Source organism: Nycticebus coucang, chromosome 20, assembly GCF_027406575.1.
Source record: "Nycticebus coucang isolate mNycCou1 chromosome 20, mNycCou1.pri, whole genome shotgun sequence".
Classification (NCBI taxonomy): Eukaryota; Metazoa; Chordata; class Mammalia; order Primates; family Lorisidae; genus Nycticebus; species Nycticebus coucang.
The window spans coordinates 47,439,394-47,583,572 of record NC_069799.1 but is presented as its reverse complement, the minus strand read 5'-3'; the positions used below and the strand labels follow the sequence as shown (position 1 = coordinate 47,583,572).

Genomic DNA, 144,179 nt, shown 5'->3' with positions numbered 1-144,179 from the left:
TAACGTGGACCCATCATCGTGGAACGTATCAGAGCACCGGTCACTGTGGAACGTATCAGAGCCCCAGAATCTTCTTGGAGTGGCTCGTTCACTTGGCTAATTTGAAGCTTTCTGTTTCAATGCCTTAGAGTGAGTGACAACAGAAGAGGCGGCAGGAAGTTCATTTTAACGCTGCTGGATTTATTGACAAGCAATTGATGGCACAGGTACTGTGCTCATTGACCTTGTCCCACATGGAGCTCTCGGAAAATTCTAATTACTATTCATCTCTTCCAATCTTAATGCGATAACGACGTTGTTCCCTTGCACAGCAGAAATGATTATACGCACTGACTTCTACACTTTGAATTGTGTGAATAATTGGGCACATATTTCCGTACATATTCTTGTTGTCTTAGCAAGAGAGTCCTCAATGCAGTTGAAATGGCTTGTGAACGTCTCCTCTAAATCTCCTCCAGATGTGTCAAGCAGCATACTGTAAATCAGATTTTCTTTCTTTCTTTTGGTTTGCTGGTATTTGGTTTTCATCTGCCAAGCATTTTGGATTATACAAAAGAGATGACTATAGAAGAGGTTTGTTTTCTCTCTCTCTCTTTCCCCCCTCACCACCCTCCGCTCCTCCCAAGAGCTCTTTTTTTTTTTTTTTTTTTTCAGTGTAAGAAGTCAACAAGCTTCCTCTGTTATTCTTTGGACTTCTCCCTACAACATTCAAACCTTTGTCTGGGCCAGCAGAAGAGTTGAGGAGACTCCCTCCAGACTGGCAGCCAGCTTTCAAAGTCTCCCCTTTCCAAGTGAAGAAATAAATTAAAGCTGACACTTGCAGTGTGTGATGCCTATAGCTTTGCGCTCACATGAGCTTATTTATTTTTGCTCCATTGCAAAAAGATTTATGACCCCTAATTATGAATTCTGACACGCTTGTGCTACATGGATGCACTTAGATTGGTTTTTCACTTTCTGATGGCTTTGAAAAGCTTTCCTTTTCAACTCTAAACCCTCAAGGGCAACAAGGGTCCCTTTTTAAAGAGGGTCTGGCCAGAGCCACTGCCTACAAAGGCTGCGTTTGCATGGCCCGGGTTTAATCAGGGCCTGGGGATTGATGGATGGATAGTAACCTTGGCGGTGGTTTTATTTTCTTTCTTGGCCCCTTTTCTCATCCAGAGAATCAAAATGAATATATAAAAATGTGTTTCTAAATAAAAGCTGGCAAGTAGAGTGTCAGCCTGGAAATAACCTTTTCAAGACATTTCAGGAAAACAAGAGTGCTTCATTATTTGAAGTTTTAAAAAAGATAGCAGTTGATGGCTGATTTGGCTGGGCTCGTGCGATTGGCTCAGCAAGTGAGAAATTACATTGATTTTGCAAAACAGAAAAACTGACGTGACTTTCATGGACAAGTCATCCAAGCAGACATAGGAAAAAATGTGAGAACCTGATGTTTTCTTCTGCTAGTGCAAGCTCGTGATGTGTCTTCATAATCAAGTGAGAAGAGAAATCGGTCTGATAGAAACAGTAGTTACAGGGCAGGCTGTCAGCCCATCCCTGAGTGTCCTGCCAGAAGCATAGGAATTCACCCTGCAGAGAAAAGTATAATGAAGATCTTGAGCTTCATCTGAAACTCCAGGCAGATTCTGGAACCTAGGAAGGACTCTCAGCGCCTCCTTTTCTCACAGCAACCTCAGACTCTTGGACTCAAGTGTTTCTCTTGCCTTAGCCTCCCAAGTAGCTGGGACTACAGGCATCACAACGCCCGGCTATTAATAGAGACGGGGGTCTCACTCTAGCTCAGGCTGGTCTCAAACCTGTGAGCTCAGGTGATTTGCCCATGTGGGCCTCCCAGAGTGCTGGGATTACAGGTGTGAGCCACAGCACCCATACAAAATTTACAATTTCTAAATTTTAAAATGAACCTAAATTAGGAGATGGGAAGTGAAATTGATGTGACACTGAACATGGAGTCTGGACCTGTAGGGAACCACCTGCCACCATGCTAGGAATTCCTGCCACTCACTCCCAGGTGTTAGAGTATTTGCATGGATCACTATGAGAAACAATGGTTGAATAGCAGCAGTCTCCAGCCCTTTCAGCACTAGGGACTAGTTTTATGGAAGACACTTTTTCCATGTATGGTGAGGTGAGAGGGGGCTTTAGATTCTCATAAGGAGCACACAACCTAGAACCCTTGCATGTGGCCATGCGCCATGGCTCATGTCTGTAATCCTAGCACTCTGGGAGGTGTAGGCGGGTGGCTTGTCTGAGCTCGCAGGTTCGAGACCAGCCTGAGCCAGAACAACACCCCTGTCTCTAAAAACATAGCCTGGTGTTGTGGTGAGCGCCTGTAGTTCCAGCTACTTGGGAGGCTGAGGCAAGGGAACCACTTGAGCCCAGGAGTTTGAAGTTGCTGTGAGCTGTGACACCACAGCACTCTACTGAGGGCAACAGAGTGAAACTCTGTCTCAAAACAAAAGAAAACAAACTTCAAATTAAAACAAATAAACTACAAAAAATTTCAAGAAAAATAGAATCCTGGCACGTGCAGTTTACAGTAGGGCTGGCACTACTATGAGAATCTAATGTTGCCGCTGATGTGACAGGAGGCGGAGCACAGATGGTGACGCCAGGGATGAAGAGTGGCTGTGTTACGAGGCAGCTTGGCTTGTTGACCCCCCTCCCCTCCTGCTGTGTAGCCCAGTTCCTAACAGACCACTAACTGGTATGAGTCTGTGGGCTGGAGGTTGGCGACCACAGGTCTGTAACTCTTTGTATGGCTACCCCTCTACTCCCCCCTGCTGGGTGAACAGGGTTGAAATACATTTATTGGCTGGAGAAATTAACAAAATTTGACTGGTAAATCCAGCCTTGTAAGAGGACTGCAAATTTAACAACCCCAAATAAAAAATATACCTTTCTCCTTCTTCTCCCCCCAAATTTGCTGTCCTACGTTATGGTCAAGGTGCAGTAGGGGTAGTCTCAAATGCAGGGGCAAGAGTCACTGAGTCATTAAGAATTGCTCTAGCAACCCCAGCACTCTGGGAGGCCGAGGTGGGTGGATTGCCTGAGCTAGAGGGAGACCTTGTCTCTAAAAAAATAGGCGGGCATTGTGGTGAGCGACTGTAATCCTAGCTACTTGGGAGGCTGAGGCAAGATAATCTGACTCCGCAGTACTCTACTGAGGGCGATAAACTGAGACTGTCTCAAAAACAAACAAACAAACGAAAAGGATTGCTTTAGCCACCAAGAATTCTACATAACTTGCTCCAAAGACTGCCCCCAAATGAAATAGTTGCCATGAAGAGTTCTTTTGAAGACCCCTAGTAAACACACCAGGAAACTTGCTGTTGCGATGTTTCTGTCTATGAGACAGGATAGCCCTACTTTTTTGTTAGATGGCCCCTGACCTCCTTCTTGGGATCTGTGGGGTTGCATGCAAGGTGGTCACTCCCCCAAGGCCATGATGTTTAAAGCCTGTGACCTTTGAATAATTAACTTGAATATAAAGTCGATGTTGATTTGGAAAACACAAATTTTCAGGTGAAAGGATCAGATCTTACAGGCAGTGATTGTGCTGGAAAGATCCCGTGTTGTGAGTAAGTGTGCTCAGCAGTCAAGAAGAGAATATATTCTGGCATGAAAATACTTTCTTGCAAGAGGTTTTCTTGCAAGTCAACATTGGTCCTTGCTTCAGGTAAAAAATCGAAATGGAAAGAAAAACATAACAAGGGAAACAAAAAGCTTATAACAAGGTTTTGGAAATGAGGTCCTTTTAGACAGATGGATGTAGTTTTGAAATTTTTTTTTTGTTTGTTTTTGGAAGTTGTTTTTTAGCTGATCTGCAATTGTGCTTAAAATTTTGCACACTAAAGAATCCTTTTGGCGTTCATTGTATCCTATAATGTCTTGTTCAGAATTCAGCATTTATTTTATCAAGATAGGTTTGATCTACTAGGATAAGAATATTTTCTTTGTCTTCTAATTTCGTTAGAATGACAGAATCTGAATTCAATACAATGAGACAAGTATGGTGTTCAACCTCGAAGGGGTTCGCGAGCTTGTGTTTCTCAAATCAAGATGAAGTTCTATTCATAACCCTAGGAGAGGTCCTCTGCTCTTTGTTTCAGAAATTTATAACACCTTGGAAACCAGGTATTTTTGAGCTGTTCACTTCCCAGTCTTAACAGATTTTAAAAATTCCACTGACGTCCACATGCCTGATTTCTCCATATATGTTTCTTGTTAGATGCACTCAATGTGTTTTAGCTTTTGCTTATTAAAAGTTATTTACATGGCCCAAGGTCAAATGGTGTTGTTTTGCCTTTTGCTCAACGGAAACGTCACTGGGCTCCATTGTTTTTATAGCAAAAGATCAGTTTCAACGAGGTGGTGGGGAACTTCACTTTTAATGTGTCTGTTGGGCAATACATTCACCAGACATGCAAATCTTCTGGAGGGGATGTAAAACCTCGGAGGCCTGCACCTGGGGTTTCCATGTGGTGGTTCCTGATCAGAGCTGGGCTGGTTCTCACATTGTCAGGCTAGCTCTCCAGTGGGGGAGATGTCGGGAGCAGCATTCCTTCCAACAGAGGTAATAAAGCAATGGCTCTGCTTGCTTGAGGATTGTGTAAGAAATTAAGATGTCTGCAGGTCTTCCATGGGAACCCATGGAGAAAATTCAACTGAACGGGCTGCTTTTACTTAGTGAACCTCTTGTAGGGGATGATTTATAAGTCTCTGAGTCCAGCTCTGGTTGAGCTTAGTTTTACAGAGTTGGAGAAAAACTATAAAATAAACTTAAATCAGCCCATCCAACATTTGAAAGGGCAAGGGGAGGGGAGAGGCAAAGGAGAGAAGGAAGAGAAAGGACTCTTTCCAGAATCTGCCTAATTTATTTCTCTTTGTCCCCTCCATGCTCAACTTTTTCTGTAAATTCTGCATCGTAGAGAAATGGGGCAGGGGAGTGAATGGCCAGAAGGGTAGCCATCTTAGCAGTTCTGGTTTTAAAGCCTCTGGACTTAGGCGGCCATTTTCCCTTGGATCACAGATGTCCGAGGTCACATTCTATTAGCTTAGCAGCACATGCAAAATAATAACCATAACCCCAGAAATGTGCTGCGGAATTTTCTCCAGCCCTCTTAACGAGCTTTGCAAAGCTCCTCTATCAAGGAGAGTGGGGAATGTGTAATTTCAAACACATTTTTAATAGTTTCTCTTGGCTCTCTCTGAAGAAGAGGGAGGCGTGCTGACGTGGCTCTAGGAGAGGCAGCAACTTTACAAGGGTAATGTTAAACAAATCACCCAGGTGCTGGTAGCACTTGGAAAGCACGGGGAGCTGCCTGGGAAGCTGTGGATAGTCCAGCAAAGAGCAGCACCCGACCCCAAGTCCGATGGGTGGCTTTGGAAGTCAAGTTCATGTGGCAGGTACAAGTGAAGACAGGCAGTGGGGAAGCTCTCTGTCCAAATCACTGTAGGTTGCATCCGCTTTTTAGAGGTCTTTCTTCTCTTACAACCAAGCAGGAGTTTGAAAAACAGAGGAAAGAGGTACAAGAGTGGAAATGGTGGCAGGGGCCAGATCGCCAGGGACCATGAGTTAGGAAGCCTGAAGCCCTTTGCTCATGTCTGCAGCAGTGGACAGACAACCTGGGGTAGCCCAATGTTGCAAATGCACTGACATGGACTCAGAAGACCTGGGTAAGAAGTCACAGTACACAACTTCTAGGATCTTTCTCAAGAACTGCCCTAGAAAGGACTCTTCCAGGCTGGGCTCACGTGGCTGTAATCCTAACACTCTGGGAGGCTGCGGTAGGTGGATCACCTGAGCGCAGAAGTTTGAGACCAGCCTGAGAAAGAGCAAGACCCCATTTCTACTAAAAATAGAAAAACTAGCCAGGTGTTATGGCAGGCATCTGTATTCCCTACTACTCAGGAGGCTGAGACAAGAGGATCTTTTTTTTTTTTTTGAGACAGTCTTATTCTGTCACCCTTGGAGAGTGCCGTGGTGTCATAACTCACAGCAACCTCAAACTCTTGTGCTTAAGCGATTCTCTTGCCTCAGCTTCCTGAGTAGCTAGGGCTATAGGCACCTGCCACAATGCCCGGCTATTTTTGGAGACGAGTTCTTGCTCTGGCTCAGGCTGGGAAGCCCTGGGAGCCTGCTTCTGAGTACAGTGCTATTTCCACTACATTCCAAGGTGGGTGGGTGTGTGTCTGCTTCATCGAGGCCAGTTCTGCCATGAGGAGTTACTATCCCCCACCATCAACTTCCCTGATCCTGGAGCCGCCAGTAGACGACAATAGGCTGCTTCTTTTCCTCCCAAACCCTCTGGAGCACCGCAACCTGAGTAGGGGTCCCTGGGAAGGAGATTGCTAAGTGGGGTCTGGCTTGAGTACCAGTCGGCTGATGGTGAGTGGCTGGTTGGAGCTGGAAGAAAAGATGTGAGCTCTGGGCACAAGCATTTTCCTCCCCCCAAGTCCCAAGTTTGTCCGTTGAGTCTACTTTGGGTCATCTTTTTCTTCCCTGACAAAAACATCTGGTTGTTTCAGAACTGAAATTTTCATGCATTTCAACTCATGCAGGAATGTCAAAAAGCTGTTCTGAAAAACACAAGCTCCTGCCTGTGCCAAACCGGTTGGGCTGGAATGAACCACTGTTGTTATAAATCTCTACTCTGCCTTCTTCAACAGCTCCAGAAGGTACAAAATAGAATGTTTCAGCCAGACAGGTTGAATCAGACCTGCTCAGGGGAGCCGGGTGCGTTACTGTGTAGAAACACCCTTTTTTTCACTGTCTCCATCCTCTGGCTATTTTACTTTCCGGCGGTCTCTGGAACTGCTGGCGAGAGGACAGCGTGTCATGGTTCTCTGTGTTGACAACAAATTCTTTTGTGTCCTTAAGTGGAAAAATATTTTATGACATGCTAGAGCAACTCCTTGTTCTGTGAGTGATTCACAAAGAAAACTCAGCGACCTAATGATGTATGTCCTTGCCAAAACCGAGGGATGGAAAGGGATTGAAAAAAAAAAAGTGACCCAGACTAAAAAGGCTGAAAGGAACTTGGGAAGTCATTCAGGATGCCAGGACGTCTTTCTCCTTGAGAACTCCCAGCCGTGGCCCATTATCTCAAACCTGTTACTTAGTATTCCTTGTCTACAGAGGGGGATGCCCCACCCCAAATTCCATGCACAGAACGTCCCATTGGCTTCCTTTTTGTGTTTTATTCACTAGTCACTATTTCCCAGAAATTCACATTCTCATCAAGCTTGTCCGCGGAAGCTCTTTGTGTTCTAGATAATTAAGTGCTATAATTTCTTTCTGCAAAACATCTATCAGCCGATGACTTTGATCTTGCCACCATAGAGAGCTCACTTCTTCACAGGGCAGCCTGTATCGTCATGAGATAGTTATAATTGCTAAGAAGGTCTTCATCTTCTTGAACAAAGCTGTCTCCTCTATTTCCTGACCTCTCCCTCTGTAACAATGTCAATGTTCTTGACAGACTGTCCTTTAAATAGCGGAGAGAGCACTCATATAGCTTCAAACTTTTTTTCTAAGCTGCACATCCAATTTTTTCAGCCTTTTCTCAAGTTTTTCAGAATTTTCCTCGTTCACTCTTCCTCTTGTGGATCCATTCTTGTCATTCTTAATCTTCCAATCTTTTTCATATGAATTTCTGTTTTTCCATGATTCATTTTTGGAGGCTAACTGTAAGACTTCACATCTCTTGTCTGTTAAGATTCATTTCATCAGTTTTAGCAGAACGTAAGATTGCTGACGGCATTTCAAACCTCAAGTCTGTGTTCTGAAGGGGTGGCTCGCTGTCTTGATGTTTTTCATTTGTTTTTGATTTGTTTTCACAGTCAGCTCTCCCTCTCTCCAGGTTTCACATCCTTGGATTCAACCAAGTATCAAAAGTATTTGGGGAAAAAACCAATAAAAGAGAACATACAACAATTAAAATGCAAATAGGAAAATAATACAGAAGCACAATTATTTATATAGCATTAACCTTGTATTAGGCATTATAAGTAATCTCGAGATGATGTCAGATACACAGGAGGATGTGTAGGTTATAGTCAAATACTGTGCCCTTGTGTATCAGGAACTTGAGCATCCTTGGATTCTGGTATGGGGGGTGGTCCTGGGAGCAATCCTTCAAGAATATTTTCTGTCTTCATAAAAAGAAAAATCACTGATTAAAAAGTTGGAGTTTAGGAACTACTCTTTTGGTGTTATCTGGCCATTAATCACTCTTCAGATTCAATGGTTCACCAAATTCAAATCCAGCTGGTATGTCACCATCCTTTCTATGCCAATATTGTTAAATATTGTCTTACATGTTTGATGAAATCATTGCATAGCATCGCACTGCCTATCAACCTGGAGGTTCTGTGCAACTAAATCTAGTATGGGACGGCTTATCAATATGACGCCATGAAGGCAATTACCATAGCAACTGTCTTTTCCAAATAGTAAAGAAACTTCTCATGAACCTATTAGGTTAGCTGCCTGTGTTGCTGGGATCCACCTTGGTTTTCCTTTGGGACTTCTTTTTGTCTTCATTCAGAGTACCAGGATGCCTTTTTTTGGCCATCAAAGAAATTTGTCTGATGAATTCCCTAAGGTGCTGCTAGGTTGCTCTCCAAACTAACACTTCCTGTTTAATGGGTAGCTCTTGGTGCCTTAACCTCAGAGTAAAGGGACTGATTTTTTTTAAAAAATTCAGATTAATATGAAGGTACAAACAATTGGGTTACAATGTTGGCATTGTTAAGGCCCTGTTATAGTTGTGTCCCGTGCCAAGGAGGTGTGCCATATACCCTTACATTGTGCCCGTTAGGTGGGAGCACACCAATCCCCCCTTCTCTTCACTTCTTTCCCCTTCCCTCTCCCCCTTTCCCACAACTTAAATTGAATTGGGTTTTTCTCTTGTGTGAGCATCTATTAGTTCATCTACTGGCTTCATATTAGTATTGAGGACATGGGATACTTGCTTCTCCATTCTTGGGATATGAGTAAGGGGACTTCTGGTGATGCCAGTTATCAGTGTTATCACATCTCCTGGGAGGCTCTTCTCTCCCCATTTCACATGAGTTGTGCCTCTGAACTTTCCACACAACCAACTCTCCAAAGCCTACTTTCCAATCAGGGCAAACATGGGTACACTTGTGACAGGATGGGAATCTCCAGGTTCCCCAGGCCAGGCTTCTTGGAAGCCAGAACTGAACTGGTCTCAAGAGATTTTTTTTTTTGCCTTCAAAGCTATTTTCTAAATTAGGCTCACCCAACTTAGACCAAGTTGAGGCTTTACAAACCTCCACCTCTTCTTTTCCTCATTGCCTTTCAAACACTCTTCATTAGCAGCAAGGGGAAGGCTCATTTATTCATTAATTTGCACCTATGATGCACCTGTCCAGGATAGGCACGCAAGATTCAGAATCAGCAACACAGACAATCCTTGCCCTTGGAGTGTGATCTGCCTATCTAAGAAGGCAGGAATTAAACTCATAAAACAATGATGTGGGATGAGAAGAATGGGAGACAGGGGATAACTCAGCTGAGAGGCCAGGGGATCAATAGAAGTGACACAGGAAAGCAGACACCTGAGTGCGCCTCAATGTTTAAGAGAAGCCAGCAAGCCTGGGGGTCTGTGCCCAGAGTGATGACCCCTCAAAAGTCTTCTGAATGCTCCCAAGGCTGAGGGTTCCATCTGCCTCTTAAAGGGGACCTAGTGAGTTCTTGTTTCATAGCCCTTCTCCATTTAAACTCTGGGGCTTCACAGCCTTTGTTTATCTACAGACTATTTCCCTAACTGCGAGGTTGTTTATTTTTTGCAGGGAAAATGTCTGTTGAGCTTCCACCACTTTGCCTGGAGTTGCCAGGTCTCCCCTGCCCTCACCCCTTCCTCTTCAAAACACCAGCTCTGCCCACAAAGTGCCCTGAAGTCACCTGTTATAATTAGACTTTCTCACTTCTCTCCCAAGGGCATTGGATTTAAGAAACGAGGGCTGGGAAATGTGTTTTTGACGACCATAACCAAGGCCCCGTTTATGTGCCTGGCAGGATCAATGGAGTGCACTGTGCTTCTAACCCCCTTTGTGGGGGTGTCAAGGTCTCCTGGGCTGGCCGGCGTCCTGGCACGCAGACATCCAGGACCCGCAGAGCCTGGGCAGCCAGAAGAAGGGACGGTAGAAAGCAGTTTTATGAGAGGCCTTTGCTCAGCCTTGTCTGGTCTCTGCTCTTGGCTTGGGCAGGGGCTGGTCTGGTCCTAAGTACAACTCTCTGCTCGCCCCTGCCTTGTCCCCAGCCTGAGTCCCCTTGTCCTGTCATCTTGCCAGGCATTCCTGAATCCCTCTTTCCAGGGCCATCCCAGGGCTCATGCCCTCCCAGAAGAACCTCAAACAAGAGTGAGAAGCTTTGCACAGACACTCGGAGCTGCCGCGCCAGAGAAGCATCTGCAAATGTGGAAAATTTCCCTTCTGCATTCTCCCTAAACATTTGACAAGAATTACAGTTTCCTCCAGGGGAACCAATTTCACATATTGAAACCAAACTTTTTTCCTTCTTATATTCTCTCTCTCTCTCCCCATCTCTGATGCGAAAAAATGATTTCCTCTGAAATAAAGCCGCTGTGCTCCCCCAGCTCAGTGGTAAACACTGCCTGCCTAGAATGCCCCTGGTGTAAATTAGGATGCTGTGGCTGGGCTGGTGTTTACTGTTCTGAATGCTTTTCAGACTTGTCACAAGTCATATCCTACTGTGGCACCGAGGCCTGGCCAAGGCAAAACCTGTTTTCTCTGGAAAAATAATAAAATGCGGAGCCGGGTTCTTTTAAAATGGCTTCTGTTTCACAATTCAGGTTGAGTTTTCTTGCAGAAATGCTTCCCCCATTAGGCCTTTAAGGGTGGAGGAAAGAGTGGGGAGGCAGAGGGATTGGAGGGGGTGTCTGATTTAAGGCTAGGCTGGCGTGGGCTGAGCCCTTGAATGACTGGGTCTCAGGCCCTCCCCTTGTTCCTCAAAGTCGCACAGCGTGGGACAGTTGAGGCACAGCAGGGCCTGGGCTCACTACGAAGGATCTGTGATTCCCCTCTGCCTGTCACAGGGTCACTCGTGCAGCTCCGGGCAGGGCTCCCTTCCAACAGGGACTGGAGCCAGTGACTAGACATCTGTCATGAAGCCAGGCCGCCACTGGATGTCAGCAGCCGGTGTCAGTTGCGAGCCACTGGGATGGGCCAGGGGAGATCACGGGCGTCCTGTCCTGTGGGATTCCAGGAAGGCAAAAATGGAAATGAGGGGCATGGGCCGGGAGCGGAGGGACGCTGGTCCCCGGCGCAGAGATGCGCGGCCAGGAATATGCACGTGGCCACGTGTGTTTCAAATTGAACGCCAACGCACACGCACGGGTGTATGTGGCACGTTTGTGTATATTCCAGAAAGGGTGGAGAGCTCAAATGCACGTTTGGAATTTTCATTGGAAACAGATGCGCAATTAACAAAAACGAAAGCCTGTCTTAGAAAAATTAAACTCTGCGCTACTCGGAACCGGCAGGCCGGCTTATTTCGATTTGCTGGGTGGTGGAGCTTGGAAGCCCCATCCTGACAGAGCGGGTAGAGTCTCACTGTTTTCAGACACTGTTAGCCCCAGGGCTTTCCGGATTCATGCTTCGGCTGGGGGCAGGAGGCAGGACTGGACTTTCTATGTTTAGCACCTCTGAGTCCCCAGGTATCCAGCTTGGAAAAGGGATTAACAGAGAAATTTACTGGTTTTAGTCTAAAACGTTTTATGATATGCAAACGGAGAAGCGCATCAAGCAGCTCCCTGAATTTTCTCCAACTGAACTGGCACTCAGGTCACAGAAAAGACACCTTAGCAGCACCTCAGAAATCTCCCTTACCCTTCCTTCTAGGCATTGCCTTCCCCCACCTTATTCATTCGAAATTACATTTTTTTCTTGTCAGCCACTAAAGGATGATTTATCTTGGTCCAGAACTTCAGGGCAAAGTGATCCAAGTCTCCAGCGTCCTGGTACGCTTGGGTGACCAACGCCCTCCTAGGTGACAGTGCTGGCCTCGCTCCCCGGCTGTGCTTACAACTTCGCTTGGCTTTCTGATGTCACCATGTCTTTAGGGTCCACCTCAGATTCCAGCTCCCGGTAATCTCTCCAGATCACTCCCTCCTCAGTTCCTGGCACTGGACTTCATTAATTCACTCATCTTAGATGTGCTGAGAGTTGAGCAATTCCAGCATGTCCGTGCTCAAAAATTTAGCACTGGGTGAGGGGAGAAAGGCAAATGGTGACACCATATTGGGGGGACAAAGTCAAAAAAATATGATGAGGTCACTGCCAAGGCTGCAGTCCACAACGTGGATGCAAAGGCACCCAAAGTGGAGCTTTGCTTTGTCTCAACAGGTCAAGACAGCTTCCTAACACAAGAAGAGTCTCAGCAAGGACCCGACAGGCAAATTCAGAGCTGTCCAGAATGGGGGTGAGGGGTTAGGAGAATGGAATTCAGGGCAGTGGGAATGAGAAGTGCAGGAAGAAAGAGCTGGGAGAGGTCAGAGAGAATAGCTGGGACCAGCCCCTGAAGCATTTGTCCCTTTATACCCTGGGGACCACATCCCTATGCGCCCGGGGATTGTCTCCCAAGGTACACGCAGGGTCCCAGCACAACTATCAACGCCTTCCTTCCCTCCTTCATTCTCAATAGTGAATAGTTTGGACAGCAAATAATATGTTACCTCCCATTTAATACAGACCAAGGAATTTGGACTTAATCATGAAAGTCCAAGGAGCTAGTGAAGTGCTTTGAGAAGGAAAGATGCATGATCACATTTGCATTTTAGGCTCAGTAGGGGAATGTTTGGAGGAAATTACTACTGGAGGCAAGAGATCTTTTGGGAGATTATCATATTAATCCAAGGTTAATTAATAAGGATTGTCAGGGTTATGATATTGATGGTGGTGATGGACAGATTCAAGATAGACAAGAAATATCTATAGGGAGAAATCACAAGGACATGGTGGCTTTATTTGTTTTAAGTGCCTTCGCCATTTCTATAGGTACTGCTCTCTAAGATTTAAACCTGGACTCTGCTGGTAGCCTGGTTCCTCAGTTTCCAGCAACACAGAATCCTTACAGGAGGTGGGAGAAGAAATTGACAGCAAGCAGCAGCTTGGTGTCTCTCCCTGTCTGGAATGCCAAGCAGGGTCCCAGATGGCCCAGGATGGAGGCCAAGGTCCAGGCTCTGGCAGAGCCATACTGGTTTGGGATGTTAGAGACAGCTTGGTGGCAATGGAGTTTTCAGCAAAGACATCATCCTTTGCCTAGGAGGTAGGTTTCCATCCTGTAGGGTTGAGGAATGTTATAGGCTTGTGAAATACATTTTTAAAGGTATTTTATCAACACCTCTACAGTAGAACAAACTCCAGTCAAAGCCACATGTGTTTTCCATGTGTGTTGCGACTATAGAAAGTAACCAAACAACTCGGTATTGAACTTGTCAGAATATAATCAAAAAGTTCTTTAATTACTTCAGCATGAAGCCTACTGAACAGTCTCCCTGAATCATCAGAAGCAGGTCCCACTCAGCAGAGCACCAGGGCTCAATAACACTTTGGACAAATGCAAGAGCTTATCTTTCACTGCAAGCTTTTCCCATTTTTGGAACCCCTTTATACTCACGACCCTCATTATTACTGACTACATCAAGAATTCAGTGCTGGGAAAAATAGCATGCGGAGAAATGGGAATGGACATTTATGTTGGAGTGGTGTTTTTATCCAGAAAGTTAAATTCTAGCAATGAATTGATTTTCCTAGGCTGCTGGCTTCCTTGCCTGAAAGCAGAGCAAACATAAAAATCTGCCAGTGTATGCATGCTGTTTACCACGTTTGCTTTATCTCTGAGGTCAGTAATACGTGTAATGTCAGAACACAGTTTAAGGAGCTTTGAGCCCAGCAGGAAAAATTAAGAGGTTGGTAACATTCACAAAGAAAAACAGTATTTTTCTTGGTCTGTCTTGTCTCTCATTTCATCTGGCTTTAAGTATCTGCAGAGTCCGAAATAAAGAAGAGAAAAGAGAAAAAAAAGGGAAAGTAGTGAATAGAAATAGTAAGTTCTCAAATAGAATGCATAATTATTTATTTATACGGAGATAGATAACCATAATACAGAGTCTGTGAATGTTGATATTTGGTTTTTAAATGAAATATAGTAAGCTCTATTTACTAATCAGAAATCCAAATTTATAAAATGTGTGTTTTTTTGTTGTTGTTATTGTTGTTAGAAGGAAGAGGAGGTTTGGGATAAGAGTTTATACATATTACAAAAAAAAAAATCCTTCACTTTGCAAACTGATTCACTGAAAGCTTCCTTTCAATAACAGTTCTGCTGGTGCATTTAATTTACCAAAAAAAAAAAAAAATCAATTTTAAATAGAGTTTCAGGAATAAGTCTGTGTTATACAGTGGAAACCTTGCAGACATTTTAAAATAAAAACAGACTAGGGTGAGGATTTAAGTAGATTTGTATTCCTTGAAGAAACTTTTACTAGGCAAGTGTGAGGATGGTAGCTTAAAACTGTGAAGGGAGCTTCAACCTGGAGGGAGAAATTGAAGGGGTAAATTAGGTGGGACTGAGGGTGAGCGCATGGATATATATATATATATTTTTTTGTAGAGACAGAGTCTCACTTTATGGCCCTCGGTAGGGGGCCATGGCATCACACAGCTCACAGCAACCTCCAACTCCTGGGCTTAAGCGATTCTCTTGCCTCAGCCTCCCGAGCAGCTGGGACTACAGGCGCTCGCCACAACGCCCGGCTATTTTTTGGTTGCAGTTCAGCCGGGGCGGGTTTGAACCCGCCACCCTCGGTATATGGGGCCGGCGCCTTACCGACTGAGCCACAGGCGCCGCCCGAGCGCATGGATATTTACTTAAAAAAATGGACATACAGGGCGGCGCCTGTGGCTCAAAGGAGTAGGGCGCCAGCCCCACATGCCGAAGGTGGCAGGTGCAAACCCAGCCCTGGCCAAAAGCTGCAAAAAAAAGGACATAAAATAATCTAAGAAATGGATTTTAATAGCAAACCTTGCTTTAGCGAAAGTAAGTTAAAAGACTGAGAGTTCAAGATGCAGATAACTTCCCTTGCATTTAAAGGGCAAAGGAAATTTCCTCTCTCTTTCCCCACCCCCACTGAAATAACCCAATAAACATGCAACAGAGAAATCTGCAGCAGTGTTTACCTGGTTTCCACAAAGCCGGTATGCCAATTAGAGAACAACAGACAGCAGAGGGAGGCTGACCCGGACAATTGCAGGATGCTACTCCTGGGAATATTGGCAAATGTTATTTGAAAGGTAATATCTATAAAGCAAAGCAAAACAAAACAAAACAAAAAAACCCCAGTAATTTATAACTAAAAGCTTACATGGTGTCCACAGTAGTTGGACAGACATTGAGAGTCTGTCAAATGTCTTGTTTTACACAATGAGAGAGAGGGAGAGTGAATAAATATAATTTCTTGCTTGCTTATAATCAGCAAGTTAGGTTCAATTTTGATGGAAAGGCAACCTCCTGGGAATAGAAAGAATAAGAATGATAGCATAAATCAAGATAGGAAGATAAAACCAGTGTTTCTACTGGTTCTTTTTGATAGACAGAGACAAGTGGAAAGGAAAGACTAAAACTTCAAAATCACGTGTGAACACTTTGGCGCTGGTCGGCACGCGGACATGATCCAAGAGACATATGCCCCCTTCCGGCTCAGTGCAGTTTTTGGATCTGCAGGGGGAAGTACAGTTGGGTGCAGGTGGAAAGCAAAGATGTAGCCTGGGCAAAAGTCGAGATCCGATGACAGGAAGTAGAGAGGAAGAAGTGGTGAGAACATAGTGACCTGTGGAAAAAGGGGAGTTTGAGAAATCTTTAAGGTCAGGATGATCAAAGCACTTTGAAGCAGAGATTTGCTGCATTTAACATTATGTTTCTTGTGTGGCTATAAGTCACGCTTGAAGTCTTCAGTAAAGGCTTTGCAGAAGGTTTGGAGGTAATGAAAGTCCTAGTAGACGGTTTGGAGTGACTAGGAGGTTGAGCAGGCAGAAGGGAAAAGGGAATAGAGAAGACACCTGGGCCAGAATAAAGCTGTGGGGATCACACGGTGATGGGAAGTGCTGCGGGAAATACTGAGAGCAGAAGACACAGATCTCCAGAAGCAAAATCCTCCAGGAAAATGACCCTAAAACTTGACAAAATCAGGGAGCGGACGTTCGATTTCTCAATGAATGTGGTAAAGAGAGGTTAATGGTTTTGTCTTCTTTTTAGATATCAAGGAGTCGTGTGACATCTGGAGTATAGAATATAAGAGTTAAACAGACTTATCTATGAAAAAGTAAAAGGAAAAGGACCTGCAAAGCATTACATAAGATAAAAGAAATTAGACCAAATAAAGCAGTTTTCACATTAAATGTGTATCATTAAACTTGCTATCAAATGATAAAAACTCACAGGCTTGCAACCTGTAACAGGACATACAGGTCTCAGTATTCTAATGCTCTTGCTTTAATAACTAAAAAAGCCCCAAGCTTTTCCAAAATTATGCATTTAAAGACAGAGGGGGCTGGTGGAAACAAGAGACTTGAGTTAGAATCCCACTTGTGAGGTCAACGGGTAATACCAGCTATTTTCTTTGGTAAGTCAATTTGCCAATTTGGTTTAAAAAAGAAACCAACTATATGCTGTTTACAAGAGACATACTTTCAACAAAACCCTGTTTATGAAAGACTTATTTTATTTATAAGGACACAGGATGATGGAAAATATAAAAGGCAAAAAAAATGTGCCATGTAAACCCTACACAAAAGATAACTGGTATAGCTGTACTAACAGTATAGACAAAATCTCTTTGTCTCTATTATTTGCCTCCAGTCTCATTATTACTCTAAAGTAATAGAGACAAAGAGATTTTATAATGAATAGAGAGCCAGTTCTTCAAGAAGACATAATAATTTTAAATTTGTATCCACCTAACACAGTTAAAGCATATAAAGCATAAGTTGATAGAACCATGAACTAGCAAAAATTAATAATTCGCAATTGAAGTCAGAGATTTTAACACATCATTCTAAGAAACTGACAGTAATTGATAGTAATAAGTAGAGAAGAAATATTACTAAAAACATGGAACACACATCACATTCAATAATTTCAGAACACACATTTTTTTCTCCAAAGTTGCATGGAACATTTATCAAAATAGACCTAAGGCTGGGTCATAGAGAAAGTCTCAGAGAATTTCAAAGGGCTAAGAATATACAGAAAATGTTCTTTGACCACAGTAGAATTAAACTTGAAATCAATAACAGAAAGATAAGTAGAAAATTTCCAACTTCAATAACACTGTATCAAAAAAGAAATCACAACAGTAGTCATGAGACATTTTGGACTGAATAATAATAAAAATATGGCATATCAAAACTTATGGAATATAGTTTCTGACCAAAGAGAAATTTATACTTTTAAATAAATACATTAGAAAAAGAAAAGTTGAAGGGCCAGGTACAATGGATCACACTTGTAATCCTGGCACTCTGGGAGGCCAAGGCAGGTGGATTGCCTGAACTCACGGGTTCGAAACCAACCTGAGTAAGAGCGAGACCCCATCTCTAAAAATACCTGGGTGTTGTGGTGGGCACCCATTGTTCCAGATACTCAGGAGGCTGAGGCAAGAGGATCGCTTGAACCCGAAAGTTTGAGGTTGCTGTGAGCTATGAAGCCACAGCACCCTACTGAGGGTGACAAAGTGAGACTCTGTCTCAAAAAAAAAAGTTGAAAATTAGTGATGGAAGCCTTTTTTTTCCCCAAGAAACTATACAGTGAAGAGCAAATTAAACCCAAATAGAAGAAAGTGAAAATAAAGCTAAAGCAGAAATCAATGACAGAGAAAGCATTTATATGACAGCAAGAAAATAAATACATTGAAAGTACCAACCACTTGAGAAAACTATTTAGCAATAAATATTAAAGGTAAACATGGTAAATATTCTATGATCCAGCAATTCTGCTCCTGGTAAATATACCAAGAAAAGTAAGTTTCTTTGTGTTCCAAAAGAAGAAATACACACACACACACACACACGAGGTCAGACAATTAAGTTCTCAAATTCATCCTGGAAAAAGTGCTACATACCTCATTGCTGAATATCACTATGGTCAACAGATGACCAAGAGGCATCCTTCAAAGGTAACCATAGTGATATTCAGCAATGAGGAATGTAGCACTCTTCCTAGCATGAGTTATCAAACATAATTGTCCAATCTCATACAGAACACAGATAGATAGGCAAAGCAGTGTTCGTAACAAAATTATTCATAACAGCCCAAATTGGAAACAATCCAAATGTTCATCAATGGAAGGATGAATAAATAAATTGTGGTATGTTCTTACCATGAATTATTATATAGCAATGAAAGAGAAATGACTTCTGCTATATGTAACAGTATGATGAACCTCACAGGTGTAACAGTGGAACAAACTAAACTAGAATGAAGAGAGTCCATACCAGGTTGATCCCATTTTAATGAAATTCAAAATAAATCAAAACTAACCTAAGGTAAGAGGAGTTAGAATAATATTTTCTTTGGAAAGTGGGTCTTGACAAGAGAGTGTGATAGACATGAAGAGGCACTGACCGGATCCATTCAAGGAAAACCTTTTTGCCCTAGCTGTGGGTGCTGTCAACCAAAAGCCTCAGCGGTCATTGCTTCAGGGGTTACATCAGCAGAAGAGAGCTGCCTCAACGAGGGTCACACTCTTCCAGAGGCAGTTCACCTCCAATAACTGATCAAGGTGAGGGTATAAAGGTAAAGGACTGGTCATGGTAAACAGGCACCTGTCTCCTGGACAGAAAAATTCAAGTGGGACCCTTGAGCTCTAGAGCTCCCTGTGGGTTGGGCTGAGGCTGAAGGCTCTCACGCCTTGACACTTCCCTCAGTTCCTAACATATCTATCTTGAGGATACTCCATAATACATACCCTATATCCCAAACTGAGTCTGCAACCAAGAGAACTCAGATGTGGATGAAAGCTAAAGTAGGCTGGCATTCCCCCTGAAATCTTGAGAGGATTATGGCCCCAAGTTTCAGCTCCCCTGCTGCAATGCATGCCTATGGTGGTGAAGGAGGGTTGGCATGTCCAGAAGAATAGATAAGAGTCTGGGAAATGTCTAGTTAGATATCAGCAGCTGAGAAACAAGAATATAAATAAAGCTAGAAAGTAATTGATAAATGTCCTGGCAGATACCCGGCAGCTGCAGGCACCTTAACCTGAAGGCTGTAACTTTCCCTCCTTAAATTCCTCCCAAAGTATTCTTTGACCTATAGCTTGTACTCCCCTGTCCTTTAGCCTGATAACTTTCTTTCTTGAACAAAGAACTATCTGTTTAATTAAAACATGATGGCGTTATGGTTTCACTTTTTTGCCTTGTGTGCAAAACACATGCCCCCGATTTTCTAACAAATGGCCTTAGATACTGGGCTTAAGACGGCACCTGTTACCCTCCCAAGGGGCTGGTATGGTATTGTGTCTCAGGAGTCAGAACACCGTGTGTGTGTGTAAATTTTGCAGCACTTCTCTCCCTTTGTCTGGCAGACTCTGGGCGGTAAGGTAAGGTCCCTATGCAGGGGGACCCCACAGTCCACTGCATTGCAACTCGGTTCTTGGGTTGCAACACACAGACTGCAGAAGGGGGCAGAAGGAAGCCTGGTGGGATGATGGAAATACAGTAGAACCTCTGTAAGTTGACTACCCAAGGATTGTAACAAGCTGGTCAACATAGGGAGGCGGTAACATAAGGAACTAGTACTACTGTACTGATATGTACATGTGGTGCCTCTCTGATCCATGAAAATTGGGTCACCTTAAGGAGCTGGTCAGGGTAGGGAGGTGGTCATCTATGGAGGGTCTACTATAGTCTATCATGTGATTTGGGAGTTGAAGGTACAAGTGTATATACATATGCAAAAATTCATTTAATTGTACATTTAAGATGTATGCACTTTACTATTTGCAAATCATACCTTCAAAATAAAAAAAAAAAGAAATGACAAAGACTCAGATTGAGTTTTAAAATCCAACTATTATATATGCTCTTTTAAAAAGACATACTTGAAAATAAATGCCAGAAAACCTTTTTTGCTATTGTTGTTTTTTTTTTTTAGACAGAGTCTGTTTTTTAGAGATAGGGCCTGGCTCTTGCCCAGTCTGGTCTTGAACTCCTGAGCAACCCACCAAGCAATCCACCTGCCTTGGCCTCCTAGAGTGCTAGGATGATAGGTGTGAGCCACCGCACCTGGCCCAGAAAACCTTTAAAAAATAAATAATGGAAACACGGTGTATTGAACCATTTGCGTGTCAGTTCACAGTCTCCAGAAGCCATCCTCCCTCCATTAAAATAACTATACAAAGTATTCAAAAGGTCTAAATCCACAAAGACAAAAAGAAAAGGATATAAAATGATGGTTAACAAGATATATCAGCAATATTTTGGAATCAGGAAAATGGTGACTGACTTAAGGTAGAGGGAAAGTTGAAATCTAAGCCTATGGACAGAGAGGCCAGGAGGAAGGAATCACTCCATTTCATGAATACACAGTTCCAGAAAAGCTTAGGAATTCTCTTTTTTTTTTTTTTTTTTGGCCGGGGCTGGGTTTGAACCCGCCACCTCCGGCATATGGGACCGGCGCCCTACCCGCTGAGCCACAGGCGCCGCCCAGCTTAGGAATTCTCAATGCCAGATTATGAAGACAAGAGGGTAAGGTGTGGCTGGAGTCAGAAAGATCTGTCAAAAGTATTTGTATTGTGCAGTGAGACTCCCAGATCCCTTCCCTAACCCTACACTGGTTGTATGACTGTTTCTCCCCATTTCCAGCAGTCTGAACATGAACGCAGCAGGAAAGTGAGTGTGAGGGGCCTATTGAAACCAGAGAGATCAAATGACAAGTTGACCTCCTTAATGGTGAGACTTCCAGTCTCTTCAACACTGTGCCAGTAAGATTCATCTATATTGCTGCAGGTAGCAGTAGTTTGTTCTTTTTCATTGCTTAGTAATATTCCATTTTCAAGACAATATGAAGTTTTGAAAATAAATTCTACTGTTGATAAACATTTGGGTTGTTTCCTGTTTTTAGCTCTTATATTCTTGTCTTGTATATCTCTTTTGATGGATATAAGCACTCACCGCTATCAAGAGTAAAACAGTTTTGAAATATCTGTACCAGTTTATATCCCCACCAGCAGGGTTTGAGAGCTCCAGTTGCTTCAAATCTGTAACACCACTTGGTAATGCTTATTCTTTAACTTTAGCCATTCTGGTAGAGTTGTGGTAATTATCTCATTTAATCTGCATTTCCCTGATGATTGCATAACCCCCATCAGAACTTTTTCATATGATTAATGGCTACTAAGGCAATTATTTTTAAAGGGTAATGAAAGTGGACTATCAGATAAAATATTAAAATTAAGGCCAGGCGTGGTGGCTCATGCCTGTAATTCTAGCACTCTTGGAGGTGGAGGCGAGTGGATTGCTTGAGCTCATGAGTTCAAGACCAGCCTGAGCAAGAGCGAGACCCCGTCTCTAAAAGTAGTTGGGCACTGTGGCAGGTGCCTGTAGTCCCAGCTACTTGGGAGACTGAGGCAAGACAATTGCTTGAGCTCAAGAGTCTGAGGTGGCTGTGAGCTGTGATGCTACAGCACTCTCTGAGGGTGATAGAATGAGACTCTGTCTCAAAAAAAAAATTAGAATTAATCATTAATTCACAGAAATGAAAAGCCTGAGCCTCTACCTCTTGAGCAGGCGGGACAATATACTAGAGTAGCTTTAAATAGGAAACCTCAGAATATAAGAAAAGTGATATTTCACATTGGTAGGGAAAGAGAAGATTGTCCAAGGAATTGTGTTGATAATCAGTAGAAAAAGGAGGGAAAATGATTTTATTTCTTTTTCAGTGGTTAATTGATGACAGTTAATAAGACGTGGGCATCTTATCAAGGTTGGTATCCTGGCCTCATCTTGGTTTCCTCATGGGTAAATAAAATATGGTTGAATTAGTTGTCTGCTAAGATCCCTCTCAGCTCAAATGTTCTGCAGTCAATCTAAACTGAGACGGTTGTTGCTTTTGTTTGTCTTTTTCAAAACTCAATTGAGCGGTGACATTTGGTAAATCAAAATAGCAAGACAAAAGTAAAAATAAACATATCCAGCTTCCTCTCTTGAAAGCAGAGGAACGATGACTGAGATGGGCCCATTCTAAGCCCTGAGGGCCTCATGGAGTTTTTGACATGCACTGTTTGTTTTCAATGGGAAATTACTCAAAATGTAATAAGGAAATATTTTGCTGAGTAAATAGATTCGTTTACATCTTGCGGCATGGACAGTTAAAAAGAATCCTGGCCTTTTAGCTCACTTGGCTGAACTCCCTAGACAAAAGCAGGGATTTCTCTTTTCACCAGTATTTCTGTCATTCCGAGGGGGGTTCTTCCTCCTCCTCCTTTTGAAATTAGATATTTTAAGACACTTGAAATCCAGAAATGGAAAAAAGACTTTATTCTACTGTGATGAGGAAAAAAATTATTAATGTTCTGTGGTTGCAGTCTGTCCTGCAGCCTCCTCTGGCCTTTCTGAAGAGAATTCTAGCTGTGTCAGCTCAGAGCTCAGGGTTTTACGAGGCAAAACAGTGAGACAGAGACACAAGGGGACAAATGGAACATGGGGTTCATATCAGAAAGGACATGATTATTCATGAGAAAGAAAACGGGAGAGGCCAGGGAGGATGGACAGAGTACGAAGAGAACGTAGTAGGATGTGGCCATGGAGAGGATTTGGATTAGGGTTTGAGATGGGGGAGAAAGAGATTTGGGGGGTCAGCGGGGATTTCTGCGGTGAATATTGAGAGGGGAGGAGACCTGGAGAGCAGATTCAGCATGAGGGGCTGAACACTACAAATGTAGTTCCCTCCGCATTTCTTGGCAATGTCCCCTCTGTCTGTGTAAAAGTTGGAACTGATTTCATTTGTATTTTTCAGCAGAAAGTGGTTCTGTGAATCAAAACGTATGCGCTGAAGCTAGGCCTGGAGTCGGGGGGGGGTCCCCAGTTATATTTGGGTTACAGCACAAGAGCCAAAGCTTGTATCACTCCTGGCTTCCACTTTCCTCTTGGCTTTGTCCCTTCCCTTTTTTTTCTGGCCTCACAGCAGGGATCTCCCCTTCTTTGCCCCTGGGCTGTCTCTGTAGCGCACTGCCTGATTCCTTGAATCCCAATACAGGTCAAGATACATTTTTAAAATGCATCAATTAAAATAATAGCAATTGAAATTACCACCAATGTCATCTCACCTTTTTGTCCTTATTTCTAGAAGAAAACATGAGTTTTAGAAATAATTTTTCCTTCAAAATAATCAGTACTGGGCCCTTGTCACCTCATATTTCCTTCTCCTGCTTCCAAACACTATTATAGTGCAGTGGGTATAAAACGCAGATAAAAAAAAATCCTGCTGCTATAGGGCTATAGTGTTTTCAATCTAGTGGAGATACACACACACACACAGACGCACGGTGGCAATTGCACATGAACTTTATGGACACCGCGTGTGTGTGTACACCTATCTGACAGTGAGATGGTGGTGAATGTTATGAATTAAAAGTGGAGCTGGATTAGAATGGGAAGTATTAGTATGGATAAAGATGGTTGAAATTTTAGATGGGGTGGTGGGGGGAGGAGGGACTCATTTAGAAGGTGATCTTTGAGTAGAGATATGAAGGAAGAGGGGGAGTATTCCAATACAGAAAAGGGCTCAGGACAGCTGTGAGTAGAAAGGTGACTGTCACAGTGATTGGAAAAGACTGAGCGGTGGAGATCACTTCACAGAGCTGATGGGGGAAGGGGGACAGCTCATGGAGAGCCTTGTGGGGCAGGGTGAGGACTTGGGCTTTGCTTGATGTGAGATGGGAAGCCATTGGAGGGATTTGAGCAGAGATGGGATGCTCTAAATGACCCCACATGGGCAGTTGCTTTACAATGTCCTAATTCTTAAATGTCTAGCTCCTAAAACAGAAAGAAATGGGAAAATAAAGGGAGAAAAACAGGCTCTGTTTCTCTATGTTCCCTAAAACCTACTTAAGCTGCTGCTAGATGGGGCTTTCAACAAGGGTAGCTTACCTCTGTGTCTGCTTCTACATAATCAGGAGCAGCAACCAGTGATCAGAACACAGAGCCCCAAATATCTGAAGGACAAGGTCTTTCTTGGCTACCCCGGCTCCTGTAAGTTTCTCCAGGAATATTGCACTGCAACTGGCATAGGCTGTGGGCTGGCAGCTGGGTCACTGCCACCATGCTAACTTCTACAATGGACTGAAATGAACTATAATTTGTAGGATAGGCCTTCCTTGGAATCTGCAAGCCTTCAGATAGACTCCAGAGTTCCAAATTAGTTACAGCAGAGAGACCCTGCCAGTACAATACTTGTTTAGGTGGAGAGATGGACTCCTGGCTCTCCCAACTCTTCCATCTTCCCTGATGTCATTCTCTACTATCCGTTTTTATAACACCATTGCCGTTAATAGTGTCATAAAATCAAGTTGTGAATACATGCTTGATTACTGTCTGATTCAGCAAAGAAATCACTTTCACATCATGAATGTCGGTTGCTATTTTTATTTATTTCGATTAAGGAGAACGTGAAGCAATGAAGACATTTGTCAGACCTTCCCTTGTTTGTCAATGAGGAGAGAGATTTTTTGGTTGAATTTTATAATAGTTTTTGAATTAAAGAATATTTCCTCAATGTTTTTTGTGCTACTCAAATGGCAATGCTCAAAGACGCAACGCTCTTTTCATTTTAACATTTAGAACATGCATTCTGAACGTGTTCTTCCCATTTTCTTAAATCTAGACCACATCAGAAAAACCCCTTCTCTAACGAACCACACAGAAAATATTTTGCCTTTGTAGGCCACACAATCTCTGTTGCAACTACTCAAATTAGCAATAAACAATATGTAAACAGGGCCGTGTTCCAATAAACCCTTATTTATGGACACTAAAATTTGAATTTCATATGATTTCCACATGACGTAAAAAAATCATTCCCCCCAAACATTAAAAACTAAAAATTAATCTTAGCTTGGAGATTCTAAAAAAATAAGCAGTAAGTCTGCTTTGGGCTATAATTTGTTGATTATTGATCTAGACAACTAAAGAAAAAAAACCCCAAACAAAAAAAACACCAATAGTTAAAAAAAAAAAAATCAAATCAAGGTCAGATTTGCAGTATTTGTCAATTTCTGTGGCCTAAATGCTCCCACCTGTTGTTCAGTTTCAAGCTACTAATATAATGTTGATAAATGCAAAGTTGCACCGCAGTAAGAAAGATGTCTTTCCACCATACAGCGACAATAGACAAAGAAACTTAGTAACATAGCTAACAGTGACATAATAAAAAGTTTTTTTTTCTGTAGAGACAGAGTCTCACTGTACCGCCCTCGGTAGAGTGCCGTGGCGTCACACGGCTCACAGCGACCTTTAACTCTTGGGCTTATGTGATTCTCTTGCCTCAGCCTCCCGAGTAGCTGGGACTACAGGCGCCCGCCACAACGCCCGGCTATTTTTTTGTTGCAGTTTGGCCGGGGCTGGGTTTGAAGCCGCCACCCTTGGTATATGGGGTCGGCGCCCTACTCACTGAGCCACAGGCGCTGCCCAATAAAAAGTTTTAAAAGTAGGGCGGCGCCTGTGGCTCAAAGGAGTAGGGCGCCGGTCCCATATACTGGAGGTGGTGGGTTCAAACCTGGCCCTGGCCAAAAACTGCAAAAAAAAAAAAAAAAAAAAGTTTTAAAAGTAATGATTTTTAACATTTTATTACCTTCCTTTGTAATATAACTTCTGTGAATTTATGTAGTTTAATTTTTAAATAATGGCTATGCTTAACAACCAACTCACGAAATTCCTGCAAAAATCACCAATCAGTTCTTGCAAACCAGTACGAAGCTGCCCCTGCCCAGTCTGGTTCAGAGGACTCTCAACTGACATCAGCTAAGAGAAGTAGAGTCTTGCACCTGGGTGCCCTTCTTTCCAGCACATACATCCTCTCCTTGAGACTCAAGTACCTTATGCTTCACAAAGTGAGAGTCGGCTGCTGAGTGAACATCTATTCTGAGTTCTGACCAGCTCACTGGCATCCCTTCTCTGGCTCTAAATCTGATCTATGAAATTCTCTCCCACAAAATATTGGAATTCAGCTGAGAGATGGCCAGTTATTTTCAGCTGTGGCTGAAATTATAAGATGTTAACTCCAGAGCCATTGGGGCAGAGAAACAAGAAGGGCGACAGCAAAAGAATGAATCAGATCCATATAGCGTATTATGGTTTTCAATAGCGCCGAAATGGGGAGGAGATTTTTTTAGTTTGCCAAGTCTTGCTTCAAGTGCCCTGTACTGTCCAGTTGCCCTTGAATTCTGTAGGTATCCGTGTGAACTCAGCTCTTCCTTGTTTTGCTTAAACTTTACATGATGCTTTCTATTGTACACACCCAAAGAACCCTAGCTGACACTCCCTTCCACCCAAAAGTAATTTTGTCTGTTCCTGGGTCCCCTGTATTTTACCTGGCACTCAGTTTTGTCCACCATGTGCAACAGTTGTTGATATGCACACATTATCTCCTGCATAATTGTTGGAGGTGTACGTACAATATTATTAATGTTGGAGCTCCTTTTACTGGCTTTGATGAAATAGGGTGAAGGAAAAAAAACATATAGGTATCTTTAAAGATAATTAAGATAAATTTAAGATATTACCTCTTTCCTCCAGAATATTATACATCTATCTGGGGAGACAAAACATGTCATACACGTGGGACAATGACATCAAAAGCCCGTGCACATTTTAATTGCTTTCCTTGCAAAGTGACCTGAGTTCTTTATTCTACTGGGAAGTGAAGTAAGTCCAGAGTATTGGTGGGTGTTTCCTCTGCTGTCTTTCTGTGACTGTTTGGGAAAAGCTGTAATCTAACATTTGGGCTAGGTCATTTTCCATTTCTCCCAGCCTCCCAATCCTTCCTTTTTGTGAAGTCTGGCCTTGGATTAATGACCACTGGGGCCTCCATGATCTGGTCGCCCTTTTGGTTGGGTTGGGCCACCCTCTGGCTTCTGGTTGGGTTGAGCCAAGGGAAGGCACTGGCAAGAGATGGGGAGTGCAGGGGGTAGGGTATTCTCCCCACACCCCTTCTCCTCACTCGCTGCTTCGAGACCCACTGTGAGCCCCATCTGCATTCTTCAACACCTGTTGGGTGTTTCTTCCTCTGTGCCTAGTCTCCCACTGAACTCCCCTCTACCTTTCTTTTTAAACAGTGTTCTTTCTATCTTTAAGCTCCAGATCCCCAACAGTCCCTGTCAATTCCCTTGAACTTGCTTGCTAATTCTTTCATCACCTGCTCTCCTCATCTGCTCTTCAGAAGTTCACCCAATAGGTCTGGGTTTTTTGCAGGGCTCTGCCTAGTCACCACCAAATAGTTTCGCAGGTCTGTGTCTAATTCTCCTGACTGTGTCTACAAGGCTCTGTGTGATCTGCCCTCCCCTGGACCTTCAGATCTTACCACTCTCTTCTTGCTCCCTGGGCTCCTCTGACCTGGGTCTTCCTTCAGCTTCTAGAACACACACTGTAAGTCTGAGCAATTCCCAGCTGGTCTGCCTGCAATGCTGTTCCCTCCAATCTTCCCCTGACTGACTCCTTCTTATCATTTGGATTTCATTCCAACATGTCCTCAGTGAAATGCTTGATTGATCTAAACCCGCCTTCTAATTGCACACCATCCTGACTCACCACCTTTCCCCCTATATCCTCCCGTGATTGTATTTCTTCATTCCACTCAACGCAAGCTGAAATTATTTTGTTTGTTTCTTTGTTTTCTTGTTTACTCTCTCCAAATCAGGGAATAAGCTTGATGAGAACAGATAAATATTATAATTTAGCTTCTTACTTCTGTATGGCTGGTAGTAAATAGTACCTGGCATCTAGTAACTGCTCAATAATTACTTTTTCAAAGAAAGCAGAATTTCAGTAGTACTACGTATTAAATAAATCTGTGTTCACCTTACCATTCCTTTTTCATTCAAATACATGTTTTTAGGAAACAGAGATAAAGAATAGTTCCCATTACCAATGGTGTGGAGAAATCTCACTCCATTTTTGCTTCTAGAAAAACGCTCCAAGGAGCTGTGCGCAGAGGGCCTGCTCGTGTGTACAGGAGGCCCCTACAGATCCTCACAGAACGAAAGCAGTGTTTCAGCCAGGCCGGCCACATAAGGCAAAGCTCTGTTGGAAGTTGGTTAAAAAATATTTGTGAGCAATGTTTTCCTGAGTGTTCAGAGCTGAAGGGAAAGTTGTTATTTTAAAGGTGCTGTAAGAGGCCAGTCATGTTCCTCAAACGGGTTCTCTCTGAGACGGCTCAAAATGAGTTTCCTTCTCTCTAGAGACTTTTTTGATAGAGACCAAATTTCACAATTCCAGACTTGGCCACTTTTGCTCAGGGAGACAGTCTTGTTTGCCCTGCTTGGTGATTGTGAGACCGAGCTTCCTGAGAAACCAGGCAGTTAGTTCCACCAAGGACTCGTGTGTGTGCAGGCTGACGTGCCTGCTGCCCTCACCATGTGTTTTACATCTGTCTTCTGGTTCCAGGTGATCCACTGACCTGTAAAACTGTGAATAGTGGGGCGGCGCCTGTGGCTCAAAGGAGTAGGGTGCTGGCCCCATATGTAGGAGGGCGCGGGTTCAAACCCAGCCCCAGACAAAAACTGCAAAAAAACCCAAACAAACAAAAAAAACAAACCAAAAAAACCCTTGAATATGTGTCATGACGAGACACAGTGTACTCAAAGTTGTTGTTTCAAACTAATCTGCACCTCTGCTCTGGTCTTGGAAACAGCACTGGGAAGTATTTCCAAATCCAGTTGACCCCCAAACAATGCAGGGGTTAGGGGTGCTGACCCTGTGCTGTCAAAAATCTGCATGTTATTTTTGAATCCCCCCTATTTTTTTTAAGTGAAACCTTTTTATTATATATATATATATATATATATATTTTTTTTTTTTTTTTTTTCTTTGTGTGTGGTTTTTGGCCGGAGCTGGGTTTGAACCTGCCACCTCCGGCATATGGAACCGGCGCCCTACTCCTTGAGCCACAGGCGCCCCCCCATTTTTTTTTTTTTATTGAGACAGAGTCTCATTTTGTCACCCTTGGTAGAGTGCCATGGCATCATAGTTCATAGCAACCTCAAACTCTTAGGTTCAAGCTATTCTCTTGCCCCAGCCTCCCTAGTAGCTGGGACTATAGTCGCCCACGATAATGCCCAGCTATTTTTTTTTAAGCAGGCCTAGGCCGGGTTCGAACCTACCAGCCTCAGAACACATGGCCAGTGCCCTAACCACTGAACTACAGGCGCCCAGCTGACTTCCCCCAAACTTAACGACTACCTGCCTACTGTTGACTGGTAGCCCGTAGCAATAACATAAACAATCTATTAGCCCCTATTTTGTATGCTATATGTATCCTATACTGTGTTTTTATAATAAAGCAAGCCAGAGGGGGAAAATGTTATTAAAAAAATCGTAAGGAAGAGAAAATCTCTCTCCTCTTCATTAAGTGGAAGTGGATCATCAGCAAGGTCTTCAGCCTCATTGTTTTCATGTTGAGTAGGCTGGGGGTGGGGGAAGAGGGCCGCTTGGTCTTGCAGGGGTGGCAGAGGAAGAAGGAAACCCATGCGTAAGTGGATCCATGCAGTTTGAGCCCGCATTGTTCAAGGGTCGGTAGAAGAATGTTTTCAAAATCCTTTTCACTCGTATCATGCATGGTAGAGTTTGAATGGTAATGTAAGATTGTTAGTTTGAGCATCAGTAGTCTCTATGGCAACCTGTATTCTTGCATTTTGTAGGCAGCTACTGCACTCCAAGGCCATATATAATAGTTCAAGCAGATTTTTCATGGGTCTTTCAAACTGGTTAAGTTCAAAAAGTGCCCCCAAATGTGTTGGCCTGTTTTGTGCTGTTTGTTGCCTCTGTCCTCAAAAGGCTCAGTGTCACCCTCATCCTCTCTCTGATACCCCACATCCCGTCAGCCAGCAAGTGCTGTGATTTCTCCTGAGCCATCCAGTCGTCTCCACCTCCTCTGCCACCCTCTGGTGTGGGACGCCTTCATCTCCAGCCTTGACTGTGCCCCCCCATCTCTGGATGGCTTCCCTCTGAACCATTCTGTTACTGTAGCCAGAGTGACTTCTTGCTAAAACACCAAAGTGATGCTGTGACACCTGTCCACTGGATGTTCCTTCCTTCAGCCCAGAGTCTGGACATGTTGGCAGGTGAGGCCATCCACAGTCTGGTGTCATAGCTCCCAGAGCTCTCAAAATGCCCCCAACCCTTCTCCTCAACTCTCCATCCTCCCCCCAACCCCCCTCCTGTGCCCTGCAGGCTGCGGTGGTACCTGGATCTCTCAGACGTTCAGACCTCTGGTCACGCCCTGTGGTGAGGTCCTTCCTCTCTGCACCTCCCTTGTCTGGCATTAGCCTGGCTCACCCCTGCCACTTCCCTCAGGTCTCCCCTAGGTCCCCCCAACACAGGAAGCCTCCTCAGACCACCATCACCCCAACGCGGATGAGGTCCTCTCCTGCTGTACCCACTGTGTGCTCTGCCCTGCCCCCTGGCCCTTCCTCTGCCCTGTGAGCACCCCGTTACTGTCTCCCAGGGGGACCCATCCCCTGTGTGCTCTGCCCTGCCCCCCGGCCCTTCCTCTGCCCTGTGAGCACCCCGTTACTGTCTTCCAGAGGGGCCCGTACACTCCTTGGGGCAGGGACTGTGTCCTGTCTTGCAGAGTCCCTGGCTGTGCAAGGAAAAAAATAGAGCAGGTGTCAAACTGCACAGATACCTGCTGGGTCTAGGCACGAAGACAGAAGATGATGCAGAGAAGGGACACTGTTGGGGTGCTTTCGGCCACTGTTAGGGAACCCACAGCTCAGACAAAGGCAACTCTGGGTAGGGGAGGACACCTCAGAAGTGGGAAGGGTCTTCTTTCAACACACTATCTTGTAGGAGGTAGGGTCAGGGTGGAGTCTGTGGCTCTGGGAAACTTGTTAGGCAGTGGGCAGTGCTGGGCATTATGAAATGAAGGTAGCTGGGCAGGAAGACTGGCCAGGAGGGGAGGCTGGCCCTGGCGGGGCAGAGTGGGCTGCAGTGAAGCAGCCACAGGCCCAGGAGGGGGCTGAGACATGGACAGTGGAGAGGAGGGACAGCTTTCTAAGAGCAGAGAGGACCCACCCCCCTGCCCCATTCCCCTAAAAAAGTATTCTAAGAGGAGAGTGATTTGGATGCCCTCTTTGTAAACCTAGTAAAGATGGAAAATCTTTAATAAAGCTGAGAGACTGTTGGGTAAAGAAAGAGCAGTTGCATTTTCAGCAAAATACTAATGTGTGTTATAGTTTGTATCAGCAATTCTAAAAACCTGCTGTGACTCGGATTCACCGGAGAACTATTAAAGTGAAGACACAAAAATTTCCTGAATTCTGTCCTGGCTGATTTTTTTATTGAGAGTAGGTCTGGGAGAGGACCAAAGAATCTATATTAAAAAAAAAAATTTATTTCAGTTCATTTTGACACAATTGGTCAGGACTAGGGATTTAGAATTAGTGGTTTTGACAGCAAATTTAAAGCACTACACCACCTGGTGGCAGCATACCCCACTTGCAGATTCTGTGTGTGTGTGTGTGTGTGTGTGTGTGTGTGTGTGAGAGAGAGAGAGAGAGAGAGATGGGTGGGCTTGTTGGCTAGATCAGTACATGATTTCCTTCAACTGAGTCAATTCTATTGGGAAAAAAATTAATCACTGACTGCAAATGTTTTGGAAAGGAAGATGAAGACCATTAAGTGAATTGGGAAAAGGCAAAAGAAATACCAACTTCCATAATGAAATAAAGCCAAGACCCTCTACAGTTAGCTTTAGTCAGGGATTCTCCTTTTTGAGAGAAAAACTTCAAGTCTCATGTCTAAACATTGGCAAAGAGGTTCTTTCCATGACTCTGTGAGAAAAAGTCTATTTTTTTTTTCTTTTTAGGGTACACTTAACATTTATTTAAAAAGTTTTTTTTTATTTTAAATTAATACGAGGGTATACATTTTTAGGTTACATTGTTCTCACTTCCAAAGCAAAGTTCAAGTTGTAGTTGAGCCCGTCACCCAGGGGGTGTGCTGAGCACCTTGACATTGTGTGTATTAGGTGAGATTCTGCCAAAGAAAATTTCTTTTTTATTTTTGAGTTTCAATTTGTTACCCTTGGTACAGTGCCATAGCATCACAGCTCACAACAACCTCAAACTCTTGGGCTTAAGTGATCCTCTTGCCTTAGCCTCCTGAGTAGCTGGGACTACAGACACCTGCCATAGTGCCTGGCTAATTTTTATAGATGGGATCTGACTATGGCGCAGGCTGGTCTTGAACTTGTTAGCTCAGGCAATCCACCTGCCTCGGTCTCCCAGAGTGGTAGGACTACAGGTGTCAGCCACCTTACCCAGCCGAAGAAAAATTCTTTAATCATTCATGGGGGGATACCCGAGAAGAAATAAATGTAGAAAATCTTGAAAATAGATGCAGTTTGCTTTGCCAGGTCCCAAGGACACAACCCCAGGTGGGACTCAGGTAGCAAAACCAGCCTTGTTTTGAGACTTCCTTTTCCAGGTGTCAGTTTGAAAATGTCTTAGTTCACATTCATTTATCTAGGAGTGGTGCCCAGACATTAAACCCTGTGACGTCCTGACCAAGAAAAACAAGACTGATTTTCACATCTACCTAGGTCCACACTCTTGGTTCCAATATTCTTTTTAAGGGTCAAGCTTCCTTCCCAAAGTAACTGATTCCCAGGAATCACAGCATCTTTCCAGGGAGACTCTGCCTACAACGGAGGGTGGGGCGGGGTGGTGCAATCTGACCCTTGCAGCCTCAACAGTAATACCTTAGTGAAACGTGACATCATCCTGTTTTCATGCTACAGGATATTCAGATACAGTAAAGAGAAGTTTCCAAAAAGAAGTTTTCACGCCTGGGCTATTGGTTTTGATTATTGTATTAGTGTTCTGTTGTCAGAAATCTAACTTCAACTTGGAGAAAAATGACCAAGTAGCCACATAAAGAGGAGAAAGGAGAGAGAAAGAAGAGACAGAAAGGAAGGAGGAGTAGGCAAGGACTTTAAGAAAGTAAAACAAGGCTGGGCTTGGTGGCTCACACCTTGGTGGCTTACACCTTCGAGGTAAAATAACCACAAAGTTCATTGAATGTGGTGTATGAGCCCCCTCTTGCTTTGCCGGTATGACAAAGTATGTCACCTAATGCCCATTTCCTGAACGCACGAGGAATCCCCTCACCCCTAAAAGGTTTGGGTTTTGTCTTGGCCTCTGCCCGTGCCTCTGACTCTGTGGGAGACACTGTCCCTTTCACTCCCTGGTGATAGCTTTCCTAGCTGAATGTGCTTGCTTCTCAAGTGTTTTAGGGAAAGGACTGATCTTGCCTTCAAATGCTGCTTGGGGGCATCTCTGTTTTTGCTGATTGGTGCCCTAAGACGCCCCTGCTTGGTCCTACCCTTGCCACCTTCCTATATCTGCCCCCCAGTGAAGCAAACCTTCCACTTGGTTTGGGGGATGTGGAGTTGGGCCGGGGCTCTAAGTGGCAGCCAGTCCAATTTCGCGATTTGGCTCCCTGGATGCAGAGATACGGCCTGCGTCCTGAGCGGTCTGCGGCCGAGACTGTGGCCGACCTCCTTCCTGGGCCAGGTGCTGTTCTGTTTATCAGGAGGGGCTCTGCCCACAAGAACTTAGTGCCAGCACAGACCAGCCAGTGCGTTTTGATAAATCTCAGCAGGTGTGGGTTGGAGCTGTCACACTCCATTGCTTGGTGTCATTCAGCCTCAGAAGTGAGGAAGGAGCAGATTCCAAGGAATTTGGTGTCAGACTGCACAAGGAGGGAGAGGGGAATGGAGTCAAACTTCAGAGGGGGCAACAGATGACAGGATGGAGAGCGATCCACTGGGGAGGAGTCAAAGAGCCTCTGGGTGAGCAGACAGGATCCCGCGGCAGAGCCCCAGGATGTGCATTTATCTACCCTGGGCCTCCTCAGAAGAGAGGTCTGGAGGAATCAGAAGTCTTAATGTCACTTCTTGACTTTTTCTTTTTTTTTTTTTTTTTTTTTTTCATAAACCATTTGACACATTTTTATCACAGTGGTTAACATAGCCTTTCCGGCGTTATCTCAGTTACTGTGCCAAAACATTTACATTCTACATTTACCAAGTTTCGCAAATACCCCTGTATATGCACCACAGGTGTGATCCCACCGATTCCCCTCCCTCTACCCACCCCCCCCTTCCCACTTCCCCCTATTGTTAAGTTGTAGCTGGGTTATAGCTTTCATGTGAGAGTCCCAAATTAGTTTCATAGTAGGGCTGTGTACATTGGGTATTTTTTCTTCCATTCTTGGGATACTTTACTAAGAAGAATATGTTCCAGCTCCATCCATGTAAACATGAAAGAGGTAAAGTCTCCATCTTTCTTTAAGGCTGCATAGTATTCCATGGTATACATATACCACAATTTATTAATCCATTCGTGGATCGATGGGCACTTGGGCTTTTTCCATGACTTAGCTATTATGAATTGGGCTGCAATAAACATTCTGGTACAAATATCTTTGTTATGTTGTGATTTTTGGTCTTCTGGGTATATGCCCAGCAGAGGAATTATAGGATTGAATGGCAGATCTATTTTTAGATCTCTGAGTGTTCTCCATATATCTTTTCAAAAGGAATGTATTAATTTGCATTCCCACCAGCAGTGCAGAAGTGTTCCCTTTTCTCCACATCCACGCCAACATCTCTGGTCTTGAGATTTTGTGATATAGGCTAGTCTCATTGGAGTTAGATGATATCTCAAAGTAGTTTTGATTTGCATTTCTCTGATGATTAAAGATGATGAGCATTTTTTCATATGTCTGAAGGCCGTGCGCCTGTCTTCTTCAGAGAAGTTTCTCTTCAAATCCCTTGCCCAGCCTGCGATGGGATCCCTTGTTTTTTTCTTGCTGATGCGTTTGAGTTCTCTGTGGATTCTGGTTATTAAACCTTTGTCAGAGATATACCCTGCAAATATCTTCTCCCATTCTGAGGGCTGTCTGCTTGCTCTGCTTACTGTGTTCTTAGCTGTGCAGAAGCTTTTTAGTTTGATCAAGTCCCAGTAGTGTATTTTTGAAGCTGCTTCAATTGCCCGGGGGTTTCTCCTCATGAAATACTCACCCAGACCAATTTCTTCAAGGGTTTTCCCTGCATTCTCCTCTAGTATTTTTATAGTTTCATGTCTTAAGTTTAAATCTTTAATCCAATGAGAGTCTATCTTAGTTAATGGTGAAAGGTGTGGGTCCAATTTCAGTCTTCTGCAGGTTGCCAGCCAGTTCACCCAGCACCATTTGTTAAATAGGGAATCTTTTCCCCACTGAATGTTTTTAATTGGCTTGTCAAAAATCAAATAGCGGTAAGTAGCTGGATTCATCTCTTGGTTCTCTATTCTATTCCAGATATCTACTTCTCTGTTTTTGTGCCAATACCATGCTGTTTTGATCACTATCGATTTGTAGTAAAGTCTGAGGTCTGGTAGTGTGATTCCTCCTGTTTTGTTTTTATTTCTGAGTAATGTCTTGGCTATTCGAGGTTTTTTCTGATTCCATATAAAACGAAGTAATGTTTTTTCAAGATCTTTAAAATATGACAGTGGAGCTTTAATAGGGAGTGCGTTGAAATTATATATTGCTTTGGGTAGTATGGACATTTTGATAATGTTGATTCTTCCTAGCCATGAGCATGGTATGTTTTTCCATTTGTTAACATTTTCAGCTATTTCTTTTCTTAGAGTTTCATAGTTCTCTTTATAGAGATCTTTCACGTCTTTTGTTAGGTAAATTCCCAAATGTTTCATCTTCTTTGGCACTACTGTGAATGGGATAGAGTCCTTAACTGCTTTTTCAATTTGACTGTTGTTGGTGTATATAAAGGCTACCGATTTATGAATGTTGATTTTGTAACCTGAGACGCTGCTGTATTCCTTGATCACTTCTAGGAGTTTTGTAGTAGAGTCCCTAGTGTTTTCCAGATACACAATCATATCATCTGCGAAGAGCGAGAGTTTGATCTCTTCTGACCCTATATGGATACCCTTGATCGCCTTTTCTTCCCTAATTGCGGTGGCTAAAACTTCCATTACAATGTTGAAAAGCAATGGTGACAATGGGCAGCCTTGTCTGGTTCCTGATCTGAGTGGAAATGATTCCAATTTAACTCCATTCAATATGATATTGGCTGTGGGTTTGCTGTAGATAGCCTCTATCAGTTTAAGAAAAGTCCCTTCTAGACCAATTTTCTTGAGTGTTCTGATCATGAAGGGATGCTGGATATTATCAAAAGCTTTTTCTGCATCAATTGAGAGAATCATATGGTCTTTGTTTTTTAATTTGTTTATGTGCTGAATTACATTTATAGATTTACGTATATTGAACCAGCCTTGAGACCCTGGGATAAAACCAACTTGGTCATGATGTATAATTTGTTTGATGTGTTGTTGGATTCTGTTTGTTAGGATCTTGTTGAATATTTTTGCATCTATATTCATTAGTGATATTGGTCTATAATTTTCTTTTCTTGTTGGGTCTTTTCCTGGTTTGGGGATCAGGGTGATATTTGCTTCATAGAACGTGTTGGGTAGTCTTCCTTCTTTTTCTACCTTTTGGAACAGGTTGAGTAATATAGGTACTAATTCCTCTTTAAAGGTTTGGTAGAATTCTGACGTGAAACCATCTGGTCCCGGGCTTTTCTTTTTAGGGAGGTTTTGTATAGTTGATGCTATTTCTGAACTTGATATGGGTCTGTTCAACATTTCCACTTGATTCTGGTTAAGTCTTGGAAGGTGGCGTGCTTCCAAGTATCGGTCTATTTCCTTCAGATTTTCATATTTCTGAGAATAAAGTTTCTTGTAATATTCATTAAGGATTTTTTGGATTTCTGATGAGTCTGTGGTTATTTCGTCTTTGTTGTTTCTGATTGATGATATTAGAGATTTTACTCTTTTTTTCCTGATTAGGTTGGCCAGAGGTTTATCTATTTTATTGACCTTTTCAAAAAACCAGCTTTTTGATTGATTGATCTGTTGTATTATTCTTTTGTTTTCAATTTCATTTAATTCTGCTCTAATTTTGGTTATTTCTTTTCTTCTACTGGGTTTGGGGTTGGAATGTTCTTCCTTTTCCAGTTGCGTGAGATGTCCCATTAAGTTGTTAACTTCCTCTCTTTCCGTTCTCTTGAGGAAGGCTTGCAGTGCTATAAATTTCCCTCTTAGAACTGCCTTTGCAGTGTCCCAGAGGTTCTGATAGCTTGTGTCTTCATTGTCATTTTGTTCCAAAAAATTGGTGATTTCTTTCTTAATCTCATCTCTGACCCAGCTATCATTCAGCATAAGGTTATTTAACTTCCATGTTTTTGTATGGGTATGCAGATTCCTGTTGTTACTCAATTCAAGTTTTATTCCATGATGGTCCGAGAAGATGCATGGAATAATTTCTATTCCTTTAAATTTACTGAGGTTAGACTTGTGACCTAAAATGTGATCAATTTTGGAGTAAGTTCCGTGGGCTGATGAGAAGTATGTGTATTCAGTTTTGTTGGGATGAAATGTTCTGTAGATGTCTGCTAAATCTAAATACTGGATGGTTAGGTTTAAATCTAAGATTTCTTTGCTCAGCTTCTTTCTGGAGGATCGATCCAACACTGCCAAGGGAGTGTTGAAATCTCCAACGATTATGGAGCTGGAGGAAATCAAGTTACTCATGTCTGTTAGAGTTTCTCTTATAAATTGAGGTGCATTCTGGTTGGGTGCATAGATATTAATAATTGAGATCTCGTCATATTGAGTATTACCCTTAACAAATATGAAGTGACCATTCTTGTCCTTCCTTACTTTTAATGGTTTAAAGCCTACTGTATCTGCAAATAAAATTGCAACACCTGCTTTTTTCTGATTACCATTTGCCTGAAATATGGATGACCATCCTTTCACCCTGAGTCTGTATTTGTCTTTTGAGTTGAGATGTGACTCTTGTATGCAACAAATATCTGGCTTGAGTTTTTGTATCCAGTCAGCTAACCTATGCCTCTTTAGAGGACAGTTTAAGCCATTCACATTGATGGAGAGTATTGATAAGTCTGGTGGAATTTTGGGTATCGAGTTTTTCAAAGGTCCAGTGGACATTTTTAATCCTTTCACCAGTGTGGAAGTTGGAGTTTGATCCGAAGTTTCTGAGTGAGTTTACTTTTGTGGTATAGGATTGGGTTGGTCATTGTGGAGGATAGGTCTGAGAACATCCTGAAGAGCTGGTTTACTTATGGCAAATTTTTTCAACATATGAATGTCATTGAAGTATTTAATTTCTCCATCATAGATGAAACTCAGTTTAGCTGGATACAAGATCCTGGGTTGAAAGTTTTTTTGCTTTAGGAGATTAAAAGTTGATGACCAGCCTCTTCTGGCTTGAAAAGTTTCAGCAGAGAGATCTGCAGTTATTCTAATATTCTTACCTTTGTACGTTATAGTTTTCTTTTGCCAGGCTGCTTTGAGAATCTTCTCTTTCATGTTAACTTTAGTGAAGCTAATTATGATATGTCTGGGAGATGGCTTATTGGGGTTGAATCGTGCTGGGGTTCTGAAGCTGTCTGCTATCTGAATTTCAGATTCTCTAGGCATGTCTGGAAAATTTTCTTTCATAATTTCATGTAGAAGGGCCTCTGTGTCCTTGGCAGCCACTTCATCATTCTCCGAAATTCCTATAACCCTTATGTTGTTTTTTTTCAAATTATCTGAGAGCTCTCTGAGTGAGTGATCCGTTTTTGCTCTCCATTTCTCTTCCTCTTTGAGAGATTGGGAGCGTTCGAAGACTTTATCTTCGATGTCAGAAATCCTTTCTTCTGCTTGCTCCATTCTGTTACTGAGGGATTCTACTGTATTTTTCATATCTTTGAGGGCTGTAAGTTCTTGCTTCAGTGTGTCTAAGTCTTTGGTGGTTTTGTCTTTAAATTCGTTAAATTCTTGAGACAATTTTTGAATTTCTCCTCGAATTCCTAATTCCATCTTATTAATCTTGTCTGCAATCCAAATTCTGAATTCGATTTCTGACATTTCAGCCAGTTGTTTATGAATGGGATCTTCAATCATATCTGCCGTATCTTTTCTTGGGGGTTTGATCTATTCTGGTTATTCATGTTACCAGAGTTTTTCCGCTGATTCCGCCCCATGGTTATTTTACTCCCTTTGGTTTTTCCCCTGGGGTTTTATCAAGGGCCCGTACAGTGTTGTGGCCTGAGAAACTGGGGCCCTGTCTGGTGTGGTGGAGCAAAGTGGTTCTGTCTTGCTTTCAGCTGGTTTCTGTTCGATCCTATTGCAACTTCTACTCTGGCTTGAAGTCTCAGCTGTGTGAAAAAATCAGCAATTAAGTCACCCCGCCTGCCCACCTCTGGCCCCAGTTGGAAAAGGAGAATCAAACCTTCCTACAATCGCACACCCAGGGCACCGCCTGAAGAGTCCTCAGTCTATTAGCCCAGTTCAAAAGGTCCGAATCAACTGTCTCAATCAGCACTTGTCTCGGGTAGAAGGGTTCAAGAGGTCTCTGGGAACTGGATCACAGGGGCCTGGTGACTCCTCTGACACAGCTCACCCCAGTGCAGCGTGGAGTCAGGAGGAGCCACCCAGCAAACAGAGCAGTCTGGGAAGGTTGACGTCTCCTTCCCCACTTTGCCCCTCCGTCGGACCCAGTCACTGGTATCTCTGCAGATGGCTAACCCAGTTGCCTGCAGTGAACAGACACTCCAGGGGTTTGCACCTGCCTGAATCGCAAGGAAGTCTGCCAGGCCCCCGCAGACTGCCGCTATCTAGCAGGAGGAGATGGGGCCTGACATCTTTGAGTGTTTGATGCAGGTGATGGGAAGGAGGTGTTCACTCAGGCTTAGCCCTGTCCCTGATGCATGCTGCTAACAGAACAGAACAGAACAGAACAGACAACTTTGTGAGGTTCTGTCTCTGTTCCTGTCGTCGCCTACAGGAGACGGGCTGTTTTGAGTTCAAACGTCTTTGCTGCTGGAGAATTGTGTCTGAACACCTATCTGGGTCGCCCCGCCCTGGAGGCTTCCGGGTTTGTGAGCCGTGTCACCGGTGGCCTCCTCTGGTTGCCCAGGGAGACAGGGGGTGTGGCCTCAGAATATCCAGAAGTGAGCGTTCTGCCGTTAAAGAAAAAATGGCTGTTGATCTACCTCCAGGGAACTGCTGCTCTGGTGTGGGCACTCAGGCGACCCTTTTCTCCTTTGTCCCGCGCCCCAGAGTCAGCACTGAGCGGCCGCAGTTTGTGCTGGGTCCACACCCCTTAAGAGATCCCCCAAGAATCAGAACTCATGGGGGATGGGCCCCCAGACCCCGATTGGGAGTGGGGCGGGGGGAAGCTAGAGTTTCATTCAGTTTCACGCAATACTACGGTCCGGGGAGGGCTCCTGCACTGCACCGCAGGGAAGTGCCGCCAAGGCTTGATTTCCCCTCAGCAGAGTGCCCTCTCCTCGCTCACGTATCCCAGAGTCGGCGCTGACCTGACGCAGCTCAGGCACTGTGCACTCCCCTCGAGAAATCACCCAAGGAGCCGAACTCCTGGGGGATAGGCCCTCAGACCCCGAGTGAGAGTAGGGGCTCTCAGCTCTCAGCGGGGAGGCCAGAGTCTTATTCAGTCTTGGGCCCCGTATGCCCGGGGAGGGTTGGTGCACCGCACCGCAGGGAAGTGCCGCGAGGCGTGACTCCCCCTCAGCCCGGTGCCCTCTCCTCACTCGGAGCGCCTCAGAGTCAATGCTGACCAGTCACAACTCGGGGACTGTCCACTCCCCTTGAGAAATCACCCAAGGATCCGAAGTCCTGGGGGACAGGCCTCCAGACCTCAGTGGGCGGGAGGGGAGCGCCGGGGATTCAGGGTTGCCGGCAAAGGATTCCCAAAGTTTTATTCAGCCCTATGTCTGGCAGGAGAACGCCAGGCACCCCAGTAGGGGAGGTAGGTCCAGTTTTTAGAAGGTCTCTCCCGTGGAGTGGAGTGGGAGGGCCTTTAATTTCTGCCTGCTTGTTCAATTGTGGGGCTCTAGAGCCGGTCTCATGGGGGAGGGGGACTCCCGTCCGCTTGGTGGTGGATTTTGTACCTTTTGTTTGCGTCCTTGTGATCACAACTTGCCTCAGCGGTGTTGATGTGCGTTCTTCAGCCTTCTCTCTTGGTGAGGCTCAAGTCCACCAGGATACTTACTAAATTCCTGTCCCTTAACTCTCCTTCTGGACGGGAGCCTTTGTTGAAAGCTGGCTTCAGTCCGCCATCTTGTCTCGTCTGCATTTTTAGAGATGGGTCTCGCTTCCACTCAGGCTGATCTTGAACCTGTGAGCTCGACTTTTTCTTAAAGTAATATGTATCTTTTTAATATTTCGAGAGTATAATTTAGTGGCATTAATTTTATTCACAATGGCCAAGCAGTGGCTCACCCTCCTAGCCCTCTGGGAGGCCATGGCAGTGCATTGCTTAAGCTCAGGAGTTCGAGACCAGCCTGAGCAAGTGCAAGACCTCCTCTGCACTAAAAATAGAAAAAATTAGCTGGGCTTTGTGGTGGGCGCCTATAGTCCCAGCCACCAGGGAGGCTGAGATAGGAGAATCAACTTCGGCCCAAGAGATTGAGATTTATGATGATGCCACTGCACTTTACCCAGGGCAACAGAGTAAGACTCTGTCTCAAAAAGAAAAAAAAAATATATATATATATGTTTTGTCAATATATATTGTGTCAATATATATTACATTCACAATGTTGTGCAACCATCGCCATGATCTATTTCCATAACTTTTTCATTACCCTAAACAGGAACTCAAGAGATCATTCAGCGCTAACTCCCCATTCCCCCTCCCCCAGCTCCTGGTAGCCACTGATCTACTTTCTGTCTCTATGAATTTGCTTATTCTAGGTAGTTCAACTAAGTGGAGCCATGAAACATCTGTCCTTTTGGGTTTGGGTTATGCCACTTAGCACAGTGTCTGCAAGGTTCATCCTTATGGTGATACATATCAGAATTTCATTCCTTCTTGTGCTTGAATAATATCTGGTGTCTCTTTTTTTAGCCACTGGATTTCTCTTTCTTTGGACACCTTTGAAAAAAGTCAGACTACTTGATGACATGCATGAAGCCATAAATATAATGGGAGCCTTTGTCTTAAAAGAAAAAGACCTCAGAGTTGGTGGAGATGCAGACCGCTCAGAAGCTCAGGCTGGGACAGGAAAGTGTTGCTGCCTTCACAGATCCGTTCCTTCTTTCCCAGGAGGTCTCTGCTCCCTCAAAAACTGACCACATTTGACCTTTTCAGTTTAGGTGAACTTGGAAGAATGACCTGGCAGAGGGTTAATAGGATGGACAAAGATGATTCAGTATTCATTTCAATCTTTGCCTATAACTTAAAGAAAAATAAATTTTCCTAATTTGTGGTTATTTACAGCACTGTAAATCGTGGCAAATGCCATGAAGTGCCAATAAATTTTTTTTTTTTTTTGAGAATCAATTTTAAATAGCTAAACTCTCAACAGCAGCTCATAAAGTGAGACTTGGCAGTTGTTAGGTAGTTATGGTTAAATTGACAGTCCTTTGGGGAATTAAGATATCCAAAAAGCAGGGGTAGTGAGGACTATAGTGATAAATGGTTGGGCTTGTTGGTTGAAGAGATTTTATAGCAAGCGTTTAAGCTTAACCGCCTGTGTGAAATCAGGAAATCAAGGTTATCACTTCTTCATAGCTACCCCATTCATTACTGACCTCAGGGGGTCTTATGTCAAGCTAGGAAAGGCAAGACTGAGGCTATGTGAAGGAAGAAATCATCTCTAGGCAACAGGATACTGTCAGAAAAAACAATTTCCAAAGAGGAAAGACAGAAGCTTGTGAGAGAGTTGCATAAATCTTGTAAAAGTACTGAAAAGGAAATAAAAAAAACCAAGAGAGGGAGAGAGAAATATCAGAATAGGATTTTATTTAAGACCAAAATAAAGGGAAAAATAATAAGAAGAATGTAATTCTGCTTGAGACTCTTGGTGGAAGATGGTAGCGCAAAGCTATATTTACTCTATTCCCTTTGCTAGAGCCTCCCACATGGACTGACAAGGAAAAAAACAAAAAACAAAAAACAGAGAGTAGAAATTCCATATTTGATGAAACTTGGCATGGAGTTAACCACAACATGTTAACATTATCTGTCATACACAGCGGAATACTGACCAACTTGAGAGATAATGTAAGAGCTGATGCAAACCTCTCTACATCTCCAGAAGGGTATACAGACTGCTCTAAAGTGAAACAAAATCCTAAAATATCCAACTAATAATCCCTTACTTAATAAGACAAGAACTTGAGTCATGAGCAGACCACAGGAAAGAGGGTAAGTCCCAAAGGGAGTTTGGTTTCATAACATAGAACTAGAAAGGAAAGTGGGGCTGAAGGATTTATTTTCTTCTACCAAGAAACAGACTAGAAGTAAGAAACTGGCCTGAAGAAAGACAGAAAATGATAATCTGGCTTGTAATTGCTGACTTGAGTCAGCCGAACAAATCTGGTTTGTAATTGGTGACCTGAATCCGCTGAACAAAGAAACCTGAGGGCTAAGATTTCTCAGCCAATATTTCTTACCAAATCTGAGTCTACATGGTGATGTATGAACTTCATCACAAAGAGGAGAAAAGTGAACATAAGATGGGGAAAAAAAATGAAGAACTTGCATGAAAAGCAGTTTTCCAAGAAAATAAAACTTCTGAGAAATATTATTTTATACAGGCAGTCACTGAGTTAGAAACATTTGACTTACATATAGCTCATACTTACAAATGGAGACTCTTAACAGTAAATCCCTGAGTTACAGATAATGATGGATGGACCATTCGCACTTAACAAATAGAGGCACGACAAATGATAGGTTCAATGTACCTATTCCAACTTACATACAAACTCAACTTAAGAACAAACCTATAGATCTTATCTCTTTCCTAACCCAGGGACTGCCTATATTCTCAGAAAAGTTACAGAGGAAGTTGATTCTGAAAATCAAGTTCAAATAGAGGACAAATGATATAACTAGAGAGGGGAGAATAATGAACATGAGCCTCCTGAGCACAGTAAAGAAATGGAAGGTAGTTTTTGAAAATAACACTGAAGGTTATGTACACCATGGAATACTATGAAGCCTTAAAGAAAGATGGAGACTTTACCTCTTTCATGTTTACATAGATGGAGCTGGAACATATTCTTCTTAGCAAAGTATCTCCAGAATGGAAGAAAAAATATCCAATGTACTCATCCCTACTATGAAACTAATTTATAGCTTTCATATGAAAGCTATAACTCAATTATAGCCTAAGAATATGGGGAAAGGGAAAAGGGAGGGGAGGGAAGGGGGAAGGATCGGTGGAGGGAGGGTAATTAGTGGGACCACACCTATGTGCATCTTACAAGGGTACATGTGAAACTTACTAAATGTAGACTATAAATGTCTTAACACAATAACTAAGAAAATGCCAGGAAGGCTATGTTAACCAGTTTGATTAAAATCTTTCAAATTGTATATAAAACCAGCACATGGTGCCCCATGATTGCATTAACGTACACAGCTATGATTTAATAAAAAAAAAAAGAAAATAACTGCAAAAGAAAACCCAGAGATATGAAAATAACATTTAGAAAACTTGACACCACTAAAAATAAGTATGAGAGACTGACACCAGAGATTCAACTAGAATTCTACCGTACTCTTTTAAATTCACATTACTAAATGCCCTGCACTTCAGGGAGTACCTGGCACATGCAGATATACAACAAGTAGTATATGAGTAAATGAAGAAGGCAAAATCAGTAATTTTCAGAAAGAGGACATAAAATGGGAATTTAGGAAATAATTTAGATATAAACTTTTTTTCCTGAAATAGATCATAATTTGAAGATCCAGAAGATGCAGAATGCTCCAGAATCACCCTCAGACACATCCTGGTTAAGTTACTGTACTTTAGGTATATGTGTATTTAGGCAAACAGAAAAAACAACAACAACAACAGATAACGTGGCAGGAGGAATACAAGGCTGGCATCAGAGTTGCCCACAGCAATATTCAATGAGCAGTGAAGCAACAACCAGAGTTCTGAGGGCAAAGTAAGAGTTCAGGCTTTTATACCCAGCTAAACTATCAGGAATGTGTAAGTGAACTGCAGACAGCTTCAATCTGAGGGAATACGGTATTCACAAGATCAACCTGAAAAAAATGATAAAATAATTCTCAGCAAAAGATACATCAAAATTAAAAACTTAGCAAGGAGTAGTACATCAAAGGACTATAGTATGCATTAAACCTATTTCAGTAATGGTGAGAGTTACAGTTTCAGAGAGTAAGTAGCATATACCCTGATAATATAAAAGTAACAAGAAAATTTTAACAATGACCTTTGAGAATGAGAAGAGTTCTAGTTACTTCATATTGAGGATTCAATAGATAGTCCTTAAAGTGTCTAACTTATGAAATCAAGACTGGAAAAATGGTCCCCTACCTGTGCCTGAGTTGCTCAGTACTAGGATAGCCATTATGGAAAATAGTATGGAAGTTTCTCAAAAATTAAAAATAGAACTATCGTATCACTTAGCAATCTCCACTACTGGATATATATCCAAAGGAAATGAAATCAGTATGTCAAGATATACCTGCAATCCCATATGGATTGCAACACTATTTACAATAGCCGAGGTATAGGATGGACCTGTGTCCAACAACAGATGAACATAGATAGAAGATCAGTATCATGATGGGTGCAGTGGCTCATGCCTGTAATCCTAGCACTGTGTGGGACCAAAGAGGCTGGATTGCCTGAGCAAGAGCAAGACCTTGTGTCTACTAAAAATAGAAAAACTAGCCAGGGCATTGTGGCGGGCACAGATAGCCCAGCTACTCGAGAGGCTGAGGCAAGAGGATCTTTTGAGCCCAAGAGTTTGAGGTTGCTGTGAGCTGTGACGCCACAGCACTCTACCTAGGGTGACAGAGTGAGCCTCTATCTCAAAAAAAAAATTTTTTTTTCATGCAGTATAAATGTGTATATACACAATGAAATACTACTCAGCCATAAAAAGGAATATTGTTATTTGAGACAAGTATGAAACCAGAAGACATCATGTTAAGTGAAATAAGCCAGCTACAGAAAGGCAAACACGGGAGGGTGGCCATGCTGACAGTACAGCGTTATATATTACAAACAGCTAAAAGAGCGTCTACTGAATGTTCTCACCACAAAAAAAGGATAAATATATACAGGGGCGATGGATACACTAACTGCCCTGATTAGATCATTACATAATATTTATATGTATCAAAACATCAAATTGCTCCCCATAAATATGTACAAATATAATGTGTCAAGTAAACAAAATATTTGAACAGGACTTACCACAAATATCCAAATGGTATATATTAAAACCAACATTAAATATTGGCTAAATATTTATGTTAAATAATATTGATGTATTTAGTGACTATTATATTGTCTTAATATTGAGGACAAATTCCAAATATAAGATTCCTCTACAAGTCTACTCTAATGCCTGAAACATTAAAAGAATGAAAATACCCAAATTAGCAATTTTGTGGAAGTATCAGATGTCTGATACCCTGCTTTGAAGATGTAAACCAGTGCTACTACTATAGAAAACTATCGTATAATATTCATTGAAACGGAATGCAGCTCAAAAAGTCCAGCATCTACCTAGCAAAAATACATAATACTTGCTTAACAAAAGAAATGCACAAGAATGTTTACAGAAAGGTTATTCATAATAGTCCCCTCAGTGGAAAACAAACCACATCTCCATCAAGAGTAGCATGTACAAATAATTTGTGGTATAGTCACATAATAATGCAATAATGCATAGTGATAAAAATAGAATGAATGCTACTCTATACTACAAAATGGGTGAATCTTACAAACATAATATTAAACAAAAAGAAAGAAATAAAAGTGTAACTCTATGCTTCCATGACTTAAATTCCCCCAAAGAGCCACAGATCAGAAGAATAGTTACCTTTGTGGGAGCTTCTGAATACTTACAGTGTTCTTAGTCTTGATCTGGCTTTTGGTTACATAATGGTATTCTCTTTGTAAAAATTTGTGGAATTGTACACTTAATGGTTTGTGAATTTTTCCATGTTGAAATTTAACAGAAATGTTTAGAAAAAAGTTCTGCACCCATGTATAATGACATTATAATCCATTTACAATTTCTGAATAAATTCAGAATGAAAGAATATTGTCTTAAAATATGAAAAAGAATAACTCTGAAGACAACCTCAGTTATCCTACAAATACATAAACACTAGAGGTAATCCTGTCAGTGTAAGTGAAAATATAGGAGGGCTCACTAGTACCTCTACTGTTAAAATTTGTTCTGAAAATATTAGTCAATACCACAAGGTTAGAGAAAGAAATAGAGTTTACATAAACATCAGAAAGGAATCGGTAAATTTTATTATTTAGAAAGAATATGATTGTATACCTGGAAATCCAAGCAAGACACCTAGAAAATTAATTTGAAAAATAGAATCTTAGGGCAGCACCTGTTGCTCAAAGGAGTAGAGCGCTGGCCCCATATGCCGGAGGTGGCGGGTTCAAACCCAGCCCCGGTCAAAAACTGGAAAAAAAAAAGAGCGGCACCTGTGGCTCAGTGAGTGGGGCGCCGGCCCCATATGCCGAGGGTGGCAGGTTCAAACCCAGCCCTGGCCAAACTGCAACAACAACAACAACAAAAAAAATAGCCCGGCGTTGTGGCGGGCGCCTGTAGTCCCAGCTGCTCGGGAGGCTGAGGCAAGAGAATTGCGGAAGCCCAAGAGTTGGAGGTTGCTGTGAGCCATGTACAGTGAGACTCTGTCTCTACAAAAAAAAAAAAAAAAAAAGAATCTCAATTAGGTGGCTGACTAACAAAAGTGATGTCAAGAAAATCAATAATTTATCTACAAATGATAATTGAGATTATACAAAAATGTAAAAATGACAGATGCCAACACAAAAATTTACACCAATTAATAAAATTAATGAGAAACATGAAGGAAACGAAACTGTATGGAGGATCTAAGGGGGAAGGAAATGGAACAATAAAACTCAGTATGGGAGGGTGGCGCCTGTGGCTCAAAGGAGTAGGGCACCAGCCCCATATACTTGAGGTGGCGGGTTTAAGCCAAGCCCCGGCCAAAAAAAACTGAAAAAAAAAAAAAAGAAAAGCTCAGTATAGCAAGGTGTAAAATGATCTATGTACCCATGCAATACGATTTAGAGTGGGATCAGGAATTTGATAACATAATTTATCATGTATCCTTTTTAAAAGTAAAGATGAGCAAAGAGCAAGGAAAAACATGAGGAAAAAGAATAGTGATAAGGGACTTTATATCCACCACTTTAGTAAGAGACTGGATAAAGAGTTCAGAGGCAAATATTTAAAATAGTGGATTATCTAGTGAATAGCTTTGAGACAACCAGCTAAGTTTTCTTTCTGAGATGGTAGGGGATAGTGGTTGGGAGATAGCCAGCTACCTAGCTTACTTTTTATGCCAAAATAAATTGCCAAGGGATACAAGATTTAAATATACCAAAATAATCATAAAACTGATAGCAGAAAATTTGGAAGAATCTTTTTTACAATCTTGGCACTGACTATCCACTAGATAGTGCTGTAAGTACTTTATATACAATAACTAGTCCCCGCAATATCTAAGAAGTAGATATTACTATGATCCATGTTTTATAGATGAGGAAACTGAGGCATAGAGGGGTAAAGTATGTTGCCCAAGGCTGTAGAGTCAAAAAAGAGAAAGATCTCAGCAGTCTGGTTGGAAAGTTTGTAGTCAGAACTATACTGCACTGCTTCTAAGATGACCAAGTTCCTGCAGCATGCTCTAATACACCCTGTATTTAAGCACAGATGATGGCCGAGCTTCTGAAGTTTAAAAACAAGAAACTGGGGAAAACATTTGGAAGATATATTACAGACAAAGTATGGAATTTTTTTAAATATATAAAGAATTCACACAAGTCACAACTCAAAGTAAAAAGAAAAACAAAGAGGAAGAAAGACATGAACACAGTTTACTAAAAAGAAATGCCTGTGAGTTTATGCAGTGTCACTCACCTGAAAAAAATGCAAGTTAAAACAATGTTGAGATATAATTTTTACGGACCGCATTGTCAAACTTTTAAAAGTTTAATAATGCATTCTGGGAGGCTGAGGCAGGTGGATCGCTTGAGCTCGGGAGTTGGAGACCAGCCTGAGCAAGAGTGAGCCCCATCTCTACGGAAAATAGAAAACTAGCCAGCCGCTATCGTGGGTGCCTGTAGTCCCAGCTACTTGGGAGGCTGAGGTAAGAGGAGTCTAAGTCTAAGACTTCAGACTCCTGTGTCCAAGACTTTGGGGTTGCTGTGAGCTACGATGCCACGGGACTCTACTGAGGGTTGACTAAATAAGACTCTGTTTAAAAAAAAAAAAAAGTTTAATAATGCTCCATGTTTTGACCAAGTTGAAGAAAAATAGACACACCTTATTGTTGGAAGTATAAATTGGTAGAATTTTTTGAATGGTACCTTGGCAAGATTCATCAGAAAACTTAATGTACTTATCATTTGACTCATGAATTCCACTTCTGGTTATCTAGTCCATGGATGTGTCAGAGGCAGAAGACAGATAGGCATGAGAATGTCCACGGAATTGTAATTGCACTGCTCAGTGTAAACCACGAGAATGTCCACGGAATTGTAACAGCACTGCTCAGTGTAAACCACGAGAATGTCCATGGAATTGTAACAGCACTGCTCAGTGTAAACCACGAAAATGTCCACGGAATTGTAACAGCACTGCTCAGTATAAACCACGAGAATGTCCACGGAATTGTAACAGCACTGCTCAGTGTAAACCATGAGAATGTCCATAGTGTCCAAGAGCACTGTGCAGTCAGCTGACCTTTTTTTTTCTTTTAGAAAGACCAGCTTGATAAAGAAGGCAGTACATTGATTTATATATTGGTGCAAACTCCTTAATTAAATGTGCGATGCATTTTGAGTAGCACTAGTTCATTTACAATAACTAAAAATTGGAAGTGACCTGAAAGTCCAACAATGGGATATCTGCTATATAAATTCTAATAGATCCAAAAATAAAGTCCTATGTATTCATTTAAAATAATGAAATCTACATATAGTGATTTTATATATATATATATAGAGAGTCTTATATATATAAATAAATATATATATAGTCTTAGTCAACCTTATATATATAAATAAATATATATATATAGTCTTAGTCAACCTTCGGTAGATTATATATATGTGTGTGTATGTATATTGTATATATATAAATATATAGTTTAATCTATAGTTTTTTAATAATATATAAAAGTTTATATATAAATACACATACACAGATATGATGGAGTAAAAAGGTAGCAGACCAGTATGAACAGAGTAATTAAGTGTGGGATGAAAAAGTACTAGTTTGTATAGACATTGAACTTCTAGAAGCACGCAAAAGACACTGGACCAAAGTTATCTCTGGGATGGGGAATTGGGATCATGGACAGATAAGTCATGGTGCTTTTTATCTTGTGCCCTGCTACACAAGGTATATTCATAATTTTTTAAAACACAAATTAAAGCCTGTCGTCCCAACTACTCCAGAGGCTGAGGCAGGAGGATCACTCCAGCCTACGATTTTGAGGTTGCTATGAGCTATGATGACACAGCACTCTACTCAGAGTGACAAAGTGAGACTATCCCAAAAAAAAAAAAAAAAGAATTAAAATTAAAACTTTTATTTAAAAGTCAAGAAATAGAAACTGGCTTTGGGTGAAAATCTGTTTTAGAAGACTTACGGAGACAATCTTTGAATGGCAGACATTCCCATGGAGTCATTTTTGTAAAGGTGTAAGAACACATCAGCTTCTTTTCCAAACTCAGAAATATGTTTTTGTCACCATAAAAACAAGTTCATTTTGGCCAGTTCACCAATCTCCCAAACTAAAGTTTTAGTCCATCTCTAAGACTGGTGTCAAAGCAGCTAGAAGTGATGAAGTTGGGATTCCGTCCCCGCAGTGTGACTGTCCATCAGCTAATTTTAATTATAAATTTGTACAAAGAAGTGTGGGACCTAGAAACTGTTCATGCTCAGAAGGGTCCTAAGATGCAGATCATGAGTCATATTGGACAGTCTAGAGGTCCTATATGCTTCACGGAAACCACAATTTACATTGCCAAAAGGAACGGAAAATTAGGCCTGAAAGGGTTATGTGGGTCACTAATGGTTAACACCTAAACAGTGCTATGAAGTTTACAAAAGCACTTTTTACACAGCCTGTGTCACGGGGTCCTTGTGACAAATCTGTGGAGTAGATCAATTTCATAGACCTAGTATCATCGATGCAAACACCGGGCAGAGAAGGCTTAGTCCCCAGAGTCACTAAGGAGTGAAGCGGCAAAGCCAGAATGTGCCAGCCTGAGTTCTCACCACCCCCCACACACTGCCTTCCAAGGCCGGGCCCGACCTACACGTCCCCAGACAGGCAGCCTGGTCAGCTTGCCCTTGTTCTCTATTCATTTGTACTTGGTGACACCACTGAGCTGCATGAGTTTAAAAGCAGACCATGGCTGTTGCCACTGTTTGTCAAACATTGCTACTTGGAACAAGCAGAGAACAGACGGCTGTCTGAGTTCGTCTTAGTCATCTTGAACAGAATCAAAGGTGCACAAATAGAAGAAAAGTAAGTAACTTGTTTATCTGAAGAAAGGAAGCTACTGCCCAGGCCGTGTGTCTGTCCCTCCTTAGCTGTGCTCTGCTCTACAGTTTTCTCCAGAAGTTCATTGATCTTCCTTGAAGGTCTTTCTAATTCTGACACCAGCTTTCACTATTTCACTGCAGTCTTTCAGGCCAGACATCTTTCTCTTCCTAATACTCTCTATTCAGCTACCCCTATCTCATATTTTATTTCTATTTCGACTTTCTTGTGCATAAACCCTGTCTAGAGGAATTATAACTATGTGATAATATGCCACACTGAGCACCTGTTATCTGCCAGACACTGTGGTAGGCACTTTACTTATTGTATATTATCTCACCCTTACAGCAAACTCTATAAGGTATAAATGGTCTGACAACAAAGTTCACAAACTTGTCCTAGAAAAAGTGCTACATACCTCATTGCTGAATGTCACTGTGGTCACCTTCAAGGTATTTCCCCCAGGAAGTTATGCACCAATACTAGCATCTAGGCCACCTTTCAAAGCAATTTTGGAACTCTCTTTCTGGAATGGCCATCAGAGCCATCATCATACGAAGGTCTGACGATGAAATTCATGAATTCATCCTAGAAAAAGTGCTATATATCTTATTGCTGAATATCATCACTATGGTCACCTTTTTTTTTTTAATTTTATTGATTTTTTTTGAGACAGAGTCTCACTTTGTCACCTTTGGTAGAGCTCTGTGATGTCACAGCTCACAGCAACCTCAAACTCTTGGGCTTAAGCGATCCTCTTGCCTCAGCCTCCCAAGTAGCTGGGACTAACAGTCACCTTTGAAGTATTCCCCTTGGCTGTCTGGTGACCACAGTGACATTCAGCAATGAGGTAGTAGCACTTTTTCTAGGGTGAGTTCGCAAACTTCATTGTCTGACCTCACAGCGCCTTCCTCCCACTTTGCAGATGGTAAAAACCAAACACGAGAGTGACTGAGTCTGGATCTGTAGCAACGAGAGGCACAGCTGGGATTCAAATGTTGATCTTTCTAGCTTCAAAGCCAAGGCTTTCTCTCTAGTCCAGAGCACACCAGTATTAACGCTTATTGTATCAGTGACTCAAAGAAGGCATTTAGTGAAAATGTTCATTTTTAATAGTCAGCATCACACTTGCTTTTTCTCAGTGCTTAAAAGGTGGGTTGGTGGTCTAAGGTGATGAAATTCAAACCTAATACAAATGCAGCCTTCTCGTATCATATCCCTCACCAACCCACGGAGAATTGTGGCGTATAATGGACCCTTCTGTTCCATTGCTTTCTCCACCTGGTCAACCCTCAAATGAAAACAAAATTCATATGATCATTGAGGTCTAGAAATTAACTTTTATTTTAAAGCTGTCAAGAACTCCTGGCAGTTATTAATTTTATTAAAATGATTACATATGGCAAAACAAAGAATAGAGGTAATTCTATTTCTCTACAACATAAATTATGAGTTAGATTCTCAGCTGCTGGCTCAGCATTGTTCAAGATTCTTTGAAAGGATGGGGAGGACTTGACTATCCAGCAAATGTTAAAGCAGCAAAAGAAAAAAAAATAAATTAAAAGTAATTGCCACTGAAGATTTTGCCAAGGATGTGCTTATTATAAAATCTTCTTGACATGTTAATTATAAAATCTTCCAAGCTTTGAAATTAAAAAAAAAATTATGTGAATAGCTGACCCATGTTGGCTTGTCACCTATAGTTAATAACATAGAAGATATTTGCTGATTTAAAATAGAAAGATGGCAAAATTGAATCATGACTAATTCAAATAAAATACAACCAGAGTTCATTCATCTAACTGAAATATGTCAAAACAAAAACACTTTTATTAACATATTTAATACCAGAATAACTTATCATAGTATGAAAAAGAGTGAAGTACGTGTTTTTAGTTTTCACTGACGTGCTCACGTTTTGGCAACATTTTTGTAAAGTTTCCAGAGTTTTTGTCAGGGGCCTCTTAACTAGGATCTAAACCAAAAGCACTCATACTTCATCTGATCATACAGTCATAACTTATACATCTTGCTTTGCGCTTACTGCAAACAGCAATTTAGAAAACAAAGTAAAAATATATATATATATGTACACACAAAATATTCCATAGCAAATTATCTTCATTACACTAAATAAACCCAATCCCCGAATGCTATGTTACATGAAAAAGTGTCCTACAATTTTTAGCAAGACTGATAACCATCAATTAGAGCAGCCTTTGGTTTTAAAAGCATTTTGCAAAAGAAAGAAAAATGTCACCAGGTGGCTGCCCTATTGGCCCTCCATCATGCTCACAAAAATGCTTTCCAGTTAAAAGAAAAAAAAACCCAAACAAACAAACAAAAAAAAAAACAAAATAGATTACATACCCAGAAAAAAAATTCCCACCAGAGAAGAATCCAATCCTTTTCCTTCTCCATAGCACATACACTCTGTGATATTTGGCATTTCCACTGTTTATTCAAGTTTCAAGTCTTCGCAAGCTGATTAGAATATTATTTTTGATTGAAAAAGATATTCTTCCTTGATATTGATTATTCTCACTCATTAGTAGTCTAATTTAGAAACAGAATGTGTTCTTTTAATGCATGATTTCACTTAAGTTTTACAATAGTTTCCAGATCGACTGTTCAATGTTTTGTTTTCCAGTTTTAAAATCTAAAAATCAATTTTATGTGTGTATACGTATAATCACACAGAGATAACATTTCTTTCGTTGTCTTGTTCTCCTTGAGACACAAATTGTCCATCAACCATTGTCATTTGAGATGAACCAAATAAAAGGTTTTCAGTCATTCCATATGAAAACACTTTCCATCACACACACACACAAAAAAAAAACCCCAATGAGCTCTAAATGCAAACAGAATTATGTTTTAAAAGTAAAGTACAGGTTTAGTTCCACACGGGAACATTCTGGGTTATTTATGCACTAAAGTGTTTAAGAACTTCAGCAAAACTTGAAAAAAAAAAGTAATCCAAATTCATTCTAAAGGGCATGGTGGCGGCTTTCTAGCAGTGCTTGAAAAAAGTTTTCCTGGCGATGCGTTCGTTGCAATCTTAAATTAGTCTGAAGGAATCACTTCTTAAATGTACACATTATGGGCATCACCGTACTTTTCGTTTTCGAAGTTTGTAACAGATATACAGGCAAAGATACATGCATAAAATTCCCACTGGCACTCCAAAAAGCACACTGAACAATGTTCAGTCCTGTAGGAGTTTTTTGAAAGGAGCATTTCACTTGGGCTAAACAGATTTCTAAGTTTGAACATGTGAGTTACTGCATATATTTCACGGGCTTTCAGCGATTCTGTTTCAGTCCTGGGGTGGTTAAGTCCGTCGGGGATGGTGCAACACAGACTAATAAGCATATGGCGCTGGCATTTTGAGGCATAGCTGTTCCACTATGCCCACGTTGGAGCTTGTTTTGGGGAAGCAAGGCACTTACTGTAATGGTAATGCAGACGTTTTTATGCATAGTTTGAGTAACATAAAATAAGTTAATATATCTTGATTAAAGTGAGTTTTTTTTATAATTTATATGTCTTTTATAGAAGCAACTAAGTGATCTATTTAGTATAATTCAGAATAAGAGGAGGTTGGAGAAGGAATCATTCTCACCCATGCTTCGGCTCTTAGGATGAGGTTAACAAATGAAAAAACTACTGAAAAGAACGTCAGTTGGAGCTAAAAAGCAACAAGCTAGCTCTTAAAATGGCTGCACCAGTGGCACCTTGACAGTCTTGACCTCTGCTATATGGGACGACTTCTGAATGATGCAGCTGGTGGTTCCCTGGAGTTTGTCTTTCCCCTGTGCAAGATTTGTTAAGGCCATCGCTGCGTTGATCTCCTTCCAGTACGTGTCATCCTTGTTGGGGCCCTTTCTGTTAGCTGCACTAGAGTTAAACAAAACAGAGAGGAAAAAATGATCAAACTCTCTGCAGTTTGCTACAAAATGCCCTTGCTGGGAAGCACAAACCGGAGAGAAACGTTTTGCTCACCTGTCACCCTTATGGGATCCATTATCCAGCGTGTCTGTAAAGAAAAGCAAAACTTCAATTATTTCTCATTTTTTTTTCTTCTTTTTTAACCCCAGGAGTTTCATCACTCATTACCAGGAACAAAAAATAACGCCATCAGGAAAGATGATTGGAAACTAGTTTGTTCTAATGATAAAGCAGTTTGTATTATGATGCAAAAAAAAAAAATCATTTCTGTGCAAAGATGCAGGAATAACGTTAGAGCCGGAAAAAAAGAATAAAAAGTAGCTTTCATAGATATACAAAAATCTGAGGTTAATTTATTCTGAGAAATCGGGCTTTTGCATCAGGAGGCAAAAGAGTACTGATCACCTGGGGGGCAGGGTCTGGTCTTTTCCTGTCACTTCCTGTGGTATAGGAAGATTAAAATGACCCACAATATCTGGGATTCAGTTTCCTCCTTCCTAAAATATGGGAGTTCCAGGCAGCACCTGTGGCTCAAAGGAGTAGGGCGCCAGCTCCATATACGGGAGGTGGGTTCAAACCCAGCCCTGGCCAAAAACAGCAAAAAAAAAAAAAAAAAAAAATATATATATATATATATATAGGAGTTCCTCTAGTATCTTGAGAGCACCACTGGCTCAGTATTCTATGGTTTTATGGTTGTCAGGCCATCATTTCAAGGGCCTAGGACTAGCAAATACAGGGGGTTCCAAAAGTCACCCCTACAGTCACCAACCATAGGGAAAAATAGGAAATTATAGCTACAGTTACCTTTACTTGCAAAATATTTATTAAAAATTTTACAAAGCATTTTACAAAATGTTTGTAAAATATCCTCTATGCTTTGGCCACCTCTTTGTAAAACTTTGCAATGAATATTTTATAAATAAAGGTGCATACAGCTACAATTTCCTGTTTTCCCTATGTATGGCCACTTTAGGGGTGACTTATGGGACCCCCCTCACCCCCGTAATTTCTTTTAGCTAGTTAGCAAACAAGTACCAGACTCAGACAGCAATACAGGATTTCCTGGCCCATTTAGGAGAGAAGCAGAAGGCACCAGTCCTCCGTCTCTGAAAGAAGCCTCCTCCCCCTGCTGTAGGAAATGAAAGTTAAGATGCTGGTGCTCGCGCCCTCTCACCTTAGATTTACCCCAACACCATATAAACACAAGGAAGGATGGAAATGGGTTCTTGACCTTGATTCAATTTCTTGGGGTGAGTCATTCGGCTAAAAGAATGTGATATGAGGGACACACAAACTGACATTCTCGGGGGAAAGATGTGTAGGGAGTAGAGAGGGTACCAGCACAGCACGCGAAGGGCAGGCAGAGGAGAGGGGCTATGAGATCAGAAGCTAGACAGTGGGCAGCCATCATGGGCATCTACAGCAATAGCCGACACTACCGACGGGCTGCAGAAGGGGGCGCTGTGCTGCACACAGGCAACAGGACCAACACCAAGTCTGTGCAGGGCTCTCTCTGAGTTCCATGGCCTTTGCAAAACCACGTCTCCCTGACCTTGGTTGGCCCTTTTTCTTTTATCTCACCCCAACTCAATATTTCCCAAGGTGATTTTTTTTTTTTTAAATTGTTTGGGATTCATTGAGGGTACAAAGAGTTAGGTTACACTGATTGCATTTGTTAGACAAAGTCCCTTTTATGCTTGTGTCTGCCCCCAAGAGGTGTGGTCCCCCATCCCCTCCCTACTCCTCTCTCCCCACTCCCTCATTCCCCAACCACCCCCCACCTTATATCCCCCGCAGCTCATCTACTGCCTTCATAACAGAATTGAGTACATTGCATTCTTGCTTCTCCTTTCTTGTGATATTTTACTAAGAAGAATGTGTTCCACCTCCATCCAGGTTAATACGAAAGATGTGAAGTCACCATCTTTTTTAGTGGCTGTATAGTATTCCATGGTCAACACATACCACAGCTTGTTAACCAATTCTCAAGGGGATTATTTTTCTCTGCAATGCTCAAGGCTACTTAGGTAATGCAACTTATTTGCAGCGGACTAAGGGAGTCACAGAACTAGAAGAAGCTAGAGAAGAGCAACACAACAGAATTGTAACATCGTCCAACCAGTGCAAAAACTTTCCTGGGAAGAGGTGGTGAAGAGAAAATAGTTGGGAAAACCCGCTAACATGGCCCGAGGCAGGCCTGAAAGAGTAGATCTCGAGGCAGTCATGGGTCACTATAGTTCTTTTCACAAGCCTTCACTTAGCATTCCAGGAAACTTAAAACAAAATAAAACAAAAAAAGGCAAACAAAGCAAAAGCACTCAGCGAACAACTGACAAGGTTTGGGGGGAAGAATAAACAAGATACTGTGTGTCTGGCTCATAAAAGGAAAAACAAATGTTAGTTCCTTGGGTCTTCTTTCCTTGAATATACAGGCAGCATTTTATAAGGTTTTAGGGATTCCTTTTTTATTTTTTTGAGACAGAGTCTCATTTTGTCACCCTCGGTAGAGTGCTGTGGCATCATAGCTCACAGCACCCTCGAATTCCTGGGTTCAAGTGATACCCTTGCCTCCGCCTCCCAAATAGCTGGGATTACAGGCACTCGCTATGATGCCTGGCTAGTTTGTCTATTTTTAGTAGAGACAAGGTCTCACTCTTGCTCAGGCTGGTCTTGAACTCCTGAGCTCAGGCAATCCGCCCACCTCAGCCTCCCAGAGTGTTGGGATTACAAGCATGTGCTACCTCACCGGTTGTTTTAGGGATTCTTTGGGGGAAATAATTGCATCTATGAGTAGCGGGATGGTCACCTTCTGCAGCCCCGCCAACTTCTCCATCTTTTGGCCCTTACTCAGTCAGCCTAGGGGGTCAGCTACACTTCTGCTGATTTTGATAATTTGGGAATTACAAAATTACACAGATACATGGAGGAAAAGAACGATCGTTTTTAATTTACAGAGCTCCAATAATCCTGATTTACAGATCGCCCTCTATGTCCCAGGCACTATTCTAAGTGCTTTGGTGTCTTGACTGACTCAGCACTGGAGACATTACATATGGATAGTCCATCTTCAAGGTGCCCGTGAAGCCGTCTTTTGTTCAGTGCTATTATGTGTAAATCTTCAGTCAGTAAGGTCAGCCACTCGGCACTATCAGAGAACAAGTCAAGGCCTTTGTTTGGGAGAAGGAAAGCCAGCCACATTGCACATTTTACACAGAGGGGAAAAAAATGAGTTAGGCCTTTGCTCAATTTCACCCACAAATTGCAACAATCCTGTTGCCAGAGTGAAGCAATAGGTTATGGGAGATATTTATTCAATGGAAAGACTTGGCAAAAGTAGAATAAGTTCCATGAAGCTTAAGTAACGTTAGGGAAATAACAAAACATAATTTAGAAAAGACTGTGTAACCGATGCTCTGGCTCACAAAGAAAGTGAGCTGGTATATACAAAGGGGACCAGAATACAATTCCCTACCTGAGTGTGGTTACTGCACAGAAAATATGGAACGGGTTACAGAACCCAGAAGTGGTATTGATGCATGGCGCCTGTGTGAGAAGGGAGAACCTGTAATTCACTGGTCGGGCCCACCGAGAGCCTCTATTTACAACGAGGAGTGAACTGGTACATCTCACAGCCCCAAGAAGGCCTGGCCGTAGCTAGTACTTCCTGTAGCTGACTCCTTGAACTTGCTCCCCTGAGAAACAAGTTTACTGCGGCCAACTACAAAATTATAAAATTCTGCCTTCTCTTTTGGGTGTATGTGTGCTACACTTTGGTGCCTATGAAAATATCTTTGAAGTGTAAAAACATGAACTCTAATCCCTGCTTGAGTATTAATCAGGATCACAGATTTTAACAATGTATTATGTAGTATTCAGGAGACTGCATTTTAATTCAACATTTTCATTTTAAGGGGGGTGGGTGCCTTCAGCATCATGAGGTAGGGATCAGGTTCCTTACCAGTGAAATAAGAAAAGTCTTCAAAAAAGTAAAGAAGAATAGAAACATCTTTCTTCTCTATCAATAGTCAAGGCTAAAACCATTATATAACAAAGCTCATTCTTCAAGATCAAAACCAACAAGAAAAAGCTGACTACCACCATTTTGGGGGGTCTCTGTGTTCAGGCCAGTTTGGGTTCAAAAAATAAATTGATGTGAGAAGGGCATGCCTTTCCCGATGCTGTTACTGGTGGGCTGCCCACTGAGAGCCACCTCCTGGGGAGCTGTGTGTTCTAGTTCCCAGAAGAACCAGCAAAACGGAAAACAGCAAAACAGCATGCCTTTTCTCTAAAATATTCATGCTTTTGTAGAGAAGCAAAGATTCTAAAGATCTGGGAGTTTGGGGAGATGTTTTTTTCCTTCCTTATGCTGAGATGAAGTCTGGGGAAATGTCCCAGCTATTTTAGAGAACTGATGTCATACAAGGGGCACTCAGAAAATTTACAATCTTCTCATTATTTGAAATGGTTATGTTAAATGTAATGTTTTTTTCTTATGCTTTTTTCTGGGGCTAGTGCATTGTAGCTTTTCAGCCCGTAGTGAGCATTCAAGGCGCAGTACAAGTCTGTTGTACCAATCACTGGGGTCATGGGGCTTATGACACGTCTGCCAACTGCTGACAGGTGTCCTCAGGGGCTCTGCTCCAGAAGTGGCACCCAGGAGACTCCAGACACAATCTGACAGAGAAGGAAGGACTCAGCATGTTGCTGAAAATAAGGAAGTTGCTAGTCCAACTTCAAGCTAGGTGGTGAGTTGCATACTCCTAGGTCTAATTCATTAGCATGCACAGATTCAGAGCTGACTGCCCTACATTGCCCTCGGCTGTCTCTCCTACTCTGCAAGTAGCTTGGCTCGGCCTCTCCAAAGTCTGAGCTAAAATGCCTTTTTAGATTCTAAGGTTCCAAAAATCAGCTATGCTGTCAATTACCATAAAAGCAACTGGTTGGCAGGAACCACTTACTAAACCAGCCAAAAACGCGTGTTTTAAGACCAAGAAAGAAAAGAAAAAAAGAAAGAAAAAGAAAAAGAGATGCATGGTTAGGAAAATCTTGGATGCTGTAAAACCCAAACTATGTTGAAACTTAAAGTGGGGTTATCCTCAGTGTTTCCTAATAAAGTGAAATAGAGAAACAATTACAGAGAAAACTCAGTTCTGCTACAACTTGGGATGTGTAAGCACAAAACTCTGTGGGCCAAGGGTCCTTTCAACTTTGATAAATGCAAGTTAGGAGCACACTGATTCTGATATGTAGCCCTGAAATAATATTGGAAGCCACAAAAGGGGACAGAAACAGCCAAATCTCTTGCTATGAAATTTGTTTTTATTTCAAATTTAATAAATACGTCTGAAAATTAGGAAGGTTTTTGACTGTCCCGCGATATGCAACTCCCACCACTGAAATGTAAATAAAATTGAGTAATATTAAGGATGAGTATTTTCAGGCGGTGCCTGTGGCTCAATGGATAGGGCATCAGCCCCATATGCCAGAGGTGGTGGGTTCAAACCCAGCCCCGCCCCCCCCAAAAAAAAACCTGCAAAAGAATGAGTATTTTTTAAATTAAATCATCTAAAATCATATAATACATGTTTCTGTAAATTAAAATGAAGAGCATGGAAGAAAAGAAACTTTGGGGCCCAGGAAAAGAGAGGTGAATGAAGAGTAAGGGAGAAATCATTACTGAAACGGGATTGGTGGGGGAGAGACAAAGACAGACCCTGAGGATGAGTAGTGGAAGAGGATGCCACTTATATTCCAAAACAATCAAAGGGTACACTCATGCATCAAATAATGACATTTCAGTCAATGACAGACCACATACATGACCGTGGTCCCATAAGATTATAACAGAGCTGAAAAATTCCTATCATTTAGTATTTACTATATTATACTTTTAATTCATATTTTAGAGTGCACTCCCCTTCCATTTATGTATAAAGTTAAACAGCCTCAGGCAGGTCCTTCAGGAAGAATTCCAGAAGGCACTGTTCTCATAGGAGATGACAGCTCCATGCATGTCACTGCCCCTGAAGACCTTCCAGTGGGACCAGATGTGAAGGTGGAAGACAGGAATATAGATGTTCTGACCCTGTGTAGGCTTAGGCTAATGTGTAAGTTTGGGTCTTAGGTCATAACAAAAAGTTTAGAAAGTAAAAACAAAAATTTTCAAACAGAAAAAAGCTTACAGAGTAAGGATATTAAGAAAATATTTTTATACACCTGTCCAACGTGTTTGTTTCAGCTCAATGTTATTACAAAAGAGTCAAAAAGTTTAAAAAAAAAACTTAAAAGTTCATGAAGTAGTCAAATCACAATAAGCTAAGGTTAATATATTATTGAGGACTGATAAACTTTTAAAATAAACTTAGTGCAGTGTTCATAAAGTCTACGGTAGTGCACAGTAATAGGCTGGGCCTTGGCTTTCACCCACGGCTCACTCACGAGTCACTCTGAGCAACTTCCAGTCTTGCAAGCTCCATTCATGGTCAGTGCCCTGTACAAGAGCACCCTTTTTTTTTTTTTTTATCTTTTATAATGTATTTCCCTGGACTTTTTCTTTGTATAGATATGTTAGAACCGTTCCAGTTGCCCACACTATTCAGTACACCAACCTGCTATGTCGGTGTGTGGACTAGAAGTAAAAGGCTATACCATGAAGCCTGGGTGGAGAGGAGGCTATATCATCTAAGTTTGTGTTAAGTACATATCATGACTGTCCACACAGTGACAGAATTGCCTAACAGTGCATTTCTTTGAGGGTATCCCTGTCATTATTATTATTATTTTTGGGGGGACAGAATTTCACTTTGTCACCGTTGGTAGAGTGCTGTGGCATCATAGCTCACAGCAACCTAAAACTCTTAGACTTGAACAATCCTCTTGCCTCAGCCTCCCGAGTAGGGGGGACTACAGGCACCTGCCACAATGTCCGGCTATTTTTAGAGATGGGGTCTCGCTCTTGCTCAGGCTGGTCTCACACATATCCCTGTCATTATGTGACACATGACTGTATTCACCTCACCTTCAGGCCTGGCTTGATGCCTTTGCAGAGAAATGAAAAATATGGGGACCTGTTGACAATGCTCCAAGGCCAAGGCCAAGCTCCACATGTTTGAAAACTGCACTTCTGCATACTCACTAAGTCTGGAGGCCATTCCTTGGAAAGCAGGAGTGCGGAGCCAAAGTTTAGCATGTTACTGATCTCAGAGGCTCAGAGAGCAACAGATCAGTTTCTGGAATTATTTACATAATTGGAACAAGAGTGTGGTGAGTAGAGCAGATAGAAAACCTCACTGAAGATTCTGAAATACTGAAGGCTCCAAATTTTCAGCACCTTACCAAATGTACTGTCCATCCCAGCGCTTCCTCCTCCTGTGGCTACAACCTCAATTTCTCCCTCTGCACGACAGGAGACCCAGGCTGGGCTAACCCACAACTTGCAGATGGGTTCCATTGAGACTATCCATTTCTTTCCTTTTAAAAATAGCATTTGCTGTTTTACTTTAACAAGAAAGTAATCCAGGCTCCCTGCAGAATATAAGAAGAAGTGTAAAGGTGGTGCCTGTGGCTCAGTGGGTAGGGCGCGGCCCCATATACCGAGGGTGGCGGGTTCAAACCCAGCCCCGGCCAAACTGCAACAAAAAAATAGCCAGGCGTGTGGCAGGTGCCTGTAGTCCCAGCTACTTGAGAGGCTGAAGCAAGAGAATTGCCTAAGTTCGTGAGTTGGAGGTTGCTGTGAGCCATGTGACTCCAGGGCACTCTACGGAGGGTGATAAAGTGAGACTCGTCTCCACAAAAACAACAACAACAACAAAAAAAACATAAAGAAGTGTAAACAAGAAAATAAAGGGCATTTAGAGATAACTAATATTACTATTTGGACATAGGGCCTCCCAAACAAGTATTACATGCATTTTCTTTAAATGGGGTTTTTCTGGACATGTGTTATAACCTGCTTTTTTCACTCAACGTCCATGTTCGCCTTACGGTTTGTTAATAAATAAGACAATAATTTATCCTTTGGCTTCCCCTGATGTGACTGTTGTTTCTGCCTATGAAACATAAACAGCTTGAAAAATTCAAAATCCAGCTCCATCTGATTTAAACTTGAGCATTGGGAAGCACAAAGATTAAAGGAAGGGGTTATCTTTAAAATAACAATTACTAATATTTATTGAATGCTTACTCTAAGGCCAGGCACTCTGGCAGGAGTGATGCACATGTTATCTGGGTAAATGCCTACAGTGACCCTGTGTGATAGCACCACCGCCCTTATTTACAAGTGACACTGTGGCCTAGAGGAGCACAGGCACTTGGAAAGGGTTCAGTCAGGAAACAGGGGTGTGAGACTCAGCTGCACGTCAGCTGGCACCCAAGGTCATGTTTTTAACCCTTGACCTCCATCATCCACGTGACCTCTGTTGATAAATCCACCTGCAAAGACCATGACAAGGCCAAATGCAAAGCACCTACTGAAAAATCTATTAAACTTAAGAACGTATTAAAAATCTATTAAACTTTTGTCTGTGCTTTTTGCTAGAATTTTTGACCTCAAAGAGGCAAAAAAAAAAAAAAAAAAGAAAAGAAAAGAAAAAGAAAAACAAAAACCACCACCACCAAAAAACCAACAGACTTTTTTTCTTCCTTATGATTTTATCTGTAAATCAAGGCATCTGCCCAAATTGCAGGACAGGTTTTGGAATAAGCGCTCTTGAACTTGTCCTCACACTTCAAGCAGACTCAACTTTGAATAGATGTTGTCCTCTGACAATCACTCTTCTCTATCCCGGGCTGAATGCTGACTAGATCCCACACAGCTGCTGCTATCTCACGGTTAGAGGACATTTTTGTGGTTATCCTCTCTTTGGGATGGTTAGAGATTTTGAATGAGTAAAGACAAATCATTCTAAGTAATGTCTGCCAAAAAAAGAAAAAAAAAAAGGAAGAAGAAAAACCACCCAACAACCTGTAACACTCATCTGTCGAAGACACTGCTTCTACCTCTGAGCAAAAGTGAGTTCTGCTTTACAACTTTGCCATGAGAAGAGACGGCCAGGAAAGCCTGGTGAAGATGAAGGCTACTGCTGGGAGAAGAGTTATTGGAAGACTGGATTTTGTGAATCTAGCGATGGGAGAGCTTTGGAGGCTTCCTATATAGCGAGAATGATAAAACAAAACTCACCTCATCTGCACGGATGGATCTAGTGTTTGTTTTTCTTTTTGCAACATACTAGCAAAATGTTTTTATCCTGGGGGCTTATAAGAATGAGTGGTTTCCAAATTAATTTAGAGTTTGAAGGGCAAAAAAGAAAACCCTCTTTTCCAAAAATTAAGCCAAGTTTCGCAAATACCCCTGTAATATGCACCACAGGTGTGATCCCACCGATTCCCCTCCGGTAAATGTAGAATGTAAATGTTTTGGCACAGTAACTGAGATAACGCTGGAAAGGCTATGTTAACCACTGTGATAAAAATGTGTCAAATGGTTTATGAAGTGAGTGTATGATGCCCCATAATCATATCATTGTATACAGTTATGATTTAATAAAAAAAAAATAAAATAAATAAAAAAAAAAACAAAAAAAACAAAAATTAAGCCAGTGTTTCCTCCAGCGATGACTTCCACCATCTGGCCAAAGATTCTTTTTTTGTCCCTGCTACCTCGCATGTGGGCCGGCCCCTCACTATGGCTAACGATGCCCAGATGTTCTAGATCCACTGAATTCCTGCACATCCAGCTGCATCTCTGTCAACGCATCGTCTCCTGGTAGTGTCTGCCAGAAAAGGAAAATTAGAAGCCACATCCTTTTGCATATTTTATACCAATAGCGGAGAGCTCCCCGGTCAGGGCGGGCGTATGCTAACATCTCAAAGCTTTCAGAATAGCTGTATTGCCATTAACGAAGGCAACAACAGAACATTTTTCTTGTTCCAGGAGTCCCAAGGCCTGTAGGTAGGTAGACCCATAAAAGTGCTGCTTGGGTCCTTATCTTAGGGCTCTGCAGCTCTCAATGGCTTTTCCTTATTTATGCAGAGCCCAAACAGCTTAAGGCCGGTGGCTTCTTATTAATTCTCTGTTGTGTCTCGGCCCTGGTAGAAGGCACAGCTATTCTGGCCTCCTCAGTCTGGGCTGGTGGACTAGAGGTGCGGGAAGTGGGATTTGTAACTTAAAAGGTCGCTTTTCAGAACAAACAGAACACCACCCTGCGATAATGTTTCAATGCTCTTCCCATCTTTTTCATGAAGCACATTCAATAGTCTTGATGCTAAGCTATTTTGTACCGTCCTGTCTTCCAAGGTCGCTCCTCTGTGATCTCGAAGGCTCCACTTTCCCCAAGTCTAAAACCTTCAACCTGAAATTCACTTTGAAGATCAGAATACAGTCCATGGGGAGGCTGAGTGTTGGTGGGTGACCAGAAAGGGGGTCTGGAAAATGTTAAATATTCTCATTTCTATTCTTGGCTCCTCAGATTAACTACGAGGGTGGTCTTGGAGTCAGCCACAGAGACAGCGTGTGCGATGGTTGGAGGCTGGGTCCAGCATGGACTGGACCCTTGATCTCCCACTATCTGTGTGCTGAGCTGACCTGGACCTCTCCGTTCCTCACCTTTTCCACCTATGAAATGGGCATAATAGTAAACAGAGGAATAGGGGAGTTGAGAAGCCCACACGACTTAATATTTTATAAAACACTTAATATTTTATAAAATACCTGTTAGAAAAGAGCTGGAGTGCATATCCCAAGTACTATGTAAATCCTTTAAAAAATTTTAACCACTTCTCTCACTTTATTTTTCTCCATCTAGAAAATGGAATTGAATGCCGTCACTAGAAAAATTAATATTATTCAGTGACTTAATCTGAAAACCATTATGCAAGGACAAAATATTTCACTCTGGGCAAAAGCCCGCCAGCTCAGATTAATGGCTAAAGTGTGCAGAATCTATCATCTTCAAAGACATCTTCAAAATGGGTTTTCTGATGCTCTTCTTGCCAAAGTACCACAACATGCCAAGGCAGAGTGCGCTGGAGCCACATTAAAGATTATCTACAGACTTGAAGTGTCTCATGGATTTTGTTACTTCATTTTCTCAAGGGGAATTACTGGAGATGTTACCCAAACTGTTTCATCCATGAAAGTGAAGTTTCCAGCCAAAGTCTCAGAAAATGACTTACTAATCAGTATGCATGAATAACTTCTGTGTGTGCCTGTGTGTGGCAAGGAGCCTTCATTGTTTATAAAAGTGTGCCTTTTTACATGCAAGTTGGCCTGCTGGTCCTGAAACCTGAATGCACTTACTCTGATTCTTAGCTAAATCTTAACTGTATCCTTGCATCCTAATACATTCATCCGCTAGGTGCCACAGTACAAGGGCTGTTTCTCCCCAGATCCAGTTTATACAGTGGTTGCCACTGCAGTTTCAGAAGGGCTGACTTGTTTAATAAATATACAGCTGAATGGCATTAGACTACAAAGGACTACTATGACCTTCTTCAGCAAAAAGGCCTTTTCAATGGAAAAAAAATGTGCATTTATAATAATCTAGAAATTGGCCGGGGAGTCTGGTTCCCTCTCTACGCATTTTTCAGACTCTTCAGTATCTCTGAAAAACCATCAAACAGTATTTTTCCTTTGATATGTGAACTGCATTCTATCTTTGGATTGGCTCACATTATTGCCACGCTTTTCAAAGTTGCTCAAGTTGCCATCTCCAGCAATGACACGTGAGGCTAGGAGATCTCCGTGTGGAACCTGTCTGACTGCATTAACACCAGAAATGACACAATCACAGAGGTGACGTTCACAAACTTCTTGGCTCCTTCGGAAGGGTAGCGGATGACAGTTTCTCAAGTCACAGTTCATCTGCTGTATTTATTAGTAGGAAAAAAAAACCCGTATTTGAGACGCAAGATGACTACTATTACCAGTCCGTCTTCACCATTTCCAACACACTCCAGCGTTCTTAGTAAACTTGAACCTTGAAACTGTACTTGGCACGCCAGTGCTCTACATTTGCACATTTCTACGTTTAAAGGTTCTGCAATTGTCTGCTTTTAATTCAGAAACAGCATTGAGAGCCTACACTGGAATGGCAGTAGACATTGAAATAAAAATTGGGAAGATTTCTGCTGCTGCAGAAGTTATAAAGAAACTGTGAATAAAGATGGGGGGTAGGAGACCCTGCCTGTGGCAAGGTGGTGGTAGCTGTAAGTCTGAGAGTAACTCTGGTCTAAAGGTGCGCCCATGATATGTTTTGATCAGGACACCAAATAACTCCACTTTAAATCTTGCTAGAGGGACCCACTTTAAATTTTGCCCAGGGATGTATATCTCAAGCCAAGCCAGAGCAAGAGGAGGCAAGTCACTCCCAGTTAAATCTGAACCTCTCCTGTGCTCTCAGTCATAGATTTCCCACCACGGAGAACACTGGCTGAGTGAACTGGCAGCCTTTGATTATGTTCTTTTCCTATTCACTTATTAAATATCCACGTACTAAATTCCAATGGCATACAGGTCCTAGTCCCCTATTAACACCTAAATTTAGAATACAAAAGATTTCGAGGAACAATGAGGGAATAAGTTGCTTTAACCTAACAAGTCAATCTTTTGGAGGGTAACAAAAATCATTTTGTAGATCGAAAACAATCTTCTTGTATAATAAATTTGCCTCAAGCAGCAGTTTCCAACCTTTTTTGACACCAGGGACCAGTTCCATGGAAGACAATTTTTCCCTGGATAGGGGTAGGGGCTGGTTTCAGGATGATTCGAGTGCTTTGTATCTCCTGCCTTGGGTCACCAGGCATTAGATTCTCACAGAAAGCACAGCCTGGAACCCTCAGGTGCACAGTTTACAGTAGAGATCATGCTCCTGTGAGAATCTAATGCAGCCACTGATCTGACGGGAGGTGGAGCTCAGCCAGTGCTGCGAGTGACGGGGAGCAGCTGTAAACACAGATGAAGCTTTATTCACTTGCATGCCACTCACCTCCTGCTGTGTGGGCTGGTTCCTAACAGGTACCCGTCTATGGTGTGGGGGTGGGGACCATGGGTTTACTAAGGCACAGGATTTGTCGAATGATCACAGAAAATATTAATAGTTAGCAGACGCTCTAAGCATGTGACCTTGGGCTGTAATTTATGCACACAGCACCTAATTTTCTTCACATATAAAATGCAGATGATAGTAACTGCTCCCTAGGGTTGCCATGAGGGTGAAGTGAGGTAACAAATGGGCAGCCGGGACATGGTAATTCCTAACATGAAGAAACCTTTCTGTAAAGCATCCTTTGCTAGTCAAGGGCGCTAGGCCAAGTGCCATGGGGGCACTAAGCCTCCTGTCTGAGGGGTTTCTCCTCTCACACCTTAGGCTTCTAACCTGTTTACTTACGATGCTGTAGGGAAAGAAAAACATTTACCAGGGAACTTCTCCACTGGCCAGGTTCCTGGAGTCTGTCACTGAGACTGTGACTACAGAGGTCAAGGATGTGGTCCAGGAGCCTGCATTTGAACAGACTCCTCAGCGGTTCTGATGTCAATGGTACAGAAGCTGCTCAATGACAACAACTGTTGTGGAGTATTAGAAAAGGACTGTTTCACCACACTGGAATTCCTAGCTGTTCATGCAAGAGTAACAGCACAAGGCAGTATTTCTTTGGTATCTTTAAAATATTCTTTATTGGATTCCTAGTATTCAATCAAGGGTCAAATATCTGGTTATCTGTAACTAATGAACAAAGTTCTTGATTCTAATTTAGTATAAATAGCCTACATAACATTTTCGTAAGAAAATATTGCCCTGGAATGGTGATGCAGGCTTCCAAAATATTTCTTTTGTGTTATCCATTTTTGCTTACATATGAATATAATACCACTAACCATGCTTTTTCGGGTGTAAAACATGTCACATGCATTACTTTTGCTCAGTTATTGCAATTTTTACTATGCATTCATGTACAGGGTGGATATAAAGTTGGTGTGTGATTTACAATAGTTTAACGTAGTAAATGGACACCCATATAATTCGGGGAGAGTCATTACAAACATACAAACTTGAGAATAATGGAATCCAAGACTTTCATTATAATATATTACAGACTACTTCAGAATACTCAAATCACTCTCTAATTGGCATAGCCACGGTAATAATACACTGTTACAAGATCTGTGTTTTCTGTTTTGAAAATAAACATGTTGGCCCAGTTCTAAATTGCTATGCTGCTGGGGCCTTTTATTTTTCTAAGTCTTCTACTTTTTTTTTTTTTTTTTAATATCTTTCCTTTGGGAAAATAAGGTGACAAATAGTAATCCACTTGTGATCATCAAAAACGAATTATTCAACCTAACATAGAATTTCTTTCTGGGGTAGGATAATAAGCTTTTATAAACTAAAGTAAACTTAGTTTCTGCTGCCCTTAGTCAAATATTTTATTCAGGTTAGCCTCAAAAAAGAACAGAGCATTGTTCTATTACATACTGACACAGTGATGAGGTCTTACAGACAGAGTTTTTGGTTATTTTTAATCTGTTATTTCTAAGGTAGCTCTGAAGGGAAGCTGAAATTACATAGTCTCTAAAGAGGAAGAGAAATTAGGGGTAGAGAACCACTCTGCAACTTGGCAAAATGACTGAAAACACAGGGTTTCATTATGGAGGAGGCTCCAGAGGCCTGCTGATGGCTTTGCTTTTGGACAGGGGCAGGATGTCATAGTAGCAGGATGTCACAGCACCTGGAACCGAAGGGCTGAAGAGAAACAAAGTGCTAACCATGGCCATCTCAAGGCCACCTAAAGGTCCAGGCCCAGAGGCTGAGATGTGAGAATGACTCCTGGCTAGCGTCTGCTGAAAGGTGAGCTAAGGTCTTGCGTCCCCCAGAACCTGTGGGGTCCTCATCCTGTGCTGCCACCACCACTCCCAGGGGCCAAAAATTAAACGTAGCAAGTCTAAAACAGTAAGTCAGCACATTACAACCTTAAGAGACGGAACATTCAGGAAGCGTATCTTTGTGGGCATTACAAGACACATACAATAACTAAGAAAATGCCATGAAGGCTACGTGAAACAGTTTGATGAGAATATTTCAGATTGTTTATGAAACCAGCACTTTATACCCCTCGATTGCACTAATGTATACAGCTATGATTTAACAACAACAACAAAAAATAGTCTTTAAATGTAAATCATAGAAATTATTAAAGAAAGAGATGGGGAGAGAGAGAGAAAAGGCACCTTTATGGTCTGAGATTTAAAAAAAAAAATTCAAAACTAGCACTCAATGACTACCAGGAAAGGAACAGAAAGGGGATAACCCCCCTTTGCAAGAACACAGAACAATTCTCGCAAAGCTATTTCACAGAAATTTAAACAAAAAAGAATGTCATGGCCAGGCGAGGTCATGGCTCATGTCTGTAATCCTAGCATCTGGGAGGTCAGGTGGGTAAATTGCTTCTGCTCAGGAGTTTGAGACCAGCCTCAGCAAGACTGAGACCCCATCTCTACTAAAAAGAGAAAAACTAGCCGGGTGTAGTGGTACATGCCTATAATCCTAGCTACTTGGGAGGCTGAAGCCCAAGAGTTTGAGGTTGCTGTGAGCTATGACACCATGGCACTCTATGCAGGGTGACAGAGTGAGACTCTGTCTCAAAAAAAAGAAAAGAATGTCATGTTCACATGATTGAAATACATTTATGGTAAGTGGCCAAGCAACTACCATACACACTGTGTTACAGATCTCCCACACTGCTATAAGTAAATAAGACACCCCCAATTAAAAAAGAAAACATATTTGCTTAAGTTATTAAAGGTTACTGATTTAGATGCTGTGTTTTTCAAACATATTATCTCATGGAACACTTGAACCTACAGTTAAACTTCCGACACACTTAAATTATGTTGCTCAAAAACAAAAGAGTCAGCAACAACAAAAAAGGAATATACTTACTGTGCTTTGAACATCTTTCAAAAATAATTTCATTAATGATCTTTGACAATTTTCACAGCACACCAGGGCGCGATGGCATACCCGTTGAAAATCATTGATTTAGAGAAAGGAACAAAGGACCTAATTTGGGGGGAAATTAAAAGCAATCCTCTGCTGCTCCTTATCTGCGCTCTGTTATGTCTTTTGATGACTTCAGAGAGAAATGTATTATTGTATCACTAAGAGTATACTTTTACCGATTTTATTTATTTACTTATTTTGACAAGTAAACTTATTTCGGGTTAAGGTGAGGGTACACACAACCAGGTCAAAATATTTGATTTTGTTAGATACAGTCCCTCTGTGGTTATGTCCCACACACAAAAGGTATGCCAACCCCCCCACTCCATGCCCATTCAGTGAGAGTCCCAAATCCGCCGAGAGAGAGAGAGAGAGAGAGAGAGAGAGAGAGAGAGAGAGAGAGAGAGAGAGAGAAGGGCAGAAAGCTGAGCAGGAAATAGAAGAAAGCAAAAATTACATTTTCAGGATAAACCAGATCCATTTATCTACACTTTGGGGGTTGGTATGGAATATACCACATGTACTCCAAAATGCTTTTAAAATTCCACCCCCCAATTCTAAATTCTCTCCAGGCATCCAGCACTAGTTGGTGAATGAGCAATGAGAAACAGATAATAGTTACTGCCTTGAATCAAAACATCGTACCAAAAAGCCTGGCTCTCATACACTCTCTCTATAAACAGTCTACATATTTTTGTCATACAAGTACAAACAAATTGACTTAAAAAAAAAAAAACAGTCAGGAAAAATCATACATTGCTTGCAAGATCCCGAAGCCCTTATAAGCGTGCAGCCTTCTCCCTCTCTCTACTAGGATGTGGTGGTTCTAGTCACTTTCCCACCACTCAGGAGGATCAGTAGAAGCCAGCCTTGGTTGTTTCAGGGCAGAACAGTTTCTTACCAGAAACCAGGAGCTCTCAGGATCCCAGGCCTCAAAACATGTTCCAGCACCATTGCTTGTGACATCCTCTTATCCTCACTACTTTCTTTCTTTCGAGACACAGTCTTGCTCTGTTGCCCAGGGTAGAGTGCTGTGGCCTTAGCTTAGTTCACAGCGAGTTCAAACTCCTGGGCTCAAGTATTCCTCCTGCCTCAGCCTCCTGAGTAGCTGGGACTACAGGCACCCACCAGCAAGCCTGGCTAGTTTTTCTATTTGTAGTAGAGATGGGGTCTCACTCTTGCTCAGGCTGGTCTTGAAATCCTGAGTGCTAGGATTACAGGCATGAGCCACTGTACCCGGCCCCTCTGCCACTTTCAATGCCTATCCACTTAGACATCCCCCTGGACGATGCCCAGCAGGAGTGTGCCATTCTGCAGTGCTCATGGCTCGCACACACGTTCAAATCCAAGGGAGCTGAAGGCACCTTCTGGACACAGGAGAGATGCTCCCTCCCAGGCCACCTACCCTGGGAGCTAAGTACAAGACATTTCAAAACACACGTGAAGGGAGCACTTTTACACTGTTGGTGGGACTGCAAACTAATAAAGCCTCTTTGGAAAGAAGTTTGGAGAATTCTCAAAGAACTCAAAGTAGACTTTCCATTTGATCCCGCATCCCATTACTACACACCCACCCAGAAGGAAAAAAATCACTTTATCATAAGGACATTTGCACTAGACTGTTTATCGCAGCTCAATTTACGATTGCCAACATGTGGAAACAATCTAAGGGCCCATCAACTCAGGAATAGATTAATAAACTGTGGCATATGTATACCATGGAATACTACTCAGCCATAAAAAACACGGAGACTTTACATCTTTTATATTAACCTGGATGGAGTTGAAACACATTCTTCTTAGTAAAGTACCACAAGAATGGAAAAGCAAGTGTCCAATGAACTCTACTAATATGAAATCAGTAGACAAACTAATACACACCCACATAAGAGTAAAACTCTATTCAAGTTGGGGGGTAGGGGTGAGAGGCAGGGGGCAGTGGCATGGGTGTGCTCCCACCTAATGGGCACTAAGGGTATAGGGCACACCTCCTGGGTGAGGGACACAACTACAACAGGGACTTTACCTAACAAGAGCAAACCTTGTAACCTAATTTTACCCTCATATGAATGCGAAATTAAAAAAATTAAAAACAAAACAAAACAAAAAAACACATACGAGAAGTGCGGCCCTGTTTCAGGTCTCTGGGCAATGTTTAATTACACAGACTGCAACAGAAGGTGAGAATCGGAGGTAGGAAAGGAGAGATGGTCATTAAAACTGTTTAGAAAAAGAAATTCTCTTAATGTCCAAAACTCTAACTAGATCCATTATGTAGAGGATTTCTAGCTGTAAAAAGTTTATGAAATTCATCCTCTAAGATAGATCGTTTATGAGGGAACTTTTAAAAAATAAAAAACTTAAAAACAAAAAGTACTTTTCGAAGTCAAAGGAGCAAGGAGTCTGTATTTGTGTTAACTTGTAACAGCTCACAGGGCAAGAATGAAGATGGGAACGTGGAGGGACTGGAAAGGGCCTTAAAGGTGAAAACATATTTCATTCATTATTCACATGACTAATCATACTAATCATAAAAATAATTGGCAGTGATAGGAAAAGCAGAAAGTGCACCAGAATTGGAAAAAAGATGATTATTTTTATACTGAAGAATAAAAGTAACAAAAGTTGTATGGGACGAGAGTTGGAAGATCTCTGAAAAGGTTACTTTAGAACTGGGAGTCAGAGTTTATGATAAATTGAAGAAGAATTCAAATGGAAATTCCATGCTAACTTTAGTAATCATCAAGGCCCAGAGAAACAGAATAACCAATTAGCTACTCAAATTCCTAAAACTTCTTTCTAATGGGACTCATGACCTCTTTTTGGTTTATACTGAATTAAATGCACCTGGAAAGAGAACAAATTTGGGAACAGAGAGACTAGACTCTCAATCCCAACTCTGCTATTTATGTGCATGTGGTTTGGGGCAAGTTACTTAACCTCTCTAAAAAAACTCTCTCCTCCCCATCTGTAAAATAGATACACGTGTAAGAATAACAAACAATAGGACTGTTGAGAAAATTATAAATAATCAGTGTTAGATACCAGGCATTTAGTAACAGTAAGTAGCAGCAATAATTATTCCACGATCGCAAATATCGTTTCTTTGGTAGCAGCCAACTTTTGATGAATGGTGGAGACTTACCCTGATGTGGAGCAGAAAACAAGTAACACAACAATTTGAAATAGTTTTTCTATTTAGATTGTCTAGGCTGAGTCTAGGGCAGCCATGTTATGTCTAGGAGGCTCGAGGGTGGAAAATTCTAAAAAGAGCAGGACCGCCTATTATGAAGGCTTTGGTTTTGCAGTGGTTTGGAGAAGGTCACTTAAGTTGGTTAGTACCCATGACATGCAAAACAGAGGATGGAATCTTCGATGTGAAGGCAAATTCCAAGATCGTGTGAGCAGCTGATCGGCTGTTTTCTGGTTGTGCGTATACCTCTGGATAGGACTAGCAACTCACATTTACTTATATAGGTAGGTAGGGTATTTTATTCTCAGTTGCTTGGAGAAAGTTTTATTTTTGTGTTTTGTTTTTGAGAGAGCCTCACTCACTTGCCTGGGGGTAGAGTGATATGGCGTCATAGCTCACAGTAACCTCAAATTCTTGAGCTCAAGAGATTGTCTTATCTTAGTTTCCCAAGTAGCTGGGACTACAGGTGCCTGCCACAACACCCAGCTAAGTTTTCTATTTGTCGAGACAGGGTCTTGCCTTGCTCAGGCTGGTCTTGAACTCCTGGGCTCAGGCAATTCATCTGCCTTGGCCTCCCGGAGTGCTAGCATTACAGGCATAAGTCCCCATGCCCAGCCATTAGAGAAAGTTTTAAATGTGAAGATCCTTACCCAAGATAGAGTATGGCATGTGAATTTAGGGGAACCTCTTGGAAATTCCCAATTTTCAAAAGTTACTTCTTTAATCTGATAAGTAAAACTTTGCTATGTAGATCTCATTAACTGGCACACCCATCTGTTTCATAAGGGACAAAGTACCTACCTAAAACCTATGTTATCTAAAAGACTTTAATTCTATTACTGCTTCCTCTGAAACCAGTGTACTCAGTATCCTTAAACTCTCAGATTGGTACAAGAATATTCAGATTATTTCAAATAGTCCCAAGATTTTACAAATAGACTGAAAATGAATGGGAGGAATAATTGATTTCCCTTGGAATTTTTTTTTTTTATTTGTCTGTCTTTGGTAGAGAATGTGCAACCACATTACCATGAAGCTGACCTTCTCCAAGTGAAAACCAAATGATGTTTTTGTGAGTGTCAGATGAAAAACTCTGTACACAGAATTCTGCCCCTCTCATTTTGGGTATAATTAAGGGCCAGACCACCTTAATACAACTCGTAGTAGTAATAATATTAATAATATTTATCGAACATTTTGTAGGTCATAATCTGCAATTTATATCGTTTCTTTTTTTTGTGCACACTTGTATCATTTTCAAAATAGTCTCTACCTTATAATGTGGAAATCGAGACTCAGAAAAGCTGACTCACAGGTCCAAGGTCAAATCGTCAGTAAACGATAGGGTTAGTACAACTACCAGCCAATTCTTTTCGTTTCAAGGGGCATAAAATATGTTCTTCTCCCTGTTGTCTTCATTCATTGACTCCAAGGTTCATCGGTTCATTCAGAAAACATTTCCTGAATGGGTGCTGTGTACGCCAGGCACTGTGACAGGCTCTACAAATAAAAATTCCAAAGGGATCTTATCCCAAAGAAGCTCACATTGTGGTAAATAAGTGACAACAGCTGTTTGTAGGAAGTGCTGTGAAAGCCCAAGATGGAGGAAGCAACGCAAGGGAAGGAGGCTGTCGTGGTGGAGGAGGCTCCAATGATCATACCCGTGGGGCCACAAGCTGGGCAGAAGCTTCCAGCAGCCAGTAGCCTCTTGCATTTGCACCCCACCAATGTTGTCATCATCCCAGGGCCAAGACATGGACAAGATGGGAAATCACAAGCCTGGGAGTAGAGATGAGCGGGAGTTACTGATATGAAAAGATGAGGAACAGTATCCCAAGGGAAGGGAAGAGCTGTTGTGACACTTGAAAGACTCTGCTGGAGTGGAAATGAATGGGGTGCGTGAAGCCGCCTCTGAGGGTTCATAGTTCTGTCTGCCAAGATAGGAACAGGAACGCTGCCCTGAAAGGTACCGGGAGCCACCGACCAATATTGAACAGTGATAGCATCAAATATGGCGGTTGGAGCCATTGCTGGGAAGACCAGACTGGAGGAGCTAGGTGGGGTCAGGGATTTAGGAAGCGGAGGTGTGGATGGAAGGGCAAGATCTCCAAGAGGTCAGGGGAATAACCTTGTTGAAGAAGAAGATGGGGGTAGGGAGTGGAAGGCAGAAGTGTTTCTTAGATTTCTGTCCTGGTGACGGGGTGGTTGGTAAGGGCATTCTCTGAGCGAGGGAAGCCAGGAAGAAGGGTAAGTTTCACCGGGCCAGAAGCATGACGTAATGGGTTTGATTTGGACATGCTGAGAGCATGGGGGTGTCTTGAGGACCTTCCAGTGTGGATATTGATATACTCAGAGATATATGATGCCATGTTCTACAGAAAAAAATTTAAACAGAGAGAGAGAGAGAGACAGAAGCAAAAAACAAAACAAAACAAAAAAAAAAAAACCAACTGTGATGCTGGATCACTTAGCAACATATAGTATTTGGAAATGTGAGATTTTTGATATTTTTCTCTTCATAGTGTTTCTTTTTATGTGGAAATTCAGCAGCATAAAAAGGTAAATAAATAAACAAACAAGACGTTTATATGAATCTAACTACAGAATAATATCTTAGCACCTATGTGCTAATATTTCCCCAAATACTCAGCTAATTTTATTCAACATATGATTTTCAAAAAAAAAAAAAAATCTGTAAAACACTAAAGTCTTAAAAGATGAATTATTTAAAACATTTTTATTGGCCACATACCCTTTTTTTTTTTTTTTTGCAGTTTTCGGGCAGGGCTTGGTTTGAATCCACCACCTCCAGCATATGGGGCCGGCGCCCTAGTCCTTTGAGCCACAGGCACTGCCAGCCACCTATCCTTAGTACATACCGTATTCTCTTTTTGAAGGAAATGTATACCCAAAAGATGGAAGAGAAGGCAATGTTTCCTTAAGTGACAGAAAAGACGGCCCAGAGGATCCATCTGGCTGTAGCCAGTCACAGAGTATTGAAAAGCTAGGAGTTTCAAGGCAAATCTCTACCAAGCCATCTTTTACCAAGGTTCTCACTTAAAGCCCTACCTTTGGATGTGAAACATTTAATAGGAAGTTTATGTTAGCCACAAAGTGCCTTTAAAAAATTTAACATCAGACTCCACACTAGAAGAAAAGAAGGTATTAGATGACTGAAAAAAATGTATTTTAAGAGGAAAAGGAGAAGAAAAAAGGGACTTGTGGAAAGCATAGACCAGTTAATGAGAATTTCTATTAAGGACAGATGCTTCTTAAAGAAAGGATAAATCAATAAAATTTATTTGCCAGTGGCATTTGAAACAACAATTTTAATCCGTTGAAATGGCACAAAGACCAAAAAAAAAAAACCACACACACAAAAATAAACCCACAAAATGCAAATAAACAAATAAAAAGGTTTTCTTTTAGAAAGAAACTTCACTTAATGGGCTTCCACCCTCTCCTCCTCAATGTACATTAAGCTTGCTAACATGGGAATAACTCCTTCAGGAAGATGGTCTTTTTTTTGGGTGCGTGCGTGATGTTCATTTGTCTTCCATCTAAAAATTAGAACATAACAAGCTTCTAATCATCACTTGTTAATTTGAAACGAAAAGAATTCTTTTTTCCATTGAAAGCAGATTGTAGTAAAAATTCAGCATTCTCCAAGGTCACATGCTATTGGCAAAGCTCAAAAAAAACCTTGTAGTCTGACTTGCTTATGTTCAGCTGTGTTTACTTAGAATTAACTTGACGAAGTCTGCCTCTGATTACACGGAGCAGTCATCTGCCCACAGATAAATAGGTATTACACAAACTTGGGGAGGGAATGACATTTGGCCTCCACAATTTTGGAATAATTTACTATGTACCCTTCAACCTAAAACACAGAAGTGATTCACAATATGTTTTTAGGATTGAAACAAAAATATTTCATTTTTTACAAAGGGACCGGTCCCTATGACCTTTACGGATTTTAGGTGATTTACTAACAAAGTTTGGTAGTACTTTGGAAGGTGTGGATTAGCTCTGAAACAGGCAGTTTCAGGCAACATTTATTTCAGCCTTTTCAATAACCATCAAGATTTCAAGGAATTTCTGTAAACAAACTGTCACTTAAAGAAAATCACTTTCCATCGATTTTTGCAACAAGTCTCCAGAACAGAACATGCATAGAAAAATAAGAGCGAAATTATTTCCAGAGACTACATCTTGGAGAAATGTTTACATTATCAGTGGAAAGCAAACGCTCAATGTTTTACCACTATATCTTACAGTAAATGCAAAATTTTGCTTTTCGAGTAATTTAAACCATTTCCATTGAACAGAGTCTGTTCCTCATTACCTAAGAATTGATTCTGGCCCATCATACTTTGCTTTCTTGTTGGGTCTATGCAACGAGAGATAGACATCCTTTCCTCTGCAGACCGTTTCAAAGTGGAAGTGATTACATTCCCCAGTGATCAATCAATAAACCGATCAATCAACAGACTTTGATTGCGTTTTGCTAACAGCTAGTGATACAGTTGTGAGCAAGGGGGAGGCGGTCTCGGTCCTCTGAAGTTTACCTAAGGAGAAAAATCATAAATTGGACACAGATGGTCATTTTCTAGGTTGTTCATTTTAATTTACACAATTAGAAGAAGTTTTCGCCCCCTGAAATGAACATTTTTTTTTCTTTCCTGACTCCTGTTTTATTACTGAATTAACTTAAAGACAAAGCCCTTTGGATGGTGGTCTGATAAGGGAGCCATAAATCCTCGGCTGTGCTAGATCCCTCTAGTTGTCTGGGTATGTCTGCAAAGGGGTTAAGTTTTTTGACAGATTTATACGAATACTTTCTATTTTGGTTTTTATTCTAATTTACTAAATTTGCTTTGATAAGGACTCCGTAAAGTAAACTAACATAAACAATGATAGCTGTTACTGTTGGAACAAGTAAGCAAGGGTTTCCAAAAGACTCTCCCTTGTAAAGAACTACAGCACGCTCTGATAATATTTTATATCATGATGCTTTCCATTTGAGATTCACAAAAGATCATTTCACATACAGAGGGTACCAAAAAATGCAACCACATTTTAAGAAAGGAAAACACTATTAAAATTGTAACTCAAGTTGTGTCTGACTTTTGCAATTACATGAGGTGCTCAAACATGACCTGTATTCATCTTTTGTTATGGGTATAATATTGAGTATCATAATCTTAATACAGGGTTTTCCTTTTTTTTTTTTTGTAGAGACAGAGTCTCACTGTACTGCCCTCAGGTAGAGTACCATGGCGTCACACGGCTCACAGCAACCTCTAACTCTTGGGCTTACGCGATTCTCTTGCCTCAGCCTCCCGAGCAGCTGGGACTATAGGCGCCTGCCACAACGCCCGGCTATTTTTTTGTTGTTGTTGCAGTTTTGGCTGGGGCTGGGTTTGAACCCGCCACCCTCGGCATATGGGGCCGGCGCCCTACTCACTGAGCCACTTAAAATGTGTATATATTTTGGGGAGCCTCGTATATTTATCTATAAAATTATAAATATTTCACTTAAGTAAAAGTATATAAAAGATTATTATAAGGTGGACATGAAGTTCGTGTGCCATTTAAAATAGTTTAACTTGGTAAATTGTACAGGCACTTTATGCTCATCCTGTATAAAGAAGGAACATGTTTTCCAATATGCGTGCCTTTAAGGTCAGCGAACAAATCTGTAGCGTGTCTGGGGAAGACAGTGTCCTCCTTATACCGAACTCCACACGAGAATACATGAAGGCCTCATTAGCATTTCATGCAAAATTGCTCCACAATCATTCCAGAAAGGGCAAATTCCTCCTACTTGGAGTGTAGTCACAGAACTGAATCCAGGAAAATTAGGGAGTATGAAACTCTCTTCGGAAGCCCAGCCACAGGACAAAGCCAGAGGTATCTCCAAAGACACCGATAGGACAGAAAGCCAAGAGAAAAGGCTACTGTTACTGCTGGAAAAATAACTTTCCCCAAGGTCCTCGGAGACCTTCTAACAGAGGAAGGCAAGCGGTGTTAGAAAACAGAGGGACATTCCAGTGACCGCACATTTTACTTTTCAAGCTAGATGACTGCATGGGCGGAGTGAGGGAGGCAGTTGATATATAAAACTTCAAGTAACTCAAACCCTGTAAGGAGTGAAGCCTGCTTTCTGGGTGGCTTCTTAAAAAGGAAAAGTAAATTTGCAAATCTTGTCAGATTGGACCCAGGCTGTAACTCTGCACAGAAACCAGTTATGGAAGTTCATTTTTTAAAAGGATTACAAACATGCTACAAAAGCAAATTATTTTACGTTCAGTCAAGGCTATCGGGTAGTAAAGTTGTGTCTAAGGGTGAAAGAACAACTACTGTCCTATCTCTAGACATGCGACTGATTCTCTAAAACACTGAATTTAACACTTCAAGAGAAGGAGATGTATGTCAGTCTGAATCACTAACTAAAATAAGTTTTCAGAAGATCTGCATTTGAGTCAAACTTATAGAACCTTCTCAATGTTAACCAAAGTGGAAGGGGAGGGGGGAGGGAAAGCTTTCACAACCAAAAATCTTGAAAAATTTCCTATATTTTCTGGGTTTCATTTTTCCCAGAACTGAAACACCACAAAATAACAACACCCCAGTGCACTCACTTCCAGCTCACTCAGGAAGGGCTGAGGTACATAAACACTTTTTTAAAAAAAATTTACTATTTTACAAGAAAGTGACCAACATTTTCTTAGGCTTCCAAAAAGCTTCAGGTTTGGAATACACGTTGGTTAAATGTCAGGAAAGGAATTTGCTCATCGTTCAAAAAACACTTTTTCTTTCCAACCTTGGAATATATGTAGAAACTGTGTTGTGAATGGAATTGAAAAAAGGTTCAGAGCCACAAAGGGACATCTAAGTTCACAATTCCTAAAAGAGACTTGTAGAAAAGCGTTCTCTACAGGAGGGAAAAGGAATAACAAGGATTATTTACATAGCACATCTCTTGATGTAGGTATTTTTATTTCTCTCATTTGATAGCTATGCATATAAATCAGAGCATTTAGATGTTTTACCTAATGTTTCTCAGTAAGTGGCAGAGAAAAAACAATTAGAGCTCATATACTCTAAGAAACTCCAAGGATCTTACATAACAGGAAAATACTAGAAATACTGCCTCCAAGCTTACTGGAGCGACAATTCAATGCAGTAAGACGGAGAAAGAGACCCAGGGCAAAACATTCAACAAAGAGGTAAAACTATCACTTTTTCCAAATAATATGATTGTATTATTACTAGAAAACACAAAAAAATCATCAAGAAGACTACTGAAAATGATACACAAATGTATGGTAACAGCTGAGTACAATATTAATATATAGAATTTTATAGTTTTGCTATGTAAAAAAATAAGCAGTTAGAAAATGTAATGGAAGGACCCTATTTATCACAATACAACAACAAAAAGATAACGTGCATAGAAGTAAGTGAACAAGAAATGTGCAAGGTCAATTTAGAATGTCTTAGAACATTATTAATAGTCACACGGGAAGACAGGAACAGACATCCCAAGCTTTTGGAAAAGGTGATTGTACATCCCCAAAATACCAATTTCCAGTGATTAATGGATAAATGTAACACAATGCAAATAAAAATAACAACAGGTTTTTTATTTTTGAGTTAGCAAGCTGATCTTAAAGTTAATATGGAGGAAGATGCAAGAATAGCTACAAGAACTATGGAAAAAGAATGGTGAGGGAGAATAAGCAAAAGTAGATATTGAATATACTTCAAAGCCCCAATAATTAAAACAGTACAAGACAGAAACAGAAGTAAAAAGAAAAATCAATAGAAGAGGAAAGGAAGACAAGATAGACTCAATTGTGTTTCCAACTATGGAGATAGGAAAAGGACTGATCAGTAAATGATGTTAGGAAAACCAGGTGAGAATACTGAAAAAAACGAAGTTGGATATTTTTGTCAAGCTGTATTAAACAATACTATAGGCTCAAACTAAGACACGTTCCAAACAGATAAAAAATTTAAGGTAAAAAAAAAATAGAGACTATAGAAATAATAGAAGAAAACTTGGAATACTCCTTTTGAAGTTTTAAATCAAGGATGTTTTATCACCTAAAATATAGAAGCTTTGAAAAAAATTGATAAACGTAACCACAGTTTTAAAAAGGCCAAATGGAGAAAAATCTCAGTTGACATTAGGAAATATATAACCACATATTATAACTGAGACAAAATATTTGTTACTGACAAATACTACAGGCTCATCTCCCTCCATAAAGAGCTCCTCGAATTAATAAAACATCCCACAAGCGAGTCCATGAGGAGAAAACTATGAATATGTGCACATAGAAAAATTGAATTGTGCATGGTTCTTAAACATGTAAAGATGCTAGAGTTATTCTTCATTATTGAATTTAACAACACAGTGTGGAGGCTGTAAAGGAACAGGAACTCTCATTTATTGTTAGTGTAAGTACAAACTGATAAAGCTACTGAGGGAGATTTGGATTGAGGTCAAATGCTATGCAGCTATAAAAAAAAGAGAATAATAACACTTCGTGAGTGATTATGGAAATATTTCAACATACATTACTTAGTGAATAATTCAAGGAAAAGAATGTATAGAATAGGCCACCTATTTAGGTGAAACAAAGTGATTTTTATTTTATTTTATTTTCATTTTATTATTTTTTTGAGACCGAGTCTTATTCTTTCACCCTGGGTAGAGTGCTGTGGTGTCATAGCTCACAGCAACCTCAAACTCTTGGGCTCGAGGGATCCTCTTGCCTAAGCCTTCCAGAGTACTAGGATTACAAATGTGAGCTACTGCCCTGCTACAAGTTTTTAGAGACAGGGTCTCACTCTTGCCCAGGCTGGTCTTGAACTCCTGAGCTCAAGCAATCCACCTGCCTCAGCCTCCCAGAGTGCTAGGATTTTGAGCTACTGCACCCAGCCCCCTGATCAGTAATGTTGAGAATCTTTTCATATACTTATTGCCTGTGTGTAGGACTTGTTTGGGAAAATGTCCATTCAAGCCCTTTGCTCATTTAGTTAGGCTGTACTTTTTTGTTGTTGTTGAGTTGACTAGTCTACCTTTTATAAAAAGTAGGAGAAAAAAAGAATTAATATTCCTATTTGCTGTTAAATATATAAAGAATTTCTGTAAGGATACAATCGAAGTTAAATATTTTTAAGATGCACTTAGAAGACATCCCTCTGTTTTTTCTGCTGCGTGGTGCCCTGTATTTCTGGGTAGCATATGGTACATTTCTTTGTTCGATGCTTGTCTTACACAATGTACCGTCTGTTATGGTCACACAGCAGAAGGGATTCTTGATCAGTATTTGTTTGACTAACAGATTGACTAACTGATGGAGGGAGGTTAATTTAACACTTTAGAATACATCATGTTACCAGGATACAAGACTGTCAGATCACAAAACAGTAGTCACTTTGTAGAGCAAAAAGAAGGGTCCCAGTGGCCAGGTGCAGAGGCTCATGCCTGTAATCCCAGCACTGTGGGAAGCAGAGACAGGAGGATTGCTAGAACTCAGGAGTTCAAGACCAGCCTGAGCAAGAGACCCCGTTTCTACCAAAAATGAAAAAACTAGCCAGGTGTTGTGGCGGGCTCCTGTAGTCCCGATTCCTCGGGAGGCTGTGGTGGGAGTATTGCTTGAACCCAGGAGTTGGAGGTTGCTGTGAGTTAGGTTGATGCCATGCCATTCTAGCCTGGGCAAGACAGTGAGACTCTGTCTCAAAAAAAAAAAAAAGTTACATAATCTAGGCTTATTATATGTCATCATTATTATGTTCATTTTTCTTTTGATTAAAAAAATTAAAACAGAAACGTTTCCATGGGTTTTACGCACTGTGCCACTGTATCAATAGGGAAGTTGGCCCTAGGTGAGGGAACCCTGGAAAAAGTAGTGGGTATGAATCATATCCTAAAGAAGTAGGCCAGTACCACCCATGGCCCTGGTTGATAAGGAGGCCTTGTGAGGACACATACATGTGAGAAGGAGAGGCAAAAACAACGTAAAAATTCAAGCATTTTGAGGCTCACCATGCCTGGCCCACACCACTGCGCCCTCTGACAATTACCAGCTGAAACACTTGGCATCCACGGGCACAAAGAATGCGCCTAATTCTGCAAAGCTAACCTAGGAAGTTTTGAATTTCAAAGAAAAATGAAAACAAAATAGAACTTTCCTCCCACCCTCCCCTAAATGTTCCTCTAGTTAATCCGCTTGGATTTTTAAGGGAAGTTTATTTTTTAAAAAGCATGTTTTTTTCAATGGAAACTTACATTCTGTAAACAGAATGATTCTGTTTGAAAGTATCCTGGATCATGTTATACAAGTGTAGGCTAGATTAAACTGGCCCTCTGCATTATTCTATCAGAAATGAGCAGATTAAACCAAAGCCAGCTTGGTATCCTTAAAAAGGAAAACAATGGGAGAAGTGAGTCATACTAGCTTTCAAAGAGTTGTTGTTGTTTTTCTTTTCTTTTCTTTTTTTTCTTTTTTTGAGACAGAGTTTCACTATGTTACCCTTGGTAGAGTGCTGTGGCATCATAGCTCACAGCAACCCCAAACTTTTGGCCGTAAGCAATTGTCCTGCCTCAGACTCCCAAGTTCTTATTTTTCTTTCAGAGATAGGGTCTTGCTCTGTCACTCAGACTGGCATGATTCTAGCTCACCATAACCTCCAACTCCCAGGTTCAAGCAATCCTGCCTCACCTCTCAAGTAGCTAGGACTACAAATATATGTCCCCAGATCTGGTTAATTGTTCTTATTTATTATTTTTTTTTTTTGTAGAGATGGGTTCTCCCTATGTTACCCAGGCTGGTCTTGAACTTCTGCCCTCAAGAGATCCTTCAGCCTCCCAAAATACTGAGATTACAGGCATGAACCACTGTGTCTCCAGCCCTTTATAGACTTCCTAAATAACTTTCTCTTACACTTGTCCCTAAAGAGGGAAACTGTTATTCTCTTATTGATTTTAAGAAATGTTTTTTAAAACTAAGAACTACTGACCAAAAACCACTTTACAACAAAGATATTTGCGCTGGAATGTTTACTGGAGCCCAATTCATAATTGCCAAGTCAAGGAAGAAGCCCAAGTGCCCATCAACCCATGAATGGATTAATAAATTGTGGTATATGTATACCATGGAATATTATGCAGTCTTAAAAAAATGAAGACTTTACCTCTTTATTGTTTATATGGATGGACCTTCTTCTTAGTAAAGTATCTCAAGAATGGAAGAAAAATTATCCACTGTACTCAGTACTATTATGAAACCAACATATAATCACCCACACTTTCATATGAATGATAAAACACAACTATAGCACAGGATGAAGGAGGGAAGAGGGATGAAGGATGAAGGAGGGAAGAGGAGCACAAAAAACCAGGAGGTTGGATGGAGGGAGGGTAATTGGACCACACCTATGGTGCATATTGCAAGGGTACATGTCAAATCTATTAAGTGTAGAGTATAAATGTCTGAACACAATAATTAAGTGAGGTGAAGGCTATATTATCCAGTTTGATGTAAGCATTCCAAATTGTATATAAAATCAGCACATTGTACCCCATAAATACATTAATGTATACAGTTATGATTTAATTAAAAAGAAACTAAGAAATACCTCCAAGCAAAGAATATTGAAATATTTAACAGCCAGTTATGTCATGTACAGCATCCAGTGCCAGCCATAATGAACTTACAGGGACCACTGGCACCTACTGGCCAACGTCTAACCCTTTGTAGAAAGTAACTGGCTTCTCACTTCACATTTTCCCCCGGATTTAGCTCATTGACCATCAATCACAAGGCTTTCAACCACATGCCCAAGTTCGCACAAACCCATAATGGTTTCTTATGTGCCATTAATTAGTTGTCCACTCATTCATCTATGTATTTCCTATCCCTTTAACACACAAAAAACTGATCATACACCAAAAATATGCTGGTTGCTCTAGAAGACTCAAACAAGCTATGCAGATGGACTTCTGTTATCATGGCTTCCACCAACTATGAATTGAGAATGTAGAAAACAACAATAAAAACATAATGCTAATAAAATATAGTACAATAACTATTTATACAGCATTTGCATTATATTAGGTATTAAAAGTAACCTAGGGTTGATTTAAAGCACACAGGAGGATGTGCATAGGTTACATCTGAAAACTACAACATTTTGTCTCAGGAACTTGACCATCCATGGATTTTTGGTATGTGGAGGGTGGAGGGTGTCTTGCAACCAATCCCCCATGGATATGGAGGGATGACTGTATTCTAGAGGAGTCACAATCTAATGAGGGCAACAAACTAGTTCTTTTTCTCACGCTGATTTCTGATAGGTCTGTTAACAATGACAAAACAATGTTGAAAGGATCCCAGAATGTGGCTTTATGCCATTTGCATGAATGGCCATGAACGTACAAGGTCAGACATTTAAGTTCACCAACTCATCCTAGAAAAAAATCACCTTTGAAGTACTCCCCTTGGCTGTCTGGTGGCTGCGGTGATATTCAGCAATGAGGTATGTAGCGCTTTTTCTAGGGCGAGTACAACAACTTAATTGTCAGACCTTGTATAATGATAGCTCTCATGGTCTTTCCAGAAAAAGAGTTCTACAATTGCTTTGAAGGATGGACTAGGAGACACCCTTACTGTCAAAAGTAACTGGCTTCTCACTTCACATTTTTGTGCCCAAAGGGAGTCCTTTGAAAGAGATTGTAAGATATTTACCAATGTATGTAGCACTTTTTCTAGGATGAGTTTGTGAACTTAACTCTCGGAACTTACAGTCAAATATTAAGACAGCTCATCCTTCCCAGGAAATAAATGTATATAAATGTATATGAATCAAATGTCTTTTATCCTGGCTGAGTAAATAAACGTATATGAATCAAATGTCTTTGACCCTGGCCGAGTCAGGCTGTGAAGGCGAGGACTTGAAGACAGAAATCTAATCGTGATAAGCTAGTTGGGGAAGACGAAGTGTATCTGAAGTTCTTTGATTTAGCATTCTGATCCTGCATCCTTCCAGCCCTCCTCCAAATGACCCATCAAAGAGCATCACGGACAACAAAAGGGACTCCATTGCTGGGAAGGCAGGCGCATGGCCAATTTCCAGTATGAGGATGTTGACCTTTTCGACACAACTTCGGAATTAGAAGTGGCTGTTGTAATCCTTCTTGCCTGGCCCTAACTCCATCCCTCTGCCACAGTTTTCTTAACATGTGTGCCTACCAGGGTTATTTCTAAGTCATATCATTAGAGTGAATAGAATTTCCTTTGCAAATGTGATAAATTTTAGCTCAAGGTGATAATAATCTCTCTGTAGTGTCCAATCACAGGCAGGAACAAAACAATGGCTACTAGAATACTCCGGACACAGAGATGGATCTCTTTGAAATCACAGATCATCCCCCAGGAGAGAAGCCCCATCCCTGGGAAAAGAACTCATCTCTTAGAATAACACAGTTTCAAATTTGAATCACACTGAAGGAATTATTTTTAAGACTCCTCTTCCTAAAAGCACCATCCACTTGTTGTATCATTTTAAGCCATTGTCTATTCTTATATTGCTCTCTTTTTCCTATAAAACATGCATCATTTTGTATAAAAGGACAAGAACGGGAGGACTGGTACGCAGGTGAAAGGAATGGGCAAGGTCACGAGCCTGGGAGTCTGTGGACCTCCATAGCAGCTGTCCTAACTTGGGACACAGCCCTGGCGTGGTCAAAGAGTGCTCTGTCCCTAAATCATCAGCTCTGCCCCAAGAAGGATTCCCGATAAAATTCTAAACTTACACAGACCTGAGACGACCCAGAACCCCCAGTGCTATCTCCAAAAAATGAGTTCTAAAACAGATGTTTTGGGGAATCTTTGAAGCTCCTAAAATTATGAACAGGTGTACACAAAGAAAAAGTGTGACTTAACATCACTAACGCCTTATAAGGAAGGTGAAGGTTACAAGGTACAAATCCCCTTGGGTTGGCTGACCATCTTGGCAGGTGGCCTGAGCACGCAGAGGCAGCCCCAGAACACAGTCTGTGAGGGGCAGCTGGAGCGTGCTAGATGATGCTACGCTGCAGGAACAGAATCTGGAGATTTTGAGGCCAGGGGGGACAAGGAGGTGAGCAGGAAAGGCTGGAAGTGGGAAGAGAGGAGCCGGTGAGATGCTGTGAGGCTGGGGACCATGTGGGATGGAACAGACAGGGAAGAGTCCAACATGGGTGACCCCAGGGCACATAAAAACGAGAAGTCACACAAAGTGCCAAGTGGAAGGCACTTCTTCAGTCCCTCTACCCCCCACACAGGCTTTTTAACATCTTCTGGCATTTGAGGAAGAGAGTCTGTTTCATACCTGAACCACGGTGACACCAAACAGGCAGCACGTGTGTAAAATGGCAGCATAACCTGGGAAGGACACGGCACCATATGGTTTGAAGACAGACCCTGGGGGCTTCTGCTGAAATCTTCAGAAGCCTCTGACCTTCCACAGCATGGAATAAAGTATCCAAGGGAATCCTATTTAGATCTAAAGGATCACGTAAAAATTGTGTCTGTGTGTGTTGGGGGTGGCTATGCATTTTTCTGGAGAAGGATCCAGAAGTTTTAATCCAATTTTTAAAGCAGGCTGTGTACAAAAAGAGGAACAACTCCAAGTAAGAGTCACTGCTTTCGCGAGTTCTATTCTGTAAATGATTTCTTTATTTTGAATACACTTCACCAGGATGGAAAACATTGTAAAATCCAGTGGAAAGACGCTGAATCCGCTGAGAGACTTAACTTTTCTTTTTTTTTTTTTATTGCTGGGGATTCATTGAGGGTACAATAAGCCAGTTACACCGATTGCAATTGTTAGGTAAAGTCCCTCTTGCAATCATGTCTTGCCCCCATAAAGTGAGACTTAACTTCTCTTTCTGGCTCTGCTGCTAAGTAGCTGGGGAGGGTCACTCCCTCCCACCCTGCGTGAAAGCAAGAATCATTCTCCTTATTTTTATCTCATAGAGTGGTAATGCGGATGAAATAAAATAACAGATGTTTGTGTGCTTTCTACCATAGTACAACACGATATACGGTATTATTAGATCTAATCTGGAGTTAGATTTACTAATCTAATTAATACCAGAATCGTAAATAAAAAAATGACCTTAGTAAAAATACTTTTGCAGTTCAACCATGAACATGATCTCCTTTCCTTGCCGTACTAAACAATGACATTCTGATTTAAATGATATTTTTATCATACGTCTAATACTTGAAGTTTTTACAATGTCGAATATCTTGTGACTTTTCCTGCCTTTTACCCTCTCTGTAGGCCAGCACATCACATGTGTCCAAAGGCTAAAGAGGCTTTTCACTTCCCTTTTCCTGTGCGTGGTAACTGGTGTGACATTTGATCTTACACCGGGATTAAGTCATTCATGAGTAGAGCCCCAAGGGAGAAACAGCTCAAAAAAATAAAAAGAGAGAGAGAAACCAACCAGCCTTGCTGGTGCAACAACCTCCTAAAACTGAAATTCACAGTAACTTCTGCTACAGTTGTAATTTGTAGTCTGTCTGGCACTGCCAACTCTAACTGCAGTCTCTGTGGTTTAAATAAAATGTATCTATAGCAGCTTGGAGCCATGTTTTAAAAATGCTCCTTGTTATGTTAGGTCAAGGGCAAGCTTTTAAAATGTAAAAGCTTGGGTTTTAATTACAGATTAAAAGTGAAAGTTGTTCCAAGGAACGGAAGTCATGCTGTGAGAGAGAGAATTTTGGAAATTAAAAAAAAAAGGAGAAGAAGAAATTCTCCTCTGCAAGTAACAATCTTCCTTAATATAGGAATATTAAAAACTGAGAACATGCACTCACACAGAAAGACTACATTTTTGTGGTTTTCAAACGACTGATAGTCACAGTTCATCCACTTAGTATTTTATTTCCCAGTGATTTCAGCTACATTTTATTATCAGGAGGCAATATTTTAATAGGCATTACTGCCCTCACAGTGACAGACTTAACAAAAGGCAGGTGATAGTGTAAGTTACCCTTGAAAGCAAGAAAAATGCAGCATCTTAGAGTCTAAACTTATGAAACTTACATGTGGAGTTAATACTGTTCATCCAACATAAAGGATTCACAATACGATTATTTTAAAACACCAGAGGTCATTCAAACTTTATGGCTTTGGAAGGTATCTATTCTGAAATCAAAGCATAATTTTATTTTCTGTGGATTTATGGAGTGGCGTGACACAGAAGCTTTAAGTCCGATCTACAAACAGGGGCCGTGAGTGAGGGCCTAGGCCCCAGCTTCCAGGAACGCCTCTTTCCTCTCCTGCCTTCAGTATTCTGGGGCCACTCTGTGATCTTTGGGACACAGGAAGGAGTCAGACTTAAGTCTGTTTCTCAACAGACTTGCTGTCCCTTTCAAAGGAATGGCTTGTCCCATCCCCCCATCCCCCACCCCCGACTTCCTGTCACCCTTGTTCCATGCAATGCTTTGCTAACCTTCATCGTATTTTTGGACTCCGGGGCACTCAGGAGAATTGCTACAGGCTGATGCTTGTACCTCTCTGTTATGTCCCCGAACCCCTCCCTCTAGAGCTGCTGCATGTCCCCTCTTGGGATTTGAAGACCAGAGGGCCACGGGCCTGTCCTATAGATAAGGCCTGGTCCCAATGGTATCAGCTTCACATGCTCACAACAAGACTCTGAAAGAAAAAGATGTGAAGCAGGATGACAAAGGGATGAAATAAATCTTGAAGCGAAGTTTGTTACCAAAGATAAGGGAGCCACATGGCTGATCTTAACATTCTGGAATGAGGAAAGGATTGGGATGGCCCAGAGCAGCCAATGAGTCCCTCTTGGAACTCTCTCACACAGTTCAGCCTTCAGAGAATTCTACACTCTGCTTTCAAAATACCCCATGGGCACCGGGTGTGGTGGCTTGCGTTGTAATCCTAACACCCTGGGAGGCCGAGGCAGGTGGATCCCTGGAGCTCAGGAGTTGGAGACCAGCCTGAGAAAGAGAGAGACCCTGTGTCTACTAAAAATAGAGAAACTAGTTGGGCGTTGGGGCAGGTGCTTGTAGTCCTGAGTAGAATTTGAGGTTGCTGTGAGCTATGATGTCACTACATTTTACCCAAGTCTCCGCAAAAAAACAAAAACAAAATATGGTAAATGAGGCTAATAATGGTAGCTACTTCATAGGGTTTATTATGAGGACTCAGTAAGAAAATGTATGTAAAGTGCTTAGCACAGTGCCTGGCACTTAAATGCTCAGTTAAGTACCAGCTGTTTTTGTCACTAGGAGGCCTTCGTTTAAGCCACTTTAACGGTGCTGTTTCCATATCTCACTGATGCTGGCCCTCTGAGATGAGCACCTGCGGCTCTTGACTGAGACGTGGATAATAATGAACTCTGCAGTGTTGAAGGGGCAGACGGAGGAACTGTGGTGATGGGCTGAGGACTGAACATAGCGCAAGGACATGGGTTTCTTCAGGGGCCAGGAAAAGGAACCAGGAAGCTGAGGAAGACTCAGATAAGGAGGTAGAAGGAGCTCTCAAAGACAAAGTACTGTCTTTGCAACTTTTCCCAGGATTGAGAACAAAGTAAAAGATGGCAGTCAAGAGCTAGGTTTAGCGTCAAACAGATCTGACTCTGAATTATGGCTCTGTGACATGACAACTGACATGGCCACATTCTACTGTCAAATCTGTTCTCTCATCCTTAAAATAAGGATCATGACATAAAAATCAGTATTTTCCAACCTTTTTTTAATCTCATGGCACACTTGAACCTATAGTTAAATATCCATAGCACACTTAAATTATGTTGATCAAAAAAAGAGTAAAAAAAAAAAAAGAATATACTTACTGTGCTTTGAACTTCTTTCAAAAAACAACTTAATTAATGATGTTTAAAAATTTTGGAGGCATACCCAAGATCCTCTCAGGGAACCCCAGTGTGCTGTGGCACACCAGTTGAAAACCACTGATATACATCATAAAGCTATTGTAAGGACTAAATAAAATATTAAATACTAATGAAATAAAATCACACCCAGGCAAAGCAGTAAGCACAGTGCCAGCCAGGCACATAGTAGTGCCTGATGAGTGGCAGCTGTTATTAGCATGTGTAGCAAACATCCTTCGTACCATCAGAAATTATCAGAAACCATCATCAGTCACCAGTTGCCTACCAGTATGTTAAGATGACTACTTTGTGTTGTGAGAGAAAATACCTGTAACCTAAAGGAAAGAGAGATTCGCTGAATGTATAAAAAAGAAGACACGGCCTTTCAGCTTTCAGCTCAGAGGAGGCTAAGGGGCTATTTTCTTTGGTCGCCCAAATCTGGGTTTATCTGACACCAGCTGCCTCCACATGCCACCTAAGTTGGACCCCAATGAGATCAAAGGTGTGTAACTGAGGTGCACTGGTGGCAAAGTTGGTGCCACATCTGCCCTGGCCCCCAAGATTGGTCCCCTGGGTTTGTCTCCAAAAAAGGTTAGTGATGACATTGCCAAGGCAACCAGTGACTGAAAAGGTCTGAGGATTACAGTGAAACTGACCATCCAGAACAGACAGGCCCAGACTGAGGAGGTACTTTCTGCCTCTGCCCTCATCATTAAAGCCCTCAAGAAAGAAAGAAACAGAGAAACATTAAACACAACAGAAATAACACTTTCGATGAGACTGTCAGCATTCCCAGACAGATGTGGCACCGATCTTTAGCCAGAGAAGTCTCTGGAACCATTAAAGAGATCCAAGGAATGGCCCAGTGGGTGGGCTGCAATGTGGATGGCCGCCGCCCTCATGACATCATAGATGACATCAACAGTGGTGCTGTGGAATGCCCAGCTAGTTAAAAAGTACAAGGGAAAGTGTTTCAGTGAAGGATCATTTGATACCCTCCCCCAAAGAAGACATGTGCATACATTTTTGTGCACATGTGAAAATAATTATGTAAATTTCAACTAATTTATTTAGACAGGCTTTTATTACTCAGTGTACAGACGATCAATACCAAAAGCATTTAAGCAGTACATTTTTATAATTTAAAATTAAAAGATCATACTAGTGATGATGTTTGTTACGTAGACATTTGAGGTTGAGCAGACAAAACCTCACCCCAAGCCCTCTGCCACATGACCTGTGCCAGGATAGGCAGAATTTTGTCCCTATGGCTTTTCCTCCTGGGGTGACACCTGTGAATATGTTATGTTACAAGTTAAAAGGACCTTTACAGATGTAATTAAGATTACCAATCAGCTGGCCTTAAAATAGGGAGATTATCCTAGATTGATCTGGGTGAGCTCAATGTGAATACAGGAGCCTTTGGACACACAGTGTTTCCCTGGTTGAAGGCAGAGAGAGGGAGAAGCCAGAGAGATTTAAATGTGCAAAGGACTGAGCATTCAGTTGCTGTGGAAACTGCAAGAGTTTAGAGAGAACAGAGGTGAGAGGCAAGGACATGAGGACCACAGTCCTACAACCACAGGAGCTGAGTTACGCCAACAGCCTGAATAACCTTATCCCTGGGTTCTCTCCCCATGCCCCCGGGTAAGAGCCCACTGAGCTTAACACCTGCAGCTTAGCCAGACCCTGAGCAGAGAATCCAGCCATGCCATGCCAGACTCCTGACTCCCAGGACTGTAGGAAAATAAGTGCTGTTTCAAGCTATGAAACTTTTGGTTAAGCAGCAAGAGAAAACTAATCCATATGCACAAAGACGGTTCTTTGATTCATAACTATAGTTGTCAGTTCCGAACCCGACATGATTAAGGAATTCAAAAACAACATACTGCGTTCCTGACTGCTGCAAACAAGGTGATCCTGGCAATTTGTGTGCCAGGATCTCAGGCTGGCATTTCTCTTGCCCTTCTTAGTTGCCAGGGCTCTACTTACTATTTTCTTAGAATAAACAACTTAGATATGCTGTTGCCCATCAGCATTTCCAACAGAGGGTGCACCGAATCATTGGAAAAGAAAACCCCTCGAATCCCCATATTCCCACAGAAAGCCCTGTAGAGGGGAATGCTACATAGCTAAAAAGCCTTGTTGAGGGGAATGCTACATTGTTAGTTAGAAATTAGCTCTGCAGATTTGCTGTTTACCCTTTTTGCCCAGTAGTAAGATCAATGACATAATATAAGCAGCGCCTATGGCTCAGTGAGCAGGGCGCCGGCCCCATATACTGAGGGTGGTGGGTTCAAACCCAGCCCCAGCCAAACTGCAATAAAATAATATGGTAAATCCTTTGACCTCATTGAGTGATTCTAGTACTTTTGCATTTCCCTAATGATTAGACACAAGCCATTTCTCATTGGAGTTAGGCGATATTGTGGTTTAAAAATGTTTCTTGATTTTAATTTTTTATTTTGGATTAGTATAAGGGTATATATGATTAGGTTACATTGTTTGCATTTGTTAGGGTAAGTTCAAGTTGTACCTGAGCCCTTCACCCAGGACTCAATATACCCCTACATTTGTACCAGTTAGGTGGAAGCTTCCTGAGCTCCTCCCCCTCTCTTTCCCACCCTTCTTGAATTTAGTTGTGATTTTCCCCTCGTATGAAAGTGTAGTTGTTTATCTACTAGTTTCAGATTAGTATGGAGTACATGGGATACTTGCTTTCCATTCTTTTTTTTTTTTCTTTGCAGTTTTTGGCTGGAGCTGGGTTTGAACCTGCCACCTCTGGCATATGGGGCCAGCTCCCTACTGCTTTTGCATTCTTGAGATACTCTACTAAGGAGAATGTTCTTCAGCTCCTTCCAGATAAATACAAAAGATGTAAAGTCTTCATCTTTTGTATGGCTGAATAGTACTCCATGGTAGACATATACTACAGTTTACTGATCTATTCATGTGTTCACGGGCACCATGAACCCATGAACTCAAAGAACTAAAAGCAAACCTTCCATTTGATTCCACAACCCCATTACTAGGTATTTATCCAGAAGAAAAAAAATCATTTTACCATAAGGACATTTGCACTCAAGTATTTATGGCAGCTCAATTCACAATTGAAAAGAGGAGGAAACAACTCACTGTGGTTCTGATTTGCATTTCCCTAATGATTTAGAATAGTGTTTTCAACCTTTTTTTTTTTTTGAGACAGAGTCTCACTATGTCGCCCTGGGTGGAGTCCCCTGGCGTCACAGCTCACAGCAACCTCAAACTCTTGGGCTTAAATGATTCTCTTGCTTCAGCCTCCCAAGTAGCTGGGACTACAGGTGTCCACCACAATGCCTGGCTATCTTTTTTTGTTGTTGTTGTTTTGGTTGCAGTTGCCATTGTTGTTTGGCAGGCCCAGGCTGGATTTGAACCCGCCAGCTCCGGTGAATGTGGCTGGCACCCTAGCTGCTGAGCTACAGGCACTTAGTCTTAATTAGCAATTTTTAAAAATTTTCATGGCACACCTAAGATCCTCTCATGGCACCAGTGTGCCATAGCAGCCTGGCTGAAAAACACTAATTTAGAGTATGAGCTATTTTCATTGGACTCAGATTGAGGTTGCCCATCAACGCATGAATGGATAAAAGATCGAAAAACACTGTTCTAAATCAAATTTTAGTACTTTTAAAGGATATATCAAAGCATTAGCTATAACCCGTGGACAGATGCACCCAGTATAATAGATATTGCCTACACAATGAAAGTAAATTCACTGCAAGTGAAAGATTCTAGAAATGTTACTTCCTCCATTAAAAAACACTGGTGCTCTTGGAAAGATCTTGGGAACAGCGGCCTATTTTAAATTTACTACTGTCAGAAGCACCACAGTTTCCACCTGTTGACAGATGGACAATTGAACTTACTCCTGAAGGAAGAAAGAAGACTCACAGAAAAATATTCTGTGGTCAGTCCACCATGGCCAAAGGACATGGGAGGATGTTTAAATATTCAGTCAGCTCAGCCACAGCCAAATGAACCAAGGAAGAATCTGATCAGGAGTGTTCCAAGCAAAGACACTGCACTTTACAGAAGAAGGAGAGGAAGAGGAGGAGGGGGAGGAGGAAGGGGAAGATGATGATGAAATGCATTAGGGAAAAGCAAAGATGTTCTAACATTTTCAAAACAAGTCAACTAGGAATACTTTAATAAGTATTTTTTAATCTAATGTTTTGAAATATGACAATATTTTCCTTCCCATGTTTTCTTTTTATTTTGATGCATAGTTTTAATCTGCTACATTTGTAGCATTTGCTAAAAGTTATTAAAGTAACCCGAGGACAAAAGGGTAAAAAACAACACGAAGCATATGATATTTTAATGCTCCATCAACTGAAAATTTTGCTCGAAGGAAAGACTGGCAGAAAGGAATGGAATTCTTAGCTCCTTGTTTTTATTTGAAAATTCCCAACAGTACTCGCTCAAACAAAGAACTTAACTTTTCCACTGGAAAGACAAAAATAAAATTTAGATCTAGCGTGCCCTGCTACATGTTTAACTAGGGAATAAAAATAACATCTATTAGATTCTAGTTACATTTCAAAAGTGTAGTATTTATTAGGTGCACAACTGCCAAGTAATTCTATATGGTATTATTATAATTATAGGTATTTTTTAATTTAACGCCATTATATTTAGCTCTTTATTTCAAGCACTGTAGTGTAGGAACTCGTAACCACCATAACGTGTCATGTTGATGCACATAAAATCTATCAGGAATTTTGTAGGGGTTCCTGCTGCTCCATTCTTTGTACAGTTACTCTATTATACCTTAATATTTACAATCTATGTGTAATTTCAAATGTGTGCAAATCCTCACTAAAACCTATCAGAACCAAGGGAAACATCTTTCATGATAAAAACATTGACTAAGCATTTATATGTATGGAGTTGCCCTTTAAGATGGTATACTGAACAAGCTTTACTTATTTTTCTTTCCAAATCTCATTTAAATTACAGCATGTAAACTTGAAAACAAATGCAGACCTAACAGTGCTCAAAAACAATAAAGGGTACCACACTGCCAAGTCACCAAAGTTGAGAAATTCATGAAAGATAAAATACACATGGCCTCAAGTTAGTAGCGAACTCTAGAAGAAAGAATCATAGCTGAAAACAGGTGGAGGGCAAGACCATGGCAGAAGTGTGAGCTGCTTCTCCCAACAGGGCACAGAAGATAGTCCAAGTCAGCAGTTCACAGTCAGTCACTGAGCCATAAGAGGAATCATGAAGGTTATCTGTCAAAGGACAGCCATCAGAGGAGCAGGTCATGTGTCCTTCCTCCCTGGGTCTATGGAGGCCTCCCTGGGTCATCTAACCCCAAGACAAAGCTGCTAATATGTTCTGTAAACAGCTAGGGGACCTGTTTAAGGAGGGCTCTTCACAAAGGCTCCAAGGCCATGAAGATGCAGAGTAGAGATTCAGGTAACTTCTGATCTCTTCGGGAATCTCAGCTGCTACGAAAAAGAAGTGTAGGATAAAAAGATGTTCTTGAAGAATAAAAACAAAATCCCAAGCTTAAAAATAAAAGCCTCAATGGACAAGTTGATTGATAGGGTGGACTGGAGAAAAAGTAAGAGGAAGAGCAGAGAACCAAGGAAGCCTGGGCCAAGCTCATTTCACAGGTGAATTTTTTGCCAACTTTCAAGATATCAGGGAGAGACAATTCTGATTTCATTTCAGGTTTTCTGGAGTAGTAAAAGATGAAATATGTTTCAGCTCATTCTACAGGACTAGAATAACTCAAATCCTAGAAGAGCTCATGGATAGCATTAGAAAAAGAAAATTACAGACAAATCTTGCTTTAGAATTTTGATGTAAATTTACTAAATGTTAGTGAAGTAAATCCAGAAATATATTAAAAGAATAATATATTGCAAGGGAATAAATTTTGTCCTACGAATTCAAGAATAGTTTATCTACTTATGTAAATAGGAAATTTACTTACATAAATAACTACACAGGTAGATTAAAAGAGGACAACTAGATGAGAATCTTTAAAATACAAAAATAACATTTTATAAGTGCAATAACCCATTCAGTTAGGTATGTGTTTGTTGGGGAGAGGGAGGATCTCTGATTAAATAATCTAGGAATGGAAGGAGAATCCCTTTACTTGATAAAGTGATGACACTAGAAACCTACAAACGTTATTCTTAACAGTAAAATATAAGAAAAATTCTCTCAAATGTTTGCTGTCATTGCTCTATTCAATTTTTATAAACTGGCAAATAAGATGCAAGTGGAGGGAGGGAGGAAGGGAAAGAGAATCAGATCAAATACACAAAACTGTTATATAATAAGGACAAAAATACTTGCTCCAAACTAATTTACAAAGTCAATGTGATCCCAAATTTACTTGCTGTTTATTTTGTTTTTGAGACAAGGTCTCATCCTGTTGTCCAGGCTGGAGTGCAGGGATGTCATTACAGCTCACTGTGACCTTGAACTTCTGGGCTCAAATGATCCTCCTGCCTCAGCCTCCCAAGTAGCTGGGACTACAGGTGCACACTACCATGCTTGGCCAATTTTCAAAAATTTTAATAGGAACGGGGTCTCACTGTGTTGCTCAGGCTGATCTTGAACTCCTCAAGCAATCTTCTTTCCTTGGCTTCCCATAGTGCTAGGATTACGAGTGTGAGCCACTATGTCCAGCCCCCACCAATTAATTTCTAACAGGGTTTTAAAAAACTTTCAATAGATTTAGAGGGTAGAAATGTTTTTTGTTATCAGTGTAACCTGGCTTATTGTACCCTCAATGAATCCCCAACAATAAAAAAAAAAGAAATGTTTTTTGTTACATGGATAAAATGTATAATGTAGAAGTCGGGGCTTTTAGTGTACCTGTCACCAGAATTGTGGCCAATAGGTAAATTTTTATTCCTCACGACTTCTATCCTCCCCACTTCCTAGTTTTCAATGTCCGTTACACACACCACTTTACATATATATTCTACATTTAGTTCCCACTTACAAGTGAGAACATGAAGTATTTGCTTTTTTATTCCTGGGATATTTCACTTAGGATAATGGTCTCCAGTTTCATTCAAATGGCTGCAAAAGATATTGCTTCATTCCTTTGAATGGCTGAGTAATACGCCATGGTATATTTATATAGTATATACCACATTTTCTTTATCCACTCCTCAGTTAATGGGGACTTAGGTGGATTCCAGTATCTTTGTGATTATGAATTGCGCTGCCATGAACAATCTGGTGCAGGTGTCTTTTTGATACAATGACTTCATTTTCTTTGGGTAGATACCATCAGTGGAATTGTTGTATCAAATGGTAGCCTACTTATAGTTCTTTGAGGAATATCCATAATTTTTTCCATAGAGGATGTACTTACTTATATTCCCACCAACAGTGTTTAAGTGTCCCCTTTTCACTGCTTCCTCACCAACATCTACTGTTTGGGCTTATGAATAAAGGTCATTCTGACAAGGGTAAAATGGTATCTCATTGTGGTTTTAATATAATTTGCTTTTCCCTGATGATTAATGACGTTGAGTATTTTTTTTCATATATTTGTTGGTCACTTGTATATCTTCTTTTGAAAAAAATCTGTTAATGTATTTTGCCTACTTTTTGATGGGGGTGGGTTTTTTTTTCTTGCTGATTTGTTTTGAATTCTTTATGGACGCTGGATATTAGTCGACTCTTTGCCACATGTATAGTTTACAAATATTGTCTCCCCTTCTGTAGGCTGTCTATTTACTCTGTTAATTATTTCTTTTGCTGTGAAGAAGACCAGCAGAAGAAGAAGAAAGTTTTAGTTTAACTAAGTCCCATTTACTTATTTTTGTCATTGCTATACTTGCTTTTGGGCTCTTAGTCATAAATTCTTTGCCTAGGCCAATTCTAGAAGAGTTTTTCCTATATTTTCTTCTAGAATTTCTATAGTTTCAGGTCTTAACATCTAAATCTTTAATCTATCTTGAGTTAATTTTTGCACATGGTGAGAGGTAGGAATCTGCTTTCATTCTTCAGCATTTGCCTGTCCAGTTTCCCCAGCACCATTTGTTGAACAGCATAGCATGTCCTTTCCCCAGTGTATGTTTTTGCCTGCTTTGTCAAAAATCAAAAGTTGTGGCTATGTGGTTTTATTTCTAGGTTCTCTATTCTGTGACATGGATCTGTGTGTCTACCTTTATACCAATACCATGCTGTTTGGGTTACTACAGCCTTGTATTCATTTGGAGTCTGATAACGTGATGCTTCCAGATTTGTTCGTTTTGCTTAGGATTGTTTTGGCTGTTTGGGCTCTTTTTTGATTCCATGTGAAATTTAGGATTGCCTTTTCTGGTTCTGTGGAAAATGATGTTGGTATTTTCATGGGGATTGGACTGAATCTATAAATCACTTTGGGCAATAAGGACATTTTAGCAATAATGATTCTTCTAATCCCCAAACATGGGATATTTTCTCATTTGTTTTATGTCTTTTGTGATTTCTTTCATCAATGTTTTGTTCTCCTGGTAGAGATCTTTTACCTCCTTGGGTGAGTATATTCCTGGTATTTAATTTCTTTGCTGCTGTTGTAAATGGTTGACTTCTTGATTTGACTCTCAGCTTGACTGTTATTAGTGTATAGCAATGCTTCTAATTTGTATATATTAATTTTGTAACCTGAGACTTTACTGAATTTATTTATCAATTTGAGGAGTGTTTTGGAGGTGTCCAAGGCATTTTCTAACTATAAGATGGAATCAGCGAATAGCAATAGTTTGACATCTTATTTTCTGATTTGGAAGCCCTTCATTTCTTTCTCTTACCTGACACCTCTGGGTAGGACTTCCAGTAATTATGTGGAATAGAAGTGTTGACAGTGGTCATCCATGTCTCATTCCAGTTCTTTGGGGGAATATTTTCAACTTTTCCCCATTCAGTATGATGTTGGTTGTGGGTTTGTCATACCCAGCTGTTACTATTTTGAGTTATGTTCTTTCTGTGTTCAGTTTATTGAGTTTTTTTCTTTATCATAAAGGGATGCCAGATTTTATAAAATGCTTTTCCTACATCGATTAAGATGATCATATGCTTTTTGTTTTTAATTCTGTTTATGTGGTGAATCACATTTTTTGATGTATATATGTTGAACCATCCTTGCATGCCTGGAATGAAACCCACTTGATCATGGTGAATTATCTTTTCCTTGTGCTGTTGGATTCTGTTTGGTAGTATTTTCTTGAGAGTTTTCATATCTATGCTCATAAAGGGTATTGGTCTGTAGGGTTTTTTTGCTGTTGTGGGTCCTTTCTTTGTTTTGGTAACTCTTCTGTCCCTTGTTAATCTATTCAGTGGTCTATTGATTTTAATTATCTTTTCAAAGAAAAAACATTTCATGTTGTTGATCTTTTGTATTTTTTTCTTTGCTTCATTTCATTTAGTTCTGCTCTGTTCTCAGTTACTTCTTTTTTTTTTTTCTGCTAACTTGGAGTTTTATTCTTTTCCAGTTCTTTGAGGTGTGTGATATTAGGTTGTTAATTTGTGATCTGTCTTTTTGATGTAGGCATTTAGAGCTACAAATTTCCTTCTTAGCACTGCTTTTTGTGTATCTAACAGGGTTTTTTAAAGATGAAACTTGTCACACTTATTCTATATTCAACTGAAAGAGAACATTTAAGAGCCTGGATGAGAATATTTTGAAAAAACTGAAAGCAGACATACCCTCCCATACGTCAAAATGCACACTAAAACTGCAGTAATAAAAATGATATCTGCTTAATAGGAGAATTTTTTTAAGTTTGATGAAATACCATAGACTGAGTCTTAAAATAGACAATTTATAACTATAGGCATATTATAAGTACATAATATATAATAAAGATAGTAAAAATACTAGAACAAATGTAGAAGCATACTTCTTTAATCTTGCTATAGATTTCCCTCAAAATGACACAGGACATAAAAAACACAATGACAGATTTAGCCACACATGTCTACCCTTTTGGCCTCCTATGCCGTACCATAGGCTGAACATCCACCCTGGGCAGAATCCTTTATCTAACACCAGGGACGTTTACTCCTGGCATGTTCGCCACTTCTCCTTTAGGAATATCAAGCAGAGCCCAGGTTCTGTTTCTAACAGAGATATCACAATACACATTTAACTATGACTTTCTGACAACTTAGATTTCCTTCTTTCCCTATGCATTGCATAGAATGCCAGATCATCAGAGGTGCAAGGGACTTGTGGATTATCTTATCATATACATTCATTGCATAGCTAGAGGAGTCAAGGCCATGACTAATAAAAGGGGCTTCTCTTAGAGGCCCTGCTCAATTGCTAGCAGATCTGGTCAAATACGTAGCTCCTGACTTCTAAGGCATTGCTCTCTGCTCTTTTCACATTGTAACTTCCCATGGCCTTATCTACAAGTGGGTAATTTCATGCCAGGCAAGGCTGAGTGGAGAGAAAATATGGGTCCAGCAAAGTCATTTTTCAAATCACAGCTGAAGCAGTAGCAATTTAACTACAATCAAAGTATCTATAGATAAGACACGTATTGCTTCAACCCGACCTTCACTCAAAACTTTATTTTATTTTTTACTTTTTTTAATAAATCATAGCTGTGTACATTAATGTAATCATGGGGTACCATGTGCTGGTTTTATATACAATTTGAAATATTTTCATCAAAATGGTTAACATAGCCTTCCTGGCATTTTCTTAGTTATTGTGTTAAGACATTTATATTCTACATTCAGTAAATTTCACATGTACCCTTGTAAGATGCACCGTAGGTGTGGTCCCACCAATTACCCTCCCTCCATCCATCCTCCCTCCCCCACTACCCTCCCTTTCCCCAGTCCACTCAAAACTTTATCATTTTAATGAAAGCAGCTGAGAGATAGGGTGAGGTCAAACCCAGCACACACAGATCATGTGACTCTCGGACTCTCCCCTGAGCTTCCTATTAACATTTCCCCCAGTCTGTGTGTGTTAGGGGGTAGGGATTAGGAATGGAATTTGGGGGTTGGTAATATGTCATGAAATCATAAAATTGAGCTCTTTTATATTTTCCTAATGAGAGGAAAGTTATTGTAACTATAAACTAAATTTTACTGCTTCAACCACAGTTACCATGAAATAGTCCTCGAACACCTTTCAAGATAGTTGAAAATTACTATTCCAGATGATTTATGTTTAGACCTTTCCAAGCACATTTAAAAAAATACTTTAAAAAAATCATCTGAAAGAAAAACATACACAGGTTCGATAAGCTGGAAACCCCATGGGTTACTGAGTAAACATGAATTGGTGCGCCATTTCTGAAAAGATTTAGAATAAACCTGGGAGACACAATAAAAACTAAAACAAGACCAGTTGCACTACTGACAAGGTTATGAAGAAACTCCTTGATACAGCTGGATAGATTTACTAGCTCAGAAGAGAATTCTAGGAGACACACACACACAGCCGCAAAAACAGCTGCAAGCAAATGATAAGAAAAAGGGAAATTAACAGCATCACTCAACCTTGGTTGCAAACAGGCCAAAGGCTGTGTGGTCCCAACAGCAGCCACAATATCACGCCCATCCTGCCTTGTGCTAAGGTTCAGGCATCACAGCAAAGGCACTTGGCACTAAACAGCTTCTGGCCAGGGATTTTACGTTTAGAAATGTAAGACCCAGTAACATTTAAGGAATTCTCTCCTTTGCCAGACGGCCATCCTCTTGCCCCGAAGCCATATGACAGACCACTTTGCCTTTGTGCACATCTGTTGTCTAAATCAGGGAAGAAACTGGGAGGAAAGACTCTGAACTTTGGCCCTTAGCAAAAGGGTACATTTTAGTATCATAATGACAATCTTGGCAGAACAGGGCATTCTTACTTGAAATGTCTCTGCCATACCAAGAGATCTGTCCACCATCACCTGAGTCTGGCTCGAAGGAAGGTACTCTTGGTTCTGAATACACAGACGGTGATGTGAAAACTTAAAAGAGTGAAGTGTTTCTCGGAAATCTCTCTTCATGAATGATTATCCTCTGACCACCTTTCAGTACCTTAGAAGATTTCGTTTTCGTTGGAGTTTTTTGTTTTTCCATTTTAATTCTGTATTACCGAAATATTCCTCTCTAAACCACTACTGTACAAAAATGTTGTTCTCTTTATTTAAATAAAAACTGATCAAAGGCAAAACTCATTGTATGGGTAGTGTATGTGTACAACAGTATCAAGAAAGACCACGTTCTTAAAGATGTGCATTTCCATCACTGTACGAAAAATACTTTAAAGCAGTGACTCATGCCGTGGCACACTAGTATGCCTTCAGAGGATCTTAGGTGTGCCGTGAAAAGTTTTAAAGATCATCAATTAAATTATTTTTGAAAGAAGTTCAAAGCACCATAAGTATATTCTATTTTTTTATTTTTAGATCAACATAATTTAAGCATGTCATACAGAAGTTTAACTGTAGGTTCAAGTGTGCCATGAGATAAAAAAGGTTGAAAAACACTGCTTTAAAGGATTACAGATGAGGTGAAAACAGAGGTAGTTTTCACCCTTAGCCGCAGCCTAGAGATTCTAGAAGACATGAACTGCACACGTGAATATCAAGGCCCCCTGACCAATCACTCAGAAGCTATCCTAATCTGTCCAACCGGGAAGTCTGAACTTCAATTTTGTTTGTTCGAGGTGCCTGACCCCAGGAAATGCTAAAAGTGAATGCCACTCTACTGGGGGGGGTGGGAGGGGGTTGGGGAACACAAGACTGAACTTTCCTTACTGGGAAGACCCAGAACTGTTGGAAGCAGAGGAGTGAGTAGTGGTGTTGCTTAGAGCTGAGACTAATCTGTCTCCCCCAAACCACTTTCCAAATGGGTTGCGATGATCACTCAGATTGTTTCAGACCACTTCCTGGTAATGACTTCAGCGTCTCCAGTGTATGCCCAAAGCAGAGGGAAGACGCCACCAGTCATTTCCAAAAGCTACTCTGTTTTTCCAACTCTGTTCAATTTCTGTTACTACTACTAACACGCGCACACGCACACACATACACACCAACATTAACTGTTAGGGATCCTCTGCAGACCATTCCTATTTCTCTTACTAACCAAAGAAAGGGTCCCTAGGTTCTGTATGGCTATTAACAACTCACAATTTGTAATATCCACTTTTGTAAAAACTTTTCCACTGTAGCCATTAAAGCACAGAAATCTTTAGACATGCACACACACCTACCCCAAGTTCTTGAAAGTTCCAAGCTAATGATTTAAATGCTTTTTAAGTGAAAGTCAGTTTAAGTACCTGAAATCGCCAAAAGCCATTAGACTTGCTGTATAAAGGATCAGAATCACACCTCTGAATGCTGGAGCAACTCATATCCAACACGCAAACACTCGCCCTGTCTAGAGTAGCTCTTACAGTTTCCTAATCTGTGAAGCAAGAGATTGAACTGGAGGATCCTTTAAAAGTGGGCTGAATTTACAAGAATCGCTGACTGTTTACCTCTTCAGTACAATGAAACTGAGAGGAATTAGGAAACAAAGGTGTCAAGGAGGAAAGAGAGAAAAGGTTCATTAGGCAGCTGTTAACTTAAAATGTGCCACCCTTTGTTTTCTTTTAAACTGAAAACCAAGAAAAAGAACATCAAACTGTGAAAGAAATTGGGCAAAGTGAACAAGTTTATTATGATTTTTCTTTGCTTCCTCAAAACTCACAATTATAAATGATGTTATTTATAACAGAAAACAAGAACACACGCTTCCAAAATTTGAAAGTACCAAAATTCTGGGCTGGAAGAAAACACATGTTTATCCCGAGTAAAAATTCTGGTACATCAACAAGACAAATTTTGACACAGAAAAAGAAAAAATACCTGCATAATTTTAGAAACAAAGTGGGGAGACAGAAGGGAAAAACTAACTACAAGTAACCAACAACAAACATTTTTTAAAAAGAAAGAAAAAGAAAAAGAAAGAAAAGAAACCACTTCCATATTTGTTAAATAGAATGTCTTGTTATTTTCACGGACAGTAAAAAACTGTTTGATACCCTCTATAGTGTCAGGCTACGAAGATGTCAATGGATCTGACTTTGGTCTTGTCAGGGTGTAAAACGTAACTAAATTTAGAATTAGTGGGAGTTATATTCCTTATACCTAAGAGAAGAAAGAAAAAGCCTTTAAACAGCAGCTTTGAGTTTGGCTTAATTTTTTATGACTTATTTAGAAGCCTTAGGGAATGAAAAAGTCTCTTAATGGAAATACTGACACAGTCTTAAATTTAGTGACATGAACAGGCACGTCTATGAAGCCGTACCAGGATGTGAGTTGACCACGGTGGCAAGTTTGAAAGGCACTGAGTTTCAGAAAATCAATTACAGTTGATTTGTCCATAAATGCCGATAGAACAAGAATGCCGAAATACACAGAGTACCTCTACAGATCCCAAATCTCATGTTGGTAAACTGATTTTTAACAAGGAAATATGGCCCATGGATGAGTACGGGATCTCTGTTCTTACAACCTGGGGGAAAGAGAAAATACCAAGTCTCTGTGCAGACTTTCTCTGCATGACATGCGATTCAAAGGCAGTCATTCCTTAAAAAGTCACAGCTTCAGCACAGAGCTCTCGTCCATGTGGCTGAAGAGCTGAAATGAGAGGGTCTCCATTTGTGCTTTATTTCTTATGTCTCACCTACAAGACTATAGAGTAAGTAAACAATAAATGCCATTACTTAGTGACGTCCCATTTGTCAACACTCCATTTGTTCTTATTTGTCTATGTGCTACGCTTTTTATTTGTTGGCAGATTTTCTTTAGCCTTGCCAAAGTTTTCCACTTTTCATTTCTGCATTTCCCTGGAAGTCACTTTTTGTACTTGAAAATCAATTTAGTTTCATTTTATACTTTCTGCGTTTGTAGTGTGAATCTCTCAAACATTCCATTGTTTTAAGCTTCATTTTGGTTCCTCTCTTCCTTTTCTATATTTTTACTTAAAAAAATTTTTTTTCTAACCAATGTGAACTTGTTCAGGACTTTTTTCTTTCTCTTCTTCAGTTCACAGACAGATCAATATAGACTTAGGTAGATTGAAATGTCTTTCTGGTTTAAGGAGCAGACAGACTAAATCACTAAAATACTCATTCATTTACTGAAGAAACATTTATGGAGCAATGTGAAAGGCGTGGGAGTAAGGGCCGGGTGGACATTATAATGCATATAGCACCATTTCAGGGCCTCAAGGAGCTTTTACTACATTACAAGACAGTGAGACTCAGTAGAAAGGAAGAGAGAAGATGTGGCTGCATTTCAGAAAACAATTTGCCTACATCCAAACTATGAAATCACTTTTGCCATCTTTTTAGGTACCATAGTGTAAAAGGACAAGGATGTCTGGATCAAACACAATTTTACTTTTTTATTCATTTTTAATTAAAATTATAACTGTACACATTTATGGGGTATGAAGTGATGATTTGATATACAATGTGGAATGCTGAAATCGAACTGACTTACGTCGCCATCACCTCCCTTAATTATGTTTTGTGGTATGGTCATTTCATTGGGGGGGATCTCACCTAAGGTACACAATGCAAGGGTATATTTCAAAATAACTAAGAATAAATTTTAAATGTCTTAGCACAAATAAAACTTTAAAAAATCTGCACATTTTCTAAACTAAGCTGCCTCCTACTTACACTTTCGATTTGTTTGGAAGCCACGTTGTGTGGGGGATCCAAATCTCATGAAATACCAAATAACAAAGAAAAGTGAACGAAAAGCCACCCAGGAAGGAACCTGCAAACTGCAAATGTTGTCAATATTTATTCTTTCTCTCTCTCTCTCTCTCTTTTTATTTTTTTGTTTGCCCTTAATCTCTGCTGTGGGATACTGGTGCGATTTCATTTAAATTTTACAAGTGACTCCATGAAGAAAATGGAATTTTCAAAATCAAGTTAATTGGAATTTCAGAAATAACCCATATAAATGTGTTTTGTGGTCATCACGACCGACAAATAAGTATTAAGAATCGGTTGTGTTCAGAAGAGTGCTTATAATTCATACCCAGAGATCAGCTTTTGTATGAATCTCACTTAAGAGGTGGCTGCTTTGAAATAATTAAGAAAGTTCCTTTTTTAAAAAAGACTATCAGAGGGTGGCGCCTGTGGCTCAAGGAGTAGGGTGCCAGTCCCATATGCCAGAGGTGGTGGGTTCAAACCCAGCCCCGGCCAAAAAAAAAAAAAAAGACTATCAGAAAGACAATTGTTCCTTATTCAAAGAATTAGGGACACGTTTACTCAGGTTGTGATTGATCCAAAGGTTATTGATTTAAAGGTGTAGAATATCAAATAAAAAGCTGGAAAGGAGGAGAAAGCTCAGAGAAGGATTGTTATGGCACATCTTAGAAGCTGTGTTTAAAATTCTAAGTTTAGGAGAGCAGAATATTCTCTAATTTTTAAATTGGGACTTACATTTCTGCTCTCTGGAAATTTGACTTATGTGAAATACTTCATTCCCAGCTGGCCTTTGTTAGGTGAGGTACAAGACAAGAAATTGGATAACCTTTCAAGTATCCTTTAAATGTCACTGGCTGGACTGGTGACAGAGGGTTTTATTATTCTCTGCTGGAGCACATCAGCCGTCATTTGCATGCCAGGAAAAGAATGTCTAGAATAATCCAAAATGGCAAAGCTTAATTCTTGCACTAAAAACAAGAAAGTAACAACACAAAAAGGGAAGTAAAATAAGAAGGAAAAAAAAAGTATCCGAGGTGGACTTGCTAGTCAACAAGAGCCCAAAGAGAAACCCGGCGTGTACACGGGTGTGCTCACACAGGAGGGCTGTTCATACTTCACAGACACAGGGCCCTGGGTGCAGTCCCACCTTGACCCCAAAACCCAAACCTAAAATCAATGAAACAGATACTATCAAGGGCCAGCGTCCACCATTTCTTCTTCTCAAAGATCTGCCAAGCCATCTCTTCGCATCTTTCTTCTGGTTCATTTAAATATGGTCGCACTGGTAAGTGGTCTCGAACACAACCCCGGGCTCTCACCAGCTAAACACAGGGCCTGCCTGGAGGGCTCTTAATAAACACTTTTGTATGTGGAACGCAGGCACGCAGGAGCACCCCATATACAGATGTGCTGTGTCCCAGAAGAAAACTTGTTACCTCAGTTGTTTAGAACAGACAGTGTATTTTTCCAAAGAAACTACGCTGTAAATTAAGGTGAAATCCCAGGCCGATCCAATGGTTTATTGAACTCAAGAGCATGTCTAGATTTTGCTACTGATACCAGCTTAAAACTCAAAAGTACACAGTGTGCAGAAAGAGGGAGAAAAAAACTAAAAAAGAACATTTTCTCTCCTTGAGGGTCATTGTTAGCCAAGAAAAAAGTTCTGGAGATGGCAGCTGGCCTTTGCTATCCTCTCAAATTTTCTTTTTATGTCATGGTTCCTCTTTCTTTAGTAACCCAAATGCCTTGTTCTCTCATCTTGTTCCAAACCCCCAATGGTGGCAGGGCAACAATTGGACCCTCCTTCTCAGACAGAGTCTCCCAGGACTCAGATCAATGGTTTCTTGTTTTCTCTCCATCAAAATCTCCATTTCTTCTTCATATTCACCTCAATAAAGCCAAGGGGACGTTATCATGATTAAGTCACACTAACAAAGGCCTATGGCCTAGATGTACTGGCTATGCTAGAGGTGTCTAATTAAGAGGGATTTTGGACAGTTTAACAAGATGAAATTTAAACATTCAGCCATCTGGGAGCAGGATAAATTTATAAATTGTATACTGACAGAGTAATGGAGCTCAGAGAGCAACCATTCGAAGGTACAAGGAATTTATACATTGTTTGTGAGCTATGAAAAGAAAAAAGTGCAATTAGGGACTTACCCTCAAGCTGAGCAAGGAAAAGGGGAAAGTCCATCGTTTTATTTCAAGATTTGCCCAATTTCCCCTTATCAAGTACACTGAGAAACCTTTCTTCACCCCTTAAGGGTGAAAGAAATTCAATAGACTTGGTTTTGAGGGTAAGATCTACTAATTCAATTAGCAAAGATTCAAGTGAGGCCTCATTCTGTAAGGTGACAAAAATGGTCCCATGTGGGGACTATGAGCCCTGATTCAATAGGAATGGAGGTGTCCTTATCCCAAAAGTTTCAGGAGTAGACCCACCTACGGGGGAGTGATGGAAATTCACTGTCAAATTCACTCTTGTTCCAGTTCTCCAATGGTGGCAGGGCAACAAATTGACCCTCCCTCTCAGACAGAGTCTCCCAGGTCTCAAATCAATGGTTTCTTGTTTTCTCTCCATCAAAATCTCCATTTCTTCTTCATATTCACCTCAATAAAGCCAAGGGGATGTTATCATGATTAAGTTACACTAACAAAGACGCCTATGGCCTAGATGTACTGGCTATGCTAGAGGTGTCTAATTAAGAGGGATTTTGGACAGTTTAACAAGATGAAGTCTAAACATTCAGTCACTTGGGAGCAGGATAAATTTATAAATTGTATGCTGACAGACTAGTGGGGCTCAGAAGATCAATTATTCGAAGGTACTAGGAATTTATAAAGTGTTCCTTTGTGAGCTATGAAAAGAAAAAAATGTAATTAGGGACTTGCCCTCAAGCTAAGCAAAGAAAAGGGGAAGTCCATTGTTTTATTTCAAGACCTGCCCAATTTCCCCTTATCAAGTACACTTAGAAACCTCTCTTCACCCCTTAAGAGTGAAAGAAATTCAATAGACTTGGTTTTGAAGGTAGGATCAACTAATTCCAATTAGCAAAGATTCCAATGAGGCCGCACTCTGTAAGGTGGCAGAAATGGTTCCATCTGGGGACTATGAGCCCTGATTCAATAGGAATGGAGGTGTCCTTATACCAAAAGTTTCAGGAGTAGACCCACCACGTAGTGGGGGAGTGATGGAAATTCACTCTGTCAAACATCTGCAAATTACCATTTGTTAATCTAACATGAGGAAAAGAGATGATAGTTTTAATTTAGATGACTTAATCCAACAGATCACAATGGATGACTCAATTTCCTTTGAGTATTACTTAGTAGTTCTAGTCAATTGTAATGGGTATGGCTACTGCTATTAGAGCTGTTTTAATCAATATTTATTGAGTGACTCCCCTGCCCTAACGTGATGCTACAGACTGCAGATATCACAGAGAAATAATGTCTATATAAAAGTCACAAAAACATCTTTGTATCTGCTTTGACCATTTCTAGTAAAAGGTTTGATTAGGATTACTACTTTATAATCTGCAACATTCCTCCCACCTAGAATTTGATAATAGAGAAATAAAATTCAGTGATACATGTCCCTCCACACGCCATCTTTCATTTGGCTTTTTGAGTCCATATACTTAATAAAATGCATCAGGAGACAGCCACTCTTGAGCAAAAATAAATGGGCAAATGGAAAAAATTCCTTAGCGGAGATAAACCAGTAAATTGTATTTAAAGGTATCTTGGAAAAAAAATTGGAAGTTAAAAATCTTTGTACTACTATCTGCCTGGGAGAGGGAGTGTTCATAGCAGACTTACAAAATTTCTATTTAGGTGAGGAAAGGAAGATATAACCAGATGGAATGGAAGGAATTTAGAGGATGCCTGTATACCAGAGAAAACTATAGCAGTTACTCTGAAAGTATTTCTTGAAATCTCCTATTCAAAAAAAAAAAAAAAAGAAAAGAAAAGAAATCTCCTATTCTACTATTTATACATGCATGGTAACCTGGAGACCATGGTAGCAACAATGTCACTGAGTTCCCACAGAATACAGCCATTTTTTTGTTTTGATTTGAAACCTGGTGGATCAGCCTCAGCCCACAAGTCTTTCTTAATTCCCCATCTACAAAAATAAAAAATTTAGCCTGCTTTTTAAAAGTTTATTACATGCATGAAAAACCAGAAGTTTACACACCTAGGTTGGTTTCTCATTGGTTGCATAACAAAAACAACAAAAAAAGGCTTTTATTTAAAAATGGAATTTGGCAAATGAATAGTCTATTAGTATGGACCAAGTGCATTTGGAATGTTTTAATAAAAGTTAATGGCCAAGATATTTAAATTTGAAAAAAATCAACTACATGGGCATGCTTTTCCTTCTGAGCTGTTATTTTGTCATCTTTGAAAAGAGCTTGCATTTCAGAAGACTCACCCTACCGGGTAAATTTCATAGACATATGGTGTTTTTATTAGGCAATATGAAAAATAAATAAGAAAAAAATTATTTTTAAATAACAGATTACCCACTATCAATCCTTCCACCTCATTAAAATGAATTTTCGTTTTTTTCCAAAAATCTTTCATTTTTATCATTACACATTTGCATCATCTTAATCGTATTCAGTGTTTCCATAATTTTGAATTGCTTTTCATTTAATACTACATGATAAATATTTCTCATGTTGTTTCCAAGTCAGTATCAATATTATAAATAAAAGTTTTGATTTTAATGCTGCTGTCTTTATCTGATTTGGGATTAGGATGACATTTACCTTTTTAAAAATTGAGGTACTTTTTGCATTTTTATTCATTCTAGAAAAATGTGTAAGACATGGAAATTAATTATTTCTTCACAGTTTGAAAAAAACATTGTATCTAATCAAGTCGTGTGTTTTGGGAACTGGATTTACTAAAAATCTTAATTTTTCCTGAGTTATTGGTCATTTAAAACTTTTCTTATTTGTAAATCTATAATTTAAAGAATGTGGACAATAACAATTTATTTCATATACATGTGTACACACAGCACACGACCAATTTTACATAGAACTTCATCATAATTTTTAAAAATCGTTTTAAATTACTGTATTCATTTCTGCATCTCCTTTGTCATTTTGAACTTCAGGTATTTTAAATTTCTATTTTTTTTTTTTTTAAATAGGGTCTCATTCTGTTGCCCAGGCTAGAGTGTAGCAGTGAAATCAGAGTGCAGTGGCATCATCATAGCTCGCTGCAACCTCATATTCTTTTTTTTTTTAAGATGTTTATTTTATTTTATTTTATTTTCCTGCCTTTTTTTTTTTTTTTTTTTTTTTTTGGCCAGGGCTGGGTTTGAACCCTCCACCTCCGGCATATGGGGCCAGCACTCTACTCCTTGAGCCACAGGTGCCACCCGCAACCTCATATTCTTGATCCTCCAGCCTCAGCATCCCAAGTAGCTGGGACTCAGCATAGTTTTCTATTTTTTTGTAGAGGCCAATCTTGCTCTTGCTCAGGCTTGTTTTAATTCTTTGCTTATTTTTTTATTGCTTTCAGATTTTCTTTTTCCATTTTTCTTTTCTTTTTATTATTTTTTCAATTATCTGCATTTGAATGGCTTGATTTCTTTTCCTTTCTCTGAAAATAAACACTCACAAAGCTTCGAATGACTCTCCATTTCTGCTCTGTTCATATTGATTAGATGTTAATATGTAGTTTATTCATTTTCATTATTGGCTAAAATAGCTTTTTAACCTGTACTTCTTCCTAAGCCAAATTATCACAAGACTATTTCTGAATATTTGGAGTTTGTTTTTTTCTATCAATGGAGTTGGAGATGTAAACAGAAAACAAGATCGATTTGAGTGTTTAAATATATATTGATATTTTCTTAGAATCCTCATAGGTCATATATCTTGCACATATTTGCGAGCACTTGAAAATCAGATTTCTGGCTAAAGGAATATGAATCTAAAGACAAATTTAAATTCCTTTATAAAGCTCTATGGTTTTACATATCAAGCTCTTCCATTCTATGAGGACTAGACACAGTAACATTTGTGCAGTATTTATCACAGGACCTAGCATATCATGACCACCAGATAAATAATGATTGTTGGTAGTAGATATAACAACAGTAATAGTAATCTAGAAGTAGCAATGTGCTCACTACCTCTGGTGAAGCGTAACTACTATGCGTACTTGGCCTGAGTTTTCTTATCTGTGACACAATGTGGCTGGACTAGATGCTTTCTGAGGTTATTTCCAGCTCTAACTTTCTAAATCTCATGAGTTGGCCATTTTAGAACCAGATTCTACCTCCACCTCATTCGGGTCTCAGATATCCCTTGCTCCAAAGCAACCCACTCAAAAACTCCTTAACAGGGTGGTACCTGTGGCTCAAAGGAGTAGGGTGCCGGTCCCATATACGGGAGGTGGCGGGTTCAAACCCAGCCCTGGCCAAAAAACTGCAAAAAAAAAAAAACTTCTTAACAGCAAATCTCTCTGGGAACTGAAGTCAAGACAGAAAATTTTAACCAACCCCACCATTCCATCTGAAAGATTTGGACAGGTAGAAAAATGGATTCATTAGTTCTGTAATAAAAGTAAAATTGTCAACGCTACGCATCAGCCCTGCTTGTGCTTTCCAGGGATGAGAGTAAAATTTCCAACGCAATTGAAACCAGACCGATACTTTTCCTTTACAAAAGTTGGCATAATGTTCTCTTGTGTTCATTTCCCATCACTATTACCAATCAAAGCATTTAAGATGAAGGACAGAATACAAAGTATTTGTATGACTGGCCAGGTCCGAGAAATTCCTCCATTCTATGTTATTCATTAAAAAAATCTGCAAGGTGGACATCAAGTTCACGTGCAATTTTAAATAGTTTAACATAGTAAACTGCACCTGAATTTAATGTCGACCTTATATACCTCCTTTACTGTTATCTTTTTTTTTTTGAGACAGAGCCTCAAGCTGTCACCCTGAGTAGAGTGCTATGGCATCACAGCTCACAGCAACCTCCAACTCCTGGGCTCAAGCGATTCTCCTGCCTCCACCTCCCAAGTAGCTGGGACTACAGGCCCCTGCCACAACGCCCAGCTATTTTTTGGTTGCAGCCGTCATTGTTGTTTGGTGGGCCTGGGCTGGATTCGAATCTGCCAGCTCGGGTGTATGTGGCTGGCAACTTAGCTGCTTGAGCCACAGGCGCCAAGCCCTTTACTGTTATCTTTAAGAGTAATATTATCATTAGGAATGAAAATGCTTATTATTAAAATAGAAAATTTCTCCGTAATCAGTTCAGACCATCCTCTATCAACAAACATATCAGTTGGCAATTAAAAACAAAAGAAAAGCTTTAAAACTGAATTACAGGCAACCCATAAATAGTCTGACGCCTTTACATCTGTCAAAATAAAACTACTTTGCTGCAGTTTTAGTTCTGCTTTAAAGAAGGTATCATAGTTATTACTATAAAAAGACAGGCTTACCTGTGCGGTAGACAAAGTTGCCTTCAGTCTCTGACGATGATGGAGACACCAATTCCTCCTCAAATTCGTTGGAGCTAAAAGATCCCGAATGGTTTCTTTGCCTCGTTTTTCCCATCATGGCAGTGTTTGTGGCCATGACGTGTCTCAAAGAGTCGTTAAGGTAACGGTTCAACAAGCTGCTCTTGTATTTTGGGGGTGACACGTAGTCCTCACTGGCCTGTGATTCTGGCCTCACTCCAGATTTTATAACTGAGCTCTCACTTTTAATCACGGGATGGTGAACTGGGGTATCATAGCCCCCTCCATTCATGTGGTTTCTTGGAGGGTTTTCTCCATCTAAGGGGCAAAAACATCACTAAGTATTTATGCATACTTTCCCCCAACCACTTGACTATTATATTTAATAATAAAAATATACCCAAAGGAAGAATATTTAGAGCATATAAAATTATACATTAGACAACTATATATTCAAGATTAATTTTTAGGCAAAAGAAAGCAGGAATTAATGTAATTGCTTGTTTACGGTGTTTTAGCTTTAATGAATTTCACCGAAAATATTTTGACAATCTATAAATGACAGGAAACAGCCATAATTTTGTTGGTCATTTATAGTATTGTAAACATGAAGTGACCTCATGCAGTAAAAATGAACCGTTATAGCACCATCGTATTTTGTGGGACCAACCTTAAAATAGCAGTTGAGGTAAACTTATTGCAGAGGCAAAGAAAACAAAATAAAAATATTAACACACCTTCAGAACACGAATCATCGCTGCTTACACTCAGCCGCTCGGCATTTCCTTGAACGTACTTGTTGTATAACTTTATTCTTAAAGCCCAGCTTAAATCTGGCTGTCGAACAGTATTCTTAAGCCGACGTCTTGCGTTAGCAAACCAATTTGACACCTAAAACAGCATTATTTTTCTATTAGCAAAACATTAAAACACATTACCCATGTGCAATCACTTTCTCCTGAAGGATTTAAGCTTTACTCAGCTGCTCTAATCCTTAAAAATTCTCAGGATATAAGAATACTGTGCATTCCTATCCATTCATTTATTCAACAAACATGCTCGGCCCTGATCGGGTAATTAGCATATTCTGGGAATGAGAAAAATGAAGAGATTTAGGCATCCAAAAATAATTCAGTAAGAGGAAAGACTAGAAGAGAGGTAAAAGAGGAGATAAATAACTAATAGAAGATGCATGGCATGTAAAATATTAAAATAAAATAATTTGAGAGTCCAAAGGAAAGAGGTGTTGCTCTCATCTGTGACTTAAGACGTCAAGCTCCGCGGATTTGAAGGAAGGCCAGAATATGTCAGGTGCAGTGAGTAGGGCAACGTATTCCCAGGAAAGAAGACCTAGGAACAAATCCAAGTCCGTTTCCAGAAACACTCTGGGGCAGTGAGGGAGAAGAAAGAATTAAAGGTCACCTTCAATTATCAAACCTGTATAACCCAGAGAAGGGTCTTTCCATTCTGAGAAAGAAAGCCTAATTTTTTGAGGATGAAATGATGTGTTTGGTTTTGAGGACTGTCTAGTGGAAGGTGTTAGAAATTCAGCAGACAGAGGAGAGAAAGCCAGCAAGAAAATCAAAGTGGTATTTGAGACTTAAGGGGGAGGAAGATCAGATTCCAGCAGCGAGGGCGCAGAGATGATAGGTGAGGGGGAGGCAGGGTGCGGGCTAAGAAGAGCTAGCAAAACAGAGACGGGGCAAATCAGAGAAGGCGGGAGGAAAAGGCCAACAGGTGCCCTGCTGTCAACCAAACATCAAATATTCCTTAGGCGAATAGATGAAGGCAAAGAAAAAACATTCCAAAACCAAGAAAAGTTACTTCCTTTTTTTAAAAAAAGATGCCATTGATGTCTAGAGGCTAATAATGATACTTGAAGTTTCTTCTAAAATAACAGGCTATCATCAGTATACAAATTTTCAAGAACCTGAAAGGGCAATATTTGTCTTTTTATTGCAGTTTTTGGCCGGGGCTGGGTTTGAACTCACCACTTCCGGCATATGGGGCCGGCACCCTACTCCTTTGAGCTACAGGCACCACCACACAATATTTGTCTTTAAAAGAATGAAACAGGGGAAGAGAATTAAGTCTTTTCTGCCCATTTGGGCCAGAACATAACCCCCCATTACTGTAATGGTTTATTTGGTACTGCATTGAAATTTTCTGTTTTTGTTTTAGACTTTTACTATAAATGTACATATTTTTGCACATTGCTCAAGCCCTAATTATTGCATGCAACTGTGGTAAATCTTAAAAACAAAAACAAAATAACATTCTTTTTTTCATCCTGACCCCATGGTAAAGCATACGGTGGGTTTTCCATGTACGTTCACTGTTATCTCCTTTCTGCCGTAAGCAATGATAATTATTCTTTGACATCTATGTGCAATGATTGGTATCATCTCACCATGGCATTTCAGAAGTCTTAGTCTTCACCAGTTTCTCTTCTGTCAAGCTGTGCTACCATTACTGGGTTCAGTCTGACTTCAAATTCTCCGTCTTGTCTATCCTCTACAGATAAGACAATTTCTAGGACTATTCATACAAATAATATACCAATATTCCTGAGTAGCTATTATACTTTAGCCATGGTATGAAGAGGTAATAATGGATGAGCTTGGATACTGGGGTATCTATTCACCAAGGAAGCACAAAGTGCTCTGGGCTCTTTCTTAATTCCATCTCTCAAACCTCCCTCTCATTCTTCAACTCACTGCCAACATTCTATCCTATTACTTTCATCCAACCCACTATTACCCATCAGGAGCTTTAGAACATTTTTTAAACATTCCTCTCTTCCATTCTGTGCTTGTAAATGGATCCTAACCATCATCATCAATTTCAAGCACGGACACATCGTTTTGATCTAATCGCCCGACTGCTCCAAAGCTTCAGAAATGTCCTGTTACCCTATAACTGTGGTAGAACGGAGAGAGACCTGGTTTCCTGTTCTGAATTTCCCTAACACATGCCTTGTGAATTTGGATAAGTCATTCAACTTTTCTCAACTTTAAATCCTTCATCTATAAAATGGATTTGATGGTTCCTAATACACCTGCTCAGTCTAAAAACTAAGATCTGTGAATACAGCCCACACTCCCCCTATGACAATGTTAATTTCCTTTCTAGTCAGTACTAACCTCCCTTCTGCCCTTGGCCTTTACTCTGTTCAGCAATCAGATATGTGCCTTTAAATCTTCTCTGGTCCCTTCACACTGTGAGGGCAGCCTGCAACCTCCCCTGTAGCACTCATATTTATAATATTAGAATTCAACCCCTAAACTCTTTTTTTGTTACTTTCCTTACTAAGCAACATATAATTCAGACTAACCTTAACTCTTAACTAACCTTAAATCTTAACACAACCACAACATACTACCATGTAAAATCTAATTCTTGTGCGATTCTTCATAGAAAATGCAATAGCCTTCTATTTTTTAAAAAAAGTATAGTATAATTCTAACAGACAAGAATGGGGAAACTTTCTATGTCATGGGGATTAACTAGCTTTTCATAGATATAAGTCCTATCTTTTTTTTTTTTTTTGGCCAGGGCTGGGCCTGAACCCGCCACCTCCAGCATATGGGGCCGGCTCCCTACTCCTTTGAGCCACAGCCGCCACCCAGTAAGTCCTATCATTTCTGTGTTTGAAATACTCATAGTTTTTATCTTATCATAATAGTTGCACACCAGGAAATTTTCCAGAAAGTTTTGCTGATGTCTAATATAAGCTGTTTCTACACTGATTTCATAAATTTGACTAGCCACCAATCTACTAAAACATTTACTCTGCCAGTATTTTATTACCAGAAATTTACAAGTACAGCCTAACAGCTGGACACAGTCTGAGGTATTTAATATCTATTTGCAGTTAAGTCTTGCAAACAGCAGAAAAATAGCTGGTTAATGAATTTGCATATATTTTTTTTGTTTTTGTAATTTTTTTTCTTGATGAATTCACGCAAACTCCATCTGTTTCACTGCAGCCAAAAGTGCCAGTTCAAATTTTCTGCCTTTCACCTACTATGGATTCCTTCAGGCTGTCATTTATGTTTTCTTTAAATTGTATTTTACATGGAACCGGCCTCCTTACCAAGGGCAGGTTCTGGAACAACATTTTGATGTCAAACTTAGTGCTTTATTTTATGTGTATATGTAACCATATTTTGTAGTGAAAGCTTAGAGAACCAAATATCTAGAAGCTGGAAGAGAATACTAAATCTTCATTCTACTCTAATGGAAGTGTTTACATTCATCATATTGACAGGGCAATCATGAGAGTAAACCCAAAGGGATAAACTGGCGTCTGTCCACCTTTGAACATACTGAATTAACAAACATATTCTGAGTAATTCAACTGAAATATTAAGCACCTTATTTCCGCATCACATAGTGTAACACTTGGAATAACGTAAAGGACCAATCTGAGACTTCACTGAATATTTAATCCTTGTCCTAAGCTCGGTAGTTGATAATGGGATATATATCTCAGCAGAAACACTCAAAACCAAGCAAAAACAGATCTACACCAACACAGAGGTTTGGCATAGCTTGCAACACAGCAGTTTCAACAAATGGTACGTGGAGTTATCACAGGAATTTGAAAGTTCTATTGTAAGGAAAGTATTAACATCCAATCATTATTCCTTGGTAAGCTTCATTATCCTTCAATAATACAAATCCTGATTACATACCATACTTTATATTATTCCACTATAAAGCTGTTTATATTTTAAGAGTACAGAGTGTATTTTTATAATGTTTGAACAATAATCAGCCAGAGGAATCAAGCACAGTGAAATATTTTGGTTGGTTAAAATCAAAGTGCGGCGCGCACACACACACACACACACACATCATTCCCTGTAAATCATATAAAAAATGTTTATATTTCATTAAGAAGATGCCAGATTAGTAATGAAAATGAGAGCCAAACACAGACATAGTAAATGAAGACAAATTGCCTAGTCTAATGAATAGAAATAAATGAAAGTTGTGTAAATTTGCTTCATTTTTTCAGGGATAAAATAATCGTAGGAGCTGATCAATGTCCTCAGAGTTTCTATTTAATAGAAAAAACACCTTTTGAGGTCTTCTAAATATTTCCTCCCCTCAAGTTTTAGCTTTTTATTTCTAGGCTTCAAGGGGTATTGTTAACCATGTTTCACACTCTTCCCTATCAACTTAAGAGTAGCAAAAGAAGGTAAAATTACTTTGTATGAAAAGTTTGGGCTGAATGGGGTGGCTTCTGCCTATAACCCTAGCACTCTGGAAGGCTGAGGCAGGAGGATTCTGTGAGCTCAGGAGTTGGAGGTTGCAGTGAGCTATGATGATGCCACTGCACTCTACTCAGGGTGACAGAGCAAGACTCAGTCTCAAACAAACAAACAAAAAAACAAAACAAAACACCTCTGGCACACCACCAAAACGAAAATGTTAAGTGTGAAAGAAATTCTCAAATTGTAAAACATTCTTACAGTTAAGGAGTCAAACAGTTACACCGACTGCTTGTTAATATGAACCAGGAGAAACAGGAGGCAGGCAGTGTTGTAAGAAATAAGAAAAAGGAGTTGGGACAAAAACAAGGGACACACTCCATATTTGTTTCTAGACACAAATAGATGACATTTTCAGACATTCTAAGAACAATACGATGAGTTATACTTGTGTCTGCATAGCAATCACATTGCATTAAAGAACTACCCTCTGCATATTCCCTACAATGGGTTGGATTTTAAAACGAGAACATCTTAGTCAGATGTCAAGACATTCTCTTGTTGCTCGGAAAGGTATTTTGGAAAGCTACGTGGTGATTATAATATTATTTCCCCAAAGAAACCTATTCACTCTAAAAACATGTACAGGTAGTTGACTATATGGAAAGCACTGCCAGAGGTGACAGGGACGTGAAGATGAATGAGACAGGATCACTTCCCAGGAGGCCTGACTCCACGGGAGAATTTTGTTCACTGGGAGAATGACTCATTACAGAGAGATCTAAGTAGCAGGGATCATCAGCTTTATTCAGATCACAGCTTTATATTTTCTTCCCCCCAAATGTAAAATATTTACATAATTAATTGGGTTTCCCAGAATCAGAATTTGCTTTTGCTAATTAATGTCTGACTTAGACAAATCCCCATATATAAAAATAGATGGATAGATATGTGTGTGATTGTATGTATATACATGTACAAACACACATTTGACATAGATATCCTATGGTGTCTTAATAAAAATAACTGGCCTCAAAATGGATTTATATAGAAGGTCCCTTTGTAATTCTATACACTTTGATTTTTTCCATTTATCACTTTTAAAGATCCAGAAACCCACCTCAGTTATAGTAAAATTAGGAAATCATTATATAGGTATGATTTATTATTATAATAATTATCTTTACCTCATTCAAAAATGACATATTTTGTGCATTTTTATTTTCTGAGGACCAGTATAAGAGAAAAAAGGAGGTTTCAATGAAAATTTAATGCAAATTATGATAACAACAAAAAAAAGTAATAGCCTTGCCAAAATCTAAATGTAAAAAGAATTGTTATTGGTATTTGAGCTGTCATTACAGGTAAAAAATAATTATAACTACTTGCATTGCAGCTCAACAAAACTCCTGCATAAGAAAGTTTAAGTGGCTCTCCTAATGACAAGGACTGCATTTCACAATTTAAAAATGTTCTAAACTATATCACAAATGTTTTTTGCTTTCTGTATAAATGTCCACCACTAAATATGAAATTATAGAATCGACCAAAATAATCTAATGTTTTATTGCTGATATCATTGTGAAATGTTCAAATAACTCTATAAATTAATGTATTTTCAAAATAAATACTTGTTTAAACTGAAACCAGAACATACACATTCATTCGCGTAAGTCAAGTTTTTCTGACTGCAATAATTTACTTAGAAACTACTTTGGTAAATTACTGAAAGGGTCATCATTTTATGTTAAACGGATATCGAGCCAAGAACATTAAATTAATTTTCCCCTCCAGTGCTGCAGCAAATCACTATTACTGAGAATATGAAAGAAAACAGATGTTTTTCTAGACAAATGTATTCTGAAAATCAGCAGAAAATACATATTAAAGTTTTGATAAGCTTGATTACAAGTCAACTTTCATGCTTTGTCAAACTTCCCAGTAATTCTCAAAGAACAATTTTAAATACTCTGGAAAACAATTTTTGTTGTATCTTATAAGGATTTTTTTTTTAAATTTTGGGATTCCCCCTTTCTGTAAATTTAATGGAATGGCCAAATTTTCACAAAAGCAGTTAAAGGTGCTACTGTAATGTACAAAATTCAGCTAATCTAGCTCTTCCTTTTTCTCTTTCTGAATACATGTGCTTGTTTGCACGTACAAAAGTTCATGCTACCTTATTTATTAAAGAAAATTGTGGTGTGATAAAAAGAATTGGAATTGGAATTATTTTTTATTTCCAGGCCTACCTCTGTCTCTTACACTTCCATCGCCTTGGATATGTCCTGTGTAAAATGTTGATAGTGACTACATGACCGTGATTTTCTGAATAGCAAATAAGATTATGTTTGGAAAAGCTATTCAAATGTAAAGTCGTGGTGTCCACTAGAGAACGAACAAACTTGAACTATTTTTGTACACTTGGCAAAGTAACCCAACCATCTGAAATCTGCCTCTTTTCTCTATGCTCTCTGGAAAAGTACACACAGCAAAGTGCTGTGGTTTGCAACTAATGTCCACGATACATCTTATTAAAAATAAAAAAGTATCCGAAGCCACTCCTTGCCTTTCTGCTCCCACTTCTAGTTCTGTTAATAATGGTGATTTTGAAAGCTACCCAGGACCTGAGCTCTAATAAGAGGCTCTAACAGGGGTTCTGAAAGTGGAGGGCCAGGACTGCAAGTTCAACATCACCTGAACTTGTTAGAAATGTAAATTAACAGCCCTGTCCCAGAGAGGTGGGGCCCAGCCATCTGTTTTAAGAAGCCTTCCAGGCGATGCTGATGCACACCGAAGTTTGAAAACCATTGCCCAGTATCATCATCTGGATGCATCTATGAATGGTTCATAAATTCAAATTGCCAGCTACCTTCTTCTCATAATTCCGCAGCTACACTGAAAGAAATTAGGCAGGGTAGGAAGAAACTCAGAAATCCTCTTCCCGCAGGCTGGGCTCCCTCGGTCTCCAGGGAGAGGCGCCACTTGCCGAATGGCACAAACACTACGCGCGCCCGCGCCGCGTCCCCGCGCCCGGAAGTAGATCTCGGAAGGGTCCCATTACCTGCACTAGTGTCATCTGCGAGCCGAGGGCCAAGAGTATCTTCTCGGTCTTGGTGGGGTACGGATTGTCACGGTGCTTGTAAAGCCACTGCTTGAGGGGCCGCGCCATGTCTTGCAGGGCCTGTCGCTTGTGCCTCACCTTCCCGCCATTCTGCCGGGCCCTGGGACACCGGGAGAAGAGGAGGCCCCATTGAGCCACGGTGTAGGGACCACCCGTCGGGACCCTGCTGGAGAGGTGGAGACCCGGCCCAGCACCCCAGGGCCCCAAGCCCCGCGTGCGCCTTCGCTCCGGGAGCCCTGAAGTTGGAGTGAGGCAAGGCATAGGATCTCCACAGTTTCTGGGTGGGGGGGATCATTTTCAGCATCTCTCACAAGCAGCCTGCTTGTCGCAGGGGTTCAAGTGGCAGGACGCTAGGTTTATCTCGAAGGGGGATACATTGAACCCGTAGTCCAAGGTTAGAGGTTTAGAGGAGGACGGTTAAATGGCTTGCGGAAAACTGCTAATCTAGTTGAAGATCTGGGCAGCAGGGCTAACGGATTAGCCATCCTCGCCGCTGGGCAGTGCCCCGTCTCGGGGCCTGGGTAGGGTCTGCTGCCTGCTCTCCAGCGTTCTCTCAGGGAACTCCTGCCTGTCGCCCAGGCCTTCTCATTGACAGCGGTTAAAGGAGAGGTCGCCCACTGGACAGCGGGAACAACGCAAAGGATTAGATTTTCTAGAAAAAGGAGGAAACTTTACCAAGGAAGGGTTTGTGGAAGAAGGATGCAGAACCAAAAAAAAAAAGGAAGACAGAAAGGGAGGGAGGGAGGGAGGAAGGAAGGCGAAAGAGAGAGAGAATGAGAAAGAAAGAAAGAAAAAGAAAGAGAAGAAAGAAAAGAAAGAAAATTAGTTTATGGCAAGTTTTGCTCCATCAAGTAAAGCAAAGAGACCACAGGGAAAGCATATTCAAAGTAGGAGGAAGCTGCAGCAGCCAGGAGCCTGGAGACCGGCGTCGGATGATGCGCTCCCCGGAGGTTCCGGAAGGTGTCGCCTCCAGGCCACCCGCGCGCCCAGCCGCTCCGGGAAGCTGACGCGCCTGCGCCAGAGCGTCCTGGGCTTCTGCCTCTTTAAACACTTTGAAATGCAATTTCACCCGAACCGACTGGTAGTAAAGTTTTGAAGAAATCTAATCTCCAATTTACTAACCAGCAACGCCGCAGAGCAAGCAGCTGATGCAATCGTTCAGGTGGAGCCCGCCAGACACGGTCACCCCTCCCCCGGAGGTCCGCTCCAGGAGCCGCGGGGACTCAGCCCGGCAGCGGCTGCGCTCCAGGCTCTGGTGACTTGAGCAGCCGGCCCCTGCGAATTCCGGCCCCCAGGAACCCCCTGACCCCGATAGACCTAAAGGTGGCCTGGCAGGTTCGCGGCCTCCGCCTCTCGGCTCGCGGCAGGGCCGGGGGAGCCGCGCGCAACCAGGAGCGCCTGGAGGGGAGCTGACCTTTCCAACACCTTGGGCCAGGCCGGGAGAACCGCAGGGCCCGGGCGAGGGCCTCTTGTGACCAAAGAGGAAGGTCGCTGGGCCCGACCTGGGCACCCCACGACTGCTTGGCCCTGACTTGTTTCTCCGTATCTAGCTCAGTCCTTTCGGCCTCGCCCTCAGCCGCGCGCGGGCACCCGCCTCCCGAAGAGGGGCGAGTAATCCTGTCCTCTGAGGTCCAGGTAGCGGGGGATTGAGGGGTAGTTCCTGGTGCCCTAACAAACCTTTGTGGAACTGTCCTGATGAACTGACCCCTCGTGTTTTGAAAAAACGAATCCCTTAAATCCCTTCGTTCTTTCCCTTAAAATGAGAACTCATGAGCCCAGAAGGCACGGACCTGCGCGCCTGAGAACTCCAGGATCTTGACCCGCGGGCTCGCCTTTGCCCTTGACCCCTCACCGCTAGACGCCCCCACCTCTCCGGACGCAGGAGGACAGGGGCCCGGGGCTTGCGCATACCCAGTCCTTCGGTGTCTCAGGCCGAGGTTGTCCTTGAGGGGCGGACTGTCGGGAATGCCCACCTCGGGGCGGGTGTGGGGACTGTCCAGGACGCCACCGTAGGGTCGGCCGCCCCGCTCCAGCTCCTGAGAGCCTCGGTCCTCAAAAAGCACGGCTCCGCTAAGCTTGTTGAAGACGACAGTGTTCATGGTGCCGGTTGGCAAGGACGCGCGGGGCGGCCGCAGCGCCTCGGGGCCGGGCCGCCCGGAGCTCCGCAGCAGGGCTCGGGTTCTAGGAGATGAAAAGTCATCACGTTACTCGCTGAGAGCACTCAGACCTCCGTGGTCCGGGTTCGGAGCCAGATCCCCCGCCCCCCGCTGCCCAGCCGAAGAAAGGAGGTGCCGCAGCTACAAGACTGGGGATCCCCGCCTCTCCCCACCTGACTACACCCCGCCTCCCGCACCTGCCCTCTTCCCTGTCCGGGCGATAGAGCCCGCCTCCCACTCCCAAACCCCCAAGAACTTCAACTGGGAATAATTTACCCCCGGAAGCAAAGGAATATAATTCCCAAATATAAACCCAGCCTCCGAGTCTGGGTTTGAATCTGGACGCACACTCGGGATAGCGGAGTGGGACAGGCGTGGGTCGGCGCGCGGTTCTTCAGTATCGCAGAAGACTAAAGGCTCTCGGAGCCCCCACGCGGGGCGTCAGGAGGGGTTGGAAGGAAGGGAAGATTTGGAGTAGCGTGAACAATCGTATCAGCCAGGCCCAGTTAATGGGTCCTGAGCCATATCGGGATTTCTGGGATTTTCCTGTTTTCTAGATCCTGCATGGTTTGGTTGGCTGAACCTCTCTGCGCCTTCTTTGGGCTGAGCGCCCCCCGGATTGGGATGAAGCCAAAAAAAGTTAAGTTGCATCAGGACAAATGTACCACATTCCCCCTTCTCTCTCCTCAGGCGTTCCTATTACCCGCCTGCCGGTCCCGGGATGCGTGCCGGGATGGACCCAGGCCACCCGGAGCCCGCAGTCAGGGTTGTCCTCCTCCGCAGCGCGGGTGCCAGACGCCAGCGCCGAGGCCCCAGTACACCGGACCCTCTCTGGGCTCTCCAGGGACCATTTCAGAGTCTTCAGAGGTGTCAGAAGCCGAAGGTCGGTAAGAGGCAGCGCGGTCCGCGCACCTCCCGGCCTGGGGCCGCCACCTTTGGGAGAGCCTGCAGCTGACCTCCCGGGTCGCAGCGGCCAGGAGCCTGTGTTCGCCGCGCGCGGCCGTGGGTAGCAAGTCCGCGCCGCTTTGTAGCTGCGGAATTACCGCCCAAGCGGCGCGTGGCCACCTTCCCCCGCCCCATCACCCCGCCTTGCGCCTCTGGGCAGCTTCTGTTTCTTCCCAGCTGCCTCCGCCTCGCGGCCAGCACCCTCTCAGCCCGCCCCGCCACGGCACGAATTGCCACCCCCCGCAACACACACACACACACGCGTGCGCGCGCCTCGACGAGTGTCCACCCTAGCCAACGCTTCCCGCCCCGCCCTCCGGCCATCAAAGCAGCGGCCACGCGCGACATTTAGGACCGTGGCCACAGCTATTAAGCCATGGCTACCGGCAGTAATTCGTGGAGAAGGGCAGTCAGACCTCTGCTGGCTGCCTCGTGTCCCTCAGAAATGAATCCTCTGGCGCAGACAGGTACGCGCCTGGGGTGTGCACACCGCCTCAGCGATAAGTGTCAAAACAAATTTCCGTGCTCACAGCCCCTGGTCTACCATCAGGACTCGCCCTGTTCTTTTCTTTCTAAATCAGTACGCTTGGTGATTTATGTTCACGCTGCTTTATTTGTACAAGACCCTTCCCCACCCCATCTTTCTGTCTCCGACCCCAGCGCACGTCCTCCTACTTGCAAGGGCACGCTTATTTTCCTAGCGAAAGGCACGCCGAGGTTTGTCGGTTCGTACCCTTAACCCTGCTGTCCCAAACCCACTCAGAGATCACAGCCACTGACAGTCGGCGCTGTCTGGGTCAGCAGGCAGCAAGCGCTGTGGCGGGAGGTGGCAAAGGTCCGAGAGCTCGATCCTGTCTGCAGATGTGTGAACCGCAGCTCCCAACCCTCCCCGAGCCCCCGCGCGCGATGCCTCCGCCCCTCTTCTCGAGTCACTTACCCCTATTCCCTCCAGACAGTGGCTGGGGAACTCACTCCCTGCGGAACTGCGCCGCCCAACGCCCGGGAATAATTTTAAAGCAAGGGAGGCGCGGCCAGGTGGGCGCACAGGCTCCTCCGCGGATCCTTAGGCCAGCCTTGGCCCCCACCCGTGCGGGTCCTTACCGGACCTCGGAGGGAGGTGGGGGAAGGGAGGGGGCGCGGAGGCGCCCAGGGCAGAGGGAAAGTGCCGCACAGCGCGGCGCGGCTCTGGGGCTAGAGCTAGCCCGGGGTGGCTTGGCCGCAGGCGAGGACGCGGAGACCCAGGGCTGTACCTGTGGCGGCGGGGCCGGCGGCCGGTTGCAAGGCGACTGGCTATCCCGCGTCGAGGCTAGGCGCTCTCCCATCCCCGCCGCATGCTCTCCGCGCGGGCTCCAGCGTGCTCACCACCGCCACCGCCGTTGTCTCCGCTTTATTTACTCAGCCCGGCGCGCGCGGCCCGGGAACAGGAATACCTCGGCCTTCTCATGTTTCCCGGCTGCTGGGCCCAGCCGGCGAACATCCTGCGGGCGCCGTATCCAGGTTCCCGGGCCCACGGAAAGGAAGCGTCCGCGCCCACCCGGCCATTGGGCTACTATTAACCGCTGGCGGAGGAGCCGCCGCTAGGGCGCCACTGGGGACCCCTGGGTCCGCCGAGACTTCCCCAGCTCCTCGGGGCTCCCAGTTGCGCCGGCCTTGCAGCAGTGGAGCAAAAGGGGCCGTTTCCTTCGCACTTAGGGAGAAATTGGAGAAGCGGCCGGGAGCGCTCGGCTCCGGCTCCGGGAACTGAAAAGCTGCGGTGCAGCTGGCCCGAGTGCCGGAAATTTCAGCACGCGTGGCCAGGCGGGAGAGGCCACTGTGACGCGCCCTGTGGTTTCCTCGCTATTAGCTGGAGTGAAGTTAAGTTAGAGGTCGGGTTTGCGCCTACAACGCTGGAGCGTATTGCGGGAAGCGCTTGAGCCCAGGGAACCTCTTTTCTGGTGGCACTGGGCTTCTGAGGTCCTGCTCGTTTCAGTCACCTTCCAGGCACACATTCCCCTCTCGGGGCAAGCGCTGGCGAGGCTGCGTCCGCCCCTCCGGGGATAGGGATGGGCGAAGGCAAGAATGGAAAGAAGGAAGCCCAGGTGTCTCAACCACGGTAATCAGGTGGGGAAGAGATTGCGCGCCCCGAGACAGGGATCTGCACGCCGCAAAGGGGATGGAACTTGGAAGAATCCTGAGCTGGAGCACTGTGCAAGGAGACCGAAAGGCTATCAGATTTTCTTAATGATGATGCTTTGCTTCCTCCAAATACAAGAATAGGGAAAGCTGCGATTTGGGAGCCACTGGAAGCTCAGAGCTTCCGGCAGCCTGGAACCCGAAGGCGCCGAGCACAAAGCCACCTGCGCTCTTGCCGCGGGCCTGCCGCCCTAGCGACCATTCATCTTTTTTAAAAGGGTGATCTTAGATTTTCCCATATCTGAAGATACATCATATAGAATCATTTGTCCGTTTTCCCTCTGAAGGTGGCTGGCCAGTGGCCCACCTAAGCGTCTTCCTTTTATGTGGCCTAGAAGTGGTTAAAATTAGTCAAACTATAACTTCCAAGACTAATCGGAGCTTTGAATGTTCAAATACATTATTTCCAAAAACATGCTATAGCAAACCAGGTGGCGGCACAACATAAAGCCTAGAGTAATGTAAGTTGACGCTTTTGCGCATCGGATACATAGTGTCCATTTGATCACGTTTCCGCATGCTCTGGGTTGTCTTTCGTTACATAACCTGTCCTTGCAGAGTTTGCTGCCTTTCATTGGAGCTGCAGTTGGCCTGTGGGTTCACTACAGGCTTCGAGGGACAGATCTCGCTGTAAGACCCGTTTTCAGCAAGTAAGTTTCACAACAGAAGCAGATCTAATTGGTAATTCGCTGGAAGAAAGCGGCGGTTTCTTTTACATTCTCTGTGAGTGATGTTAGTGGTCGTTCCTTATAATGAAATCAGCTGCACCACGCCCCTCTGACATTTTTTGGTCAGCTGTACATGGTAAAGCATCAGTAATGTATGTAGTTGCTGGCAATTTCACCATATTCTACTGATTCATTGAGCTGTATGCTATAGTGTATGCTAGTATAAGACAAATTTTCATGCTTCATTGTGTATTTACACAATTTTACAATGCACTTAGAGGACTTTGATTTGTATGTATATTTACATGTAAGATCTGTTTTCTTAGAGTTTAGAATATGTTCTATAGTAAAAATATTTTTTTATTTTGTATAGGAATGATATACACCTGAATTAGTAAATCTCAGGTTGTCATTGAAAAATTAATATATGATAATTCCTTTTGACTCAGGTTTAATAATTACAGTCCATTTTAAAATAAAAGAACAATGGAGGATCCATTCTAGAAATGAAGTGGGTGTGGGGGGGCATCCTTCTGTAGTTTACAAATGAGCTTTTATTTTGTGATAGACTAAAATTTTTTTCTTACAAATCTTACCCTGTATGCCAGGAAGGAAGTTTCTTCTTCATTTTTAGTCCACAGTTCTAATCAATTGATGATTATATTAATAGTTCTACAATCTAAAATGAATTTTACTCAGTTTCTTGTGCCTATATTCCAACCTCAGTATATTAAATACTATCTTAATAACCCCCAAAAGAAAAACTTCCAGTTTAGTAAAGTGCTGTTAGAAGATTCAAGAAGACGGCCGTGTGTAGGAAAAATGGTGACTTAGACCAGAAGTTAGAAGACTTGAGCCCTGATCTTAATTCTGGCCAGTTTGATGTTGATTTAGCCTGAATTTACCTACCTGGAAACTAAAGATAGTTAAGTTTTCCACAAACTTGCCTCACACTATTTTTAAGGTATTTTTCAGATGCGAAAGTAACACACCTGCTATTGCTAGATCTAGAAAGATGTGAAGTATGAACATTTGGCAGAAACATTCATCCATTATATTGGACTTAGAGAATAGTTAGAAATGTGTAATTTTTACTTACTGGTAACCAAAAAATAAAGAAGCCTTCAGTTTTAGCATTTTGACATTTTACCACGGTACCCTGACATTTCAGAATAAATATTAGTCAAAGTGTTTGAAAATAATGAGTGCTTTTAAAGTCCTTTTTTCCAGTTGTAACTTATGGGCAATAAAATAAATTACAAAAAAAAAACAAAGAATGACCACCAATTCCAGCTCAAATGGTATAAATAGTAATTTTATGAACAAAGGGCAGGTTGACCTCACAGGAGGCCAATTTGACTGGTAGAGATACTGGCTGGGATGGACTAGTGGAACACATGGAGAAAGATACAGCTTTGGAAACATTGTACGCAACGTAGTAGAATGGGTGGCCCCAAAGGGTCACAGGGTGTTTTTGCTTTGTTTGTAATTTAATTTTGATTGCATAAACAATACAGAATAAATAACACATTCTCTCTGGGAAGGTCTTTTCCATAAATTCGCTCTCAAAGAAAAAACACAATACAAGTGAAACTCCCTGTCTGCCACCTCCACCCCATCACAGAGCAACCATTAAGAGGTGGCCATTGCAGGTTTAATGTGCATCCTTTCTCTCCTCATCCCTATACATATACAAAAAGAGTTTATAGTTTTGCTTTATGAGTTTTTAAAATATATGAGACCATACTGTGGTACAGCTATAATTGTACACGCACACACACACACACACACACACACAGAGGATTGTTTTTTTCAGTCAATTATTTCATAAAGAACTTTTGTATCAGTATTTATAAATGTAACTCCATCAAGTATTTCATAGAGAACTTTTATACTAGTACGTATAAAGGTAACTCCGTCTTTTAATAAACAATCACATAATGCTCTGTAATCTACTTAACTATTCTCCTATGAATTTTTCTGTCTTTCAAATTCTCACTATTATAAATATTAAACATCCTTGTATATGAGTCTGTATACACATAGGTATTTCTTTTTTTTTTTTTTTCACATATTTCTTTAGGAATAGCTACCCAGATGTAGAATTTCTGGGTTCAAGGAAACATGGTTTTTAAATTTTGGTGGATGCTTCCAAGTTTTCCTCCAGTCTACACCATCACTGACACGCCCGTCCCTATTTCCTCACATGCTCTCCGGCACATGTGCAGTCTTCATATTAGCCTGGATGATGAGTAAAATAATGCCTCATTGTTAGAGAACCTTTTCCCTTCTACCTTTTTAATTGAATTGCCTTTGCTTATATCCTTAGATGGCTTATTGATTTATAATGATTATTCATAAACCTCTGCCATAATACATGTGCTTTATATGTTCCAAATATATTACCTGCCTTTAACCTGTTTTGTCTTTGTCTTACAGAAGGTATAAATGTGAACATTGGTCAGTATGTCAGTCTTTTCTTTCTTGGATTCTGGGTTTTGTGTCTTGCTCAAGAAGTCTTCTTCTGTATTTTCATCTAGTACTTTTAAAAGTTGTTTTCATTTGGCTTTTTAATCCTTCTGGAGTTTACTGGTATGTTGTGAGCTAGAAATCTAATTTGATTTTTTCATTTTGCAATTGAATAGCTGATACTCCTATAGAATTTATTTAAGAGTTTCTCCCCATTGATTTGAAATAACTTTTCTCATATATATTTTTCATATGTAATTGGTTCAACAAGACTTTGAGAGATGATACAAAAAGGCCAATATACTCTAATAAATTTAGTCTTTAACTTTAAAAAACAATCTCATACTTCAAAGATCTCCCATATTATGCTATTTCTAATAACAGGATATGTAAATATTGACATAGTAATGTGTTTACCTGATCATGGTTCTAACTTAGATGATTGAGTCAACAGTATTCTAGAATGAGGCTTTATCAACTCAGAAGCAGGAGGACAGTTTCTCTAGAGAGGCTGTGTTCTCCAGAGCTCAGTGAGATTGCACATAGCTTTCCAAACCCATCATATAACAAATACGTGATAACCTTCCATGAATGATATAGGATTATTTATAAAAGTGATAAATTTTTGCACCCATCTTCTGAAAAAATAAAATACATCTTTCTCCTTGCCCAATTTTTTTGGACTTGAAATTAATTATTTTTTCCCACAAAGCAACTACTCAAGATAAGAACCATTGGTAATGATTATAGATGAGTCAAATTCACTCTGGACAAAAATGCAAGTACTCTATCACCACCACATTTTAAAAAAATTAGCTATGTGTAAGTGCAGAAAATGGAAATAATAGAACTGAAATCCCAGTAGGTTAATGTTTCATCCTACTTCACATCCTGTTTAAAATAAGAAAAGTAGTAATCCCTGAATCCTAACAAGCCATCTTTTCCCTCCGTACCAAAGTATTTTCAGTAACCAACAATAGTCTAGTAAATTACACATAAGAAAATATACTATTGGGGGTCCTGAAGGGAACCTGGAGAACATTCCAATGAGCGTTTAAATAAACATTTAAAATGAGCACTTCAGTACTCTAATAGAATCATTATACTTTCAGAAAACTATTCTAGCTTAAGATCAATTTGCCTTTATTTTGAAAATTGATCATTTAAATAAATACAGTGAACATGTTTGAACAAAGGCTAATAGGATTCTGCACGTGACATTCATGGGCTTTAGGCAATCAGTGGATTTTTAAGATTTAATTATTACACTGGGTGGCCATAAAGTTCATGTACAAGTTAAAAAACACAAACTTTATGGCCACCCTCCATGTGCTGCAAACTGTATCAAGCTTTCATTTGCCCCACCACCACCAATCTATCCTCCCTGCTTTCACTTTCAGTCTATGTGTAGGATATCTGAAAAGTTTACCAAAGGATTGAATGTGAGCAGAAGGGATGTCTACAACTTCTGACTGATACACTTTGACGGATACTTGCCCTTGCCTTTAACTTTTCCTTGTTTCCAAAGGTGTGAATATATTAGTTCCCTCCAGCTGCCATCACAGAATACCACAGACTGGATGGCTTAAACAACAGAAATGTATTTACTCACAGTTGTGGAGGCTCGACATTTAAGGTCAAAATGCCAGAAGATTTCATTTCTGGTAAGTCTTTTCCTGCTGGTTTGCAACTTCTCTGTGTCACTTGCTGGGAGAAAGAAAGAGAGAAGTGTCTGGCATCTCCTTCTTTTTTTTCAAGGGCACCAGTCGTATCAGATTGGGGCCTTACCCTTATGATCTCATTTAACTTCAATTACCTCGTTAATGGCCTCATCTCCAAATTCAGTCATACTGGGAGTTAGGCTTTCAACATATGAATTTTGAGAGGATGCAATTCAGTCCATAATAGACAGTGACCCATGTCTGCTGAGCAGCTTGTAACCTTAGGAATAGCAGAGCAGCAGAGTCACAACATAGAAGGAACCTGGGCCTTGATAGGACCACATGGGTAGGAGCTATCAAGCCAACCTACACCTAGGGTGAACTCAAAAAACATTTTCTTTTTTCTTTTCTTTTTTGTGTGTGAAGGACCAGGTAGCCAATGTTTTAGGCTTTGTGGGCCATGTAGTCTCTGTCATGATGAATCAACTTTGCCATTATAGTATAAAAGTAGCCACAGACAATACTTGACTATGAATGAATCCACAAGTAAGTGTTGATGTATTCCAATAAAGCTTTATTGAATGGACACTAAAGTTTGCATTTTATGTCATTTTCATGTGCCATGCCATAGTATTCTTCCTTTCATTTTATTCAACCCATTAAAAATGTGAAAGTTATTCTTAACTCAGAGATAGGAACAAACAGTGGGCTAGATGTTGCCTGAGGGATGTTGTGTATGCTGGCTTTGACTACTCAGTTCTGGATAGTCATGGAAGACAAATAAACACCCCTTATGGGAAATCACTGTATTTGAGGGTTCCCTTGCTAAAGGAACTTAACCTATATCCTAGGTTAGGATATTGACAACACATGTTTATACAAAGATGAACTTAGTGCCTACAGGTAGGCTAAGAAAAGTGCTTTGTAGATGACTAGAGTCTACCATACCATGGAGAACTTGGAAAGGGGATGGACTAAAAAAGCATTTCTTTTCTTCCCCTCCTGAGACTGGGTTGCATGTGTTTAGACAATCAGCCTAATTAGTTTTACATTTATTTGGTGCTATGTTCTTTTTTTTTTAAATTTTAACCACTCTTCTTTCCTTCCTTCCTTCTTTATTTCCTCCCTCTCTCCTTCCTTTTCTCTCTTTTTTCTTTTCTTCTTCCTTTCTTCCCCTTTCTTTGTATTAGTTATTGATATACCTTCAAGCAAAGTATTGGTGTTTGGATTTTGATGCTTATTTTTTTGTAATCATGGAAAGTAGTGATTAATTTTCAAGGATAACTGATATTTGGCTGATACCCACGACCATCACCACCACCAACCCCACCCCCACACAAAATTTGAACTATTTTTATGGTTTTCTTTTTAGTAATCAACAATAAATATTTATGGGGCACCTGCAGGCAAAATTCAGTGCCAAGAATTGCATCAAATTTGATTTAAAAGACATGATCCTTGCCTAGCTTATAAACCTATTAACAAAGCACAGGAAAACAAATATACCTCATCTAAAATGTTTCAGAGTGTCTGATATAAAGATTGCTTAAATCCAGTAAATCTATAAATCATTTGTAGAAATGCATGAGGGAGCATAAAGATGATAGAATGACCATTTTATGTGTCTGCTAAAAACTTTGTAACCCTATTACCAACATCCTTCCCAAAAACATGCAAAAAGAGAGCATTATTTCAGAAATTTGAGCCTGATTGAAAAACAGTATTTTCACCCCTTACATCAGGCTTTTTCAAGCATTATGCCAAAAACTTCTGGTTTTCAAGAGAGATTTTTTTAGGACTTCCGTTGAGAAAAATATATGGTAACAGTAAATAGGTTGATGTTGGCTCATGATTTTTCTTTCCTCCTTCCTTGTGTCTTCATCTGACCTGCCTCTCCACCCTCCATTTTACATTCGTCTTTTGGAAAAGTGGGAGAAGGGATTGGAGAGAGGCATTGTGCGTGCACCTGTCATGGGTGGTAGTGAAGTACTTTCTGGAGCTTATAGAGAGAATCCTCCATTCATCCCCAGTATAAAGAGACTAATTCTTGCCCGAGTGTCGTGGAACTACAGGCCAGAGATGCTGTGCATGAACTACAGACCAGGGAGAGTTCTCTGGTCATGCAGTGATCCTAAGTTGTCGGCCATGTTTTTGTTTTGCTTTTCTCTAATCTTCATTGAGGGTACAGTAGGCTGTCACAAATCCTGTTTCAAAGGGATTTTGAATTAGGAGAAAGGGAAAAGGAAAAAAGTGTTAGGCCAATTAATTGTGCAATTTATTTATTTATTTAGAGCCAGAGTCTCACTGTGTGGACCTCAGTAGAGTGCCAGGGCATCATAGCTCACAGCAACCTCTCAAACTCCTGGGCTCATGCAATTGTCTCGCCTCAGTTTTTCTATTTTTAGTAGAGATAGGGTCTCATTCTTGTTCAGGCTGCTCTCGAATTCCTAAGCTCAAGCAATCCACCCGCCTTGGCCTCCCAAAGTGCTAGGATTATAGGCATGAGCCACTGCGCCCAGCTAATTGTGTAATTTAGACAATTGGGGTGAATTTGAAATATCTAAACTCACAACGTTTTCCTGCAGTAACAGTCAGCTTAAGACATATGTCCTAATATTGCTCTTTCATAGAAATAGGGAGTAATTAAAGATATTTAAAAAATTTAATAGCACTTCCTATATGCCCATACATTATTCTAGGCATTGAATTTATATAACGCTCACATCCATCCATTGAGGTAAGTATCCATTAGTACCAATTTGGTAGAAGAGGACATCTAGGCATAGAATTTCCCTAGATCACAAAGTTGGTTCCTGGTGGAGCTGGGATTTGAACAGAGTTGGCAGGTGCCCTAACTTGTATGCTGAATCACCAAATTTTTACCATTTCTTTGAGGGTACAAAAGATAAACAGAAAGAACTTTAAATCCTTGACTTCATAATTGTAGGCACAGCTAAATATGTATTTGCATATCCTTTGGCTCCTTGCTTAGCAGCAGGGAGTTCAATACCAATTAGCTTGTCACTCTGTATGTGACTTTTTTTTAATGTGGGGAGCAGATGGTAGCTCAGTGTCACCTGAAAATCTGATGACTTTGCACAGCTTCAACATCCTGGTCACCAGTCTGTCTCCTGTTAATCTTCATGTGTGAGCTCTCATTCAGAAGCCCATAACTGCTGGATATTCTGAGGTTTCTCTAAATCTGGAGAACATCCTTTCTCCTGGAAGATGGAAAACAACATGCTTTGGAATAGTCCCCGTGATACCGAAATGTTGTTTTCTTGTAGGAGTAGACACAGCAGCATTGTAAGTGGCTTATCTTGAGTCGGGTGAAAACTGGGAGCTTTGATGAGGAAGCACAGGGGATGATAGAAGGCCTGAAACTTCACCATCCTCTTCTGGTTGTTTTGTCTGCATTTTGTTTTGTTTTGTCTTGTTTTTGTTTGTTACAGCCATCGGGCCTATTTGTGGGTCATCAGACAAGAGTACCAGTGAATGCCCAAGTACCGTATGTTTAAATATTTAAAAGTTATAAATCAAGCTAAAACACTGTTAAGCAATAGATGTTCCATCTTTCCACCTTGACAAATATACCATCATATTAAAAAATCAAAAACTGTGTATAAAGTTAGGATTTTTGTTGGGAAAATATTAAAGACAAGTAGATTTGATTATAATTGTACGTGTCTGGAGATTGTGTTGTTAGGCGTGCAATGTTTAGATGAGTAATAAAATGAAAGATAGAATTAAGAATGAATAAATAATTAATTGCTAATAAGCAATTACTCTAATACAGTAATTTCTTTGTCCCCATTTTAGCCAAAATCACTAGTTGTGCTATCATAACCATTCTTCTTTCATAATTTATGTTCTGAAGAATTACAAATAAAATGTCATTTTATTAAAAATGCCCAAAACTTGAATCATTTTCTTCAAGGATGTATATTAAAATAAACATAGGAAATTTTAAAATTAAATTAATTTTCATAAAGGTTGTTCATGAAATGCTATTTTATTCTGAAGTACTCAAATTATACATAAAATTGAAAGAAAAGAAAAATCAGAGTAATGAATATAAAAATAAAATTCAAATTTTATTTAATGTTTGGAAAATTCATTTAAAAGAGTTTTACACAAATCCGGGCGGCGCTTGTGGCTCAAAGGGGTAGGGTGCTGGCCCCATATGCCAGAGGTGGCGGGTTCAAACCCAGCCCTGGCTAAAAACTGCACACACACACACACACACACACACACAAAAAGATTTTTACACAAATCAAATTATTATTACTACTATCCAATGCACAGCTGGTTTTAATGTACAATACTGGTATCAGATTTCATCAATTATTGTGTTTCGATCTGTACTTTTGCTGATACAGATGTGATATGAATTGTTTAATATTGCAAAATGGTTTTTCTTTCTTTTGTTCTTTTTTTTTTTTTTTTTTGCTGCCAGTTGAAATTCTTGCAAAGCTTTTCTACACATTGAGTATGTCCAAAATGAGGTGCTGCAAAAGCAAGAAAATGATGCCAGATACTACTAGAAAATCATGCTGTACGAGGCACAGATACATTGAATCCGTGCTCTCTGAGGAGGTTCCGCTGTGAGTTGAATCAGTTAATTTTCTTTCTACCCACTCTCAGAAAGCAGTATTCACCTCCAAAGTTCTTAGCAGCACATCCCAAACCTGTGCGTGTGATCTTCTTTTACTTTGAGGACCTAAGGCAAACATTGTGTGGAAGCACTGTGCTCTTTCAAACACCAAATTCCAAATGACTCTGTGTGTGTGTGTTGTGTGGTTTTGTGTGTGTGTGTGTGTTATTCAGGCCCTTTAAAGAGAAGCTTTCTGGGAAGTAGCCCTTTGCCTGAGTCTAAGGGTGGTCCAGCTTGTTAGCAGTGTTTGTTTGTTTATTTATTTACTTATCTTTAAAAAAATTATTAAACTTGGTCCTCTGCTGAGGGAAAAGGAAATTGTACTTACTGAAGCCTTTCCGTGAGTTTGTCCTCTGACAATCCCACAGGGATCGTTCCACAGACCCTGGAATTACAATGCCGGGGTCACTGTCTTAGTTCTTTTATTGGGTTTCAGGCAGTTATCTGCATCCTTGGTTCTTGGGGTGCTCTCATGAATGACCAGACACCCCAAAGTAAGGCAATCATGAAAAAAGTTTATTGAGGAGGAGTATGATTTACAGAGTAAGAAGGTTTACAAAACAAGAAACGTTCTCCATAAATAGTGATGGACCCCCATAATTATAACAGGAAAGGCGTTGGTTATGACAGGGGGTTGTGCTTTATAGTTTTACACTGCCTGGATTGGACCCACCTCATGGTTCTGAAGTCACATTGGAACCACAGAGTCTTACTGTGCATGCAGACCTCCTGCAAACCTCCCTGAAAGCTCACTGGAGATAGGTGGCCTTCAATGTAAAAGTTAACCTAGTGTCATGATAATTAAACTTCAGGCTGTTTTAGGTCATCTTCAAGACTCTATTATCCCTATACCACATGGCCCATGGGCTAGTCAGTCCTCTGCATCCTTTCCTATTTGCCATGATAAGTTCCAATTGGTAGATTAGTAGGGTGGTCCCTCCTCCCCAGGTGTGAGCAATCAGGATTAAGGTGAGTGAAACCAAGAGGGAGCCTGGGGATCCCACCTTTGTCCTCTCTCCTTAGGAGAGCTGGATTCCTGGCCATCTACCCAACACTTGTGCCTCAATAACAAAATGCTTGAGACTGGGGGATTTGTAAAGAACAGAAATTTATTTCCTACAGTTCTGCAGGCTTGGAAGTCCAAGATCAAGGTGCTGGCAGGCAGTTCTGGCGAGGGCTTTCTTGCCGTATCCCTACATGGCCAGAGATGCAGGGAAGTGAATCCATTCCCTCGAGCCCTTTTATTATAAATGTCCTAACCATGAGGGCTCCCTTGTCATGACTTAATCACGTCCTAAAGTCCTCACCTCTTAATACAATTAGTTTGGCAATTAAATTTCAAAATATGAATTTGAGGGGACACATTTAGCCCATAGCAGTTACTATAAAGCCCTATCTGAGCAACATATAATTTTTAGCAGTGGTAATTATTATAGAATCATTCTTTAGGAAATAATGTCTTCATGGAAGGTCAGAGGTTTATACACTTAACGAAGGTTAGTTTTGCAAATTCGACAGGACTAATACAGACACGGCATCATATGTAGCCTCAGGCTGCCACTAAAATGCCTTCTTCATAGGCACTTGGGTCTCCACAGAATGCTTCTGATTTCCTTTGTTGTCAGGCTTTTCAGCAAGTAGCCTAACAACCACCTTAAGGAGAGGATACTTGTTTGAAATGCAAGTCCCACGTCCCAACTCTCTATACTGACAGTTAAGTTTTCTGAGCTTCCGTTTCCATGGTGATGCTGATACAGATGATTCTCAAACCATACTTACAGAAAAATTGGTCTAAAGCAATGGTGCCACCTTTTTTGATTGTACACTCTTTATCAGTAAAAACATTTAGGAGAGCTGGCTGTGATACAGATGTAGTCATTTATTTGCAAATTGTGTAAGTGTAATTTGCTAACATATCATGTAAATTTAAAATATGTAAAAATAGAAAGCTTTTGAAAAAGATGGTAATGAAATACACAATAATTTAAAGTAATTTTATTTTATCTATTGATGATACAAAAATATTTATTATTCCGATCAAAATGCTGTCAATGAATAATTGTAGACTGGGAACAGTGGCTCATGCCTGTGATCCTAGCACTCTGGGAGAATAAAGCTTGAGGTCAGGAGTTCAAGACCAGCCTGAGCAAGAGTGAGACAGTGTCTCTACAAAAAATAGAAAAATTATCCAAGCACCATGGTGGGTGCCGACAGTCCCAGCTACTCAGGAGGCTGAGGCAGGAGGATCATTTGAGCCCAGAAGTTTGAGGCTGCAGTGAGTTGTAATGATGCCACTGCACTCTAGCGCAAGTGACAGAGAAAGACCCTATCTCAGAAGAAATTATAAAGCAATGTAATTTGAATTGCTTCATACTTAAAACTTTGTTTTCGTTTAACAATGATTTAAATGTTGGAGTACCCACATTCAGTTCACAGAGCTTTGTTTTTAAATGCTTTGTGTTTACCATGAGGCTTTCATAAAACATCTGATAGTTATAACAGGCCAGCAGTTAAAGCTGACAACAACTTCAATTGAGTAAAAATATTCTATACTTTTATTCCTCCAATGTTATTCTTATCACAATTTACATATTTTTATATTGTGTATCCCTTGACAAACTATTATAGTTTTATTATTGGTAATAGTTTTGTCTTTTAACCTTTACACTACAAATACACATGATTTGCACACCACCATCGCTGTATTACAGTATTCAGAATTTGGCAGTACATATGCTTTTACCAGCGAGTTTTGTACTTTCATATTTTCATGTTGCTAATTAGTATCCTTTTGGTTCATACTGCTGTCATCTCTAAAAGAGTTATCTCGGAATAATTCATAGAGTCACGTGGAAGAGGTCGAGTTCTGACTGCATTTACTACTAGTTTTCAGCCCCATCCACAAATTATACAAAGAGTTTGGTTGAAATTATGCTTTTAAGTCTTCCTTGGTTTTAATCAATTCTTCTTATAAATTCATCAGAAAGTGTGGCATGTTTATTTTCAAAAAATGATGGTGAAAAAAATTCACTGGAACTTTTTAAGAGATTCTAAAATGGATTTGAAAATTCTGTTTCCAAGTTTTTAAAGTGGAATAAACGTTTCAATAGGCAATACAAGTAATTTCCAGGAACATAACCACACGATGATGGGTACATTTGTAAATCATAAGTGTCTTTTGGAAAGCAGTTATTTTTTCAATTATTGTTAAATGTCCTCTTTACCTGAAGGGGGCAGATGAAGAGTGTTTTATATTCTTGTTGTTCAGTAACTGTAAAGCAGATTTCCTTGAGGTTGAAAGTCACATCCTCAGGAAGGTGAACAAATTGTTGTGCTGTAAGGCTGACGTTTAGGAGACATAAAGGAAAGTGTAATTATAAGACTGCCAAGAAACGGGCAAAGACTTGATAATAGAAGGCCTGGATCTTATACTCACTGATTTGGTTTTCATTGTGTGAGAATCGTAAATGCCAATCACAAACATCACTGATGCATTGTGGGAGAAGGGAAGGTGTCTCTGGGATGACTTTCAGCCCTCAGTGACTGGGTAGGTGATCGAATCCTTCACTGTAAAAAAGAATAACAGTAATCAGAGCTGATGCATATGGAGCATTGAAACGCCAGGCATGGTTTATTTCATGTGTATAGCCTTATTTATACAACTCCCTTAGCACACAGTCTGATTATCAGCCTTTTACTGATGAGGATCTGAGCTCAGATACTAAGTAAAGATACAAAGTCAAGGAGCCAGGAGTTCAGCACATTTGGGTGATCATGATGAATCTAGTTGTAAACAATAAGAGCTGAAGGTACTGATCTGACGCTGGGTCTACCGATTATGACTTAACTCTGGTTTCCTTGTGAGACAGAGGAGGTGCTCCAGAGATCTGGGTGTTGCATGGTACATGCTTAGGAAGCAGACCGCCCTTCTGCTGACGCTGCCTTCTGTAATCTCGAATCTGCAAACCATCCAGAAGTAGAAGTCATCAGCTGATCTTGCAGGGGTGATCTGTGGGCCTCATGCCTACTAGTTAAGGCCTGTTTGCTTACCTGGGGGGTCAAATACAGAGAAAATGTATGCACAGACTTGTGTTTTTGCTCATCAGCTTTTGTTAGCGTTTGTGTATTTAACATGTGGCCCCCAGACAACTGTTCTTCTGCCAATGTGCAGCAGATAAAAAAAAAGGTTGCTCATCTCTGTTGGAGCCTTGATTTCCTGAAGTCTATAGATTTCTTGTCAGGAATTCTCTGCCTGGTTGCTTTGGGTATCATTTACTTCAGAACGTGTTTGTTTAACTTTTGTAACATATAGAGATGTCATATTAGTAGCTTGGGCACTTTCTTGGACTGTTATAAATATTAGTCTGTGTTCGGTTCTGGACTGATGACCCTAACAGAATAAGCCACCTTATTAATTTGCCTGGGAGCTTTCTGGTACTGTCACTTGACTTTTCCCCCATCTTATCTATTTTCCATTGATTGTTTGATTATTTATTTATTTATTCTTGTATTTATTTATTTTGGGGATGGGCTATAACTCTGTTGCCTCGGCTGGAGTGCAGTGGTGCTATCATAGCTCACTATAACCTTGAACTCTTCGGCTCAACTGATCCTTCCACCTTGGCCTCCAGCATGGCATAGGGCGCCATGCCTGGCTAATTTTTAAAAGTATTTTTTAGAGAGACAGGGTCTCACCATTTTCCCCAGGCTGACCTCAAGTGATCCTCCCACCTCTGCCTTCCCACAATACTGGGATTACAGGTGGGAGTCCCCAACAGCTGGCTCCTCTATTTTCTACACATGGAAAGTTAGATCTAAATGTTTGCAGGATTCACATT

At 41.0% G+C, this 144,179-nt stretch overlaps 1 protein-coding gene and 1 pseudogene across 3 annotated transcripts; one reads left to right on the top strand and one right to left on the bottom strand.

Moving 5' to 3' along the window:
- Window positions 1-53,300: 53,300 nt before the first annotated feature.
- Window positions 53,301-129,080, bottom strand: MKX (mohawk homeobox). Of its 3 annotated transcripts, XM_053572764.1 has the most exons (7): window positions 128,968-129,080; window positions 126,528-126,797; window positions 124,557-124,716; window positions 117,014-117,167; window positions 116,259-116,594; window positions 55,984-56,017; window positions 53,301-55,878 (listed from the first exon to the last, which is right to left on the bottom strand). In XM_053572764.1, exons 2-7 carry the CDS (start codon window positions 126,713-126,715, stop codon window positions 55,692-55,694), a joined length of 1,059 nt encoding a protein of 352 aa, XP_053428739.1. In that variant the 5' UTR covers window positions 126,716-126,797; window positions 128,968-129,080; the 3' UTR covers window positions 53,301-55,691. The 3 variants fall into 3 exon arrangements, with proteins under 3 accessions (XP_053428739.1, XP_053428741.1, XP_053428740.1); XM_053572766.1 differs by lacking the exon at window positions 128,968-129,080 and having other exon boundaries at window positions 55,842-55,873; window positions 126,528-126,895; XM_053572765.1 differs by lacking the exons at window positions 53,301-55,878; window positions 55,984-56,017; window positions 128,968-129,080 and adding an exon at window positions 107,562-107,688 and having other exon boundaries at window positions 126,528-126,895.
- LOC128572711 (60S ribosomal protein L12-like) lies at window positions 93,518-94,002 on the top strand (annotated as a pseudogene).
- Window positions 129,081-144,179: the final 15,099 nt, after the last annotated feature.

Coding starts and splice junctions, on each gene's coding strand:
- MKX (XM_053572764.1), bottom strand. CDS start 126,715: ATGAACACTGTCGTCTTCAACAAGCTTAGCGGAGCCGTGCTTTTTGAG. Junction 124,717..126,527: donor CTGAGACACCGAAGGACTGG/GTATGCGCAAGC, acceptor CCGGTGTCCCAG/GGCCCGGCAGAATGGCGGGA. Junction 116,595..117,013: donor CGATGATTCGTGTTCTGAAG/GTGTGTTAATAT, acceptor TTTGCCCCTTAG/ATGGAGAAAACCCTCCAAGA.